The following is a 144,179-nucleotide window of genomic DNA, read 5'->3' on the forward strand; positions in this document are numbered from 1 at the left end:
GTATTCCCTTTCCTTGTTAGCTCTCCCCAAATGCATTACCTCACACTTTTCCAGATTAAATTCCATTTGCCAATGTTCTGCCCAGCTGCCCAGTTGATTGATATCTTCCTGCAGTCCGCAGCTTTCTTCGTCATTATCAACCACACAGCCGATTTTAGTATCATCTGCAAACTTCTTAATCATACCCCCTATATTTATGTCTAGATCATTGATGTATATCACAAACAACAAGGGACCGAGTACTGAACCCTGCGGAACCCCACTGGAAACATCCTTCCAATTGCAAAAACACCCATCAACCATTACCCTTTGCTTCCTGCCTCTGAGCCAATTTTGGATCCAACTTGCCACTTTGCCCTGGATTTCATGGGCTTTTCCCATGTGGGACCTTATCAAAAGCTTTGCTAAAATCCATATATATCATACACTTTGCCTTCATCGACCCTCTTGGTTACCTCCTCGAAAAATTCAATCAAGTTAGTCAGACACGACCTTCCCTTAACAAATCCATGCTGACTATCCTTGATTAATCCATGCCTTTCTAAGTGAAGATTTATCCTGTCCTTCAGGATTTTCCCACCACTGAGGTTAGGCTGACTGGCCTGAAATTACTCGGTCTATCCCTTTCTCCTTTCTCAAACAAAGGTACCACATTTGCAGACCTCCAATCCATCTCTGGATGATTAGCCCAGACCTCTGGATTACTCGTTTAGTACCATAACCACTATGCTACCGTGCCCCTTGTGTCAACGTGAGTCTAGGTCTATGGAGACTGATTGAAAACTCTTGGATTTCAGTAACTAAACACAGTAAGGGAGAGAAAAGAGAACTCCAATAGGCATTGAATAAAACAGTGAAAAAACTTTATTTTATAAAAGATTTCTGTAACTTCAAATAAGACAGTTATTGGTAACACAAAGGAACGGTTACAATTTGAAAGCAATATTTTATATCTGATTTACACAATTTGTTTTATATTTAGCCTTTCCACTGTTGTGGCGTTTCTCCACCTCCGCAGCATCTTGGGTGGACTAACAGTGTGGTGTGCACGGCCATACTTGTCAAATCTGCGATTTCCCCCAACACTTGCCATTCGCAAATGGAGCCCCGAAACATTGGTCAAGGCAGCCTCAAAGTGGAGCAGTGGGGTTCAGACCTCCATCAGGAACCCTGTGTCCGGAGTCCTTTTGGGAATCACGCGTAGAGGCAGTGCTGAACCAATTAGACGCCAGTGTTGGCGAGCCTGATGCACTGAATGGGTTCTTCCCCCACCCCCCACCGCCCTCCGCACCTTCCTCTCAATCGATGGGGGGGGGGGGGGAAGGAGAAACGAGGAACAGTGGCAGGCAAGTGACCTCAGACATCTCCCAACAGCTGGTTACAGAGGGCCACTGACAGGGACCTCAGGTGGGTCTCAAACAGTTCCCAACAGCTGGTTACAGAGGGCCACTGACAGGGACCTGGAACCAACTGAAGAGAAGATCAGTGCCCCACTCCGAGAAACAGAGAACTTTTTAAAAACATTGGGATAAGTTAAAAACAATAAACATGCAGACACAAATAACTTGCTGGCTTGTTTGGCTATTTAAACTGCTCTTTATGCAGAGATGTTTCAATATGGCTTTTTAAAAAAGGTACCAAAAGAAAAATTAAAAACGTGTCTTCTGCAAATGTAACTTTCGTTCTCCAGTCACAAAGATGTCTCCTGGTCCTTTGAACCCTTGGTGTCTGATCCACAACGTGGGAGGGGTGATTAGCTTGCAACACGCAGGATGAACAGACATATAACTTTCCTGGGTTTTACTCTATCACTATTGGGAGATCGGTCACATTCTACCCACAAGAGGTATTTGAAGTCAATGGCCTCTGCAAGGCAAATGGATATCAATTCATGACGCTCCTATCAGAGTGCTCAGAGCATTGGTTGGATTTATAGAGCACATTACTGCCAGCTGGTATCAACTCAACTGCTACTATGAGAGACAATTCTTCTCTTCCGCTGTGCTGGTTATTGTGTATCTCACCCCTGGATGAAGAGGAATAATGAGCAACCAACAATTCTTCCAGGCAGCTTCTGCTGGGTTTTACCTACACTAGCTGCAGTGCTAACTGTCAGGACAGGAATGGATGTCCTCACATTACTGGCTTGCACTGGGGGGCGTCTCCTTTGATTAAAATCTGCGACTAAAATCAAACACTTTGGCCATACCAGACATTTGTTTACCGACTTGCTCCTTTGACAAAGTACACTGAGTCGATAAACGTCATTGCTTTTTAACCGTAGGCTGGTCAAGGCATAAACAAAAGGCATGATCGATTTGATGACATTTTCACTCGGGGGTGGGGGGGGGTGATGGAGAGAGGCCATACAGCAGTAATACCGCCAGACAGGTCTGGTTCCATCATTGTGAGAATCTCATCGCAATGAGCTTAGCGCTGGTTCTCGTACACACAATGGTTCTGGTCTGCGATTTAAGGGGGTGGGGGAAGGAGAGACACATTTGAGAAGAGGGCCTTGTTTTTTTGTTTTGCAGAGCGCGGCGGGGTAAAGCGGCCACTGGTCAGTGCAAGGCGTCATCCCGCAGAGAACGACAACAGCCACTGGAGTCAAGTGTGCAGGGGCTCGACAGGGAAGGGCAGGAAGAGAGAGACACGCAGCCAAAAACGTGGCTGCGTTTAGAATTTATCTTTGAATGCTTATATTGCTACGTAGTTAGCTAGTGGTTCTTTTTTTTTAAAGAAGGTTTTGTTGTGGGTCTGAACTCGAGGCTGGAAGGGAGGGTAAACTAGGCGGGGAGGGGAAGGGGGGAGGGAGAGAGGGAGGGGGTCAGTCTGTTCCATGGAGCAATGTGATCAGGACGGGCCTTGCAGTGTCTGCGAGTGCACTGACACCTTCCGTGGGTCTCGTCCTGCCGATGAGCGATCACACTGCTCCACAACCCAGAACCATTGCATTGAAAAGAGGGGGCATTCCTGGTTAACAGGCACAGTCCACCCTGAAGCCATCTCCAGGCAGAATGCTGTGCTAGATGCAGGACAGTAGCGCCAGCAATACTAACAACGTGGCACTGGCGCCCGTGGGCACCCAGGCGCCGTTGCCGCAGGGCACGGAGTGGAGGTCGGCACAGTGCTCCTTGTTCTGGCCGATGCAGGCTGCGTACGCCATCACGTGGGGTATGTAATTCTGCTCGTGCACGCTGTGGAAGAGGTGAGCCATCGGGCCTTTCGCAAATATGGCGACGTCCTCTCCCCCGTGGGTCTCTTGCCTGAGCGGCACAGCCGACTGTGCCAGGTAAGTGTTCTCATCTACGAGGGGAGGGAGGGAGGGAGGAAGCGGGCGGAGAACGAAACCAGGAGAGAGAGTGAGGGAAGAGAGCAAGGGGAGAGTGCGAAAGAGGGAGGGAGAGGGGCAGAGGATGAAGAGTAAAGCAAGAAGGAGGGAAGGGAGAGAGAGATAAAGTGAAAAAGTGAGGTCAAAGGGCAAGGGAAGAAGGAAGAAGATAGAGAGATAGAAAGTCAGAGAAAGATTGAGAGACAGAGAGAGAGGAGGGAGTGAGAGAGAAAGAGGGAGAGAGAGAGAGAAGGAAGGAGGGAGAGAGAAGGAGGGAGAGAGAAAGAGGGAGAGAGAAGGAGGGAGAGAGAAGGAGGGAGAGAGAAGGAGGGAGAGAGAAGGAGGGAGAGAGAAGGAGGGAGAGAGAAGGAGGGAGAGATGAGGCAGAGAGAGGAGGCAGAGAGAGAGAAAGAGGGAGAGAGGAGGGAGGGAGAGAGGAGGGAGGGAGAGAGGAGGGAGGGAGAGAGGAGGGAGGGAGAGAGGAGGGAGGGAGAGAGGAGGGAGAGAAGAAGAGAGTAGAAAAGGAAACGGATAAGGCAGGAGTGAGAGAGCGAGTGAGAACGGGAGGTGGAAACACAACAAAGCAGCAGGTTAGAATAAACTTTCTCCACCACAGGTACACAGACACCTCCTGAGTGCAGTATGTCAGCTGCCCTGTGACCAGGTTCTCTTGTTGCACTTTTCCTCCCAGTGGCACTCAACAGCAGAAGTGTCCTAATTCTCCTGCGCCCCGATTTTAACTCCAGTTACAACCCCCGCTCATGGATAGGCAAGAGCCAGGGCGATTTTAACTGTCCACCCGCCAGATTTCTGCTGAGCGAGTAAGGTTAAAATCGGCCCAATGTTACAATTGATCCCAGCATTCAAACAGCGACTGGATCCTAACCTAAATGCGTAGCAATTAGCCAGGATACTGGGATTAGTTTCGGTCTGTGTAAAATCACCCTCTGATAGGGGCTTGATCAGCACACCTCTACCCGACCTTCCGTCTCTCCCACCATATCTCCCTCCCCTCGCTCTCTTGTGCTAAAATTTATATAACTAGCCTGCCGGAATTACACTTCAAGCAGCTCAGAAACATCAAAGATTCTTAAAAATTCAGATTTTGACAGACGTTATATGAAAAAATCTTCCTCTCCTTTCATTTCCCTCATTAGCTTTCTTTACCTGAAGGATCAGGGAGCAGGTTTACAGAAAACATCAAATGTAAGCTGCTGGCACCTCACTCAGGTAGTCACGTTTCCTGGGATTGCTTGGAGTTTGGGGGAGGGATGCTATTTGGCCACAGGAATGGGACGAAAGCTGACTTGATCCTAACCTGACCCTTGTGTCGACACTTCCAGGAAAGGCAGAATACCAATCAAGAGTCAGATCTAAGCTGTTCCCTCTTCCTACTCTAGGAGCATTGAAGGCCAACTTTAGTACCACATTGGCCCAGCCAAGATAAGCAAATCCAGCATGGCCCTAAGCTCAATGGGTAGCACTCTCGCCTCTGAGTCAGAAAGTTGCAAGTTCAAGTCCCACTCCAGGGACTTGAGCACATAAATCTCGGCTGACCCTCCGGTGCAGTGCTGAGGGAGTGCTGCACTGTCGGAGGTGATGTCTTTCAGATAAGATGTTAAACCTCTCAAGTGGACATAAAAGATCCCATGGCATTATCTCGAAGAAGAGCATGGAAGTTCTCCTGGTGTCATGGCCAACATTTATTTCTCAACCAACACCGCCATAAACAAATTATTTAGTGATGATCTCTTTGCTGTTTGTGGGAGCTTGCTGTGCGCAAATTGGCTGCTGCATTTCCCACCTTGCATCAGCGACTGCACTTCAAAAAGTACTTCACTGGCTGTAAAGTGCTTTGGAACGTCTTGATTGTCACGCTGTGTATCCTGGACTACAATTAAAATAGTTTCAGATCTACAGGCTGGAGTTTGTACACTTGGGACATGCAGCAGAGAAGCAGGTCTCGTGGGGAAAGGTGGAGAAGACCTGAAACTAAAAAGTAGGTCCCATTGTCGACGGGTCAATTCACTTCTCACACGTCAGTCCAGGTAATTTTTTGAAAAGGTGACAAGAAACAAAGGGGCTGAAATTGCCCCTTTATTTAAGGCCCGTTAGCGCCTTCAACAGGCGGTACTGGGCGGGAAGACCTTTCCGACCGGGGGCAGGCAGAGAGTGTAACCTATCTGGAATTGCCCCCGGTTCGGGGGCGATGGGAGTGGCTTTCTGCTGCGCCCCACATTTCCGCCACGCACCGACCCCTTTTCCGCCCCGTGGGGGAAATTGCCCCACAGGAGCGCAGCCACAGTCGGCTAGACAATGGCGGCCACTGGTTTGGCCGAAGCCCCCCCTGGTCGCCAAGTGAGCTCCAAGGAGGCCTCGCTGGGTCCCTCCCCTGTAAGTGAAGGGAAGGGCCGTTGCTATGCGTCAGTGTGACGCGGCATGTCTGTGTCGCGCTGATATCACATGCTCAGCGCAGCGCTGACGACACCACCCGCCTTCCACCCCATTCCCAACTCTCTTTCCCCCCCTCTGTCGCCCCCAACATCGCCCTGTTCATTCTTGCAGTCAAAAGTGCCCAATTCCCCTGTTTCCCGCTCTATCTTTTCCGCCATTTAATTCGAATTATCCGCCCCAAGTGGGGTGGAGGGCAATTTTGGCCCCAAAATGTTTTCAAAACTTACGGATCTCGCTGTTTGAAACATTTGGCCGTTCTCCATTTTGCAGTGTGTAGCCAGGTCCGTTTCCATACAGTATCGAAGTAAATGGTCTGCTGTCCACGTCACTTAAATATGGAGCGAGACCTGAAAGAAAATGCACGGATTTGAGAACACACCACACACTGGGTTCCTCAATGCTAAGAGGTCCCACAGGGCAAATGATTAATAATTCAGGTCACAGTATCAGCAACACAGGCCCCACAGGTCACACTGTCCGTGCAATAGGCCCCACAGTTCGACAGGCCATGAAAACCTAACTGGTTCATTCACGTCCTTTAGGGAAGGAAACCCGTCATCCTGGCCTGGTCTGGCCTACATATGACTCCAGTCCCACACCAATGTGGTTGACTCTTCACTGCCCACTAATGTGGCCTAGCAAGCCACTCAGTGGTATCAAAACCGCTATGGAGTTCAGCGGTTCGAGGCAACTCCCCAGCAGCACCTCCTCAGGGTAACCATTAATTGGCAATAAATGTCTGCCTTGCCAGTGACGCCCGAGTCCCAAGAATGATTAAAAAAAGCTTGACCCTCAATCTACATGAGTGATGTCCCTCAGAATTAACATATCTGCAGCTGGATCACCTCCTCCAGATCCTTTAGGGATCTGGCCTTGCTGTGCAAGGGCATCGACTGCCTGCAATTATTAGCACCAACCAATAATTCTGGGATCGTGTGGTTCCGTAAAGAAGCAAAAAAGAAGTTTATTTGAAGCGGACTCCAGTCCTTGCGCTAACCTCGATGGACCAGCTTCAGCTGTGGATCGATTGAGGGGGGAAATAGCAGATCTATTGTTCAGTCACTCCACGGATAAATTTAGGGCAACCTCTCTACAACAGTGACTACGCTCCAAAAGTACTTCATTGGCTGTAAAGTGCTTTGAGACGTCCGGTGGCCGTGAAAGGTGCTATATAAATGCAAGTCTTTCTTCTTTCGCTGCTCCTTTCTAATTGATTGCTAATTAATCACTTATTTCTCCCTGAGGGAGACTGCTGATTGGCCTTGTTTTATACCCAGCGGTTTTGTAGCAAGCTTGGGTGATTAGTAAATACTTGTGCTTTTCAGACACAGACCGAATCCACCACTGAATCAGCCTTATGCTTTCAAAACAGCGCACTCCTGGATTAGCAAATCGTCAAACCTGAGGGAGATGAATGTTTATTCTATAAAGGCCATTTGACTCTCTGAAGCTCATCCCCCCAACTGCTGTCACCTGCCCATTCAGCAACCATGTGTATTTTGAACAGCCCTGTTTTTGTCTCCAAGTCCTTGGAGGACGAACCTAGGCGTTTATCAGCCTTAGTTAAAAAGTCCTTCCGAACACATGGGCTAGATCTTAACATTGTGCCATAGTGTAAAACAGATGATAGTGAGTCTATTTATGTCTCTCCAGATTTTTATTTTCATTGAATTCAATGGGGAGAAATGGAAACCAGGCTGCCAATTCGCTATAAAGTCAGCATCTACCCCCATCGGTTTGAAAGAAGGAATTAGCATTCAGTTAGCACGTTGTATGATGTCCCAGTGCACGTTACTTGTCTTTTGAAGTGTAAACCCTGTTGCAATGTAGGGAAATGCAACAACCAATTTGCCCGTAGCAAGGTCCCACAAACAGCAATGAAACACAATCTGTTTTTAGTGATGTTGATTGCGGGATAAATATTGGTCAGGACACTGGAGAGAACTCACCTGCTCTTCTTCGAAATAGTGCCATGAGATCTTCTGCATCCACCTCAGTTTAACCTCTCATCTGAAAGACGGCACCTCCGACAGTGCAGCATTCCCTCAGTACTGCACTGAGGGGCAAGATAAATGTTATGCTCAAGTCTCTGGAGTGGGACTTGAATTTACAACCTTCTGACTCAGTGATATCTTGTTTTAAAATTATTTCTCAGTAATCTAAATTTATTACCGGGTCTATACCATTTAATACTTTGTTTACCTCGATGAGGTGCCACCCCTTAACCTTCTCCTCTCTCAGTTGTAAACCTTAATCTTTCCTCAAAGCTTGTTCCTCTTATCCATGAGATCAGTTTTGCTGCTTTCCATTGTACCTCTTCCACTGGCCGCTGGTCTTTTCTGTTTCGCTGGACGCACTGCTGCTAATATGCTTTGGCTGGTGCATTGTGAAGCCTTTGTGTAACTTCTGCAGACTTGGAACTGAATTTCCAAGTGCGATGGAGCTGAATTCCAATCATGCCTCGGAGTAGGTTGTGGGTCTGTTCCAAATCTCAGCGTCAGGCACATTTTCACGCTTGGTGCATGTCGCTTGCACCTGTAAAGCTGCATCAGCGGCGTCCACACCAACCCACCAACCACAGACAAAGAAGACCACGTTTGGAAGCGAACTTGTGCCTCAGTGATCAGAACTGCACCCCGCTCAAGTTGCAGTCTAATTAGAGCACTGTACGGTTTGATCAAGACGTTCTCTGACTTGCCCTCCACGATTTGGTCTCCATCTCATGGGCTTTGTTGATTGCGGCACTGTATTGGTTGGACACACCGGGGTAACATTGACTCTGGGCGAGAGTGTAAAATGGGCGATATTAGACCAGCCCCCCATTATACATCTCTCCCCATTTTTAAAATTGGGAGACGTTTAACGGGCAGCGGTCTGATATCACCCGTCCATTGCCCAAAGTCAAAATCATCATCATCATCATAGGCAGTCCCTCAGAATCGAGGAAGACTTGCTTCCACTCCTGAAGTGAGTTCTTTGGTGGCTGAACAGTCCAATACGAGAGCCACAGACTCTATCACAGGTGGGAGAGACAGTCGTTGAAGGAAAGGGAGGGTGGGACTGGTTTGCAGCACGCTCTTTCCGCTGCCTGCGCTTGATTTCTGCGTGCTCTCAGCGTTGAGACTCGAAGTGCTCAGCGCCCTCTCGGATGCACTTTCTCCACTTAGGACGGTCTTTGGCCAGGGACTCCCAGGTGTCAGTGGGGATGTCGCACTTTATCAAGGAGGCTTTGAGGGTGTCCTTGTAACGTTTTCACTGCCCACCTTTGGCTCGTTTGCCGTGAAGTCAAAATGAACCCTCAATGATTGCCCAATCTACTCACAGATTTCCTTCAACTACTTTCTTAGTCATATCAACTCTATTGATAAAGTCCACACTGTCCTTTGTCCCTTCTATGAGCAGCACTTATTCTGCACAGTTATATATTTTGTCCAACTGTAATGTCTGTGCTGTCTTCTCTGATTCCATCGCCCCTCCTAGTTTTGTATACTCTTTAAAATCGACCAATTTGCATTGAGTTTCTGAATTCAAGTTACTCAAACAAATGACAAGCACTATGGCGCCAGCATTGATCCCAGGGCACCCCAGTCAGTACATCCCCCATCTCGACAAACATCCTCTCTAACACGTTACTATTGTTTTTACCCTTCAGTCAATTTCAGTACTGAGGGAGGGGCAGTACTGAGGGAGTGCTACACTGTCAGAGGGACAGTACTGAGGGAGTGCTGCACTGTCGGAGGGGCAGTACTGAGGGAGCGCTGCACTGTCGGAGGGGCAGTACTGAGGGAGCGCCGCACTGTCGGAGGGGCAGTACTGAGGGAGCGCCGCACTGTCGGAGGGGTGGTACTGAGGGAGCGCTGCACTGTAGGAGGGGCAGTACTGAGGGAGCGCTGCACTGTCGGAGGGGCGGTACTGAGGGAGCGCTGCACTGTAGGAGGGGCAGTACTGAGGGAGCGCTGCACTGTCGGAGGGGCAGTACTGAGGGAGTGCCGCACTGTCGGAGGGGCGGTACTGAGGGAACGCTGCACTGTAGGAGGGGCAGTACTGAGGGAGCGCCGCACTGTCGGAGGGGCGGTACTGAGGGAGTGCTGCACTGTCGGAGGGGCGGTACTGAGGGAGTGCTGCATTGTCGGAGGGACATTACTGAGGGAGTGCTGCACCGTCGGAGGGGCAGTACTGAGGGAGCGCCGCACTGTCGGAGGGACAGTAGTGAGGGAGTGCTGCACTGTTGGAGATCCCGTCTGCCCTCTCAGGTGGATGTAAAAGATCCCATGGCACTATTTTGAAGAAGAGCAGGGATGTTAGCCCCAGTGTCCTGGCCAATATTTATCCTTCAATTAACATAACAAAAACATATTATCTGGTCATTATCACATTGCTGTTTGTGGGAGCTTGCTGTGCGCAGATTGGCTGCTGCGTTTCCCACATTACAACAGTGAGTACACTCCAAAAGTACTTCAATGGCTGTAAAGCGCTTTGGAACAGGAATAGGCCATTTGGCCCCTCGAGCCTGCTCCGCCATTCAATAAGAACTGATCTTGGCCTCAACTCCACTTCCCTGCCCGCTCCCCATAACCTTTGACTCCCTTATCGTTCAAAAATCTGTCTATCTCCACCTTAAATGTATTCAATGACCCAGCCTCCACAGCTCTCTGGGGTGGAGACTTCCACAGATCCACGACCCTCTGAGTGAAGAAATTCCTCCTCATTTCTGTTTTAAATGGGTGACCCCTTATTCTGAAACTATGCCCCCTAGTTCTAGATTCCCCCACGAGGGCAAACATCCTCTCTGCATCTACCCTAAGCTCCCTCAAAATCTTGCTGATGATACAAAGATAGGTGGGAAAGCAAATTGTGAGGAGGACACAAAGAATGTACAAAGGGATATAGATAGGCTCAGTGAGTGGGAAAACATTTGGCAGATGGAGTATAATGTGGGAAAGTGTGTGGTTATCTACTTTGGTAGAAAAAAATACTTAAATGGGAAGAGATTACAAAATGCTGTGGTACAGAGATTTCAATAAGATTCCCTCTCATTCTTTTAAACTCCAGTGAGTATAGGCCCAACCTGCTCAACCTTTCTTCATATGACAACCCCCTCATCTCAGGAATCAACCTCGTGAACCTTCTCTGAACAGCCTCCAATGCAAGTATATCCCTCCTTAAATATGGAAACCAAAACTGTACGCAGTACTCCAGGTATGGCCTCACCAATACCCTGTATAACTGTAGCAGGACTTCTCTGCTTTTATATTCTATCCCCCTTGCAATAAAGGCCAACATTCCATTTGCCTTCTGATCACTTGCTGTGCCTGCATACTAACTTTTTGTCTTTCATATACAAGGACCCCCAGATTCCTCTGTACCGCAGCATTTTGTAATCTCTCCCCATCTAAATAATTTTTTCTACCAAAGTGGATAACCTCACATTTTCCCACATTATACTCCATCTGCCAAATTTTTGCCCACTCACTTAACCTGTCTATATCCCTTTGCAGATTGTTTGTGTCCTCCTCACAATTTGCTTTCCCACCCATCTTTGTATCATCAGCAAATTTGGCTACATTACACTAAATTCCTTCATCCAAGTCATTAAGTCTTTCTTTGAACAGTTCTATTGTTCTGCTTCGAGACTGCTCAAGATCAAACACAACCTAATCAATAACACGGGAGTAGTCCACCGCCAAGCACTTGCTGCTGGCCTGGCCTGGCCTTCATAGCTCTTCAGTTACAAAGGTGGTCATTCACTGAAGTAGTTCATATTGATAATGCTTGTCGCATTGGGCAGGTACACTGGATAAAATGCAGAGTCTATGGGGTATAAATTGGACCTACTTTACAGACTTAAAACAGGAAGATTTCAGAGACTGACATCCAGCACCCAAAGGATACTTGAAAGGCATCCAACCCAATATTGTATCGCATTCCTGGCACTGACACTGGCAATCGATATTGGCAGTTCACCCAATTAATATCACAGAGGCCCGAAGTACCATTTCAGGCCTCCGTCGATCCGGGCACGCGTTACAGACAAATAACCGCCTTGGCGCTGGAAACTGGCTGCAGGCAAGCTTCAAACCCCAGGGGTAAAGATGTTTCCAGCAATAATTCATAGGCCTATTAGTGAAGCTCTTGTGTCGGTCAGTTCGAGTTACTGGCCTGTAACTCAAGAGACCATCTGCTGAAAACGCAGCCAGTTACCCAGTTAATTTGTGGACTTTGAAAACCACAAGTTGTTTGACAGAACTCTCAGCAGCATGAGGAATGTTCCACATTTGCTGGTGGATCATTCCATGACATTTTTATCCTGAGACTGATCATTAAGGGATTCTCTGCGGTCTGTGGGTTGAAGTTCGAATGATTTAGTTCAGGTCATTAAGTCAACAAGTCAAAGAGGCAAGATCATGTTGGGCTTAGGTTAGGTTTCATTTGAGATGCAAATATGCTGAAGAGGCACTGGTTTTTAATCTGGACTAAGACACAGTAAATCTATTCCAAAATCCACTCGAGCAACCTGAAACATAAAGGGGCCGAAATTGGCTCTTTTTTAAGGCCCGTTACCGCCTTTGATAGTGTTAAGGCTTTTTCCGCCCCGGGGGCAGGCGGAGGCTGGGAACTGTCTGTAATTGCCCCCGGGCCAGGGGGTAGCGGAGACGAGTTCCACCCCGCTCTGTCTTACCCGCTCCGCCCGACACTGACCCCTTTGCGCCCCGCAGGAGGAATGACCCCACGGGAGCACGGTCGGAGCCAGTTGGTGCGCCCAACAGCATTGCAGGGCGCATAGCTGTCAGTGGCTGGGCCCCGCGGTCGTCCTGAAGGTTTTTAAGGACGTACCGCCGCGGCCGCCATTTTGTTTTAATTGTCAGCCGACTCTTGAACCGGCCCGACTATGGCAGCCTGTTGGTTCATCTGGTCCGCCAACAGGCAGCCCCGCAACCCCCTCTTGAGTGCATGGCCGTTGGCCCGGCCGAACTCCACCCCAGTGGCCCAGTGAGCGCCACGGAAGTCACACTAGGCCTCGCAGCGTCCCTCCCCTTTAAATGAAGGGAAGGGATGTTGCGATGCATCAGCGCCATGCTGAGCTAAATGACACTGCCCGCCTTCCGCCCCATTCCCGCCTCGAGAGTGGTGGGTGGTTTCTCAAAAAGCAAAGTCCCAAATATCGCTCCATTCTCCGTCCATCTCTACAGGCGCTAAGTTTTCAGATCATTCAAATGGGGCAGAGCGCACTTTCAACCCCAGAAGCTTTTATGACCAGGAAAGAGGGAAAGAGCCATTACACGCAATAATCCTTGCCTTTCTTTCACAGATAAGACAGCGTATGTACAAATTATTAAGAGGAATTCATTTTTGGTTTTTAAATTTTCATCCTTGGCCCTCCCTATCTCTGTAATCTCCTCCAATTCTACAACCCTCCAAGATAGCTGCGCTCCTCTAATTCTGGCCTCTTGAGCAACCTCGATTTTAATCGTTCCACCATTGACGGTCATACTTTGAGTTACCAAAGCCCTAACCTCTGGAATTCCTTATTGAAACTTCTCCACCTCTCTACCTCTTTATTTGTTCCAGGATGTGGGCGTCATTCGCAAGGCCAGCATTTATTGCCCATCCCTAATTGCTCTTGAGAAGGTGGTGGTGAGCCGCCTTCTTGAACCACTACAGTCCCTGTGGTGAAGGTACTCCCACAGTGCTGTTAGGGAGGGAGTTCCAGGATTTTGACCCAGCGACGATGAGGGAACGGCGATATATTTCCAAGTCAGGATGGTGTGTAACTTGGAGGGGAGCTTGCAGATGATGGTGTTCCCACGTGCCTGCTGCCCTTGTACTTCTAGAGATCGTGGGTTTGGGAGGTGCTGCCGAAGAAGCCTTGGCGAGTTGCTGCAGTGCATCATATAGATTGTATACACTGCAGCCACGGTGCGCTGGTGGTGGAGGGAGTGAATGTTGAAGGTGATGGATGGGGTGCCGATCAAGTGAGCTGCTTTGTCCTGGATCGTGTCGAGCTTCTTGAGTATTGTTGGAGCTGCACTCATCCAGGCAAGTGGAGAGTATTCCATCACACTCCTGACTTGTGCCTTGTAGATGGTGGAAAGGCTTTGGGGAGTCAGGAGGTGAGACACTCGCCGCAGAATACCCAGCCTCTGACCTGCTCTTGCAGTCACAGTATTTATGTGGCTCGTCCAGTTAAGTTTCTGGTCAATGGTGAGCCCCAGGATGTCCTCCTTTATGCCGTTCCTTAAAACCTACCTCTTTAACCAAACTTTTGGTCACTCGTCTCGAATATCTGCTTATGCGGCTCAGTGGCAGATTTGGTTTGATAACACTCCTGTGAAGCGCCTTGGGATGTTTTACTATTTACTATGTTAAAAGTGCTATATAAATGCAAGTTGTTGTTGAACTCACCAAATATATTGCTTCCTCGAAAGGTGTAGCCTCCAAATGTGAAGACATGTGAGTGATCGGCGGTTATGACCGTTAATGTATCAGTGTCTCGAGTCAAGGAGCCAGCTCTCCCGATGGCATTGTCCATCTCCACCGCTTCATATAAGGCCATCTTGGCTTTCCCTTCGTGATGTCCATGGTCTATCCGGCCACCTAGTGAGGAAACATTCATCCATTATCCCGGAGCTCAGGAAGAACACTTACAAGTTCCTATATTAAAAAAAAAACGACCAACCACTTGTGCAACGCAGTGGAAAGTAATGTAAAAATCAAAAGGGCAAGCATCTCTCTCAGGGAGGGAATGGTGAAATATCAGCAAGGAGACCGGTCTCATCACATAAGGTGTGCCTCACCCATCAACCACAGAGAAGTATAGAAGGGATATGATGCAAAGACTGGTAAATGGAGTTGAGGTGCAGATCAGCCATGATCTAATTGAATGGAAGAACACGCTCAAGGGGCTGAATGTCCTACTCCTGTTCCGATGTTCCTAAATCCACCATCCTCACCTTTGCAGCAAGCCATCCTTCGTTGGCTGTGTAAGGGTCGCATGGAACGAGATAACTGATGGTGGAACTCTACACACATATAGTACAGGTTGAACCTCCATTACCCGGAACTCCCTTATCCGGAACCACCCCCTCATCCAGAACTATTCCCAGCCACCGGGTAGCGCATGAGCAGAACTCCAATATGAACAAATTGAACAAATTGAAGTCCTTTCTCGCTGCCGACTCCCACAATCGCTGGCCTGACCCCGCGATCCACTGCGCCCCCCCATGATCTCTCTGCCACACTCCCAGCCCCAAGTCAGCCAGCCCCGATATCCCCTTGCTCAGTACGTGTACCATCCAATTTAATGTGACCACCCCTCGTCCGGAAAAATCCCTTGTCCAGAACAGGCTGGGTCCCGAGGGTTCCGGATAAGGGAGGATAAACCTGTAAAAAGGACTTTCCATGGATTGTTCGAGGTGAGTTGGAAGATTTGCTATTTTATAACAATTGGGGTGTTATCAACAAGCCTGAGCAACCACCTTGACATCTTTGAGAAAGTGACAGCCCAAGTGGATTGTGTGTAGCTCTATGACATGGCGTACCTCAAATTCCAAAAGGCTTTTGATAAATTCCACACGTGAGGCTATCAATTAAGCTCAAAGCTTGGAGATCAGGACAAACCTGGAGAAGAGATAAGGTACTGGCTGTAGGGTAGGAATCAATGAGCACATAATGGGGGGGGACGTACTTAGTGTGGAGCCTCAGGGCTCACTGCTGGGACCACAGTTACTTCTAGATGACCACGATTCCGAAACTCAGTATCAAGTGGTTAGATCTACAGATGATACTAAACTAGATAGGTCAGTAGAATCGGAGGAGAAAGCTGAGAAAGTACTGAACGATTTGGACAAGGTATGTAAGCGGGCAGAACATTTAGCAGATGGATTGTAAGACAGACAAGTGTAAAGGGCTAGAAATAGAAAGGGAAATAGACGACACACGTACTCCACGAACGGTGCTGAAACAGCCAACAATGAAGTTGAAAGAGACCTGGGAGACTTAGTAGATTTGACGCTAAACATGTCCAGCCAATCCACAGCAGCAATCAGCAAAGCCAATCGGAGGGTGAGCTTCACATAGCTAAAACAGCAGAATACCTGAGAAACCAATGATCAGAATTTGCTCTGGCCACGCCCCAATTTCCCTGCAGTTCCAAGTGGGCTCACAGAGGACAATGCAACCCATTGGACTCAATTTTCCCCAATGCTGTTTTTTGGCGTGCTTGACGAGTTATGCCCGTTTTTTGGGGGCCCAACTACACCAAAAAAAAACATTTGGATTGTTGATTTTGGCGCAGCGTAGCCTGTCCTTTAGCTTTGGGGGTGGAGCCTAAGATCTGCGCCAAAAAGATCGGATTGCCATGGACACACTGTGGGCTGAGACTGGAAATGAAACATACAACACATTATGGCCAGCTCACAGCAACCTGCACAAGCACCTTGCACCTTGCAGCAACTTACCTCCATTTAATTATTAAAGTGTTTATGCCAAAAGTCTATCGCCCCCTCCCCCAGTGCCCGGTGTCGCTCCTAACCCGAGCCGAAAGGCCTCCCTCCTCCCGGTGCCGGTTGCCGCAGCTAACTCTGGTCGATAGGCCTCCATTCCTCTCCCCACCTCGCTCCTCTCCCCCCACCTTTCTCCTCCCCCCACCTCGCTCCTCTCCCCACCTCGCTCCTCTCCCCCCACCTCTGCTGCTGCTGTCTGGGCCGTGAAACTGCATCTGCTGAGCTGATTCTCTTACCTGCACTGATTTTGTTAACTGCCCAGAAGGTTTTTCCAGAGTGGTCACGTACGCCGTCTTATGAAAAATTGGAGTAAATCGGAGCTGGCCAAACTTGCTTAAATGGCCAGAATTGGCCCGGGTGGCAGTAGGGTAAAAAACGTAGCCTAAAAAAATCCTACCTAAAGTGAATTACACTGGCGCAGAAACTTTGGGGAAACTTGGGAGATTTGAATTTACTCCAAAAAAAACGGTGCACGCCAAAAAAGCGGCGCAGATAATTGGGGAAAATTGAGCCCATAGACTCTAATGTCATGTGTACTTGGCATTTCGCAAACAGCATAAAAATCATTTTAACTCAGTGGATTGGAAAATCGCAAATGTAACGCCCCTATTTAAAAAATGAGGCAGACATAAAGCAGGAAATTATAGACCCATTAGTCTAACATCTGTCATTGGGAAAATGCTGGAGTTCATTATTAAGGAAGCAGTAGCAGGACATTTTGAAAAGCATGATTTAATCAAGCAGAGTCAGCATGGATTTATGAAGGGGAAGTCATGTTTGACAAATTTGCTGGAATTCTTTGAGGATGTAACGAGCAGAGTGGATAAGGGGGAACCAGTGGATGTGGTGCATTTGGATTCCCAGGAGGCATTAGACAAGGTGCCACATAAAAGGCACAAGATAAAAATTCACGGGGTTAGGGATATAGGGCCCAAGTTTCCACATGATTTGCGCCCGATTTTTAGGAGCAACTGGTGGAGAACGGACTATCTTAGAATTCGCAATTCTCCACATTTTTTTTTCTGCAGTTCTAGTCAGGTAGAACAGGTCTACTTTGGAACAGAATTTTTTCTTCAAAAGGGGGCGTGTCCAGCCACTGACGCCTGATTTGAAAGTTTCCACAGTGAAAATGTACTCCAAACTAAAGTAGAATGGAGCAAGTGAAGATTTTTGTAGAACTGAAAAAACCTGTTCTGCACATTAAAAAATCAGGCGCAGGTTACAAATCAGGCGTCCAGAATGAGGTGGGGGGAAGGGAACTCATTAAATTCTACAATCAATCCTTATTTATACTTATACAAATATTATACAAATAAATCCAACCTGAATAAACATTTATAAGCAAATAAAAGATTAAATAAACCATCTTCCTACCTGTGTGAAAGTGCTTCAGCCAGGAAGAATGGTGCAGCAAGCCTCACAAAACGAGGGAGCCGACCGAACGCGGGCGGGGGGGGGGGAGGAGGGAGCCGACCGAACGCGAGCGGGGGAGGAGGGAGGGGGGAGCCGACCGAACGCGGGCGGGGGAGGAGGGAGGGGGGAGCCGACCGAACGCGGGCGGGGGGGGGGAGGAGGGAGCCGACCGAACGCGGGCGGGGGGGGGGAGGAGGGAGCCGACCGAACGCGGGGGGAGGGAGGGAGGGAGGGAGCTGACCGAACGCGGGGGTGGGGGGGGAGGGAGGGAGCCGACTGAACGCAGGCGGGAGGAGGGAGCCGACCGAACGCAGAGGGGGGGGGCGCGGAGGGAGGGAGACGACCGAACGCGGAGGGGGGGGGCGCGGAGGGAGGGAGACGACTGAACACGGGGGGGGGGGGGGGAAGGGAATGGGGCCGTTCCAGAAGGCTGCAGGAAGCCTCAGAAATTGAGGAGCCATTTCCCGACGGCAAAAGGGGGAGGTCGTCAGGAAACTTTCTGAGGCTTCCTGCACCCTTCTCACTGCTACAAGAAGCCTCTATGCTGATGGCAATGTACTTTTATTAAAAAATGTTCAAAAACTAAACAGCTACAAAGAACTACAAAAATGGCCGAGTGCCAATGTTTTTTTCACACTGAGCATGCGCGAACGCTCCAACGCGCACGTGCAGCGTTGCCGGCAGGAAAAGAACTAATTTAAATAGTACCCGCCCCCTCCCACTTACAAAATTGGCGCGAGTGTAGGCTCCGCCCCTCTGGGCGCCGCGCCAAGCAGACAAGGAGCTGCAAAGCGCTCCAGAATCGCTCGTTTTTTTTCCGGCGCCGTTTTAGGCGCGAAAAACGGGCGCCCAGCTCGGAGGAGCGCCCGTTTTTTATCATGTGGAAACTTGGGCCCAATATATTAGCATGGATAGAGGATTGGCTAACTAACAGAAAACAGAGCGTCGGAATAAATGGGTCATTTTCCGGTTGGCAAACAGTAATGAGTGGGGTGCCGCAGGGATCAGTGCTGGAGTCTCAACTATTTACAATCTATATTAGTGACTTGGATGAAGAGACCGAGTGTAATGTAGCCAAGTTTGCTGATGATACAACGATGGGTGGGAAAGGAAATTGTGAGGAGGACACAAAATATCTGCAAAAGGATATAGACAGGCTAAGTGAATGGGCAAAGATTTGGCAGATGGAGTACAATATGAAAAAATGTGAGGTTATCCACTTTGGCAGAAAAAAATAGAAAAGCAAATTATAATTTAAATGGAGAAAAATTGCAACGTGCTGAAGTACAGAGGGACTTGGTGATCCTTGTGCATGAAACACAAAAAGTTAGTGTGCAAGAACAGCAAGTGATCAGGGGTTGACTTACGAAGATAGGCTGAGTAGGTTGGAGTCCTATACTCATTGGAGTTCAGAAGAATGAGAGGTGATCTTATCAAAACATATAAGCTAATGAGGCAGCTCGACAAGGTAGATGCAGAGAGGATGTTTCCACTCGTGTGGGAAACTAAATCTAGGGGACATAGTCTCAGAATAAGGGGCCGCCCATTTAAAACTGAGATGAGGAGGAATTTCTTCTCTGAGGGTTGTAAATCTATGGAATTCGGAATTCTCTGCCCCAGAGAGCTGTGGAGGCTGGGTCATTGAATATATTTAAGGCGAAGATAGACAGATTAAGGGAATAAAGGGTTATGAGGAACAGGCAGTGAAGTGGAGCTGAGTCCATGATCAGATCAGCCATGATCTTATTAAATGGCAGAGCAGGCTCGAGGGGCCAAATGGCCTACTCCTGCTCCTATTTCTTATGTAATATTAACAACCCTCGCCCTAACCCTAAACCATGATATACCTAACCCGTGATATTACTATTCCAAACCCTCACCCGTGATATTCGTAATTCTAGTCCTAACCCGCGATATTCCTAACCCTAGCCCATGCTATTCCTAGCCCTAACCAGTGATATTCCTAATCCTAGTCCTAACCTGATATTCCTAACCCAAGCTCATGATATTTCTAACTCTAACCCGTGATATTCCTGATTCTGACCCTAACCCATGATATTCCTAAGCCACCTGTCATATTCTGGATGCTGACCCAACCAGTGACATCCCGAACCCAACCAGTGACATCCCGAACCCAACCAGTGACATCCCGAACCCAAGCAGTGACATCCCGAACCCAACCAGTGACATCCCGAACCCAACCAGTGACATCCCGAACCCAACCAATGATATCCTGAACCCAACCAGTGACATCCCGAACCCAACCAGTGATATCCTGAACCCAACCAGTGACATCGTGAACCCAACCAGCGATATCCCGAACCCAACCAGTGATATCCCGAACCCAACCAGTGACATCCCGAACCCAACTAGTGATATCCCGAACCCAACCAGTGATATCCCGAACTGTCCCTCTGTGGGGTGGCTCAGCACCAACTGCACAGAACTGTAAGAGTTGCCAGAAATAATTTTTCTGCACCAGAAATCCGCAAATAGAAGATATTTAAATCACCCTACATTTTGTCTAATTTGAATTACTTTGCTTATTTAGCAAAATGGTCAGGAAGTTTCGCTGGAGTGTCAGCTTAAGTTGTGTGCTCAAGTCCCTAGTGAGGTGTGGAGCCCAATGGATTCGAGGCCAATTCTCTGAATGCGCAAAATTCACCACTGAAACGCGACACCAGTTTGAATATCAGCACTTCTGAATTTACCAACGGCACAGGTTTTAACCGCAGCCAAGATTTTGCTGAACATAAATATTCACGTTATTTTCAAGTGTCTGTAACTTGGCAGATAACTGAGCTCACGTGACACATCATTGAGAAGGTGATGGTTTGCGAGTTGTTGGTCAATACTGAACAGTGGGGAGGGTGGCTGGACTCAGTCCGATGGCAGTGATTGAATACACTGTGCATGGCCTGCAGAGCAGGATATCCCAGGTTCAGTCCCTGGTCTGGGCTGAGTCAGCCGTGGCTCAGTGGGTAGCACTCTTGCCTCTGGGTCAGAGCAGGATGTCCCAGGTTCAGTCCCTGGTCTGGGCTGAGTCAGCCGTGGCTCAGTGGGTAGCACTCTTGCCTCTGGGTCAGAGCAGGATGTCCCAGGTTCAGTCCCTGGTCTGGGCTGAATCAGCCGGGGCTCAGTGGGTAGCACTCTCGCCTCTGGGTCAGAAGGTTCTGGGTTCACGTTCCCCTCCAGGGAGTTGCGTATGCAAATCTAGGCTAACACTCAGATGCAGTGCTGCACCATTAGAGGTGGTGTCTTTTGGGTGAGACGTTAAACCAAGGCCCCATTTGCCCTCTCAGCTGGCGCTATTTTGAAGAAGAGCAGGGGAGTTATCCCCGGTGTCCCAGACAATATTTATCCCTCAACTAACATTTCTAAAAACAGATGATTTGGTAATTATCACGTTGCTGTTTGTGGGAGCTTGCTGTGCACAATTTGGCTCCCGTGTTTTCTATATTATAACAGTGACTACACGTCAAAAGACGTTCACTGGCTGTAAAGTGCTTTAGGAAGTCATGAAAGGTGCTATAGAAATGCAAGTCTTCCAGGACAGCAGTTCGGGTAGGGAGGAAAGAAGTGAAAAAACTGGGGTTCCTACTCCTGATCGCTAACTAGGGACCCCCTACTGGGAAGAGCACGTGTCTAGATACCAGCTGAGAGCAGGGTTAGGTCACATGGGAATGACCATCCTTCTGACCCTCCCACATTACATGGTCTGCTGACTTTCACTGGCTAGGGTCTCATGTGATCAATGGCCACTTTTGACTAAGTTTTGAACTCTACACCAGCATTAGTCAGTCCCTTTAAGAGAGAAGGGACCCCAGGAAGTGTATTGCAGGGGGTGCAGTGCAGATTCACCAGAACGATACCAGTGCTAAAAGGGTTATATTAATGTGAACAGGCTGCATAGTCTAGGATTATATTCCCTTGAGTAAAGAAAATTAAGGGGTGATCTAATTTGAGGTGTTTAAAATGATTAAAGGATTTGATAGTTTGATAGAAACTATTTCCTCTGGAGACCAGAACAAGGGGGCATAAAACTAAAATTAGACTATTAAAGCTGCCACAAACACAGTATACCTCAGGGGTTTAGAAAGACATATATTCCTTGTTGGACAGAAGAAAACAAGGCTCTCTGTTGTGTACATAAATAAATAGACTAACTGAAACAGGAGTAATGTAACTCCCAAAATGGTGCCCCAAAACCAGCATGAACCAGCATGTTTACAGCAGTGTGTGAATAGCTCCCGTAGGGTCCTAATGCCCGACCAGTGAGAGTTCATACAACAAACAAACAGAGCATAAACCCAACATATTTTCCCCCTCTGAAAAATACAGTTTATGTAAAGACAAAGTCTTTGAGATAGCCAGGCCGTGTTCTGATACACTGAGACCGGCGTGGAGCCTGCGTGGTTTGATCGAGGTTTTCGGTTGGCAAACAGAACGGTGCCTCTGTTCCATCCTGCTGGTCTGTTGGCCTGTGAGTTGCGATCAGTCTACGAGCATTCCATCGAGTTACATCATTGAGCTCGTCGGTGTGAGGGCTGAACTTTCGCCCAATCTGTTTTGGAGGCGAAAGTGAAGATGCGAGCTTATGACTACATTTGGGTGCTTAACTCTGACCCAATCTCCGTTCTTCAGTTGGGGCTTTTGTCAGTGTACGACTTCGCTCTTCGTTGGGGTTCCGAAATCTGGGATGCGAGTGTGGCTATCTTTGCGCTAGTTTGGCTGGGGGTGTTGAGAATGTCCAGTAGCCAGTGAAGATTCCGCCCAATCATGAGGTCAGCGGGTGGCTTCCCCGTTAGCGAACGCTTTGTCAAATGGTATGTGCGGAGAATGGTTTGAACCGCTTCGTCGAATGTTTGGCCTGCTGCAAGGTTGGCTTTCAAACCCTCTTTGATGACGCGGTTAAATCGCTCAACACCTCCGTTGCTTTGAGGATTGTACCGAGCAGTAAGGCGATGCTCGATAGCATGATGAGTGAGCAAATCCGCGAACTGGTCGGACACAAACTGTGGTCCATTGTCAGTGATTATGACCTCTGGGAGGCCCCAATTCATGAACATACTCTGCAGAATAGTGGCGATCATGGATGAGGTCACTGAACTTGTTGTAGCGATTTCTGACCATTTGGAATGCAGGTCATCAAGGATACGCTGGTTCTGCGGAGCTGCTTCATCTGGACCGAAGTTATCCAATTGAAGTTGTTGCCATGGTCTTTGTGGCCATGAAATGGGCTCCATTGGCGCTGGTCGGATGTTTGTGGCCTTTTCGCTCAGGCTGCATGCTTCGCAGTGTGAGACAAACTCCTCGATGCGAGTGTCAATCCCAGGCCACCAGACTGAATCGCAACATCTCTGCTTCATGCAGACAATGCCAAGGTGTCCATCGTGTGCCAATGAGAGAACGCGCTGTTGAAGTGACTTGGGAATTACTGCTCTATCACCACAAGCCAGGCAGCCATCATTCCAAATGGAAAATTCATCGCGAAATCTGTGGAAGGTTTTCAGCTCTTCCGGAATTTGCTGAGGCCACTCAGTCTGGAGGAAGTGACACAGGTGCTGGAGCATAGCATAACTCGTGATTCGGTTTTGAGTTTGTTGCAGGAGACAAGGTTTTTGATGAACGGAGTGATGATCGACGTGGCATATGTGTCATCATCTGTGAACAAGTCAGCACCAGAGTCGAGCGGCTGAGCATGTCAGCTCCGTGGTTGTGACTGCCAGTGATGTACTGTACATCAAAGTTATACTGACGAAGGCCATCTGACCATCAGTTGATTTATAGTGGTCTGTGCCCAGATCCAATTGTAGCAAGTAGCATAGTTAGCGTTTGGTGATCCATAAGGAGGGTAAATTTCCTGCTATAGAGGTAGGTGTGCCAGCATTCACATGCGTAGATGCAAACAAGTGCTTCACGTTCCCCTGTAGAGTATTTACGTTCTGCATGAGGCGAAGGCTACTGGGTGTTCCACGCCATCAATCCATTGCGAGAGCACAGCACCCAAGGCGGTGCCTGATGCATCCATACATATGGAGTGGCACTCGGATCAAAGTACGCGAGGATAGGAGAGGATGTGATTTCCTCCTTAAGCGTGGTGAATGCCTGAGCCTGGGAATCTGTCCATTCCCAAGGGACGTCCTTGCACAGCAACTTGTGAAGTGGTTCGGCAATGTGTGTGTAGTGCGGGACAAACCTCAGATAGAAGTTGCAAGTGCCGAGGAATAATGAAAGTTCTTTGACGTTAGTAGCCTCCTGCATTCACTGGATCGCGTCAATGTGACACCTTGTGCTGTAACTCTGTAGCCCAGAAAGTTTATTTCTCCAGCAGCGAATGTACACTTATTGGCATTAAGTGTAATGTTATGTGTAGCAAGTCTAGCCATAACTGCGTGAAGTCGCTGGTCATGTTCTTCCATTGTCCACCCATGGACGATGATATCGTCAAGCAGATTGAGGGCTCCCTCTCTGCCTGTGAGCATAGTAGTGACAATCTTCTGAAATGCACTTGGTGCAGAAGATAGTCCCTAGGGCATGCGTTGATACTGATACAGACCATGCGTTGTGAATGCCGTGAGTGGTTTGCTGTCCCCTGCTAGGGATATTTGCAGGTAACTGTGGCGCATGTCGAGTTTCGTAAAAATGATTGAGCCGTGGAATTCTGAAAACAGTTCATCGATGGTAGGAAGAGGGTACTTGTCAGGGATGGTGGCCTTGTTTACCTCTTTCAGGTGGATGCATAGGCGGATCTCCCCATTTTGACACCAAGCAATGACTAAGTTCGAGATCCAGGGTGAGGAGTCGATGCTGTCAATGATTCCCTGAAATTCGAGTCGCGTTAATTCTGCGGATACTTGGTCACGGACCGCGAATGGGAGACAGCGAAGTCGCTGTGCAGCTGGTTTGACAGAAGGGTCAACGCGGGGACGATGGCAGAATTTTGTTGTCACTCCAAACCCTGTGAAGATTGAGGGATACTGCTTGTCAAAGTCCACCGTGTACACAGGTGTGTCGGTTGGGTTGTAAACTTTGAACCCAAGCTTGTCAAAAAGTCAACACCCCTGAGGCTTCGTCCCTTCGCGACATGAAAGGAAAAGTTCTCCAATGTTATGTCCTTGTAGTATATCGGGACAGATATGACCCCAAGTACCTCAATTTTGGAGTTGGAGTACGCATGTAGAGTGGAAGTTGTGGGCTACAGTTGACAGAGGGTGAAGTGGGTTTTGTACACAGCCTCGCTCAATATGGAGACTTTGGCTCCAAGGTCAATGAGGAGGCAGATGGGCGTGCCGTCAATGTATAGATCACAGTCCTTGAATTTGCCTGAACCGATGTGCAAAATGTCACTAACGGTGTAAACCATACTGGGTTCATCACTGTCGGGGTTGTCCACATGTCGAATATGCTGCAATGAGCAACAGAATTTAGACGCCATGTGAAGCGGTAGCTTTCAACAAACTTGATGGCGGCACCAAGATCGTTAACTCTGTCTGATCCATTCACCTTGGACAAACTAAACACAGCCCTGTCGCCAACCAAACCTGGAAAAGCTGCTGGTCCAGACGGTGTTTACCCAGAATTCTTAAAAGCACTGGGACCCAAAGCGAAGAGATGGTTTCCCCCCTTCTTCTCCAAGTTACTGGTAAAGTTCTATCCAGAAGGAGGCTGAAATAATTGCCCTCATGAAGCAAGGTAAGAATGCTTGTGAAGCCTCCAGCTACTGCCCAATCTCCTTATTTTGCACTTGTTATAACGTGCTGGAGAGGCTACTGCTCCACAGACTAGCCCCCATCAACGAGCCAATCATCCCAAAGGAGAAATCGGGTTTCCGGAGTGGCTGTAACTGCCGAGACCAAGTGGCAGCATGAACAACGCACGTTGAAGCAGGCCTCCAGTGCCAGCCCAAGACCGCGTAGCATCCGTGGAGCTGCCAGCGGCGTATGGCACAGTGTGGAAGCATGAACTGCTTTTCAAGTTCTCCACCATTTTACCCTGCAGAACAACGATCCACCTTCCCAACTCCCTGCTTAGCAACCAACGCTTCCGTGTGTACTCTGGCACCCAGAAGAGCAGACACAGGACATTGAACAACGGACTCCCACAGGGTCCTGTCCTGGCACCCATATTATTCAATGTTTACACCAATGATCTGCCTGAAATAAAGTCCCATTGATGACATTGCCTTGGCCATGCAAGCATGAATCTGTCCATCACCGAGGAGATCCTGACCAGGGATTTACTGAGGATTGAGGCCTACCTCTGCCGATGGCAACTCCGGCCAAACCCGCTAAAGACCGTCACCTCGACATTCCACATCAACACCCATCAAGCAAACTGAGCTTTGAAAGTCTCCTCTTGCAGCGAAGAGGTAAACCGTGCCAAAAACCCTACACACTTAGGAGTCACACTCGACCGCACTCTATCACGTAGACAGCATCTCCAGAACATTGGGAAGAAACTAAAGAGTAGGGTCAACTTCATCCAGAAACTGGCCGGATCCACATGGGGAGCAGATGCTCAAACCCTCCGTACGGCAGCACTTGCCCTGGTGTACTCTACAGCGGAGTACTGCTCTCCGGCTTGGCTATCCAGTCCACATTCAAATCCGTTGATGTCCAGCTGAACTCTACTATGAGAACTATCACCGGTACACTTTTATCGACACCAATACCTTGGCTCCCCGTACTTGCAAAAATCGCATCACCACACCTACGCCGCGAATATGCCGTCTGCAGAGAATACAACCGCTACACCAGCAAAGACATGCTGACCTAGTCCGACTTGAACAACCTACCACCAACCCGTCTCAAATCGAGAAGGTCATTTTGCACTGTCACCGAAGTCCTTCAGCGATTTCTCCTCAGTCTCAATGACCAGTGGCAAAATGCTTGGAAGAACTGCGACATACGGAATGGATTCCTTCTCGAGGACTCCACAGTACAACCTGAAGGATCAAACCTTCCTCGCAAACAGTGGTCAATCATCAACGGCCTCAGAACCGGTCACGGGTCGATGCTGCCACCTTCTCCATCGGTGGAAAATTAAAGCATCCCCATCGTGCGACTGTGGAGCTCCTAATTAGACCCTGGAGCACATCATCGAGCACTGCCCTCACAGGGAATTTGCAGGCAGCCGACAAGATATCCACACTGTTACACCGGAAGCTTTGGCCGGGATATCCAACTCGGATATTGATATTTAATTAATTTTTTGTTACTAACTTATGAAAGAAGAAGAAGATGATTAAAAGTAGAGCAAGGCTGTTCAGGGGTGATGTCAGGAAGCACGTCTTCACAAAAAGGCTCGGGGAAATCTGGAACTATCCCCCCAAACGCCACAATCCAATTGAATGGCAGAACAGGCTCGTGGGGCTGAATAGCCGCCTCCTGTTCCAATGTTCCTAGGGAAGCAAAGAATTGTGGAAGGGGAATCAAACTTTTACCAAAGTTTGGTAAAACGGCCCAATTCACAGAGAATTCACTGTGTTCACAAGCGTGATTGCTACTGTACGCTACAGAAAGAGCAGTGTTACTCCCCTCCTGCTCGTCCCCCTCGCCCCACACCCCACCTTCTCGCGCGCTTTGCCAGAGAATAAGAGGGAGAAATGCAGCTTAGATTTTTCTGATCGGCCTCATTGAAACTCCATTTAAAGTCCAAATCAGTCGTAGGAAAGGTTATGGCTCCTTTCGGGAGCTTACCTTCCACCAGTAAGAAGAAGCCTTTCGGATTCTTGCTCAAAATCCTGATTGCTGCCGCCACCATTTCCTCCAGGGAAGGGTCGGTCGATTTATTTCTCTCCAGCTCGTACTGCAGGTCACCGTGTTCGAACAGGGCTGGGAGACAGAAAGAGGAGCACAGAGTGAGTACAATACATCATTCAGAGACAATGCTGGATTATCCCATTATCTAGAAACAGGGCAATGCTTAACATACAATAGAAACCACTCATGGGAAGGAAACAATAAGAACATAAGAAATAGGAGCAGGAGTAGGCCATATGGCCCCTCGAGCCTGCTCCGCCATTTAATAAGATCATGGCTGATTTGATCATGGACTCAGCTCCACTTCCCCGCCCGCTCCCCATAACCCTCAACTCCTCTATCGTTCAAAAATCTGTCTATCTCCACCTTAAATATATTCAATGACCCAGCCTCCACAGCTCTCTGGGACAGAGAATTCCACAAATTCACGACCCTCTGAGAGAAGAAATTCCTCCTCATTTCCGTTTTAAATGGGCGACCCCTTATTCTGAGACTATGCACCTCAGTTCTACATTCTCCCATGAGGGAGACATCCTCTCTGCATCTACCCTGTCGAACCCCCTCAGAATCTTATACATTCTCCTATGTTATACCATCTATAGAACTCTTAGCCAAGAAATTGAGCCCGTTTATTGCCACCGCTCTCGACCCCCAATTCCCCCACCCTGCTCCCCGGCCTCCTCTCCACAATCACCCACCCTCCTGGCCTCCCCTGATGCATGGCCAAGGGAGCTTAGGGCCCCACGCAGAGGAAGAAAAGTTAACCAGACATCCAGCTGCTGTTCACAATCTAATGGCTCCAACTGGACACGTGTGGGCATCAGAGACACTCAACTGGGATTTCCCCACACAGTTATATTTTCAATGAAGTAGCCTTGTATGTTGGCAGTAACAATGAATGCCTAAACAGTGCAGAGGGGACTCAATTTGGAGGCCAACAACTGCAAGATTTTTTTCTAAAATTAGCTTAGAAAAAAGTTATTTTCTTTAATCCAAGGAAATGACCTGTGCATTAACACTCCAGGATTAAAAAAGGAGGGAGAGAGAAAACATGGAATTATAGACCGGTCAGCCTGATATCGGTAGTGGGTAAAATGATGGAATCAATTATTAAGGATGTCATAGCAGTGCATTTGGAAAGAGGTGACATGATAGGTCCAAGTCAGCATGGATTTGTGAAAGGGAAATCATGCTTGACAAATCTTCTGGAATTTTTTGAGGATGTTTCCAGTAGAGTGGACAAGGGAGAACCAGTTGATGTGGTGTATGGACTTTCAGAAGGCTTTCGACAAGGTCCCACACAAGAAATTAACGTGCAAAGTTAAAGCACATGGGATTGGGGGTAGTGTGCTGACGTGGATTGAAAACTGGTTGGCAGACAGGAAGCAAAGAGTAGGAGTAAATGGCAGGCAGTGACTAGTGGGGTACCGCAAGGTTCTGTGCTGGGGCCCCAGCTGTTTACATTGTACATTAATGATTTAGACGAGGGGATTAAATGTTGTATCTCCAAATTTGCGGATGACACTAAACTGGGGGGAGGATGCTATGAGGCTGCAGAGTGACTTGGATAGGTTAGGTGAGTGGGCAAATGCGTGGCAGATGAAGTATAATGTGGATAAATGTGAGGTTATCCACTTTGGTGGCAAAAACAGAGAGGCAGTCTATTATCTGAATGGTGACAGATTAGGAAAAGGGGAGGTGCAACGAGACCTGGGTGTCATGGTACATCAGTCATTGAAAGTTGGCATGCAGGTAAAGCAGGCGGTTAAGAAAGCAAATGGCATGTTGGCCTTCATCGCGACGGGATTTGAGTACAGGGGCAGGGAGGTGTTGCTACAGTTGTACAGGGCCTTGGTGAGGCCACACCTGGAGTATTGTGTACAGCTTTGGTCTCCTAACTTGAGGAAGGACATTCTTACTATTGAGGAAGTGCAGCGAAGGTTCACCAGACTGATTCCCGGGATGGCGGGACTAGCTTATCAAGAAAGATTGGATCAACTGGGCTTGTATTCACTGGAGTTCAGAAGAATGAGAGGGGATCTCATCGAAACGTTTAAAATTCTGACGGGTTTAGACAGGTTAGATGCAGGAAGAATGTTCCCAATGTTGGGGAAGTCCAGAACCAGGGGTCACAGTCTAAGGATAAGGGGTAAGCCATTTAGGACCGAGATGAGGAGAAACTTCTTCACCCAGAGAGTGGTGAACCTGTGGAATTCTCTACCACAGAAAGTTGTTGAGGCCAATTCACTAAATATATTCAAAAAGGAGTTAGATGTAGTCCTTACTACTAGGGGGATCAAGGGGTATGGCGAGAAAGCAGGAATGGGGTACTGAAGTTGCATGTTCAGCCATGAACTCATTGATTGGCGGTGCAGGCTCGAAGGGCTGAATGGCCTACTCCTGCACCTATTTTCTATGTTTCTCTAAGGGTATTGCAAAGCCCTACCCTGGAGTATGTATTTTATTTGTATTGTGTTTCCCTCTGCTAGTGTATTTAATAAAAGTGGAACAATGGAGGAGGAAGTTCCGGCAAATTTGTGAAGCATTCTATATTTTAGGACAGAAGTGCAGTTTGTTCTGCAATAATACTGTACTGCAAATAAAAACAGAAAATGCTGGAACTACTCAGTGGGTTAGGCAGCATCTGTGGAAAAAGAAACAGAATTAACGTTTCAGGTCGATGACCTTTCATTAGAACTGAAAAATGTTAGAGATGTAACAGATTTTGAGCTATTATGAATTAATGAGGAAGAAAAGGCGAGAGTTTGGGGCCCAGAAGAGGCGAGGGCCCAGGGGCAGTACGGGCCAGCCCACACTGCGCTCTGTGTGCGCACTAGGTCCGTGCAGCAGAGCTGGTCTCCAGTCGTCTTGGTTAATCCTTGCCACTGGACCAAGACCTAGCTCTGTCAAGCCCGTGTGGTGGCTGGTGTACAACGGTCACCCCACGTTAAAAAAATCCACGCACAGGCATCTTCCAACCTTCATGATGTAGTTTGGGACCTGGAATATTAGATCCTTCATTGAAACACCTGTGAACTCATCCTTTTCAGCGTGGAAGCAAATCAGCCTCGTTTCGAGGGACTGCCTATGATGATGATGATGATATCATCTAAAACACACCAACAAGTCCCGCGATTGATGAAGAACTAATTAAGTATGATTCGTCTTTGAAAGCAGATCCCAGAAAAAGAGTTTGGGTCTTCAGGAAAGAAAGGGAAAAGAATTGCCAATGAATGAATGAAGTGGAAACCAATATCTGTGCCAATTAACATCCCAACACTGGACCCCAGTCAAACCGGATTGTGCAAGATAAAAAGTCCACTTACCCATTAAATGCTCCACTTTTGACAGGTCGAGGCTTCTCAGCTGTTCCCTGTTCCAGATATAATGAGCATTCTGAGGAAATGAGAGACTCTATTATTGTATTATCCACACAGAAACAGAAAGAATGTTCCAATTAGATTGGGAGCTGTTTATCCGAGCGATATGTCATCCTGTACCTTTTCTCAAATCTCATCAGTTCAGACCACCAAGCTCGCTCCTCTAAATATTTCAACTAATTCCAGAGATAACACAGACATGGTTTACAGTGTCTGAAGAGACAGCAGCAGAAACCTGCTTCCATATAGCGCCTTAATCATAGAAAAACCTCCCAATGTGCTTCACACAGCGGTAAGGAAAAACAATGCTGTGCCCAAGAAAGAGAGGTTGGAAGGGGTAACCATTAGCGTGCTCAAAGAGGTGGGTATTAAGGAGGGTTTTAAAAGGAGGAGGGGTGGTGGAGGGACTTAAGGAGAGTATTCCAGCAAGTGGGACATAAGCTGCTGAAGGCACGGCCACCAATAGTGGGGCAACGGAATGGGGGAAAATCACAAGGGCCGGGATCAGAGGAATGGGGGGCTTGGAGGTGCTGTAGTGCTGGGGAAAGTTGCTCAGAGATTTTTTATTTATTCAGTCACGGGATGTGGGCATCACTGGCAAGGCCGGCATTTATTGCCCATCCCTAATTGCCCTCGAGGTGGCGGTGAGCCGCTTTCTTGAACCGTTGCAGTCCCGTGTGGTGAAGGTACTCCCACAATGCGGTTAGGGAGGGAGTTCCAGGATTTTTACCCAGCGACGATGAAGGAACGGCGATATATTTCCAAGTCAGGTTGGTGTGTGAGTTGGAGGGGAACTGGGAGGTGATGGTGTTCCCATACACCTGCTGCTCTTGCCCTTCTAGATGGTGCAGGTCGCGGGTTTGGGAGGTGCAGCCGAAGAGAGAGTCAGTGGAAGGATTTAAACATGAGAACGAGAATTTTAAATCTGGCGGACTAGAAGCCAATGAGGATCAACGAGGATGGGGGAACGACGGGTGAGCGGGGTTCAGTGTGGGATAGAATGTAGGCCCAGAGATTTGGATGAGCAGGTTTCTGGAGGATGGGTGGCCGGCCAAGAGCACAGATCTGAAATTTCGCAGTTTCTCTGCACAACAGGTTCACATGGGTGGACACAACATCAACGACAACAGCGCCTTTAACGTAGTAAAATATCTCAAGACGTTTCACACAACCATAATCAAATAAAAGTTGGCACAAGTCAAGGAAAGAGATATTAGGATGGGTGACCAAAAGCAGGTCAAAGTGCTAGGTTTTAAGGAGCGTCTTAAAGACAAAGAGAGAGGTGCCGAGGTTTAGGCAGGAAATTCCAGAGCTTAGGGCCCAGAGAGATAATGGCACGGCCACCAATGGTGGGGCGAAGGAAGTGGATGATGCACAAGAGGCCAGAATTAAAGGAACGCAGAGCTCTCAGATGGTTGTAGGACTGGAGGAGTTTACAGAGATAGGGAGGGGCGAGGCCATGGAGGGCTTTCAACATGAGGATGAGAATTGTAAAATCGAGGCATTTGGAGACGGGGAGCCAATGTAGGTCAGCAAGCACAGGGCTGATGGATGAACGGGACTTGGTGCGAGTTAGGACACAAACTCCAAACCTATGGGCAATTAAAATAAATCCCAATGTCTCTGATTGCATTCAGTGTTGTTTGGTTTTAAAAGCTTGTGTGTTGGACGCAGCAGGACTAATCAAGTTAGAGCTTTGTGGGGCCGAAATTGGCCAACGCCTGAAACGAGGTGCACCGACCAGTTCAGATGTGTTCTGGCCGCCCCAAATTGCCAAAATTCAGCACTTTTTTTTGGAGCGGGGCAGAAGTGGCCTCATCATAGGGGTGGAAGTGGGGGCGGGGCGGAGTAACCGAGGCTATCAGTCATCAGTGCCGCGCTGATGATGTCATCGCACTGACACGTCACAACGCTCCTCCCCTACAGTTAAAGGGGAGGGCCGCTGCAAACTCTGCAGACACTTAAGTGGCAAACACTGGGCCACCAGGGAGGCTTTCGGCTGGGCCAGTGGCCTGGCACCCGAGAAGGGGTGCCAAACTGCCTGCTGGTGGCCCGGCCGAACCCGCGGCCTTACTTGTCGGCCAACCTGGCAGTTGGCTGACAAAAAAATAACATGCTGGCCGCAGCTGTGCGCCCTCCCCTTTAAGGGCAGCCGGGCCGCCATGCCACAGAGAGGGTAACAACGGCAAAAGCTGTCTGGGGCACCGACTGGTGGCAGGGCCGCTCCCGCGGGGCAATACCGGGAAAGGGGCAATTTCCCGAGGGGCAATTACGAGAAGAGGTCCCCGCCAGTCGGTAAGGGGTTGGCGCCTGCACGCTGCGGCGGGAAAACGGGTGGAACGGTCCTGGGCACCGCTCCAAAACTGAGGAAGGACAGTTTCCAAAATGGCGGCCCCTCTGCGGAGACTCGTCGGCCATTCTGCGCCGTCCCACGACCGCTGCTTTCAGGCGGCCAGAGGCCTTATCGGAAGGGGCAATTTCCGCCCCAGTGTGTTTAAAAGAAAAATTGTTTGAACTCAATGGCAAAATTGCAAAAGGAGAAACAGTGAGGTAGAGAGAGCAAGGGGAATTAGATTTGACAAAAAGAAGCTGGTGGGAGGAAAGTGGAGAGTTGGAGGTAAGAGAGAAATGCGGAGAGAGAGAGCGAGACAGAAGAACAACAGATGGTGAAAGGGAATGCGTGTGGAAGCGTGAGAGAGGAAAAAGGGTCAAAAGTTACCCAGCGCTGTGAGTGAGCACACACTTGAATTAATTCCACTTTAATCACTCACTAACTACAGACAGTCGGATACAACTACCAGTGCTTCCATTAAACAGGTTCTCCCAAGTTCACGAGGTTGTCTATCAGACTGAAATAAAAGCTGACCTTGCCCCTTTTTGAATTTTTCCATTCCTCCACCAGGTTCTTTCCATCGAGCCGGGTACCATTGGCTTTCCAGTCGTTCGGATATTCGATATCAGGAGTGTCCCTCGGGAACATGTACTTCCTGCCTCCGCCCATAATCACCTAGGACAGGAAATAGGAACCACTTGAAAGCATGTTACATATGCATTTCGCGTGTACACACACGCACAAACATGCACACAAGCACACAATTTCGCCAACTGGAATTACAATGCTGGATGAATGGTTCTGTAAACCTCTCAGTCTGTTACAACGCGAGGCAACAACCTCAGTTCCCTGCCAAGTGTAAATATTTCAGAAAAACTCACATGCACAGATCAGATAAAGAATTATTTAGCCTTCGTTCAAAAGCTTTAAATTCTCTGGATAATGTGTGACGCTACAGTCTGGGGACCGTGGAGAATGGTTGAAGCTTATTGATGAATGAGATCCGGGGCATACCCTCCACGGAACCTCTCTGCCACTACATCACCAAAGTATCTCACCAATACAGCAAGGATGTGAATTTAATCAGCTCCAGGTGATAGGGAGTCAAGGGTTTTGGGGGGCAGGCAGGGAAGTGGAGTTGAGGCCAAGATCAGATCAGCCATGATCTTATTGAATGGCGGAACAGGCTTGAGGGGCAAATGGCCTACTCCTGCTTCTTAGAGGACGACACCGAGGAATTAGTAATGGGGAACATGGAGATGGCAGAAACTCTGAACAAATATTTTGTATCAGTCTTTACAGTAGAGGACACCAACAATATTCCAATAGTGGATAGTCAAGGGGCTATAGCGGGGGAGGAACTTAACACAATCACAATCACTAAGGAGGTGGTACTCAGTACGATAATGGAACTAAAGGTGGATAAATCCCCTGGACCTGATGGCTTACGTCCTAGGGTCTTAAGAGAAGTAGCGGCAGGAATTCTGGATGCATTGGTTGTACTTGACCAACATTCCTTGGATTCTGGGGAGGTCTCAGCAGATTGGAAAACTGCAAATGTAACACACCTATTTAAAAAAGGAGGCAGACAAAAAGCAGGAAACTATAGACCAGTTAGCCTGATATCTGTGGTTGGGAAAATGTTGGAGTCCATTATTAAAGAAACAGTAGCAGGACATTTGGAAAAGCATAATTCGGTCAGGCAGAGTCAGCATGAATTTATGAAAGGGGAGTTATGTTTGACAAATTTGCTGGAATTCTTTGAGGATGTAACGAACAGGGTGGATAAAGGGGAACCAGTGGATGTGGTGTATTTGGACTTCCAGAAGGCATTTGACAAGGTGCCACATAAAAGGTTACTGTACCAGATAAAAGTTTACGGGGTTGGGGGTAATATATTAGCATGGATAGAGGATTGGCTAACTAACAGAAAACAGAGAGTCGGGATAAATGGTTCATTCTCATCTTGGCAATCAGTAACTAGTGGGGTGCCGCAGGGATCAGTGCTGAGAACCCAACTATTTACAATCTATATTAACGACTTGGAAGAAGGGACCGAGTGTAATGTAGCCAAGTTTGCTGACGATACAAAGATGGGAGGAAAAGCAATGTGTGAGGAGGACACAAAAAAATCTGCAAAAGGACATAGGCAGGCTAAGTGAGTAGGCAAAAAGTTGACAAATGGAGTATAATGTTGGAAAGTGTGAGGTCATGCACTTTGGCAGAAAAAAGCAAAGAGCAAGTTATTATTTAAATGGAGAAGGATTGCAAAGTGCTGCAATAGCGGGAACCTGGGGGCACTTGTGCATGAAACACAAAAGGTTAGTATGCAGGTACAGCAAGTGATCAGGAAGGCCAATGGAATCTTGGCCTTTATTGCAAAGGGGATGGAGTATAAAAGCAGGGATGTCTTGCTACAGTTGTACACAGTATTGGTGAGGCGACACCTGGAAGATGGTGTGCAGTTTTGGTTTCCATATTTACGAAAGCATATACTTGCTTTGGAAGCAGTTCAGAGAAGGTTCACTAGGTTGATTCCGGTGATGAGGGGGTTGACTTATGGGGAGAGGTTGAGTAGGTTGGGCCTCTAATTGGAATTCAGAAGAATGAGAGGTGATCTTATCAAAATGTATAGGATTATGAGGGAACTTGACAGGGTGGATGCAGAGAGAATGTTTCCACTGATAGGGAAGACTAGAACTAGAGGGCATAATCTTAGAATGGGGGGCCATATGACCTAGTCCTGCTCCTATTTCTTTTGTTCTTATGTTCTTATGTGCTCTTTTGGATATCAGTAAAGTGCAATATAAAGTCAGTATCTCTGTAAATGATATTACATAAGAACATAAGAACGTAAGAAATACGAACAGGAGTAGGCCATACGGCTCCTCGAGCCTGCTCTGCCATTCAATAAGATCATGGCTGATCTGATCATGGACTCAGCTCCACTTCCCCGCTCGCTCCCCATAACCCCTTATCCCCATATCGTTTAAGAAACTGTCTATTTCTGTGTTAAATTTATTCAATGTCCCAGTTTCCACAGCTCTCTGAGGCAGTGAATTCCACAGATTTACAATCCTCTGAGAGAGGAAATTTCTCCTTATCTCTGTTTTAAATGGGTGACCCCTTATTCCAAGATCATGCCCTCTAGTTCTAGTCTCCCCCATCAGTGGAAACATCCTCTCTGCATCCACCTTATCAAGCCCCCTCATAATCTTTCGATAAGATCACCTCTCATTCTTCTGAATTCCAATGAGTAGAGACCCAACCTACTCAACCTTCCCTCATAAGTCAAGCCCCTCATCTCCGGAATCAACCTAGTGAACCTTCTTTGAACTGCCTCGAAAGCAAGTATATCCTTTCATAAATATGGAAACCAAAACTGCATGCAATATTCCTGGTGTGTCCTCATCAATTCCTTATACAGCTGTAGCAAGACTTCCCTGCTTTTATACTCCATCCCCTTTGCAATAAAGGCCAAGATACCAGTGGCCTTCCTGATCACTTGCTGTACCTACGTACTATTCTTTTGCGTTTCATGCACAAGTACCCCCAGGTCCCGCTGTACTGCAGCACTTTGCAATCTTTCTCCATTTAAATAATAACTTGCTCTTTGATTCTTTCTGCCAAAGTGCATGACCTCACACTTTCCAACATTATACTCCATCTGCCAAATTTTTGCCCATTCATATTGCAGCCTGTCTGCATGAAAGAACAGCTTTTAATAAGTGGCTGAAAGAAATTCAATAAAGTCCACTCTGGGAAAGGAGCAAGCAGCATTTTAGAATCACAAGACATGGTCAAAGAGTTGCACTCTTCAATTTGAAGGGGAAAATCTGCAATAATACACAAACTCCCTTTGTCCCAGTGACATTGCAAATCGATTGCTTCATTCCCACTCTTTCTTCATTTGCTTTGTGTGTCATTGTCTTTTCCTCAACTACTTCACCAATGGGCCGTGAATCAATAACACAAGCCCAGTGTCAGCTCTGATGCTACTTCAAAACTACAAATGGACCTCGCATTTCATTGTAGACTATTGAATGAGATTGATAAAGCGCACAGTGAGAGGGATAAAGGACACAGTGAGAGGGATAAAGGGCACAGTGGGAGGGATAAAGGGCACAGTGAGTGGATCTGTAACCAGTCATACCATCATGTTGTCCAATCGGAACAGTTCCCAGTCTTGAATTGGACCAACTGTGCAAGAGTGGTTGACTTTTTGGGGGGGGGGCCACGGAGTTTCGGTGGGAGGGGGGAAGGGGTCGGTGAAGACACCAATGGATTAGCAGTCTGCTGGAATGTTTAAAAGAAAAGGTTCAGGAGTAGCCTGCAGGGGTCTCCTTAAGAAAGAAACACTTGCATTTATATAGCGCCTTTCATGACCGCCTGACATCTCAAAGGGCTTTACAGTCAATGAAGAACTTTACATTGTAGTCACTGTTGTAATGCAAAGGACCACAGGTTAGGCCTTTCAGAATAAGAACATAAGAAATAGGAGCAAGGGTTAGCCATTTGGCCCCTCGAGCCTGCTCCGCCATTCAATAAGATCATGGCTGATCTGATCTTGGCCTCAACTCCACTTCCCTGCCTGCTCCCCATAACCCTTGACTTCCCTATAGTTCAAAAATTTGTCTATCTTCACCTTAAATATATTCAATGACCCAGCCTCCACAGCTCACTGGGGTAAAGAATTCTAAAGATTCACGACCCTCTGAGAGAAGAAATTCCTCCTCATCTCCATTTCAAATGAGCAACCCCTTATTCTGAAACTATGCCCCCTAGTTCCAGATACCCCCACAAGGGGAAACATCCTCTCTGCATCTATCCTGTCAAGCCCCCTCAGAATCTTATACGTTTCAATAAGATCACTTTTCATTCTTCCAAACTCCAATGAGTATAGACCCAACCTACTCAACCTTTCTTCATAAGGCAACCCCTTCATCTCAGGAATCAACCTAGTGAACCATCTCTGAACTGTCTCCAGTGCACGTATATCCATCCTTAAATACAGAGATAAAACTGTATGCAGTACTCTAGTTGTGGCCTCACCAATGCCCTGTACGGTTGTAGCAAGACTTCCCTACTTTTATACTCTATCCCCTTTGCAATAAAGACTAACATTCCATTTGCCTTCCTGATTACTTGCTGTACCTGCATGCTAACATTTTGTGTTTCATGTGCAAGGACCCCAGGTCTCTCTGTACTGCAGCACTTTGTAACCTCTCCCCATTTAAATAATAATTTGCTTTTTTATTTTTCCTACCAAAGTGAATAGCCTCACATTTACCACATTATATTCCATCTATCAAATTTTTGCCCACTCACTGAGCCTATCTATATCCCTTTGCAGAATCATTGCGTCCTCCTCACAACTTGCTTTCTCACCTACCTTTGTATCATCGGCAAATTTTGTTACATTACACTCGGTCCCTTCATTCAAGTCATTAATATAGATTATAAATAGTTGAGGCCCCAGCACTGATCCCTGTGGCACCCCACTAGTTACAGTTTGCTAAACTGAAAATGACCCATATATCCCAACGTTCTGTTTTCTGTCCTCTATCCATGCTAATATATTACCCCCAACCCCATGAACTTTTATCTTGTGCCGTAACCTTTTATGTAACACCTTATCGAATGCCTTCTGGAAATCCAAATACACCACATCCATTGGTTCCCCCTTATCCACCCTGCTCGTTACATCCTCAAAGAACTCTCATAAATTTGTCAAACATGATTTTTCTTTCATAAAACCATGCTGACTCTGCTTGACTGCATTCTGATTTTCTGAATATCCTGCTACTGCTTCCTTAATAATGGACCCCAGCATTTTCCCAATGACATCTGTTAGGCTAACTGGTCTACAGTTTCCTGCTTTCTGTCTGCCTCCTTTCTTAAATGGGGCATTACATTTGCGGTTTTCCAATACGCTGGGACCTCCCCAGAATCCAGGGAATTTTGGTAGATTACAACCAATGCATCCACTATCTCTGCAGCCACTTCTTTGAAGACCCTGGAATGCAGGCCATCAGGTCCAGGGGACTTGTTGTAGCTAGCGTGGCGCGCAGGCAGCACCCATTGACGCACCCGCTACCCGGGGCGCAATCACCACCCACTGGCTTTGGCACCACCCAGGAGCCCCATGTAGCACCCAGGGGCCCAAGCAAATGGCGGCAGGGTCCCAGAAGCGGTATACGACCCAGATTTAAATACTGAAACGAGATTCCCGCGTGTTTTGTCCGAGTGAACTAGCCTCTCATCTCGAGGGTCGCCCAAGAATCAAGTTGGGCGGAACCCGGGGAGCCAATGAGTGGGAGATTATGTTTTTAATTTTCATCTGCCCACCACCCCGATTCCCAGCATAAACGCGCCGGTAGACGGACAAAAACCAGCCCCAATATCTCAAAATGCGCAATCCTCACAACACAGGCCCGGCATTAAATGAAATCCCAATTACGGAGAGCCTCGGGAGAACCCACTCCCAAGTAGATTTCATCAATGCTCCCGGTGCCATTGAAGCAGCATTGAATACACTCAGGGAAGCTAAACAGCAAATACACTTGGCAGCCACCCACTTGCAGATGGCATCTATTAAATAACAGGTTTCTTGATCTTTCCACATTTTCAATTCTGCTAAATGACTCACCAGATCGTCCGAACATCAAGAGCTTAGAAATTCAAAGCAGTTTCTTTCTGCCTTCGAGACACTATTTAGTCAGTGATCAGTGGAATAATTATTCTCTCTGTTCAACTGGGCAAAGATGCAATGGTCCTTTGGGAGTATTGCACAGCCAAGATCATAATTTTATAAGCTACCAGGCTTCCAATGCAGTGTTGGCTGTTTCACAAGCCAAGGGGCCCCCGACACACACATACATTAAGGAGAGGGGGTTTAACGTGATTTCGCCACAATACACAGCTGGGAATGCAGGAGAGGAACTTTTAATGTAAAGTATTCCCCTGGTTTGGCAGATCAATATTCCTGGTTGCAGGATTTTTAGACAGGACAGAGAGGGGGGTGAAAAAGAGGTGGGGCGGTACTGATTAAAGAAACTATTACAGCGGTGAGGAGGGATGATATGTTAGAGGGATCATCAAATGAGGCCATATGGGTCAAACTGAAAAATAAAAAAGGGGCAATCACACTGCTGGGCGTTTATTACAGACCCCCAAACAGTGGGAGGGAGATAGAGGAGCAAATATGTAGGCAAATTGCTGTGAAGTCCAAAAACCATAGGGTAAGGGATTTTAACTATCCAAATATTGATTGGGACAAATATAGTGTGAAGGGTATAAAGGGTGCGAAATTCTTGAAATGCATTCAAGACAACTTTTTTAGTCAGTATGTAGCAAGCCCAACATGAGAGGGGGTGGTTTTGAATTTAGTTTTGGGGAATGAAGCTGGGCAGGTTGAAGGGGTATTAGTGGGAGAGCACTTGGGTGCCAGTGACCATAATTCAGTCAGATACAAGTTGGTTATGGATAAGGACAAGGATAGGCCTGGAATAAAAGTCTCGAATTGGGGAAAAGCTAATTTTGCTAAGTTAAGGAGTGATTTGGCCATAGTGAACTGGAAACAGCTACTTGTGGGTAAATCATTGTCGGAACAGTGGGAGGCATTCAAGGAGGAGATCCAGAAGGCTCAGGATCACAGACAGGCTAAGTGAGTGGGCAAAAATTTGGCAGATGGAATATAATGTCAGAAAGTGTGAGGTCATGCACTTTGGCAGAAAGAATCAAAGAGCAAGTTATTATTTAAATGGAGAAAGATTGCAAAGTGCCGCAGGACAGCGGGACCTAGGGGTACTTGTGCATGAAACACAAAAGGAAAGTATGCAGGTACAACAAGTGATCAGGAAGGCCAATGGTATCTTGGCCTTTATTGAAAGGGGATGGAGTATAAAAGCAGGGAAGTCTTGCTACAGCTATATAAGGTATTGGTGAGGCCACACCTGGAATACTGCGTGCAGTTTTGGTTTCCATATTTACGAAAGGATATGCTTGCTTTGGAGGCAGTTCAGAGAAGGTTCACTAGGTTGATTCTGGGGATGAGTGGGTTGACTTATGAGGAAAGGTTGAGTAGGTTGGGCCTCTACTCATTGGACTTCAGAAGGATGAGAGGTGATCTTATCGAAACACAAGATAATGAGGGGGCTTGACAAGGTGGATGCAGAGAGGATGTTTCCACTGATGGGGGAGACTAGAACTAGAGGACATGATCTTAGAATAAGAGGCCGCCCATTTAAAACAGAGATGAGGTGAAATTTTTTCTCTCAGAGGGTTGTAAATCTGTGGAATTCACTGCCTCAGAGAGCTGTGGAGGCTTGGACATTGAATACATTTGAGACAGAAATAGACAATTTCTTAAATGATAAGGGGATAAGGGGTTATGGGGAGCGGGCAGGGAAGTGGAGCTGAGTCCATGATCGGATCAGTCATGATCTTATTGAATGGCGGAGCAGGCTTGAGGAGCTGTACGGCCTACTCCTGCTCCTATTTCTTACGTTCTTATGTGCCCTTAAATAAAAATAATTCTAGAGCCCCTGGATGTCTAGGGATTTACAGGGGAGGATAAAGAAAAAAGGGATGCTTATGTCATATCCCAACGGCTAAATACTTTAGAATCTTTAGAGAAATATAGAGTTAAGAGGCAAAATTAAAAAGGATATTAGGAATGCTTAGAGGGAGCACAATAAATTCTTGGCTGATAAAATTAAGGAAACCCCTAAGATGTTCTATAAATATATTAAGAGTAAGAGGGTAATTAAAGAAAGGGTAGGACCTATTAGAGACCATGAGGGTAATCTTTGTGTAGAGGCAGAAGATGTTGGTAAGGTTCTTAACGAATACTTTGCATCTGTTTTCACAAAGGAAAGGGGCAATGCAGATACTGCTATCGAGGAGGAGTGTGATATTCTGGATGAAATAAATATAGTGAGAGAGGGAATATTAAGGGGTTTAGCAGCTTTGAAAGTAAATAAATCCCAGGCCAGAATGAAATGCATCCCAGGGTGTTGAGCAAAGTAAAAGAGGAAATAGCAGAGGCCTTGACCATCACTTTCCAGTCCTCTTCGGATTTGGGCATGGTGTCAGAGGATTGGAGGACTGTTAATGTTGTTTAAGAAGGGAGAAAGGGATAGGCCGAGTAATTACAGGCCTGTCAGCCTAACCTCAGTGTTGGGAAAATTATTGGAAAAAATCCTGAAAGAGAGGATAAATCTGCATTTGGAAAGGCAAGGATTAATTAGGGACAGTCAGTACGGATTTGTGAAGGAAAAATCGCTTTTGACTAACCTGATTGAATTTTTTGAGGAGGTAACCAATAGGATCGATGAGGAAAGTGCGTATGATGTAGTGTATATGGACTTTAGCAAAGCTTTTGATAAGGTCCCACATGGTAGACTGGTCACGAAGGTTAATGCCCATGGGATCCAGGGCAAAGTGGCAAGTTGGATCCAAAATTGGCTTGGAGGTAGGAAGCAAAGGGTAATGGTTGATGGATGTTTTTGTGACTGGAAGGATGTTTCCAGTGGAGTTCCATAGGGCTCAGTACTGGGGCCCTTGCTTGTTGTGATATATATATATATATCAACGATTTAGAATTGAAAATCGGGAGTATGATTAAAAAGTTTGCAGACGACACTAAAATTGGCTGTGTGGTTGATAATGAAGAGGAAAGTCATGGGCTGCAGGAGGATATCAATCTACTGGTCAGGTGGGCAGAGCAGTGGCAAATGGAATTTAATTCAGAGAAGTGTGAGGTAATGCACTTTGGTAGGGTTAATAAGGAAAGGGTATACACATTAAACAGTTGGCCACTTAATAGTGTCGATGAACAAAGGGATCTTGGAGTGCTTGTCCACAGATCCCTGAAAGTAGCAGGCCAGGTGGATAAGGTGGTTAAGAAGGCATACGGAATGCTTGCCTTTATTGGCTGAGCATAGAATATAAGAGCAGGGAGGTTATGCTTAAAATGTATAATACTTTGGTTAGGTTACATCTGGAGTACTGCATGCAGTTCTGGTTGCCGTATTGTAGAAAGGACGTGATTGCACAAGAGAGGGTGCAGAGATTTACTAGGATGCTGCCTGGAATGGAGAATTTTAGTTATGAGGACATATTGGATAGGCTGGGTTTGTTCCTATTGGAACAGAGGAGGTTGAGGTGCACAAAATATTGAGGGGCCTGGACATAGTGGATAGTAAGGGTCTATTTCCATTGGTGGAGGGGTCTAGTACGAGGAGGCATAGTTTTAAGGTGGTTGTTGGAAGGTTTAGAGGGGATTTGAGGAGGGGGGGGGGCTTCTTTACGCACAGGGTTGTGGGGATCTGGAACTCACTGCCTGGAAGGTGGATGCAGAAACCCTCACCACTTTTAAGAGATGGTTGGATGGGCACTTAAAGTGCCGTAACCTGCAGGGTTACGGACCTAGAGCTGGTCATTGAGATTAGACTGGATAACCTCTTGTTGGCCAGCGTAGATATAATGATAAGTACTGCAGGGAATTGAATACGGCCAGGGTGATCTCCTGGACTAGCTTCGATCGCCTGGATGGGTCGGAGAGGAATTTTCCAAGATTTTTTTTTCCCTAAATTGGCCTGGGTTTTTAAATCTGGTTTTTGCCTCTCCCAGGAGATCACATGGCTCCAGTTGGGGTGGACTGTAGAATTATTCAGTGTAAGGGGCGGACTGTTTGGGCTGGGTGCTCTTTACCTTCTGCCATTGTTCATTGTTCATTGGTTTATATGTAACCTTCAGGGCTGCTGACCACTGACCGATTCGAGACTGCCATTAAAACAGGCAGCGGGAACAAAATGTAAAAACGCTTGTACGATATCTGTTATTCACACTAGCCAAAATCCTCTTCAAAAAAAAAAGTCTGTGACCATGATATACCAGTCGGGTAACAAAGTACACTTTTATACATAGTTGCAAAGGTCTCAGCCACAGCGATATCATAAGAACATAAGAAATAGGAACAGGAGTAGGCCATTCAGCCCTTCGAGCCTGCTCAACCATTCAATAAGATCATGGCTGATCTCCTACCTCAACGTCACTTTCCTGCACTATCCCCTTGATTCCCTTAATATCCAAATCTCTATCGATCTCTGACTGATTTTCAACGACTGAGCCTCCACAGCCCTCTGGAGTAGAGAATTCCAGAGATTCACCATCCTCTGAGTGAAGAGGTTTCTCCTCATCTCAGTCTGAAATGGCCGACCCCTTATTCTGAGTCTGTGACCCCTGGTTCTGGACTCCCCAGCCCGGGGAAACATCCTCCCTGCATCTACACTGTCAAGCCCTGTAAGAATTGTGTATGTTTCAATGAGATCACCTCTTATTCTTCTAAACTCGAGAGAATATAGGCCTAGTCTACTCAATCTCTCCTCACAGGACAATCGTCCCATCCCAGAAATCAGTCTGGTGAACCTTCGTTGCTCTCCCTCTATGGCAAGTATATCCTTCCTTAGGTAAGGAGACCAAAACTGTACACAGTGCTCCGGGTGTGGTCTCACCAGGGCCCTATATAATTGCAGCAAGATATCTTGGGGGAGAAATTCGGGGCATTTGCATCTCCCATTAGTGCTCCCTGTGCGCAAATGACATTTTGCCTGGGCACGGCGCCATTACCAACTCCCGCAAAATTCAGCGGTAGTTTAGCGGCGGCGGTAATTAGTAGAGCCCCATTCCGCTGCACCGATGATAACGACATCATCGCCATGCACAGCGACCCGTTTTCACCCTGTAGCGAAAATTCGGTGTCGGCCTCCTGAAGCTGCCAAGGTTTAATTACTTAGACTAATGCTCGACACTAACCAGGAGTGAACCATGGGCACAGAAACCGCTGGATCGGGCAGAATGTGGGGCAGGCAGTAATCGGGAGTGCTAAAGGGAACAAACGGGAATGGGAGACAAGTGACTCGGCCTAATCAGCTTGACCAGCTTCGCTGGGCAGGCCACATTGTTCGCAAGCCAGACACGAGACTCCCAAAGCAAGTGCTCTACTCGGAACTCCTTCACAGCAAACAAGCCAAAGGTGGGCAGAGGAAACATTACAAGGACACCCTCAAAGCCTCCCTGATAAAAGTGCAACATCCCCACTGACACCTGGGAGTCCCTGGCCAAAGACCGCCCTAAGTGGAGGAAGTGCATCCGGGAGTGTGCTGAGCACCTCGAGTCTCGTCGCCGAGAGCATGCAGAAACCAAGCGCAGGCAGTGGAAGGAGCGTGCGGCAAACCTGTCCCACCCATCTCTTCCCTCAACCACTGTCTGTCTCACCTGTGACAGGGACTGTGATTCTCGTATTGGACTGTTCAGCCACCTAAGCATTCATTAAGAGTGGAAGCAAGTCTTCCTCGATTCCGATGGACTGCCTATGGTGATGATGCCTGGACCTTCCAGGGTGCTGGTCAATCTGACGGCAGCATTCAGCTGGGATGCAAGTCCAGCTACTCTAGAGCAGTGTGCCCACATCTTTCGGGTACCCCTTTCATTAGACTACCAGCTCCACAGCAGTGTTTAATAGGAGTTCAGTTACCTCAATACCAGGAATGTTGTGAATAAGCTGCTGAGCGATGTCTTTACAGCCCTGGTCCAGTGCATCGATCGGCATGTCGGAGTCTGCGTACCAGTCCCTGTTCACGGAATGTGCGTAGGATGCGCTGGGCGTGGCGTGTTGTACCCGCGTCGTGGTTACGATGCCCGTGGATTTACCTGCGGAGAAAAATAAAACAAGAACGGGGATGAGCAGCTGCACAAAATCATCTCTGCGCTCCTTCAATTCTGGCCTCGTGCACTTACCCGATTTTCATCGCTCCTCCATTACCGGCCGTGCCTTCAGCCCTAAACACTGCTTAAACGTCTCCGCCTCGTTACCCCTCTCTCCTCCATTAAGTCTCTCCTTAAAACCTAGCTCTTTGACCAAGCTTTTGGTCACCTGCCCTAATAGCTCACCTGGTTTGATGTAAATTTTTGTCTGATAATGTTCCTGTGAAGCATCTTGGGACAGTTTTACTTCGTTAAAGGCGCTATATGAATGCAAGACGTTGTTGTTGTAGCAATTGCTTTCTTAAAGGCGATGAGTATTTTACTGCTTGGGCGCAACAGCCCAGTCGCATACCTTTCCGATTGAGGAGACCAGAGTGGGGGCCAAGGGGCCTAGCACAGGAATCCACCATGGTTGGAAAGAGTAATATTTAAACAGGATGCTGAACTCATGTATCGAAAGCTAAGAGATTGTAAGATGAGGGGAGGACTGAGCGGAGAAATCCATAGTTTGGATGTCCCGATAACTAATGGGTCAGAGCTCTGAGCCTTGTTAAAGGCAGCGAGGAGAAAGAGTGAGGAATGATGTATCTGAATCGTCGAAGCAATATTGCAAGATTTCTATACGCACATAAAAACATACCTTAAATACGAACAAACGAAATAACTTTTATATAGCGCCTTTCATGACCACACAGGATGTACAAAACACTTTACAGCCAATGAAGTACTTTTGACGTGTAGTCACTATTATAATTTAGGAGATGCGGCAGCCAATTTGCGCACAGTAATCTCCCACAAAAAAGCAATGAGATAATGACCAGATAATCTGGGATTTTGTTTTAAATGAAGTTGGTTGAGGAACGGATATTGGCCAGAACTGGTACCGGGGAGAACTCCCTAGCTCTTCTTCGAATAGTGCCATGGGGTCTTTTACATCCACCCGAGAGGGCAGACGGGGCCTCGGTAAAAATGGCAGAAAACCATGGAAATGAAAGGGCAACAGTACTGTTTGATCATGGAGGGACCGGGGGCTGGGGATTGGGGTTGCCATTTCAAGTGCTTCTTGGCTGACATCTGCACCGTACCCCACATGAAATCCTGAACACTGGCAATCTCCCTGTGCCAGTTGATGCAGCATTGGCTGAGGGCTCCGCTGTATCTGTGGCACTGAACGCGGCTGCCCATGTCCTAACTCGCACCGAGTCCCGTTCACTCATCACCTCTGTGCTCACTGCCCGTGTCCTAACTCGCACCGAGTCCTGTTCACCCATCACCCCTGTGCTCACTGCCTGTGTCCTAACTCACACCAAGTTCCGTTCACCCATCACCCCTGTGCTCACTGCCCATGTCCTAACTCGCACCAAGTCCCGCTCACCCATCATCTCTGTGCTCACTGCCTGTGTCCTAACTCGCACCAAGTCCCGCTCACCCATCATCTCTGTGCTCACTGCCCATGTCCTAACTCGCACCAAGTCCCGCTCACCCATCATCTCTGTGCTCGCTACTTGTGTCCGAACTCGCACCAAGTCCCGCTCACCCATCACCCCTGTGCTCGCTACCCATGTCCTAACTTGCACCAAGTCCTGCTCACCCATCACCCCTGTGCTCGCTGCCTGTGTCCTAAGGGGTACTGAGGGAATGATCAGCCATGATCTTATTGAATGGTGGTGTCGGCTCGAAGGGCCAAATGGCCTACTCCTGCACCTATTTTCTATGTTTCTATGTTTCTATGTAACTCGCACCAAGTCCCGTTACCCATCACCCCTGTGCTCACTACCTGTGTCCTAACCCACACCAAGTTCTTGCATTGCCAAGATCGATGCTGATCCCCTGAACACAGGCTTCATGCACCTCGCTACAATTTACCTGTAGAACATCTGGGATGTGGGTTGAGGGGGTTGGACATTGGGGTTGGAGGGGCGTTGGGTGGGGGGGGTTGGGCAGTGGAGTTGGGTGGGAGTGGTTGAGGGTGTGGTAAATAGTGGGGTTGGGTGGGAGGGGTTGGGGGTGTGGTAAACAGTGGAGTTGCGTGGGAGTGGTTGAGGGTGTGGTAAACAGTGGAGTTGGGTGGGAGTGGTTGAGGGTGTGGTAAACAGTGGGGTTGGGTGGGAGGGGTTGAGGGTGTGGTAAACAGTGGAGTTGGGTGGGAGGGGTTGGGGGTGTGGTAAACAGTGGAGTTGGGTGGGAGTGGTTGAGGGTGTGGTAAACTGTGGGGTTGGGTGGGAGGGGTCGGGGTGTTGAACAGTGGGGTTGGGTGGGAGGGGTTGGTTGGGTGGGGTTGGGTGGGCGTGGGCTTGGACATCAGGACGTTCCTCTGACTCCGTTATGAATCCCAATCTGAGGAAACAGTGGGAAAGACTTCGGGCTCTCTGTTAATTTAGTGACTTTACCTGCTACAATGAGTCTCATCAAAAACAACCTTCTTCACTCTTCGCCAGGAGCCTGTAAACTATTATCTTCCTGAAGCAATTGTTTTCAGTCTTTACCCTTGTGCAGTGTTAATGTTTTTGCCGTTCTACTTTTGCAGTTTTGATCTTATCTTCACAATATCAGTCACCGGGCACCAGTCCCCAATCCGTTTTTTAATTTATTCATTCCTGGGATGTGGGCATCACTGACAAGGCCAGCATTTATTGCCCATTCCTAATTGCCCTTGAGAAGGTGGTGGTGTTCCCATGTACCTGCTGCCCTTGTCCTTCTAGGTGGCAGAGGTCGCGGGTTTGGGAGGTGCTGCTGAAGAAGCCTTGGCGAGTTGCTGCAGTGCATCTTGTAGATGGTACACACTGCAGCCACGGTGCGCTGGTGGTGGAGGGAGTGAATGTTGAAGGTGGTGGATGGGGTGCCGATCAAGCAGGCTGCTTTGTCCTGGATGGTGTCAAGCTTCTCGAGTGCTGTTGGAGCTGCACTCTTCCAGGCAAGTTGAGAGTATTCTATCACACTCCTGACTTGTGCCTTGTCGATGGAAAGGCTTTGGGGTGTCAGGAGGTGAGACATTCGTCACAGAATACCCAGCCTCTGACTTGCTCTTGTTGCCACAGGATTTATGTGGCTGGTCCAGTTAAGTTTCTGGTCAATGGTGACCCCCAGGATGTTGATGGTGGGGGATTTGGTGATGGTAATGCCGTTGAATGTCATGGGGCAGTGGTTAGACTCTCGCTTATTGGAGATGGTCATTGCCTGGCACTTGTGTGGTGCAAATGTAGTGTGGTTTGGTGATAAAGCCAAGTGTAGATTGGAAGAGTTGACACAACACTTTTGTTCTGCTCTGTACTGTCTCTCTGAACAAATAACAAGTGCTTGAAGGTGAGCACAATCAAATTTACACAGCCAATGAAGTATACTCACTGTTGTGGGCAATCATGACAGTCAATTTAAGCACAGCAAGATCCCACAAACAGCAATACAATAATTGACCGGATGAAGCCCACCCTTTAGTAGGCCTCAGGCTTCATTTACAGCCCCCAGCAGCTCACCGGGTTAAAAATTTGAAGGTGGTGGATGGGGTGCCGATCAAGCAGGCTGCTTTGTCCTGGATGGTGTCCAGCATCTTGAGTGTTGTTGGAGCTGCACTCATCCAGGCAAGTGGAGAGTTGGTGGAAAGGCTTTGGGGAGTCAGGAGGTGAGACACTCGCCGCAGAATACCCAGCCTCTGATCTACTCTTGCTGCCACAGTATTTATGTGGATGGCCCAGTTAAGTTTCTGGTTAATGGTGACCCCCAGGATGTTGATGGTGGGGGATTTGGCGATGGTAATGCAATTAAAAGGAGAGTTAGCCTCCAATCAAATCTACTGATAGATCAATTTGAATACTTTGTTTTCATTTTGAAGACCACTTTAGTTATGCAAAAACATTACCTGAATGTTCATGGAAATTTATTATATGCGCATATGTTCTGACGACATAACAGGGTAAGGCAACAGTAATATGGAAGTTCATGTTACTAACTTTACATTTGTGTTGGGACAACAGCTTTCCCACGGTCTGATCCATGCTCCAGTGATGGGTTGGAAGGAAGGAAGCTTTAAATAATACATTTTCACATCCTCAGGATGCTCCAATGTGCTCACACATCCAATTATTTATTTTGCTCACTATTATTATGGAGCAGACGATTTTCACATAGCAAGACATTGCAAAATGGAGCTGTGACAAATGGTCAAATAACCTGGTTTTGGTTATATTGGTTACATAAGCACATACCAAAAGGGAAGGGAGAATAAAACCCTCAGGTCCATCACGGTCAATCTATTGGTTAGACGGAGGCACTGTACAAGCCGCTCCCTCCCCAATTGGCCAACAGTCATTCCTCGAGGAAGGAATTCTGCCAATTTCAGGAACTCCTAATTTCCTTGGGCAAATAAGCTCCAAATGATCACAGCTACCCAGCACGTTATTACCATATTTAACCTATCCCTATTCCCAATTTTGTTAAGATTCACAGAGGAATGGCAATTTGAGGTGGGCGGTAGCAGGAGAGGACAGGCGGACCAAGGGTAGAGTGTTTTAGGAGGATATGTGACTACGATGGATTTGAAAGGGAGAGGAACAATGCAAGGACAAAGAGAGCCACAAACAATCTCAACAAGCATGGGGTGGTTGGGTGGGCAGTGTGGGGGAGGTACTTTATACATCACACATGGTCAGTATGGGGAGTTACTTTATACATCACACATGGTCAGTATGGGGAGGTACTTTATACCTCACACATGGGCAGTATGGGGAGTTACTTTATACATCACACATGGTCAGTATGGGGCAGGTACTTTATAGATCACACATGGTCAGTATGGGGAGGTACTTTATACATCACACATGGTCAGTATGGGGAGGTACTTTATACATCACACATGGTCAGTATGGGGAGTTACTTTATACATCACACATGGGCAGTATGGGGAGGTACTTTATACCCATCATCATCATAGGCAGTCTCTCAGAATCGAGGAAGACTTGCTTCCACTCCCAAAATGAGTTCTTTGATGGCTGAACAGTCCGATACGAGAGCCACAGACTCTGTTATAGGTGGGACAGACATTCGTCGAGGGAAGGGTCGGTGGGGCTGGTTTGCCGCGCGCTCCTTCTGCTGCCTGCTCTTGGCCTCTTCATGCTCTTTGCGTTGGGACTCGAAGAGCTCGGCGCCCTCCCGGATGGACTTTCTCCACCTCGGGCGGTCTTCGGCCAGGTTCTCCCAGGTGTCAGTGGTGATGTCGCACTTTACCAGGGAGGCTTTGAGGGTGTCCTTATAACGTTTCCGCTGCCCTCCTTTGGCTCGTTTACCATGAAGGAGCTCCACGTAAAGCATTTGCTTAGGGAGTCTCGTATCTGGCATGCACATTATGTGGCCTGCCCAGCGAAGTTGATCGAGTGTGGTCAGTGCTTCAATGCTAGGGATGTTAGCCTGGTCGAGGACACTGATGTTGGTGCACCTGTCCTCCCAGGGGATTTGCAGGATCTTGCGGAGGCATCGTCGGTGATATATCTCCAGCGACTTGAGGTGCCTTCTATACATGGTCAAAATGAGGGAGATACTTTATACCTCACACAGTGGGCAGTATGGCTTTTTGTGGCTCTAAAGAGCTGCTGATGGAAGAAGTGGCAAATGGGGACCCCCGAGCTAATAAAGAATAGCCAGTGCAGGAATCAGAAGACATCGGTCGATTCAAACTACCAAAATGATTATATTTTGTAACTTTCAAGAACGTAATCTCTTACACAATCTGTTCCACTGCCAGCACATTTACGGCACACACGCCAACAGAAGAAATTGTGGGTTTTCTATGTGATCTAATAATTCCATGATGGATTTCATACGCTACACTACTGGCCAAAAAGCAACACAGCAGAAAGCAAGGTGGCAAAATTCGGTCTGTCTTGCAAATAATGCATGAACTCATGAATGAGGTAAATCTTTGTCTTTGCGCTCTGGGTGGTAATCTGACAGAACAGGTCACCCAACTTCATCGAACCTGCATGATTTTCATTCCATTGAAATGATTGAACAAGCGACAATTGCAATTAAAAGTAATAACTGAACTCATGTGCAGTTTTCCTGAAATTAAATCCAGCAGTGGTTCGAGCTCACTGAGCGGATCTTATGAAAATAGTTAAATCTCAGATCAGGACAAGCCAACTATCACCATGGTGACCCCAGCATATACACGGTAAAAACTGCTCTTAAATTCTCCTACGTTTAACAACTCTGACTGTTCATTTTTTCAAATGGCAAATGATTACTCACACCCCAAAACCCCTTTCTTTCTGAGCTGGGTTATGCTGATTTATCCGCCACCTCCCGCCAGTTAATTCAGTCCCCAAAGGTGCGGGCGGAGTTTAAAAATGTCTCCTCACAAAACAGGCCTCAACTCTTGACTCTTCCACATCCACAAGGCAGGTAATCACTAGCTGGCCACGAAGAAAAGCAAAGGAAGTGAAAGGGAGACAGAGCTCATCCAACATCAGTTCTAAGATCAGTACATCACATATTAAACACCGCATCACCTTAAAATGTTGAGTTTTTAAAAAAAATCAGATTATAATGGTTCCCACATTACAACAGCGACTACACTTCAAAAAGTGCGTGATTGACTGCAAAGCACTTTGGTACATCCTTAGGTTGTGAACATACGAACATAAGAAATAGGAGCAGGAGTGGGACATTTGACCCCTCGAGCCTGCTCTGCCATTCAATAAGATCATGGCTGATCTGATCTTGGCATCAACTCCACTTCCCTGCCCGCTCCCCGTAACCCTTGACTGAAAGGCACTGTGTAAATGCAAGTCTTCTGCCAGTCTTCTCATGCTCTTTCAACTCACATCTTAGAAAGTAGAATGAGTCGTCAAAACCATTGGTCAAATTGGGAAAGTCTAATACGACAGATTAAGATGCCACAAATTTTCCACAATTCAGCAAAGGGAGCTTTCAAAATGTACCACAAAATGAATCATCCCTCAATGAGCAAGACTCGCAACATCCAAGTAACCAACTGCAGGAATCAGAGCGACAGTGCAAATAATAATTACAACAGAAGCACTGGGGACTCCCCAGGATAGATACTACCAACTCGGGCCTGTTTTAGATACCTTCTTGAGTTCTTTAATGGTATCAGTCACTCCCGTAAGTAGACTGCATTCCCTTTACATGCTAGAGTAAATTTACCCTATCTAATACCTGCTTATACATTAGCGTAACCCAGGGGTGTGACACGTCCTCATATGCCTCTCCAACCTTCTTAAAGGTGGGCCAAAAAAACATCTTGTGGGGGAATCTAGAACTAGGGGGCATAGTTTCAGAATAAGGAATTGCCCATTTAAAATGGAGATGAGGAGGAATTTCTTCTCTCAGAGGGTCGTGAATCTTTAGAATTCTCTACCCCAGAGAGCTGTGGAGTCTGGGTCATTGAATATATTTAAGGTGGAGATAGACATATTTTTGAATGATAAGAAAGTCAAGGGTTATGGGGAGTGGGCGGGGAAGTGGAGTTGAGGCCTGGATCAGATCAGCCATGATCTTATTGAATGGCGGAGCAGGCTCGAGGGGCGGAATGGCCTACTCCTGCTCCTATTTCTTATTTTCTTATTATGTTCTTATCTGGCAAGGTGAGGCCGGGTACAAATTGTGAAGCTGCTTTAGTTAACAGGAAGTGAGCAAACAGAGCAACAGTTAAGACCAACGCAGTTAAATCAATCAGGACAACTTGTCTTCATGCAATCCTATAAAATAATGAACCTGACACATTTCCCCACTTCAGTGAGTCGTTCCACGGCTCAAACACGATTATTCCAAACCTTCCTCCTGTGTTCTGTGCTTCTGAGTCTAGCCAATGCTTGCCCTTTCACCTTTCTGTTAGAAAAACCTGACTGATTGTCTGTGTCTCTGTCTGTTTTAATTATCCTGTGTTCATAACCACAAGGTAATGCCTACCAGCCCAGCATTTCCAAGGGCCTGGAACCAGACTTCTCAGCACCGAGGTGTTCATCAATTACTGAGATAGGCTAATGAATTGTTTATCATTTAGAGCCTTTGGGGAATCAACCTTATTGCCTAGGTTATTAATATTTCAACCAGCTTTCATCTCAGTGCCTTTACGAAAACATCCATGAATACACTTTGTTTTAAACACCCAACACAGAAAAGTAACTCTTCGCAAATCATTTCTGTAGAAAAATGGCTGAGGAAAATCCCAATGTATGACAGTGGCCTATTGATTAAAACTCAATTCAAGACTTGGGAATTTAATTAAGCATCCATGTTCCATCCCATTAATCTCAGCAATTGTTTGATCATCTTCTAGCTCATGAGGGGGGATAACATCTAACATTGATGGTAGCACCTTCAGAACTTAACCATCTCCTACATATTCTGGCCCATTTCTCCCTTTCCACCTCATCCTCTTTTTGGTAGTTTTTGTGTGCATTTTTCTCACCTTTCTCACTATCTCAGTTTCTTGTCCTTTTAGGTGCCAGCCATGACTCAGTGACAGCAATCTCGCCTCTGAATCAGGAGCTTTGTGGTTTCAAGTCTCACACCAGAGGCTTGAGCGCATAATCTAGACTGACCTGTCAGTGCAGTACTGAGGGAGTGCTGCACTGTCGGGGGTGCCGTTAAACCAAGGCTCTATTTCCCTCTCATATCCATGGCACATTTCGAAGATTGGCAGGGAGTTCTCCCCAGTGCCCTGACCAATAGTCACCCCTCAAACAACATCACTAAAAAAAGTTATCTGGCCTCATATCTCACTGCGTGTCCTACATTACAACAGTGACTACACTTCAAAGTATTCCATTGTCTCTAAAGTGCTTGGGGACATCCTGAGGTCATGACAGGTGCGATATAAATGTAAGTTTTCTTTTCCTTTATATTAAGATTCAAAACGATCTGAAGAAAAATGAAAGCCGAATCATTGACCTGTAATCTGAAATTTACAAGCAGTTTCAACTGTCTTCTGATTGATCTCAACCATTTATAAGTAGCTACAATTAATGTGACGTTGACTTGAAGATGTGGGCCAGGTTCACATCCAAATATCATACCCAGGTGCAATGCCGCATGAGCTCCTAACGAGAGTGCTAACTCGATCCATTGCTGAATAAAGTCAAGCGATAGATCTGAAAGTGTTGATAATCCTTTATCTTTATCTACAGGAGAGCTTCTGTACACTCTTGAGTTAGATTATTAAATTAGCACCACAACATTAGTTAGGCCACAGCTGGAGTACTGCGTACAGTTCTGGTCACCACATTACAGCAAGGATGGGATTGCACTAGAGAGGGTACAGAGGAGATTTAAGAGGCTGTTGCCAGGATTGGATAGACTGCGGTTGTTTTCCTTGGAACAGCAGAGGCTGAGGAGAGATTTAATTGAGGTGTATAAAATTATGAGGGGCCTGGATAGAGTGGATGGGAAGGACCTATTTCCCTTAGCAGAGGAGTCAATAACCAGATTTAAAGTAGTTGGTAGAAGGATCAGAGGTGGGATGAGGAAACATTTCTTCATCCAGAGGGTGGTGGGGGTCTGGAACTCTCACCACATTTAAAAAGTGCTCGGATGGCCTACGGACTGAGAGCTGGAAAGTGGGGTTAGGCTGGGTAACTCTTCTTTGACCGGCATAGACATGATGGGCTGAATGGCCTCCTTCTGTGTTGTAAAGTTCTATGATTCTATGATCAATAGCTGCTGAGAACATCTGTCAAATCGATTGATTTTTTTGGTGCCTTTTTACTTCAATGTTTTCTACTTTGATGTATCATTAAAGAAAAATCGTTCAGAAAATGTGGCTTTATCTTTTCTAACAACAAGTTTTTAAGCTTCCCAACTCTCGCATGCGTCTCTCCATCAATCTCACCATCAGTCTCAGCAGCAACTATTTGGTAATGTTTTGTGCACAGGGTTGACTGAACAGCAGAGTCACGGCCAAACGCACATTTGCCCAGCTCGGATTTCTGCTGGCCGCACTGTTGTGATATGTGAGTGCACCATGCCGAGGCAGAGCAGCCACCCGCCTTCTAATGCAAATTGTGCATGTTATAAGCAGCTTTCACTTTGCAGGGCTGGTTTTCGTGCAAAGTAAATTTGCTTCCAGCCCATTTCCAACTTAGGGCAGTGCATGTTAAATGTGGAAAAGACTAGAGTGAAAAAATGGCAATGAGAAAATGCATCTGCACAGATGTAGCCCTCAAGGAACCAGCTTCGGAATCCGTGTGCCTTTAGGGCATGGTGTGAATATCAAGTTCAACAACACCAACTTGCATTTATATAGCACCTTTAACGTAGTGAAATATCCCAAGGTGCTTCACTGGAGCGTTATTAGACAAAAATTGGCACCGAGTCAAAGAAGGAGAGACATTCGGGCAGATGATCAAACAGATAGGTTTGAAAGAGCATCTTAAAGGAGGCAAGAGAGGTAGAGAGGCGGACAGGTTTAGGGAGAGAAGTACAGAGCTTAGGGTCTCAGCGGCTGAAACCAATGGCCACCAGTGGCAAAGGAAGTCAGGAATGCGCAAGAGGCCAGACTTGGAGGAGTGCAGACATTTTGTGGTGTTTGTGGGGCTGGAGGAGGTTACAGAGATAGGGAGGGGTGAGGCCGTGGAGGGATTTGAACACAAGGATCAGAAATTTAAATGTGAGGTGTTGTCGGACCGGGAGACAATGTAAGTCACCAAGCACAGGGGTGATGGGTGAGCAGGACTTGGTGCGAGTTAGGACACAGACTGCCGAGTTTTGGATGAGTCAAGCTAATGGAGGGTGGAAAGTGGGAAGCCAGCCAGGAGAGCGTGGGAACTAGAGTTCGATTAATTCTTTCAGTTTACTAGACTGGGGCAGGGGGCTGGTTTCTAGGGGTGGGAGTCGGAGGAAAACTGCTCCTTAAATCTTAACTGAGAGACTTGACCCCTTCCCTCCACCATTTCAGTTGTCAGACCAGTAAGTAGTCGCAGTGCCGGAGTTATTCTGAAATATAACAGTCTGGGTGAGTGTTACTCCTCCCTATTACAACAGGCTAACAACTGCTCCTTGAATCTGCACACAGGCCCCTGATGAAGACGACTAAAGTCGCCTCCAGTGAATGATGCAGAAAGAAATGGGAAAAAAGGTCAACATCCCTGTGCTGAGTCTGTGTGCAATATACACGGCACTAACCTGCACCTTCTGCCCATTTTACACAATATACACGGCACTAACCTGCACCTTCTGCCCATTTTACACAATATACACGGCACTAACCTGCACCTTCTGCCCATTTTACACAATATACACGGCACTAACCTGCACCTTCTGCCCATTTTACACAATATACACGGCACTAACCTGCACCTTCTGCCCATTTTACACAATATACACGGCACTAACCTGCACCTTCTGCCCATTTTACACAATATACACGGCACTAACCTGCACCTTCTGCCCATTTTACACAATATACACGGCACTAACCTGCACCTTCTGCCCATTTTACACAATATACACGGCACTAACCTGCACCTTCTGCCCATTTTATACAATATACACGGCACTAACCTGCATCTTCTGCCCATTTTAGAATGGAGGTCACTTCGTTGCCGAAGGTCGTATTGCATTGCCGACGTACTGAGGCCGCACTCACGCCCACGGTGCCCTCATTTGCCTTAACGCCGCACAGGTAGGCGGTTGCTGTGCCAGCGCTGTCAGGTACCTGGGCATTGGTGTTGTAGGTCTGCCAGATGAAAGAGGGAGCTGGCATCAAGGTCAAAACGTTGCAACGGGTCCTTCCATCCCTTGAAGGACCACTTTCACAATAAATCAACACAGACAACCAAACAAGGTCACAACTTAAGTCCGTGCAAAGAATAAAAATTTAGATTAAAAATGTGCATTCTCAGCGCTCCTGGTAATTGTTATTTGACTATTTTGTGTCACCGGCAACAATTGCATAACCCGTTTACAACTGGTTCCGCTGCACTTGATGCCAGAGTTCCACAGGGCTGTCATGGAGGAAACAACCTTGTAGTTAAGGCATCTGCTAAGGCAGGGGTTATTTCCTTTAAGAATTTATCTTGGCCCAGTCCCACCCAAGGGAGAATGAAGACTTTTTTTTTCACTTTACAAAGGGAAAAGCAAATATTTTTTTAATAACTAAAAAATTTATGATATGTTACCAATAGTGTAGTCCTCCAAAGACCAGAGGAGATAAATTCCAGACGTGGCAGGTGGCCTTGAAGACTGAAAGCTCTTGGCAATAATTGGGCAGAAGATCAGCCCAAACCTGCTATAAATAATGAACTACCTTTGAAAGAGCTACGTGCGGGAACTTATCCATTTCCAAGAATCCTTCCTCTCCACTTTTGTGCTCCAACTGGCCTTTCAGAATCCGAGCGGCAGTCACTGTGGGTATTCCCATACCTGAAAAAGAACAAAGATGTCGGGCAGTCAGGACCTCACCATCGAGCTTTACCTTTCTCTCAATGTTTGCCCAGATCTAGCTTTCTGTCTCAGTCTCTACATACATATTTCTTTAGCTGCAATTAGTATTGCCCTGAGCAGAAGGACAGATTGTGATCTTAAGTTGAGTTAGGTGGCCCTAAGGGAGTCAAGGGTTATGGGGAGTGGGCGGGGAAGTGGAGTTGAGGCCAGGATCAGATCAGCCATGATCTTATTGAATGGCTCAAGGGGCCAAATGGTCGACTCCTGCTCCTATTTCTTATATTCTTATGTTCTTATGACCCATTGGAGTGGGCTAGCACGTGTATGTTCCTTACTTTTGTAAGAGTATGCAAACAAAAGTTGTACCAATGAGCTAACTGTGCTCAATCTCATTGTTCTCTGTGTTTTACCTACTGTGGACTAAAGCAGCTTACAATTTAAACTGAAGCTTCACCTCACCCGATGTTAACCCAGTCTGCCCTCGAAGAGTTTGAAGGAGTGGGTGAGACACGGAAATCCGATCCGGATCACAAGGGAGTTTCACTGTTACACTCCGTGGTCCTGCTACTTCACAGGCAGATATAAGGGACTGGGTGACAACCTCCATGAAAACATAGGCACTCAGACTTCGTCAGGCAGCGACTGGCACCACCGAGCACGTGAAGGTGCAAATTGATGAACACACCCCTTTGGATGTTTTGGAAGTTGCCACCAATCATTTCCCACAAGTCTATCATTCATCAGAAGAACAAGTCTGGAAATGGTTCACGCAAAAGGTGCAATGTGATGATAAAATACACTCACACAAAGATTTACTTTTGATATATTTGGATTATTGGGACCTACAAGGAACAAAGTGAGACTGGTACCTCACATCAACATGGCAAATGAGCAATACAGGCTGTGCAACCTATTATGCAGTTTATAGGGTTTCTTTCATATTGGAATATAATCAGATTCTGCTAAACAAATGTGTTATTTCCCACACAGGGGCCTACTCTCCATGTAGATACCACAGGGCTAGCTTCATTCCAGAATAAATTCAGAAGCACTATCGTGCAAAGAAGCCTTGGAGTTAACCAGAAGTCAGTGTAGTTACAAAGTAGTATAATTTGTGTGCATCCGGGAAGAAATTGGGTGCATTTGCGCCTCCTGTTAGCGCCCCGCAAATGGCTTTGCGACCAGGTGCAGCGATGACATCGACTCCCGCCATATTGGGCGAGGGTTTAGCGGCGTCGCTACGGCGTTGCGCCCCGATCACCTGCGCTCAGAAGTCATGACGTCACTCCGTGCGCATCGCCCCGTTATCGCCCCAGACCCGAAATTCACTCCCGCCCCCTGCAGCAGCGCCGGGCGAAAACACCGGCGTGGAACGGGCGGCTGACCGCTACCGGGGCGGTGATTAAAGGCGAGGCGGCCGACATAAGTGAAAAAACAACTTACCTTTGTTGATGCCGTTTTCTTCACCGGTTCCAGCCGCGATCGCTCAGCCCCGCGCTGTGCGTAAGTGCCGGGCTGATTGCGTGGGATCACCGCTCCTTTGTTGGTCCAAGTCGGTCTGTTTTATATTGCCGAGCCTGCAGCGATGGCCTGTCTCTTTAAGGAAGGGAAGGGCCCTTTGAACGCGGCAGCGCTGCACGGCCCAGTGAGCAGCTGCCAAGGTCCCCGCCCCGCCTGCTGCCGTTAGCACTCCGAGAAGGAAATGGAGCAACTTCCTTACTGGAGCGCTAAAGGCAATTTTTTGAAAGCTGGGAAGCATTAGCGCCTGACGCGAAGTTTCCCAGCTTTCAAAAGTTACCGCCCACAAACGGGGCGATAATAAATTTCACCCCTTCGTGTCCAGCAGCATAGGTTTATGTGCGTGTGATCAACACATGACAGTCAGCCTCCCCGTTATCTCGGTAAGTGAATACACCTTCAGTGTGGTGCCGACTATTGCTCCCTTCAAATTGTGCAGCCGCACGGCCATGAGGCGCTCTGCAGCTCACCGGCTCGTAAATAGGAAGGGCCGCGCATGTGCAGTGTTTAGAACGGGCCGCACAGCCCCTTAAAGGGGCCACGTACCCCCAGGAAAAATTAAAGGGACATTGCTGCTGGCCCACATGGGTCAGGAAGTTGCCCAGGTTAAGTATGTTGAGTCGGCTGAGCTCAGGCAGGGCACCAGGTTGGGTTTGGAAAGGAAACCATCAGAAGGGCTCTCACTCCCGATCACTATCCAAAGACCTCCACCGCCCCCCCACCCTCCCCCTCCCACTTCCCCCCTCCTCACCCCAACCACCCACCCCCAGACTGGATAGTGCACTTCTGCCAGGATTGAGATCCACTGAAACCGCTCAGTGGACTAGCCGGCCCAACGCTCACTGTGAATGCACACACATGAGCACTGGCCACTTGGGACCTGGCTCCAGCAGCATTCAACATCTTCAGAAGGCCAGGAGAATAAAGAGAAGAGCACAGAGGCGGGGAAGTGATAAAAGAAACACTAAAGAGACTGGTTGCCTGTGCAGAAATTGTCCAGAAATCTTGAAGTTGGGACAGGACCACCGAGCTGAAACCAAACACCCACTTTGATGTGCAGCACCAGTCTCACTCTGTTCCATACAGGTCTCAATAATCCAAACCTCTATATCAGATAGTTATATAACAAATGTCTCAACTTGCCTCTGAGTCAGAAAATTGTGGGTTCAAGTCCCCCTCTAGGGACTTGAGCACATAAATCTAGGCTGACACTCCAGTGCAGTGCTGAGGGAGAGCTGCACTGTTCGAGGTGCCGACTTTTGGATGAGACGTTAAACCGAGGCCCCGTCTGCTCTCTCAGGTGGATGTAAAAGATCCCATGGCACTATTTTGAAGAAGAGCAGTGGAATTATCCCCAGTGTCCTGGCCAATATTTATCCCTCAATCAACATAACAAAAACAGATTATCTGGTCATTATCGCATTGCTGTTTGTGGGAGCTTGCCGTGTGCAAATTGGCTGCCGCGTTTCCCACATTACAACAGTGCCTGCACTGCAAAAGTACTTCATTGGCTGTAAAGTGGTTTGAGATGCCGGTGGTCATGAAAGGCGCTATATAAATGCAAGTCTAGCTTTCTTTCAGAATCAACTAGTCACCGTGTTGCTAAACAACTGCTACATCTACAAGTACAACAACTTACATTTATATAGCTCCTTTAATATAATAAAAATATCCCAAGGTGCTTCACAGCAACGCAACTGGATGAAGTTTGACACCAAGCCACATAAAGAGATATTAGGACAGGCCAAAGCAGTAGGTGTTAAGGAGCGACGTAAAGGAGGATAGGTAGAGAGGTTTAGGGAGGGAGTTCCAGAGCTCAGTGCCTAGGCAGCTGAAGGCACGGCCACCAATGATGGAGCGATTAAAATTGGAGTTATGCAAGAGACCTGAATTGGAGTACACAGCGATCACAAAGTGTTGTAGGGCTGTTGTTGAAGCACAACTATACTAATCAAATACTGGAGACTGATCACCTCAGCTCTGAAGGGGCTTGACAGGGTAGATGCAGAGAGGATGTTTCCCCTCGTGGGGGAATCTAGAATTAGGGGGCATAGTCTCTGAATAAGGGGCCGCCCATTTAAAACGAAAATGAGGAGGAATTTCTTCTCTCAGAGGGTCGTGAATCTTTGGAATTCTCTAATCCAGAGAGCTGAGGAGGCTGGGTCATTGAAAAGTGGAGCTTATCAACCATGATCTTATTGAATGACGGAGCGGCTCGAGGGGCCGACTGGCCCACTCCTGCTCCTATTTCTTATGTTCTTATGTTCTTCTTGATGAGTGCAAAGAATTAACTTAATGCAATCTAACAGAATGATCAGTTATCACATGCTACATTAGGGATCCCAATTTATACAAAAGGTTAGGTGCGGCACTGGTCATTTCCAATTAAAGAAGCCAGTTATGGAACCATTGAATGAAATGCAACACAGTTAACTGTCTCTTTTTGATAATTAATGTGTTTCGTTGGTCTCCTCTCTTGCTAGCCCATGATCAATAATTGATGCCATAACTGTTAGTGCAGGAGTGGAACAGATGGTCGGGTTAGGGGAGACTTCGCGATGAATTTTTCTCTCCCCATCCATTATTGACAAAGGTCTATGTCAAACTCATCGGGCTTTCACTTTGTGGAGCATTATCGGCAGTGACCCATGTTCCACCAGCCTGGAGTTCCACCGCTCGAGGCCACCATATCACTCAGGGCTACCAACACAGGTTGGAAACCGGGCTTTACAGCAAATTCTTACTTCGTTAAAAAGGTTAACAATGGACAACTCAATAGAATGTAATAATCCTCCAATATCTGAACACGTACCATCCCCTAGGAAAAGAATAACATTTTTGGCGACACCGGTGTTGAGGTTTTGTAAGTTGAGAGCCCGTTTCAGTGTTTCCTGGGCTTGGTTCCTCCAGAATGTTGGGTTCATTTCATGCTCTGCAACATAGAAAACACGGTGATTAGATCCAAGGAACCTTTACAGGTTTGAGGGCTGGTTGATTTAACATAACAGATTTAACCAAAAGTTCAGATGAAGAGCATTTCGCCAGAGTTTCAGACTGAACAAAATGTTTGGGCTTTTAACTGTACGCGGACATGCCAAAGTGTAGTCCATTCTGGTAATGGTTTGTCATGGGCCCTCACGTACTAATCCTTTACATTAGTGCGATCTCCAGGTCGGTTTTTCTCTCAGTAATATTTGGAAAGATTTAGAATGAACCTTTTATCTTTCTTCATTTTACTGGCATCCTAGAATGAATCCGGATAGTCACGAACTTCATTGGTATGGGGGATCACCTGTGGGACTGTACAACTGTACAATGGGATTTCGCTCAGTGCCAGCTGCTCAGGATCCCAGGTGAAATGAAGAGTTCCAAAAAACATGGATCCACAGTAACACAACTGGATGTTCCTCCAGGTCAGTGCTTGGGGCAGCTCTGGACACATCAGTTTGGGCTGGACTGGGAGACAAGAATGCTTAACAAGAGTGCATGTGCTCTCTCCGCTGTTAAAACAGGCATCATCCATCTTGGCTTGGAGAAACTGCTCTTCCTGTTAACCACCAACAGAGGCTTTGACGTAATCCCGACCGTACTTATCACCACCTTTCACTGCAAGCAAAGGAGTGGCTGAGCAGGAAGAGGAATGCATTTGCTGGAGGGGCAAAGAAGTACAGAAATGTCCGCACGGCCATTTTCTTTCAACACAGAAGAACAGGCCTTCTTGACCAAAAGACTAGACATTTCATCAAAAAAGGAATCATACTTACAAGTAAGTTCCGTTTGGCTCTGGGAATGGATTGCCCATGCGCTGTAGGTACAACTTTAAAGCCGTTCAAAGTATATAGAGAGGAACAGACATGCAAGCACCTTAGCAAATAGAAAATCCTTGCTTAATTTTTTCGCTTGCACAATTTCAGTCCTTTGTTTCCACTCCCAGCAGGGTGATGGGGGATCCACAGTACAGTTCCTGTATGTGGCACAATTATTACACACGGTAATAATATGCTATTGGAGTAGAGAAAGTGCTTCAGTTTAGCAAGAGAATAGTCATTATTCTACGTCCAGGAAGCAGTTAATTTTCTTTGATGCACAACTAATTCTAACTATGCGTAGGTCGGAAAAGAATGTAAGAGAAGTTTCCCCAGAGAAGGTGAAAATTCATCGAGACAGTTTTAATGGCTCAGCAGAGATCCATAAATCCAAGCATTCTCAAGGGGACAAACAGATAGAGCCCCGCACAGACCCACTCCCAGCACATTAAGTCAAATGACACAACAAATGGAACATAAAATGAGACAAGATCGGCCTCCGAGCTTGGCCTAACCTGGAGGCGGACGGCGGATCTGATGATAGACTCGTTTTTTCTTGATTCCGGCAGGTTGGGAGTAGCCTATTGAAATTGAAGAGATGGGACTATGAAGTTTGGTTGAAATGGGATCGTTTTTCTACTGTGGGATACAGAAAACACCAAGACTACAACGATTAATAAAATAAACTCAAACTGGAAAGTTATGATAGGGTTAACAACCGTGAGCAGGGAATTCAAGGTGACATGGAAGTTGAAAAAAATTCATAGCTTAATTAAAAGGGGGGGAAGGTATTCTACTGAGCTGTCCCAATCCTAAAGCCCATAGGGAGAGGAGGGGGGGGGCGGGGTTCATTGCAACTTCACCTTCAGAGCAGTAACCCGGAAGAGGGGACCTTGCGGCCATTACAGAACACACCCGGCTTTCATCCCATGTCTGATTAAATCGAAGGGTTGAAAATCAGGGCAGGCGAGCGGTCCGATCTGGCAGGTTACCATCTAGCAGTGGAGTTAAAGGTGAGCCCCCGCCATGTCACACTTATTGCCACCTCTCAGTTCCGCCTCTTGTGTGTTCAAACCATGCAGTAGGGCCAATGGCCGAGAAAAATATTTTACGCGTGACCCCTTGGTTGGTAATCATAAGTAACAACACCATGGGCTGGGAGTATATCAACTTCACTCAGATTACCAGGAGAGGATGCCACACAAAATGTCCTTCGCCCCCAAGGCTGCATTGACCAATAATTTTGAACATATATAAATGGAGGGCTGAGAAACACCAATGAGCGTGCAGGTGTTTCATCCCGAATGTTTAGGATCATGCGTCAATACAGTCAGATACTCTTTTGCTTGAAACATCACGAGCCTGAGGATTACACTCCAAACCCAAGAGTTAGGAGTCCAAATCTCAGGCTGGTCCGTCGCTCGCTCTAATGGGCCAAGTTGCTCAAAGTCAGAGATTTGCTTATGGATAGAGAATCTCACAATAATGAGGAATTGTCTCTTTCTCTCACGCTAAGAGTTAAGGGGCATGTAATGTATTTGCTTCACGGGTTCTTTGCTTAAGAATTCATAGCAACACATTGCTATTAAGAACTAGTTGGTTTATTAGCAAAGGTTTAACAATCACACTATACATTACCAGTTCATCCACTAGGCTCACAACTGCATACCTCATCCTGAATCCCCTGAACCCAACTGGCTGGGATTTTATGGAGTCTTGTGAATGTCACGTGACTGGCTAAGCCACTCACAATACAACAGCTCTACAAACCCGTGAGCTTACTCACCGGTGCATACATTACAGGGAAACTCAGCATCGAGATCACCATTTGAATTGTGCCAATACTGCCCCAAACAAACACGATTGATGGCAGAGGCAGAGGTGGGGGGTGAGGGCAGGGGGGGGGGGGAAGCTCGAGTGCCCCACTTTCACCAGAGCATGAAGCTCGGTGGGTTATAGGCTGGCTTGCAGCAGAGGCGATGATGAAAAAACAATGCACAAATCACAAATGTAACAAGACAAATGAAACACGGTAACACACGACATGACAAGATGAACACATGTGGAGAACAGACAGATGATTAGAAACCACACTGAACAAATGTCTTCACATTCCAGTTAAGATCAAAGGAGGAAGGTCATGTCAACGCCATTGGTTTGGCCATCAGGTGCATCGTCAGAGTCAGATGCAATTCTATAGGATGGTAACATGATAAATCGGCTTCAACTAGGAAAAAAAGGAATAATGCTCAATAAATCCAGCCTGTAAAAGTGTTAAGAAGGTTTTGTGAATCGCACAAAGAAAAATAATTGTATTCGGAAGAAAACTGCACAAGTACCTATAACAATCGCTTGAAGAGAGACAAAAACACAGAGATATGCACATACACAATAAATGCAATGCTATATATATCTGGTCTGATCTAGAAACTCTCTTGGGTTTAGCATCACCAGTATTTCCCATAAGTGGATCCCATGTCCCTTATGATCAGGAGTTTACCTTGAATAGCCCAATACCAAGTCATGATGCAGACTGACCCAGGGAGCCATAGCAATGAAAACAACCTTGTTATATGCTTCCACATGTGATTCTTTCAAAAGCTGGACTGATTCCATGGATGAGGGGGTTGACTTATGAGGAAAGGTTGAGTAGTTTGGGCCTCTACCCATTGGAATTCAGAAGAATGAGAGGTGATTGTATCAAAACGGATAAGCTTATGAGGGGGCTTGACAAGGTGGATGCAGAGAGGATGTTTCCATTGATAGGGGAGTCTAGAGCTAGAGGGCATGATCTTAGAATAAGGGGCCACCCATTTAAAACTGAGATGAGGAGGAATTTCTTCTCTCAGAGGTTTGTAAATCTGTGGAATTCGCTTCCTGAGAGAGCTGTGGAAGCTGGGACATTGAATAAATTTAAGTCAGAGATAGACAGTTTCTGAACCGATAAGGGAATAAGGGGTTATGGGGAGCGGGCAGGGAAGTGGACCCGAGTCCATGATCGGATTAGCCATGGTCGTATTAAATGGTGGAGCAGGCTCGAGGGGCCGAATGGCCTACTCCTGTTCCTATTTCTTATGTTCTTATGTTATGTAGTAGGATAAGACTGAATGTAAAAATCCAACAACTTGGTTTATTTACAATTGTTAAGTGAACGCACAAAATAAAATTTATAGTAAATCTCACCTCACTTTTACCCAACTCAGTTAAACCTCCTGGTAGTATAGAAAACAAAATAAGCCATACTATCCCTGTTAGTTGCCTAAATTAACTTTTCTAACCAAAGTTTTCTCTGGATCTAGTCGGCAATATTTTAAGGAAACCTTGGTCCTCATCTGCCTCTCTCAGTAGATGTCCTAGAGTTGGTTGATTGGCCGTGTGATTCTGTCCTTTGTATCCAAGCTGGACAGAAAGTCAGCAGCTTGACCTCTGACCTGCTCTCGATCTAGGGATTGGCTAGTCGGGCTGTCAATTAAACTGACTACCGTCCCCTAATTTGGTCCTGACCAGACCCTCTCCTGCTGGGTAGGCCTGAATTCAGTCGCTGACAACACATTTATGTGTGAACGCCTACTGGACATACCGCAATGTGGAAACAACACACCTATTGTCCCAGATTGTACAGGATAACAGTCTCGATAGCTGGTTCATTAACTTTTGAGAGGGTTCATTAACATAACTATGCCTTCTTTGTCCCCACAGCTCCAGCCCTGGAACTTTTAGAATTAACATCGGATTTTGAAACGGATTCCATATTATAAACATAATGCAGCCAAAATGCCAAATCCTGTCTGGGCTGGGTAGATGAAACTCCTTACCATTGCCACATGCACATGTACACAGATGTAACGTAGATACACATGCATCCATCATCATCATCATCATCATCATAGGCGGTCCCTCGGAACGAGGATGACTTGCTTCCACGCCAAAAAAGGATGAGTTCACAGGTGTTTCAATGAAGGATCCGAACTACATTCTGAAGGGTGGAAGATGCCTGTGCGTGGATTTTTTTAACGTGGGGTAGCCATTGCACACCAGCCACCACATGGACTTGACAGAGCTAGGTCTTGGCAAGGATTAACCAAGACGACTGGACCAGCTCTGCTCCATGGACCTAATGTGCACACGTATCGCAGTGTGGGCTGGCCTGTGCTGCCCCTGGGCCCCTGGTCCCGAACTCACGCCTCCCCTGGGCGCCGATCACATCCCTCTACAGTCTCTCGCCGCTCCTTCGCCCTGACCTCGCTGCTCCTGATGTACCTGCCCACGCTTCAATCACCAACCTGGACCTTGATGACGTCACTCTTTGCTGCCATCGCAGCTTGCGGTGCTCCCTGTAGTGGCATGCTTCCATGCTGCTCCTGGGCCTCTGCTCGTCACTTCTTTTATGGCCCCGACCTGCCGCTGGTGTTCTCACGCAGGTCGGGGCCTCCACGCTGGACACCGATACACATATGCACATATACTAGTACACATGCGCATAGACACACATGTACGCAGAGATACACACACATACAGATACTGGATACACACACTGATACAAGCACGCACACAGAGATACATCTGCACATGTGAATGTTAGCCCTGACCCTCCTCCATGCCTACCCTGCTAGCCACTAGCCAATCCCCAGACAGAGAGCAGGTCAGAGGTCAAGCTGCTGACTTTCTGTCCAGCTCGGATACAAAGAACAGAAACACACAGCCTATCTGATCTCTTTACCTAAGGAAGGATATACCTGCCATAGAGCGAGTGCAACGAAGGTTCACCAGACTGATTCCTGGGATGGGGGGATTGTCCTATGAGGAGAGATTGAGTAGACTACGCCTATATTCTCTAGAGTTTAGACGAATGAGAGGTGATCTCATTGAAACATCCAAAATTCTTACAGGGCTTGACAGGGTAGATGCAGGGAGGATGTTTCCCCTGACGGGGGAGTCCAGAACCAGGGGTCACAGTCTCAGAATAAGGGGTCGGCCATTTCGGACTGAGATGAGGAGAAACTTCTTCACTCAGAGGTTGGTGAATCTTTGGAATTCTCTACCCCAGAGGGCTGTGGAGGCTCAGTCTTTGAGTATATTCAAGGCAGAGATCGATAGATTTTTGAATATTAAGGGAATCAAGGGATATGGGGATAGATGGGGATGGCTTACTCCTGCTCCTAATTCTTATATAATATATGTGCTTTTCTCTGGTATCGGTTACAATGCCCCAGATACTTTATGCTTCACAAGTAGATGCAAGTACAGTTAGATACCTTGCAATAAGTCAATCAAATCTCACAGCACACAGCAACAAACACTTCAGAACTGGAGACTTGCAGTGACGCCCCACCATGTTGCTTACCACTAGTTTTACCACCATTTTAGTCAATTCTTACACAGCGAATTACATTTCCACCATTTTAAACCCTTTATACCACCAGAAGTAAAAGGGGGGATGAAGGGATATGTGAACGGGGAGGGTAAATGTGGTCCGTACTATCTGCCCATGTAGAGGTTGAATGCCAAGATGGACCGGATGGGTCAAATGGCCTGTTTCTCAGTCCTAACCTCCAGGGAGAGGGTGCAGGGGAGATTCAAGTCGAAATCCAACTCGGCTTTATTACTACCCGACTTAAATTGACAGAATTAACTGGAGAATTATGAGAGAATTAGCCAAATAAATTGAATGCTTCATCCCAAAATGGCATTTGCAGCAATCTGTATGGTTTCACCGGATGTAAATACATTGTTCAATGCAGTCAGGAAAGCCACAAATTCAGCCCCATTCCCAGCTATCTTGCAGGATTTGTTGAAGAAACTCATCTCGCGAAAGGTCACGACTGTCAGGTGACCATATCCTGCGAGAATATCCACATTCTGTACTGTGTACAGTTTTGGTCTCCTTATTTAAGGAGAGATATACTTGCATTGGAGGCAGTTCAGAGAAGGTTCACTAGGTTGCTTCCTGAGATAAAGTGATTGTCATATGAAGAAAGGTTGAGCAGGTTGGGCCTATACTCCTTGGAGTTTAGAAGAATGAGAGGTGATCTTATTGAAACATATAAGATTCTTAGGGGGCTTGACAGGGTAAATGCAGAGAGGATGCTTCCCCTCGTGGGGGAATCTAGAACTAGGGGGCATAGTTTCAGAATAAGGGGCCGCCCATTTAAAACAGAAATGAGGAGGAATTTCTTCTCTCAGAGGGTCGTGAATCTTTGGAATTCTCCACCCCAGAGAGCTGTGGAGGCTGGGTCATTTAAGGTGGAAATAGACAGATTTTTGAGCGATAAGGGAGTCAAGGGTTATGGGGAGCGGGTGGGAAAGTGGAGTTGAGGCCAAGATCAGATCAGCCATGATCTTATTGAATGGCGGAGCAGGCTCGAGGGGCCAAATGGCCGACTCCTGCTCCTATTTCTTATGTTATGTTCTTATGTAACTACGAATTGTAATAGTTTACACATACAAATACCCACATTCATATACGGAGATACAAGAAGTTAAAGTGGGTACCCCCTCCCCTTTGCAATACATGAATATGGCTACATCTGTGTTGGCAGCTACTGTAAAGCTACATCGATCAAAAGGTGCAATGTTATACTGATCGGGCTCCAATCACATTCCCCGTTTTAAAATGAATGGGAAGTGTCAATTCACACAATAGGCACCAATTTCATCTGAAATGGTCATGAGTTAGGAAGGCACTATTTACAGTGTTTACAGCCTCCAGCTTTATGAGGAGAAGCACAGATCTTTATCACTGGCAGATCAAGATGAGCGTCGACACATCATATCCCAAAACCTCAAACAGAGTTTGAAATATTTATGTCTCCACAAACCGTTGGGCTAATGATCTGCAAACCCTGAGAAGCCCACATGTCATGTGGAGGAAATAGTGAAGACAGCATTAAAACCTTAGTGCCCAGGAGTGTTGGGTTGATATACTTACCCTGGCAGTAATGGAGCCAGAATTTAGGGTGTAAGGCAGAGGCTGATGGCTTGAAGATACAAACACAAAATTTCAAATATCAACATAGTCGATGATTTTTGTTAGGCAAGGGCAATAAAGGTTGTACAACCAAGGCTGGTAGATGGAGTTCAGATACAGATCAGCCATGATCTAACTGAATGGCGGAACAGGCTCGAGGGGCTGAATGGCCTCCTCCTGTTCCTATGATGCCAGCAGTAAAATAGCAGATGGGTTTTATTGAATGATAAACATCAGAAAAATAACGATTGGAACCATAACCCTAAGATTATAACCATCGATTTTCTGATCAGTCGCCTGTTGTGTCTGAGACCCCCCCACTCGTGGTGCAAGACTTTCAATAGTTCCACCCTATGACTGTATCAGTGATACGTGGCTATTGTAAACCACTTGTGCAAGAGGCGTTGTGGCAGTAACCTTTTGATAGGCATGTTGAGCTCTCATAACAAAGTATTGGGCATTAAAGACCTGAGTGATCTTTAGGTCACATGGATAGACTAGAGAAGCTGGGCTTGTTCTCCTTGGAGCAGAGATGGCTAGGAGGTGTTTAAAATCATGACGGGTTTAGATAGAGAAATAAAGGGAAACTGTTTCCAGTGGTTGAAGAGTCGATAACCAGAGGGCACAGATTTAAGATGATTGGCAAAAGAACCAGAGGCGACTTGCAGGGAAACGATTTTTAAGCCACGAGTGGTTAGAGTTTGGAATGCACTGCTGGATGGGGTGGTGAATGCCGATTCAATAGTAGCCTTCAAAAGGGAATTGGATGCATTTCTTGAAGGAGAAAAAGTTGCAGGGGTACGGGGAATGAGCGGGGGAGTGGGATTAACTGGCTTGCTCTTCCAAAGAGCCGGTGCAGACTCGAAGAGCCGAATGGCCTCCTTCTGTGCTGTATGATTCTATGATTCTATGATGAAGATTTATTCGTTGTTGTGTTCCCTTGAAAAAATGTTGAGAAATTCCAGCAAGTCGGTTCTCAGTCAAACAGGCCATCGGTCTATGGTCTGACACCACAGTGGGATCGTCCTTCAGGGAACAGACTAGTGTGCTATTGAAAATCTTTAATTTGTGCAAAGGACAATCAGGATCCACACACACCTACAAAGATTGTGCTGAACGTGGTTCGTGCACTCATTGCCCTCACAGTACTGAATCAGTGTGGGTACTGAGTTGTTCCATCATAGGATGGGACTTCGCCCCAGAGAAAGGGGGCGGAAAAAAACAGGGCAGGTCACCACAGTTCAGTCTTGAGTGTCTTTGAATGGCTGATGGGGGCAACAGAGGGCAGAGGGCTGAGGATAGGTCACTTCTACCTGGATATGGTCCTGGACCAAGGAAACCCAATAACAACAACGTACTTATATATCGCCTTTAACGTGGTAAAATGTCCCAAGGTGCTTCACAGGAGCAGTATCAGACAAAATTTGATACCCAGCCACATAAGGGGATATTAGGACAGATGAGGCTTTAAGGAGCGTCTTAAAGGTGGAGAGAGAGAAAGAGAGGCAGAGCGGCTTAGGGAGGGAATTCCAGAGCTTGGGGCCTCGGCAGCTGAAGGCACGGCCGCCAATGGTGGAGTGATTAAAATCGGCAATGCACAAGAGGCCAGAATTGGAGGAGCGCAGCGGGTCCCGAGGGTTGTAGGGCTGGAGGAGGTTACACAGATAGGGAGTTCAACAAAGTCCAGTTCACAAAGAAACGATTTTAAAATATTTAATTGTACTTATGCAATATCCAGCGTGAAATCTTTGGTTTGATTTTGGTTCCAAGACTGAAAAAGAAAACCTGTGGTCAATGGGTTTAATGAAGCCAGTTTTTATTAAATGACTGTACCTGGGATGAATCCCCAGAGGAGATCGAGATTGGCAATTAGCAGCAGCAATAGAATCTTCATTGTACTTCCAGGACAATTAATTCTGCCTTCAGTGATCCAATTCCCAGCGAGATTTGTGTCACACTCCTCAGGTGTTCCCTAAGGAAAAGGAGGAAAAAAACAACATTATTGACTGAGTTTTGCATCGCTCAAGAGATCTAGATTCATACCTTCACTTAATTAACAAGCCATGTGGATACATTCTTACTGCTTCAATGACTCAATGCAAAAATGGTCAAATTTTCAGATGATGTTAAACTAGGAGGGGCGGTGCAATCAGAGGCAGCAGGTCATAAATTTCCAGGATGGTGTCTAAAGATAGGCAGTGCGGGAGAGGAACCCAAGGCTGTTCTCCTGTGTCAGGGCTCCGAGGCAGGAGGGAAACACTTGACAGATTCAGGCTTTTCAGTCAGGAAAGGAGGTGTTTTGGAGAAAGGAGGTGTCTTGGAGGTTTATAAGATACTAAATGGTGCAGAGCAGTTTAATCCTGAATACTCCTTTAAACTAAACTGTAGGTTTAGAACAAGGTTGAGGAGACAGGTTCGACTGAGTAAAAAGTGAGTTGAAGAGGATCTATTTTGCACAGTGATTGATATGTGGGCACAGTTGAGGAGGTATAAACCCTGCGATCATTTAAGAAGCAATAAGATGCTGCAATGTATGGCGAGAGAGAGTAGAGTTATTCTGCATGGATGGACCAAGATGGGCCAAATGGCCTTCCTCATCCATTAGGGTCTTGGGACTTTTAGAGTGTCAGCCTTGGCTCAGTTGGTAGCACTCTGGGTCAGAAGATTGTGGTTCAGGTCCCACTCCAGAGACTTGAACACGAACCTAGGCTGACACTCCAGCGCAGTACTGAAGGAGCGCTGCAGTGTTGGAGGTGCTACTTTTTAGGTGTTCTTGGGTGGACATAAAAGAACTCTGAATTCCTAGTAGAGCAGGGAATCCTCGCCAGTGTGTCCCGAATTTCTGGGCCCTTGTATTTATATAGCATGCTTCACCAGTTCATGAGATCTCAAGCCCTTTACAGACAATAAAGTATTTTTTTGAAGTGCAATCACTGTTGTAATGTTGGAAACACAGCAGGCAATTTGCGGACAGCAAGTTCCCACAAACAACAAGATAAATAACCTAGTAATCTTTTAAATCTTTTGCATCCACCTGACAGGGCAAACAGATTTAACACTGTAATGTATTTGATTCACGGGTTCTTTGCTTAAGAATCCATAGCAACACATTGCTATTAAGAATTAGTTGATTTATTAGCAAAAGGTTTAACAATCACACTACACATTACCAGTTCATTCACCAGGCTCACAACCACCTGCCTCATTGTGGATCTGCCGAACCGAACTGGCTGGGGTTTTATTGAGTCTTGTGAACATCACGTGACTGGCTAAGCCACTCCCAACTAAACAGCTCTACAAACCTGTGAGCATACTCACAGGTACATGACATATGTCTCATCTGATAGACGGCACTTCCTATAGTCAGTACCGCACCAAACTGTCAGCCTAGATTATGCCCTCAAACCTCTGGACTGGGCCTTGAGCCCATGACCTTCTGACCCAGAGGGTTTTAACGACTTAACCCATTAAAAGCAGTTCACCGGACAAGTTCTTGTCGATGAGAAATGTATGTCAGCCAAGCAAAGCAATGAAATGACTCTCCTAATCCACATAAAGAACTTAACATAACCTTCACAATGAAGGCAGCCATTTTACAGGGTATGTTTTAAACCAAACCCTTTGTTATGCAGGGTAAATTATGGGATGTTCTTCATTCTGGACATAGCAGAGAACTAATGAAGTATAAAGAACTAATACTGGGAATAATAGCAGTCACACAGGGCGTTCAGCATGCCGTGCAGTACCAGTGCCCCAACATTCTTTGCCAAATGAATAAAAACTCAGATTTCCATACCATTTGAAAATGTTATTTTCTGCAGTTTATTCAAAGTCAGCTGGTATTCCTCAAACAGCCAGGGCTAAATGATCACACAAACATCTACCGTTCCATCGCAGCAGGACTGCTGATTAGAAATTCAACTGGAAATAGTGGAGAGGCTCCTTCACAGGGAACCGTTGGTCGAGGCTCGGACCCATATTATCTTATTGGATTATAGGTTTAGCCATGTGCAGGTTAAAAATCACACAGTACAGATCCAGCAACACAGGAAACGCAGAAGCATTTACATAGGACTTACTGCATCGCTCAGAAACATTACAAAGCACATCATACAGGATGAATTCAATTCTGCACTGGCTGTTGTTATGTGGGTAAACACGCTTTGCACACATAGCAATCCCACAAATAGCAATGAAATGAATGACCGGTTAATCTGTGTAGTGATGGAGGAAAGGAACATTATTTTCTTCAAATAATGCCATGGCATTGTTAGTGGCCACTTCATGCGGCCAAACAGACAGAAGGGGCCTCGCTTTAACATCTCCTATGACAGGTGTCACCTCCAACAATGCAGCACTGCCTCCATTCTCGACTGAAGTGTTAGTCCAGACAATGGTCCCGGTTTCAGCCTCCCTTCGCCCTGTGGGAACGGTGCGTGAGGGAGGGGTTAAGATCAGGCCAAGTCTGCTTACTGTAAAGTCCTTACTCTACAGTATGAAACCACACGAGGCCTTCTGAGGACAAGGTCACTCTGTGACCTGAACTCTTTATTCACAGGATTCCAAAGACAGTGATCCTGCGTGGGACCTCCCTTTTTATACCTGAATGATCAGGTAAGGAGTGCCTCCCACAAGTTCACCCCTGTGGTCAAGGTGTGCATCTAGGTTGAGTGTATACAGTAATACAGTGGTGTTACATTGTGGTTACATACATGACATCACCACCCCCCACAAAGTCTTATTGGAATCATAGGTTTAGTCTTTCAGGTGGTCTACGCTCCCTCGTGGAGCGCCGAGTTGGGGCTCTGGTTGTTGGACATTGACGTGAGTGTCTGTCACCTGTGGTGATTCCGGCCTGTCCGGGCTGACCGCAGGGACTGTGCATTCTCCTGAGCGCTCTTGTTGCTCGTTCACTGGCGGTGGTGTGAGCTCCATCTCATGGTCTTCTTCAGGTTCCTCAGTGTCGATGCTGAACCTTTTTTTGACTTGGTCCAGATGCTTACGACATATCTGACCATTGTTGAGTTTTACCACGATGACCCTATTCCCCTCTTTGTCAATTACAGTGCCCTCAAGCCATTTGGGCCCCATGGCATGATTGAGGACAAATACAGGATCATTTATTTCTATACATCTCTCCCTCGCATTACGGTCATGGTACTCGTTTTGTGACTTGCGCTTGCCCTCAACTATGTCGGTCAGGACTGGGTGAATGAGGGACAACCGAGTTTTGAGTGTCCGTTTCATTAGTAGCTCTGCGGGCGGGACCCTCGTGAGCAACTGCGGTCGGGATCTATAGGCCAGCAGGTGGTGCAATAGGCGGCATTGTAGGGAGGGCCTTTGAATCCTGAGCATACCTTGCTTAATGATTTGAACCGCACATTCCGCCTGGCCATTGGAGGCCGGCTTGAATGGCTTAGTCCTGACGTGGTTGATGCCATTGCCCGACATAAACACTCGGAATTCGTAGCCTGTGAACCATGGGCCATTATCACTAACCAGGATGTCCGGCAAGCCATGCGTTACAAAGATCACACGTAGGCTTTCCACGGTGGTGGATGACGTGCATGAATTCAGAATGATGCATTCGATCCATTTCGAGTACGCATCTACCACAATAAGGAACATCTTACCCATGAACGGGCCCGCGTAGTCAACATGAATACGTGACCATGGCCTGGTGGGCCAGGGCCACGGGCTGAGCGGGGCCTCCCTGGGGGCATTACCCAGCTGGGCACACTTCGTGCACCTGCGAACACAGTGTTCCAGGTCTGAATCAATTCCAGGCCACCAAACGTGTGACCAGGCAATGGCCTTCATCAGCACAATGTCTGGGTGCTCGCTGTAGAGTTCCCTGATGAATGCCTCCCTGCCCTTCTGGGGCATAACTACCCGGCTGACCCAGCTTCGATGGAGAGCTCATCCATCCGTCTGTGGAACGGTCTGACCTCCTCAAGGCATGCTCCGTGTGTGGGCACCCAATCGCCAGTCAGGACACGTTTCTTAATCAGGGATAGGAGGGGATCTCTGTTTGTCCAGATTTTGATCTGGCGGGCTGTGATGGGGGAGCCTGCGCTGTCAAAGGCATTGACAGCCATGACCATCTCGGCGCTTTGCTCCGCTGCCCCCTCAGTGGTGGCCAGTGGAAGCCTGCTGAGCGCGTCAGTGCAATTTTCAGTGCCGGATGGAGTAATCATAATCAGCCAGTGTGAGAGTCCATTGCTGTATGCGAGCTGATACGTTGGCATTGACAGCCTTGCTGTCTGACAACAGGGATGTTAATGGCTTGTGGTCCGTCTCTAATTCAAACTTCCCACCAAATAGGCACAGATGCATTTTTCTTTTTACACAACAGACACATGCAAGCACTTCCTTCTCGACCATCCCATATCCCCGTTCTGCTTGAGAGCGCGACCTGGAGGCATAAGCCACAGGTTGTAGTTGACCCTCAGCATTGCCCTACTGCAACACACACCCAACCCCATAGGACGATGCATCACATGTCAGAACCAATTTTTTACAGGGGTCTTATAGGGTCAACAACTTGTTTGAACAAAGTAGGTTTCGCGCCCGATCAAAAGCCCGTTCCTGACAGTCCCCCCAAAACCAATCGCAACCCTTACGCAGGAGCACGTGTAGCGGCTCCAACAACATGCTCAAGTTCGGCAGAAAGTTCCCAAAATAGTTCAACAGTCCCAGAAATGAACGCAACTCCGATATGTTGCAGGGCCTGGGTGCTCGTCGAATCGCCTCTGTTTTGGATTCGGTGGGCCGAATCCCATCTGCAGCAACCCTCCTGCCCAAAAACTCAACCTCAGGAGCTAAGAACAAACAGTTAGACTTTTTGAGTCGCAGGCCTGCCTGATCCAGTCGGCGTAGCACCTCCTCCAGGTTGTGGAGGTGTTCCTCGGTGCCTCAACTTGTGATGAGGATGTCGTCCTGGAATACGATCGTTCCAGGAATGGAATTAAGCAGGCTTTCCATGTTTCGTTGAAAAATCGCGGCCGCTGATTGAATGCCAAACGGGCACCTGTTATAAACGAACAGTCCCTTGTGCGTGGTGATGGTGGTCAGTAGTTTAGATTCGTCGGCCAGTTCCTGGGTCATATAGGCTGAAATGAGGTCCAATTTGGTGAACAGCTTGCCAGCGTGGCGGAAAGGTCCTCTGCTCTCGGGAGCGGGTATTGTTCTTGTAGGGACACCCGATTGATGGTGGCCTTGTAGTCGCCACAGATCCTGATAGAGCCATCCACTTTTAGGACGGCAACGATGGGGCTTGCCCAGTCGCTGAATTCAACGGGCGAGATGATGCCCTCTCTCAACAGCCGGTCCAGTTCGCTCTCGATCTTTTCCTGCATCACATACGGCATCGCTCTGGCTTTGTGGTGCACTGGTCTGGCGTCCGGGGTGATGTGTATCACTACTTTAGTGCCTTTGAAAGTCCCAACGCCAGGTTGGAATAGTGAATCGAATTGTTGTAGGACTTGTGAGCACGAACTTCGCTCCACAGATGACATTGTGTGAACATCCCCCCATTTCCAGTTCATCTCGGCTAACCAGCTCCTCCCCAACAGTGCGGGACCATTGCCCGGGACAATCCAAAGCGGTAGACGATTCACTAACCCTTTGTGTGTGACAGCCAACATTGCACTGCCTAGCACCAGAATGATTTCTTTCGTGCAAGTCCGTAATTGTGTGTCAACACATGCTAATTTGGGTCTACTGGCTTTGAGTGGCCATAGCTTCTCGAATTGCTGAACGCCCATGAGTGACTGGCTGGCCCCAGTGTCCAGCTCCATGCGTACAGGGATACCGTTTAGTAAAACCCTCATCATCATTGGTGGCGTTTTGGTGTATGAACTGTGAATATTCACCACATGGACCTGCTGCACCTCGGCATCCATCGATTTGCCCCAAAGGTCATCCTGCCTCAAAGAACCCTCTTCTGGTCCATCCGCCTCATATATTAGTCTGGTTGCAGGCTTCCTGCACATTCGAGCTAAGTAGCCACTGAGATTGCAGTTCCTGCAGACAAACTGTTGAAATCTGCAAGATCTAGCTGAGTGTTTTCCCCCACACCTCCAGCATGAGTTAAAGTTTCCATTGTGGGAAAAAAGGGACTATGGCCAGGCATTCTGTGCTGACTGTCCCTTTGACTGCTCTTAAGTACCCTATTAGTGGGTGTTAATGGCCCCATCCCGGGCCGCATTGTCCACTGTGATGGCATGAATGTCTGTTCAGCCTGCCATTGTCTCTGTTGAAGTCCTGCTCTGGGGTCTATTGCTTCGCACTGCCCCTGCCTGCCTGCGAGGCTCTGAGTCACATTAATGATGTTGACTCCCTGATCCATCGCCGCGTTAGAGGCAGAATTGCGTGCGTATATTATTTTCGTCTCTTCCTCCCCCACCATGAAAGTTTGAGCCATCAACGCCGCCCCTTCCAAGGTCAGATCCTTGGTCTCAATTAATTTGCGGAAAATTCCCGCATGACCGATGCCCTCGATAAAGAAGTCCCTTAGCATCTCCCCCCTGCAGGCGTCTGTGAACTTACAGAGGCTGGCCAAACGCCGGAGGTCCGCTACGAAGTCCGGTATGCTCTGTCCTTCACGACGTCGGTGGGTGTAGAATTTGTGTCAGGCCATATGTATGCTACTCGCCGGTTTGAGGTGCTCCCTGCTCAATTTGCTAAGTTCTTCAAAGGTTTTGTCCGCCAGCTTTTCAGGTGCTAGTAAGTCCTTCATGAGCGCGTGTCTTTGGTCCGCAACTGGTCAAGAGATGAGCCCTTCGATTGTCGGCCGCTGCATCCCCCAGCCATTCTTTCGTAACGAACCTTTGCTGAAGCCTCTCGACAAAATTGTCCCAGTCTTCCCCAACATAGTAACGTTCCTCTGTGCTACCGGTGGCCATTCTCGTGGGTCATAAATTTCCGTTTCTCGTCGCCAATGTAAAGTCCCTACGCTAGTATGAAACCACAACAGGCACCTTCCGGGGACAAGGTCACTCTGTGACCTGAACTCTTTATTCACAGGACTCCAAAGACAGTGACCCTGCGTGGGACCTCCCTTTTTATACCTGAGTGATCAGGTAAGGAGTGTCTCCCACAAGTTCACCCCTTGTGGTCAAGGTGTGCATCTAGGTTGAATGTATACAGGTATACAGTGGTGTTATTGTGGTTACATGCATGTCACTTACCATTCCGAGGCCCCACCGTGCCCGCCCGCCCGCCGACATTCTACCTTCACCAACTTTGGAGACGTCCGAGACTCTCGCGGGGGGCAGACGGATTTCCGTCGTAAAGTTGTGGCCAGATGATGTCACTGGCGCCGCGACAGGATTTGAACTTCCACGTTCCACGGACCTGCAGGGGCCCGACCCCGGCTTCTCCACCATGGCGGGAGTACGCAGAGCGACCACGAGAGGCCAAGCTATGTTTTACATAGAATCCGTGTGTGCTAGGAAGAACAGGAGTGCGCCCCCCCACCCCCCACATCTCGGACCCGCCAAGGATACCTTGGGCCTCTACACACCCCCACCTCCTCCCCAACTACAATCATTCCGAATCCCCCCCACCCCCCATCTTCCTCACTTACCTGGCCCAGGGAGTGTGTTTCTGTGGGTGCCTGGTGGCTGCTTGACCTCCACCATCCCACCCGCCCCCCCTCCCCCGCTTTGCCCACAGACATTGACGTCATTCTCAGGTTATCCAAATCAGGCCCGAGAGTTAAAACCTTCTGGGCCTCACATGCCGGGGGGTCGGTAGGGAGTGGGGGGTGAAGAGGGATTGCTGTTCGCTTTGGCCCCACACCGCACAGCCCCCCCTACTACCCCCCTACTCACCATCAATTCTCAAACTCAAGTTAAAATTGACCCTAATGAGTCCTTCACTCACAGGCAATTCACATGAAGCATCCACGTGCTACCGCTGCATACAAACGGGGTGTCCCAGGTCCAGCTGGACCCGAGATTTACAAACTACCCACATTTGTACCTCAATATATGGAGTGTCCCTCCCTCTTTCAGACTCGAAAGGGATCGCCCTGTACCTTGTACGACCTCAATCCTTTCATGACTGGCCAGAGAGATCTGTCTCTATCCTGTGTGTCTGCATATGGATAAATAGCCTATCTGAGTTCAATCACCAACTGTGGATATTTCACACACATTTAAAACAGACCGTTTACATTGGCCAGAGATGTTTCCTGAGAGGATGTAACCATTTGCTAGCTGGATGTTGTGGTTTACCCAACTGTCTCAGCACAGCGCAGGGTTGACAAAGGTTGCAAATGTCGGGTGGGTGAGGCCAGGATGGGATTGAAGACAAGGACAAGGATTTTGGAGTCAGTGCACTGGGAAAGGTGGAGCCAGCGGAGGTCAGTGAAGCAAGGGACATGGGCAAGGGACGAAGAGAGATTTTGTGAAGGATGGGATGGGGGTGGTGGATTTTTTGGACAAGTTAAAGTGAAGTTGGAGCATCAGAAGCCAGTGACAATGGGACAGAGGAGCTGCAAGAATGCCCAGAATATTTGCAGAGGTTGAGTCTGATATAACAAAGTGTCGGCAACGATTTCAGCGGCAGTCAAGAAGGGGTCAGGAAGGAGGCAGGCAAATGCTACAGATGGGAAAGTAAGGGATCTTTACGATGGACAGCACGAGGGGTTTGAAGCTTAGCTCAGTGTCAAATAGGATACCGGAAACTGGCTCAGACGGGAAGGAAGATGGAACAAGGGTCATGGATCAGAGTTTTCAGCAGGAGCCAAATTAGATGGAAAGGGGCCGAAACTGCCTACTGCTGGAAACGGGACGCACCGACCTGGTTTCTGTTGATTTTACCGGCGCGGTGGATGTGGTGGCCTCTTGAGCAAAATTCCGCTCTTTGGCTTTTTTGGGGGGGCGGATCGGAAGTCGGTCATAATGGGGACGGATGTGGGGCTGTGAGCGGAAGTTCGCAGTCTAGAGGGGCGGAAGCTGGAGGCGGGCGGAGTGGCCGCCGCTGTCAGTCATCAGCGTAGCTCTGATGACATCATCACGGTGCCGCATCACCACGGCTCTCGCCTTCACTTAAAGGGGAGAGCCTGCGTGGTTGTTTCAGTTCGGTACACTGGGCCACCATAGAAACATAGAAAATAGGTGCAGGAGCAGGCCGTTCAGCCCTTCTAGCCTGCACCGCCATTCAATGAGTTCATGGCTGAACATGAAACTTCAGTACCCCCTTCCTGCTTTCTCGCCATAACCCTTGATCCCCCGAGTAGTAAGGACTTCATCTAACTCCCTTTTGAATGTTGAGTGAAGAGGTGCCACCCTTTTTTGGGCTCCCAGGGAGCGTTTCGGCCTGGCACCCAAGAGGCAGTTGGCCGACAAAAAAAACATGGCGGCAGCGGCAGTGCGTCCTCCCCTTTAATGGGAGCCACACCACCATTTTAGAAGGACTCACTGCAGCAGCAGAAAAAAGCAGCTTTTGGTGGAATTTTCGGGGGGAGGACATCGGCGGTGCGTGCTCTGATGGTGCACTTAGGACGGATCGGCAGCAGCGGATCGGTTAGCGGGGAGCGGGTCACCGCCGGGATACTGCAGGAGCGGAATTTCCAAAATGGCGGCGATTGCATGATTTCCGGCGGTAACAGGACTTAAGGGAAGGGACAATTTCAGCCCCAATGTGTTTTCACAATATTCAAATCGGGACATTACTGGCTCATCTTCACCTTGATCACAGATAGGCAGTCTAGTAAAACTGAGGCTACAACATAAGTGTTTTGGGAGATTATATTTCGTTAGTCGTCTCTTTTTCCATGAAAATTGCAAATCATTGGCTTGACCATAACGTCACATGCCTCAAGCCAGTGTGCCAATATCTGACTATGGGAGCCCAAAAAAGGGTGGCACCTCTTCACTCAACATTCAACACAATGTAAACATTTGGGCCATCAAACCCACTCCTGCTACACTCGGAGTGCTGCTTTATTTCTAGTCACACCATACTTCAGCGATACCATCGCTAGAAAGCCAAATAGAGACGCGCCTCAGCATTAAAAAGTATCCTAAACTCATGGCTCGAACGATGTCCCTCCTATTCATGGCACCAATGGCCTCGGCTCAAGTTGCTTTGTTTGGAATTGCTCAAATTCCAGTGCGGAGAAGTTTAATTGGTGCATTGGTCATGAAATCCCTCAGTTCCCTTGTTGAATGGACATCAGCAAAGGATAAAAGAACCCTAACCATTGTTTATCTTCCAAGGATTACCACCAATCCTTAACAAAGGAATACTTGAATTTGTGCTCTGTGAGAACTATCACCCGGAGTTTGAAGTTCAGTTCCACCTGCGCCTGTAACTCTTTTGTTGTCTTAAACGTGTAAAATTAAAGTGCCAACCTGTTTTGACTGACTCATATTTCAGAGAAGACACCTTCACAGACAACCATGTACCATCTGTATTTGAAGACATACTTGGGCACAAAGCCCATCAAGATTTTCATTTATTCCTTATCAGTGAGTGTCCCAGGTATGTGAGTGTTGCTAACCTGTCGCAGCCAGTCTGCCTGGGTGCAAAATACCAGCACTGCTTTGTAGCCAGGTTTCGGGGAGGCCTACAATATCAGGCCTGCATTATAAGAGCTGCTTTTATCAACAACAAAACAATCAATTTTCCGTCTTACACACTTACCTCTAACAGCAATCACACAGTTTTTGACAAAGAAAGAGAGCAAAACTTACATTTATATAGCGCCTCAGAACATCCCAAAGCGCTTTACAGCCATTGAAGTACTTTTGAAATGAAGTCAGTTATAATGTAGGGAATCAGCAAGCAATTTGCACAGAGCAAGTTCCCAGTGAGACAAATAAGCAGCAATTTAGGCGGCGGGATAAATGCTGACCAAGGTAGCTGGAGAGCTGCATGGTGGGAAGGTGCGTGGGCGAATCAGAAAGCTGCAAATACACAGCTGCAGTTACTGGGATGTTACATTTACAAATCGCAGGTAGCTCATCTTTTTCAAATCTGCTTCGCGAATGAACCAGTGGAACTAGCCCACATTAGAAACAGTTCCGCAATGGACTGTTATTTCCAGAAGCTTTTCTGATCCCAGCTCCTGGTGCTGTCGGAACTGCTATAGGCATCCGCCATGACTCAGTGGGTAGCACCCTCACCTCCAAGACAGAAGGTGGTAGGTTCAAGAGGTTGGGCACATAATCAAAGCCGACACTCCCATGCAGAACTGGGGGAGAGTCGCACTGCCGTTAATCGGGTGAGACGTCTGCTCTCTCAGCTGGATGTAAATGATCCCATGGCACTATTTTGAAGAAGAGCCGGGGAGTTCTCCCTGGTGATCTGGCACAACAGTGTTGTTTGGGGGTCAGCATCGAAGCATTGAGCACACTCGACCAGCTCTGCTGGGCAGGCCACATGTGTCAGGCGTGCCCGACACAAGACTCCCAAAGCAAGCACTCTACTCGGAACTCCTACACGGCAAGCGAGCGAGCCCCCAGGTGGGCAGAGGAAACGTTTCGAGGACACCCTCAAAGCCTCCTTGATAAAATGCAACATCCCCACCGACACCTGGGAGTCCCTGGCCAAAGACTGCCCAAAGTGGAGGAAGTGCATCCGGGAGGGCGCTGAGCACCTCGCGTCTCATCGCCGAGAGCGTGCAGAAACCAAGCGCAGGCAGCGGAAGGAGCGTATGACAAACCAGTCCCACCCACCCTTTCCTCCATTGACTGTCTGTCCCACCTGTGACAGAGACTGTAATTCCCATATTGGACTATAGTATAGTATAGTATAGTATTAGGCAGTCCCTCATATCGAGGATGGCCTGCTTCCACACCAAAAAGGGATGAGTTCACAGATGTTTCAATGAGGGACCTGACATTCTAGGTCCCGAACTACATGTTGAAGGGCGGAAGATGCCTGTACGTGGATTCTTTTAACGTGGGGTGGCCGTTGCACACCAGCCACCACACGGGCTTGACAGAGCTAGGTCTTGATCCAGTGGCAAGGGTTAACCAAGACGACTGGAGACCAAGCTCTGCTGCACGGACCTAGTGCGCACACATGCTCCTACTATCCATAGATCGCAGTGTGGGCTGGCCTGTGCTGCCCCTGGGCCCTCGCCTCTCCTGGGCCCGAAACCCTTGCCTATCCTGGGCCCCAATCTCTCACCGCTCCAAATGGTGCAGTCAGAAACAGGACATCAATTAGTCTCCTCTTATCTTGGAGACATCAAATATCAACACTGTTATTTGAAATATCAAAATACTAAACTCCAGGCTAGTTGAAGGGTTATTTACATCAGCAGAAGCAGAAACAGAACAGAATGAACACGATTCAGTAGGATGTGAATAACAGGACTGTATAGTCACCGGAGAACTCACTTTTAGAGTGGAAGCAAGTCTTCCTCGACTTCGAGGGACTGCCTATGATGATGATGTTTGTGGGATCTTGCTGTGTGCAAATTGATTGCCGTGTTTCCCTACATTTAAACATTTGACCACATTTCATGAGCACTCCTTTGGCTGCAAAGGGCTTTGAAAGGTCGTGAAAGCCTTGCTTTCTTTTAGAAACATAGAGAAACATAGAAAATAGGTGCAGGAGTAGGCCATTCGGCCCTTCTAGCCTGCACCGCCATTCAATGAGTTCATGGCTGAACATGCAACTTCAGTACCCCATTCCTGCTTTCTCACCATACCCCTTGATTCCCCTAGTAGTAAGGACTTCATCTAACTCCTTTTTGAATATATTTAGTGAATTGGCCTCAACAACTTTCTGTGGTAGAGAATTCCACAGGTTCACCACTCTCTGGGTGAAGAAATTCCTCCTCATCTCGGTCCTAAATGGCTTCCCCCTTATCCTTAGACTGTGTCCCCTGGTTCTGGATTTCCCCAACATTGGGAACATTCTTCCTGCATCTAACCTGTCTAAACCAGTCAGAATTTTAAACGTTTCTATGAGGTCCCCTCTCATTCTTCTGAACTCCAGTGAATACAAGCCCAGTTGATCCAGTCTTTCTTGATAGGTCAGTCCCGCCATCCCGGGAATCAGTCTGGTGAACCTTCGCTGCACTCCCTCAATAGCAAGAATGTCCTTCCTCAGGTTAGGAGACCAAAACTGTACACAATACTCCAGGTGTGGCCTCACCAAGGCCCTGTACAATTGTAGCAACACCTCCCTGCCCTTGTACTCAAATCCCCTCGCTATGAAGGCCAACATGCCATTTGCTTTCTTAACCGCCTGCTGTACCTGCATGCCAACCTTCAATGACTGATGAACCATGACACCCAGGTCTCTTTGCACCTCCCCTTTTCCTAATCTGTCACCATTCAGATAATAGTCTGTCTCTCTGTTTTTACCACAAAAGTGGATAACCTCACATCCCACTCACCTAACCTATCCAAGTCGCTCTGCAGCCTCATAGAATCCTCCTTGCAGCTCACACTGCCACCCAACTTAGTGTCATCCGCAAATTTGGAGATACAACATTTAATCCCCTCGTCTAAATCATTAATGTACAGTGTAAACAGCTGGGGCCCCAGCACAGAACCTTGCGGTACCCCACTAGTCACTGCCTGCCATTCTGAAAAGTCCCCATTTACTCCTACTCTTTGCTTCCTGTCTGACAACCAGTTCTCAATCCATGTCAGCACACTACCCCCAATCCCATGTGCTTTAACTTTGCACATTAATCTCTTGTGTGGGACCTTGTCGAAAGCCTTCTGAAAGTCCAAATATACCACATCAACTGGTTCTCCCTTGTCCACTCTACTGGAAACATCCTCAAAAAATTCCAGAAGATTTGTCAAGCATGATTTCCCTTTCACAAATCCATGCTGACTTGGACCTATCATATTACCTCTTTCCAAATGCACTGCGATAACATCCTTAATAATTGATTCCATCATTTTACCCACTACCGATGTCAGGCTGACCGGTCTATAATTCCCTGTTTTCTCTCTCCCTCCTTTTTTAAAAAGTGGGGTTACATTGGCTACCCTCCACTCCATAGGAACTGATCCAGAGTCAATGGAATGTTGGAAAATGACTGTCAATGCATCCACTATTTCCAAGGCCACCTCCTTAAGTACTCTGGGATGCAGTCCATCAGGCCCTGGGGATTTATCGGCCTTCAATCCCATCAATTTCCCCAACACAATTTCCCGACTAATAAGGATTTCCCTCAGTTCCTCCTCCTTACTAGACCCTCCGACCCCTGCCCTGTTTATAATGTGGATAGTTTCTACAGTAGCCAGTTCTACTTCATACCAGCAGTTATCATCTGCATTCGTGTAACAGCTGCTGATCCCGACTACCTCCCTCCCGTCGGTGTCTAGGGAATGAGTGGAGGACGCAGTGGGAGTGATCCTGTTTCACTGTCTGTGTGGAGCAGGCCAGTGCACTCGAAGTGCCTGTCCCTCCAGCAACTTAACCCACAGCCACCCCCAACGCTGACTGCAAGCCAGTGGTGTTTATATTAGCGTTCGAGGTGGCACTGGCACCGAGGTCTTTGGCAGTGCCCACCATGACGGCATCTACCCTCCGAGCTCGCGGCTAACGGCACTACTTCCACCGAAGGCAAACTCCAGACATTAAATGGCGTCACATTTTTGATTCACATCCATTTTCAACGCAGTTATTATGGATTTTCTGCACACTTTCTGAACACACCGAGCCACCTTGACATCACAAATTGAACATCTGGAATGTAATTGAGAAGCTCGTTTCGAGACCGTGGCACCTGGCAGTTATGGCTGGTGCCCGGTCACTTGGCAATTTGCCCTTGGCATAACCAGCCAGCCCACTCCATTCCCACATCTCGAGCTGTCGCCACGGAGGGATGACCCCAAACACCAACAGATGTTAGCTGGATGCCATCAGTGACGGAATTTTTGGGCGGATCTACCTCCCACCCTGACCGCGCCATTTTGATTTCATATTTTAGTGTGAGATCAATTTATAGGAGCAACCCCAACCCCAAATGTTGTGGTGGTGTCACCCCTTTGGGGAGGCACTTGGTTGCATCCATGCAGAGCTACACTGTCTGGCTCTGTGTTTGGACTGGACTATTGCGAAATGGGTCACTGGCAGCTGCAATGTATGCACCTGCGAGTATGCTCACAGGTTTGTGGAGATGTGGAAAACCTCCCTCGGCAGCCAGCCCCTCACAACTTGAGCCTCCTCGGGGAAATCCCCCCCCCCCATGCCTTTCAGTTCTGCGCGGAGGGGTTTCCTGTACGGGCTGCTCCTACACACTCTCCACCTTGCCATCCTCGTCTGCCATCCGGACACGCCATGGCACACCATCTTGCCGTCCAGAGGAGGCGGGGGTCCCCAATGGAGTGCTCTCTACGCGGGAGTCCTCCGTTTATTTATTGGGAACTTGGCCTGGAGGGTGTTGCACGGAGCAGTCCCATGCAATCAGTTCTTAAGTCGGTTCACGGGCTCCCAGGCCGCCTGCAATTTCTGCCGCCTGGAAGAGTCCGTGTTCCATGTTTTTATCGAATGTGCGAGGTTGCAACCCCTGTTCCATTAGTTGAAGGGGCTGCTCCTCAAATTCTGGTTGCATTTTAATCCCACGCTCCTGATCTTTGGGCACCCTGTGCGGAGGGGAGCGGACAGGTCGGAAGGCCTCCTCATAGGACTGCTCATGGCCATGGCCAAGGTGGCCATTAACTGGTCCAGGCAGCGGGCGGTCGAGGGGGTCATTCAGCCTGACTGTCTGCCTCTCTTCTGCAGTTATATCTGAGCCAGGGTGTCCTTGGAGATGGAGCACATTGTGTCCACCGGTACGCTTGTGGCCTTCCGTGAGAGGTGGGCGCCAGAGGGACTGGAGTGCATCATCACCCCCGGCAACAGAATTTTAATTTAATTTGGCAAAGCTCCTAGTTGATTTGGAAATTTGTGGATTCTGGTGCCCTTACAAAAAGGGGGTACTTGATTTAATGTTCTATCTAAAATAGTCATAGAGTTGTTGAGTTGGGAGTGGTTTAGCCAGTCACGTGATGTTCACAAGACTCAATAAAACCCCAGCCAGTTAGGTTTGGGGGATCCACGATGAGGCAGTTGGTTGTGAGCCTGGTGGATGAACTGGTAATGTGTAGTGTGATTGTTAAAGCTTTGCTAATAAACCAACTAGTTCTTAATAGCAATGTGTTGCTGTGAATTCTTCAGCAAAGATCCCATGAAGCAAATACATTACAGCAGCCAAGCGCTTTCCTTAAGTTGTGTATTGGACTGGTTTATCTCCAATATGCCCCAGTGCACAGAACCTACTGGCTGTATCTAGCTGGGGCAATCTACAGGCCCCAATTTTAACTCCAGGAGTGCAGGAAATGAGACGAGTGTAAAACTCACCTGCTGTTTCAGAAATGACTATTTTAGCTCCCCGGCCTCATTTAAATCCCACCAGGAAGCGGTGGGAAATCTTCTGGGCCGAAAGTCACCTGCCCACACATGCTTGCAATTGGTTTCCAGGGGTATCTTGCAGGGGTGGGGTGGGGGGTTCCAGGGAAGGGGGGGGGTGCCTCAGCTTTCTCCATGGGGCCTAGAGGAGCACTGCTATTCCTCCTGGCCTACACAAAAGTACAAAAAAACATCTTGCCCTTTCTCGGCCTCTTCTTGTCATTGGCAAGATTGGCCCTCACTGGGCAGGTAAGCTTACCAGCTCAGGCCAGAGTAAAAATTGCAGGCGAATCCTGATAACATCAACCCGACATATCCTATAATACAATCTGTTTTTAAGTCCTCGGTAATAAAATAGATGTTTGGTTACATTTTCCTTCAGAGGAATGAAGTGCACACTCAGGTGGTCATGGAAAGGGTCAGGGTGATGTTGGACTGTTTCCATGGTGATGATTAAAGGCACAGTTATGCCTCAATATCACTTTGCCTGCTGTACAATTATTATTGCAGTGCCCAAGCTATCAACCGACCATTTCCTTTAAGGACCTGGCAAGTTTACCCAATCTTTAATTGCGTGCCACTGCACAGCTCTTAATCAAAGCCAGGCCGCTGACGGCCGCTAGGTGATTCCAACAGCAAGGTCAGCAGCGTGGTCCAGCCTGAACACTTCCATTTACAAAACCGTCTCAGCCCAATCGAGGCCAGCGCCACCTGCATTTTATTTTGAACTGTTGGGTGCCAGCGGCTTCAAACTTGTTCGAGCAGACGGTCTGAACAGGTTTTGGTAAACCAGATCAAAGTTTAACTCCAGCTCAGCCAAGTAGCGAGTCATGAAAACATATCATTTTGGCATGACTGTTTCACTGAGACATGATACAGAGGGATTAGCTAAAGCCACTTAACTTCTATTTACACAATAATAATAAGTGTTCAGTGAAAAAAGGCAAGACTTGCATTTATACAGCGCCGTTCCACGACCTCAGAACGTACAGCCAATTTGAACTTAGGTTCCTACATTATAATTTTGGAAGGGTCGTCACTGTTGTGATGTAGAAAACGGGATACCAATCTCTGCACAGCAAGCTCCCACAAACAGCAATGTGATAATTACCGGATCATTTATTTTAGCGACGTTGCTTGAGGGATAAATATTGGCCAGAACAAAAGGGCGAACTCCCCTGCTCTTCTTTTGAAATAGTGCCACGGGCTCTTTACGTCCATCTGAGAGAGCAGACATGACCTCGGTTTAACGTCTCTTTCGAAAGGTGGCACCTCCGACAGTGCAGCTCTCCCTCAGCACTGCACCAGAGTGTCAGCCTTGGATGTTGTGCTCGGCGCAGACTTGAAGGGCCAAATGTCCTCCTCCTGTGCTGCACGATTGTAAGTCTCTGGAGTAGGCCTCGAACGCATGACCTTCTGACTCAGAGGCGAGAGCTTTGGCTGCACAGGTTTGACACGTTCTGCTTGATCTCAGTTCCATCTTCTCACCAAATCCCTCGGACTTTCCAGAAACATACCGAACTGATTCGTGAAGTTGTCGACATCAGTCCCCTTTACTGGTTACTTATTCTGCAACTCAATCACCCTGTGTATAATAGGTTCACCTAACCTCCCTTATTACTCACTGCCTAGTTTTCAAACTTGTGTTGCTTGGAATTTGAACTCGAGCGCAACAAGCAATTTGCCTGGGGATCCGTTTTTGGCTGACTCAAAACAATGTGATGCCAAATAAATGCCATTTTCACAAAACACTTTGACTGCTGTTTGCTCTGCTCCTTTTGTCAGTCCTCACTCGATGTTACACCCAGTGAAAAACAGAGCAGACACCTTCTTTCTTCTCCGTCGACTGCACAAGGCCCGGTGTAATTTTGAAATTACCAACAGAAACAGTTGATCAGATTGCAAAGTACTGAAAGTGACAGGAGAGCTGGTACCTGATACATCTGTCTATTGTCACACAGCCTTGTTAGGCAAAGGACTGAGACGGCTAATTCCCTGTTCGTTCTTAAGCCAGAAAGTGTAATAGGGGTTTGAAAGAAAGAAAGACTTGCATTTATATAGCGCCTTTCACAACCACCAGACGTCCCAAAGCACTTTACAGCCAATGAAGTACTTATTGAGGTGTGGTCGCTGCTGTAATGAGAGTAGCACTGTGAGAATGCTGTCCTTTCACTTCTGGGACCTGGATTCAAATTCAGCCTGTACCAATGGGTTAAATCTATTGCTTCTGATGAGCTGACATTCCAAAACAAAAGTAGTTTACACCATCTCAATCTGGTCCTTGTTAATGAGAGCAATTTACCATTAAGCAAGTTGAAAATTCACAGAGCTATTTAAATGACAAGACATGTGTTGTACACCAAATATTAACATTTAGTTCGACAATACAAAGGGGTTATGGGGAGCAGGCAGGGAAGTGGAGCTGAGTCCATGATCGGATCAGCCATGATCTTATTGAATGGCGGAGCAGGCTCGAGGGGCCGTATGGCCTACTCCTGCTCCTATTTCTTATGTTCTTATGTAACTGGTCTGTGCTGCCATTTTGTTCTTATGTAACTGGTCTGTGCTGTCGTTTATGCTCCACACGAGTCTTCTCCCACATTACTCCAATCCCTTGAATACCAAGTAATTACTAGTAAGTACCTCCTTTAACAACTTTTTCCATTTCATTCACCGTACAGCATGGTTTTCAATTTTTACTTTTAATAAGAAGGATGTTGCCCTAGATTGACCTAAGGAAAAATGTTCCAGTAAATTATGATTTTTAAAAACCATACTCGAAACAATATCATTACATCTGAACGTCTCCAGAAGCAAGCCTGACATATGGAACCTGTGTAAGAATCTAATTATATATTAATTATTATCAAGAAAGGCTGATCAGACCCAAGCTCTTTACTATAGAAAAAAAAAAGAGAAGGTTGAAGGGTGGAAGGGGTTTGGTGGGGTAGACCCAGAGAAAATGTTTCCACTTGTGGAAAGTCCAAAATTAGAGGTCATAAAAATATAGGATAGTCACTTATAATTCCAATAAGGAATTCAGGAGAAAATTCTTTACCCAATGAGTGGTGAGAATGTGAAACGTGCTACGACAAAGAGAAGTTGAGGCAAATAGCATAGATTGATTAGAGGGGTAGCTGGATAAACATGTGAGAAAGGAATAGAAGGCTATACAGAAAGGTTAGATGAACTATCGTGGGAGGAGACTCATGTGGAGCATAAACGGCAGCTCAGACCAGTTGGGCCAAATTTCTGTGCTGTACTCTCGAATTAATTAGAAAAACGGAACCGTTAGGAGAACAGCCACTAAATAGAAACTTAAAGAGCAAGGCAGGGAAGGGTGTTACTCGGTTTACTGACAACAGCAGCAACTTGCATTTATATAACACCTTTAACATAGCAAAACATCCCAAGGCGCATCACAGAAGTGTAATCAAAATAAATGGGCCCCAAGCCAAAGAAAAAGAAAGACTTGCATTTATATAGCACCTTTCACGACCACCAGACGTCTCAAAGTGCTTTACAGCCAATGAAGTACTTTTGGAGTGTAGTCATTGTTGTAATGTGGGAAACACAGCAGCCAATTTACGCACAGCAAGCTCCCACAAGCAGCAATGTGACAATGACCAGATCATCTGTTTTTATTGTGTTGATTGAGGGATAAATATTGGCCAGAAAACCGGGGATTACTCCCCTGCTCTTCTTTGAAATTATGTCATGGGATCTTTTACATCAATTTGAGAGAGCAGACGGGGCCTCGGTTTGATGTCTCATCTGAAAGATGGCACCGCCAGCACTGCACTGGAGTGTCAGCTTAGATTTATGTGCTCAAAGTCCCTGAGGTGGGACTTAAACCCACAACCTTCTGACTCAGAGGCAAGTGTGCCACCCACTGAGCCACAGCTGACACTAGAAGGAGATACTTTGAGGTGACCAAAAGCATGGTCAATGAGGTAGGTTTTAGAGAGGAATTTGAAGGAGGGAGTTCTAGACTGTGCCGCCAATGTAGCTGAAGGCAGTAGGTAGAATCCATGCATATACTGTTCGCTTAAATAGGACAAAGAAAATCTGGTTTCTTCCAATTGCAGCATTACTCCCCAAACTCTTGCAAGCCTAACCAATAGGTCTCACTTTCTTGATCTCAATTTCTCCTTTCCCCCAGTACCATCTCCCACCCCCATTATTAAAGAAGCTTCCATTTTCTCACAACTCTTAACTCTGTAGAAAACCAAAATTCATCCAAGACTTAACCACGGCTTACATCGCTGGAGGAGGATTCGTCACCCATTGAGGCAGCAGGTAGTCTGCGTTCCGACGTGCTCTTTTTTTTTTTTTACATCATTTAGTTACCAAGCGTGAGTGAATGTTTTAAGCATGAATGGGTCTGGCCCTCTCTTGAAGCTTCTGCTGCCAATTCACGCTGAGGCAAAACAATGTGTTTTGTTTTTCAAATTGCCAATAAATGTTCTATCACTAGCCTGCTTGACAACTTCTGCAATTTGCAGCAGACATGTGGAGACAGCGTGAAACCTGGGTGGTGTGCTGGACGTTCAGCTGTGGGAATCAGTGCACTTTGTACATGTCCCGTGCAATCAAAGTCCTGCTGCGGGAAGACTAATGAACGGTCTGGATAGCCTCCCTGGAGATAAACAGCAGCTTTGGCAGCCTTGCAGGTGACCTTGAGAAGCAACGGTTTCACTGGCCTCCAGGAAGGAAGATAGGAAAAAGCACAAGATGTCTCAGGGGAGATGTTACCAGGCAGGGCAGCTGATATGGAATTAAATTATTTCCACAGCTGCAGGACCACGTAGCTGGAATTGTCCTGACAAATGTAGTCAAATAAAATATCAAGCAGTAACAAGACCTTACATGAAAGCTATTGTGACAAAAGACTAAATAGGTTGTGAACAGGAAGGACTAGGGTATCGACTAGGGGAGAGGGAAAATAAACCCATCTGAATGAATAATACAAAATATCGATCAACGAGTTTGCACATTGGGAGGGATCAGGTTAAAAACACTGTGAGTGATGGGATACTCTAGAATTCAGGGACCTTTTTGAAATACGTGCAGTTGTTGGGAAAATAAAGCCACCTTTTGGCCTGGTTCAGTTGAGTTTGCTGCTCTTCATTTAAAAGCTCCGCCTCTTGTGGTGTATTTGCTTCATGGGTTCTTTGCTTAAGAATTCATTGATTGGAATGTTGGCCAAGATACCAGAAAAAACTGCTTGCTCTTCTTTGAATAGGCCAGGTGATTTTTAACACTCTCTCATCTCACATAAAGAGCACCAGCTACAGTGATGCAGTGCTCCCTCAGTGCTGCACAGAGGTATCAGCCTGTACTTAACCCTCAGTAAAGCTGCTCAAACTCACAACTTCCCAACCAGGGGCAAGAATCATATTGATTGAGCCGAGCTGACATGCAGTTCAGCTGAAGGTTTAATATCCGGAGCTGATACCATGCCCCTGTTTAAACACCAGGAGGTTTGGAGTGCACCAATCCTCCTCTTGGGACTGCTCCTGGGCATGGCCAAAGTGACCATCATCCAGTCCAGGCAGCGAGCGGTTGAGGGGGTCGTTCAGCCCGACTGCCTGCCTCTCTTCTGCAGTTACATCTGAGCCAGGGTGTCCCTGGAGATGGAGCATGCGGTGTCCACCGGTACACTCGCGGCCTTCCGCGAGAGGTGGGCGCCAGAGGGACTGGAGTGCATCATCACCCCCGGCAACCAAATTTTAATTTAATTTGGCAAAGTTCCTGTTCATTTATAAATTTGTGGGTTCTAGTGCCCTTATCAAAAGGGGGTACTTGATTTAAAGTGATATTATTCCTCTCAATGAATTCTTAAGCAAAGAACCCATGAAACAAATACATCACGAGGCGGAGCTTTTAAATGGAGAGCAACAAACTCAACTGAACCAGGCCAAAATGAGGCTTAATTTTCCCAACTTTTGAACATATTTTAAAAAGATCCCTGAGTTCTACAGAGTATCCCATCACTCACAGTGTTTTTAACCTGATCCCTCCCGATGTGCAAACTCGTTGACCGATATTTTGTATTATTCATTTAGATGGGTTTATTTTCCCTCTCCTCAAGTCGATGGGCTGCATATCCTAGTCCTTTTTGTTCATGACATATTTAGTCTTTTGTCACAATAGCTTTCATGTAAGGTCTTGTTACTGCTTGATATTTTGTTTGACTACATTTGTCAGGAAAATTTCAGTTGCGTGGTCCTGCAGCTGTGGAAATAATTTAATTCCTTATCAGCTGCCCTGCCTGGTAACATCTTCCCTAAGACATCATGTGCTTTTTCCTATCTTCCTTCCTGGAGGCCAATCACCATCCTGTAGAATAGACAAGGCCCAGAGAGATAAAGACAGGCACCTGGATATTAACAGGGATGGGTTACGTAGGCGGAGCGGCAGAGTTTCGAATGGGAATCCTGGAATTCCCCACATGCTGCAGACTTTTAACTCCACAAAGTGTGTCTTTTGGCCCTGACAGGCCCTGAGGCCTGGGAGACCCAGCCAATCACTGTAAATCCTGTAAACCAGGTTAAAGCAGAGGCAGCCTATCCTAGAGAGCTGTGGAGGCTGGGTCATTGAATATATTTAAGGCGGAGATAGACAGATTTTTGAACGATTAGGGAGTGAAGGGTAATGGGGAGCGGACGGGGAAGTGGAGCTGAGCCCATGATCAGATCAACCATGAGCTTATTAAATGGCGCAGCAGGGTCAAGAGGCCAGGTGGCCCACTCCTGCTCCTATTTCTTATGTTCTTATTAGAATATTTAAATTGCCAACCTGGGAGCAGATTGGCCTATCGCCCCTTCCCCCCCCCCCCCCCACCGCTCCGTAAAACCCAGAAGTAGGTGGGGTGGGGGTCAGGTTTCAGAATGTTATATGATCAACATTTGACCCAAAAGAAACCCACCCATTCTTGTGTGCTAAAATTCCCCGCAGACAGACAGAGAGTTCCTTGGCCTCCGTTCCCTATGTAGCATCAATGGCCTCCTATGTAACTGGTGAGTTTATTTGTGGTTTTCCAATGGATGTTGTGCTTCTGCAGAGCACAAGGGGCTGGGTTAGTTTGACATGAATCAGTATTGCTCCAGCTAAATGTGGAGAGGCTTAACCAGGAACTTTAGCTCAAATGGAGACGTCAAAATCAATTCCCCTCAATCCTGGGCAGGAAAGGCATTTGCTGGGACTTTTCAGCTGGGCAGTAGCTAACGCTAAGCACCTCGAGTCTCGTCGCTGAGAGCATGCAGAAACCAAGCACAGGCAGCGGAAAGAGTATGCGGCAAACCTGTCCCACCCACCCTTTCCCTCAACGACTATGTCCCACCTGTGACAGGGACTGTGGTTCTCGTATTAGACTGTTCAGCCACATAAGGACTCATTTTTAGAGTGGAAGCAAGTCTTCCTTGATTCCGAAGGGCTGCCTATGATGATGAGCTGACGGAAGGTCAAATCTTGTATGAACATATGATTGTGAGGAATTCTGCACGAAGCTTCTGAGCTCAGACAGCAGGTGAACTGAAGACGTTGGGAGCAATTGCAAACACTGATGCAGTGCCCACTGGCACGCTGGAGGCCTTCTGCGATCAGCGGGCACTATAGTGACTGGAGTGCTACGTCACCCATCGCCCCCACCCCCCCAAAAATAGAACTTTGATTACATTTGTTAAGTTTCCTTTTACATTTTGTTTAAGTTAGAGTTTTATTGGTTGTGCTCCTTTAGAAAGGGGACACGTGCTCCCTCCTGATTGGTGATGGCACGAGCCAGCAATTATATTTTAAACCAAAAAGAGGATGCAAACAGTCAGGTTGGGTCTGGAATTCATTAACATGTTCGAGAGATCTATCACTGCTGCAGAAATGAATGAAGGGTGCTGAAATGTCTCACTTCTGGCCATCACTGCTGGAGCTGTTGATCTTTCGCGAGGATTTTTCGATTAAGCAAAAGCTCCTTTTTCCGTCAGTTACAGAGGAATTTTAGTGAATCTGGAGAGTGGTTCAAGTTTCAAACCCAGGCAATTATAGTAGTCATTAAAAAATAAATAAAAGCCCAAGTATTTTATCTATTGGAGATCCAGTTCTCATTAACAAGGCCACAAAATGTTGGTCCAATTGATGACTCCATGTGAGAAGCTTGGGAATGGCAATTTTCAGCTAGAAGTCAGAAAGCACTTTGATCAATAGCTGGAATGAGTTGCTAGGAAGCGTGATGAAGGGTAAGACACTCGGCTTTTGAAGAAATCAGTAGATACTACAATGGAAGGCTTGTCGGGATGGTAGAAATCAAACGGATTCAGTGAAGAGCATCCTTTAGACCGTCATCTGAGTTGATTTATCAAGGGTGGATTTGCAACAGGTAACCTGCTAGCTAGTGTCAGCTGTGGCTCAGTGGGTAGCACTCTCGCCTCAGAAGGTTGTGGATTCAAGTCACACTCGAGGGACTTGAGCACATAAATCTAGGCTGACACTCCAGTGCAATGTTGAGGGAGTGCCACATTGTGGGAGGTGCTGTCTTTCGGATGAGACGTTAAGCCGAGGTGGATGTAAAAGATCCCAGGGCACTATTTCAAAGAAGAGCAGGGGAGTTATCCCCGGTGTCCTGGCCGATATTTATCCCTCAATCAACATAACAAAAACAGATTATCTGGTCATTATCACATTGCTGTTTGTGGGAGTTTGCTCTGCGCAAGTTGGCTGCTGCGTTTCCTACACTACAACGGTGACTACACCCCAAAAGTACTTCATTGGCTGTAAAGTGCTTTGAGATGCCCGGTGGTTGTGAAAGGTGCTATATAAATGCAAGTCTTTCTATTATTGTGGATTGGCACCAGATTTCACTGACTGACTGTCCATAGGGCTACTAGAACCAATCCCAATTCTATGCTCTCTCCTCGGTCAGCAGACAGATAGTATTGCAGCAGGGCTGGGGAATACAGTCGGGCTCTGGAGCCGTTTGCAACAACCTCCCTGGCTGACCACCGCCCATGGGTGAAATGATGTACTTTTCAAATGGCCAAGAAACAATGCAGAAATTGGGGCATTTATCTGATACCACACTGGATTGGTTTGGGGTTTGTTCACCAGATAGTGTCAGATTAGGTTTCAAAAAAAAACCTCTACAACTTCTGGGAATCTGAAATAAAACTGATGGAACTAGTCAGCAGATCCAGCCACATCCAGGAAGAAATTGGCTAAGTTTAGACTCGTTCATCAATTATAACAAAGGATCTACACCAGAAATATTAACCCATCTTTTCTTGCTGCGTAGTTCCACCACTTTGTCTTTTTTTATTTAATTTTGTGAAGCAAAGCTTAAGCTAATTAAAGATGTAACCTAAGTTACCTTGATGTCAAGACGGCCCAATTTAAATTCAATTCCTTCCCGAGACCAATTTTACATTGTAGCTCCACAGCGAGACTAACAACTGCGACATATTCTGTGTCCTTTGCGCTAGCACGCGCACCTCCCACTTTCCCCCCCGCCCCCGGTCTCCGTCTGCCTTTCTCTAGGTTGAATTTGAACCTGGCTCTTCAAAAGTTGAAAGGTCAGATCTGCTAACACAATGAGCCATCTGCGTGCTCGGTGATGCCGCCGTTCGCTACAGAAATTAGAATCTCAATGCTTGTCAAGTTCAGTACTGTTGTGAACAGCGCTGGCTCCTTTGAGATTGTCAGTGAGGAATTATCACAAGGTTGAGTTATCTTGACTATCTCCCAGCTGAGCTGGCCCCACAGCCTTTGTGACAAGCTCCAAACATGGCATCAAGTTTAAAGTTCCGTTTAATGGACCAATACAAATTGCTAGAGGGTCGTGGCATCAGGCCCCTTTAATACTCAGTGACAAAGGATTCTGATTGTCCTTTTTATTTCATTGGTCCACAAGCAATTGATTTTTGCCGCCTCTTTTACAATAGTGAGTATTAATGACGTCATTGAGATACTTGAAAGGGTTACCGAGCCAAGCACACAAGGCAGTCGAATTAACATGCATAGCCTGTGTTGAATAATCCCAGGCTTTATAATTGCCTCCCTAATTCATCACTTTCACAGATGGGTCCTTTGAGACATTGCTTAGACAAACTGATCAAAGTGAGCTGGAACAGACACGATGTAAATGGTAATCGCAACTCCTTTAACTTACTGATTGATGTTTTTCTGAAAGGGCCCCATTGATACGACTCAATCACTTGTATTTGTGCAATTTAAAATCCCCCAAAATTCACTGTTCAGTTTGATGCCGCTTATCAATCAGGCCCCTGTATCGCACATTCATCTGTATCCAGCCAGCCACCTCTCCCTTGCAAACTGATCTAGGTCAGTCCCTTGGCTATACATTAAGGATGAACAGACAAATGAAATTTAGGCTTTCAATTCAGAAGTGCCCCTTCCTCCTTTAGAAAATTAACCCAATATAAAATACAGTGGCAGCATCCAAACCAGTGGCAACTCCCGAGACTGCAGGGGAATCAGATGCCGTATAGAGAGGTATTATCCCAGTACAGATATAATTGACTCCCGAATGGACAGAATAGGACACAGCAGATTTAAACTGGCACTCTTCTTCGACTAAGATTAACGTTGGAGGTACATAAATTTATCTTGATGTTGAACTGCAATCTAGTCCCAAACTGGCACAACTTCCTTCACTGTGCTGCCAGGAAACTTGAAAGGCGGGTCTTTCTCAGTTGTTAAAGGGGAAGGCCACCCTGAGCATCTGTGTATTAAAGGGGCAGGCCAAGCACTAAATAAGCATTGCCTTTCCTTCATTAACTCATCTGTATACTTAATAGAAAATGTTGCTCCCTTACACTCAGGAAAGAAATGAACCAAGCGCTGGATCCGGGGTTTTGTTTTTAATTATTGAAATTTTAAAGCTTCGGAAAAACATGGCACATCTTTTGATGAAGAATGGATTTTATCTCCATAACTGACAACCCCGCAACAAATTCACGGTAGCATGCCACTTTGAAGTGAGCAATGTCTTGGGTTAATCATAGATGGAACACCACTATTCATCTTTAAAAGAAGAATTTTGGGCATTGGTACTTGTGTGAAAATCTAACTTTATTCGGAAGCACCTGATTTTTCTTTAGTTCCAAAATGCACGTGAGGGGCCGCCCATCTAAACCGGAGACGAGGAGGAATTTCTTCTCTCAGAGGGTCATGAATCTATGGAGTTCTCTACCCCAGAGAGCTGTGGAGGCTGGGTCATTGAATATATTTAAGGTGGAGATAGACAGATTTTTCAACGATAAAGGAGTCAAGCGTTATGGGGAGCGGGCAGGGAAGTGGAGCTGAGTCCATGATCAGATCAGCCATGATCTTATCGAATGTTGGTGCAGGCTCGAGGGGCCAGTGGCCTACTCCTGCTCTTATTTCTTATGTTCTTATATTTTACGGGCTATAAACACAGGAGGCACAATTCACAAAATAAGTCAACTTAAACGGGTTGACTGAATAATATCAATGGGACCTACACATCAGTGCACGCTACACGTGAGCTTTTATAGTACCATAGGTGAAATAAGAAGCACTGGTGAAGGACCATAGAATTAATATTCCAAAAAAACAAATGGTTGTTTCAGCTGGAGCTTGCTGCCTGTGAGAAGTTATAAATATGATTGTGGGGTCATGCAGTTTTAAAGCTGTTAGCTCCCTCCATGATCACATCAGTTTAATGAGCTGTTTCTTTTCCATTTTAATCTTTTTTGCATGTATCTATCCATAATATATAGGGTGAGTTAACTTGACATAAATTAATTGTGATGATTTATCATTTTCTACAAGTTAATAAATTATAACATTAAAGTATTGTACCTTTGTTTTAAAAGAAAAATACTCAGATGTTTTTTCTTCGACGTGGCAAATATTCCCTCCGCCCACCACTCTTCACCTTACCCGATCGCCCCTGCGGGTGATGACTCGGGCTGGGATACAGCTTGTAGCTTGCGTTCCCAAGTTCTTCAGATGCAAGCCTGGGTGGTGGGTGTTGTCGGGCTGATCTGATCCTGGCCTCAACTCCACTTCCCTGCTCGCTCCCCATAACGCTTGACTCCCCTATCATTCAAAAATCTGCCTCTCTCCACTTTGAATACATTCAATGACCCAGCCTCCACAGCTCTCTGGGGCAGAAAATTCCAAAGATTCACGACCCTCTGGGAGAACAAATTCCTCCTCATTTCTGTTTTAAATGGGCGACCCCTTATTTTGTCCACCCACATTTTGTTTAGCTCATCCTGTAATTTATAATCTGCTTCCTCTGATTCCATTGCCCCGGCTGGTTTGACATCTGAAAATTTGATGCAGTATTTGTTTAGGAATGTATCCACATGGCTTGTTAATTAAGTGAATGTGTGAATCTAGATCTCTTGAGTGATGCAAAACTCAATAGGTAATGTTGGAGTGTGACACAAATCTCGCTGGGAATTGGATCATTGAAGGCAGAATTCGTTGTACTGGAAGTACAATGAAGATTCTACTGCTGCTGCAAATTGCCAATCTCGATCTCGTCTGGGGAATCATCCCCGGTAAATCCATTCTGCTCATTACAAAAACAAATACCCTCGTCTGAGAAACACGAGTTTTACTGGTGTAACGGTAGAAGAATACCGAATGGTTCTTGCAACAGATAACATGAAGCAGATGGAAGAAATGAAGAAATGTATGTGGAAAAAGCTGAGAGAGAAGTTCATAGGCAAACCGGAAGATGTCACCAAGGAATATGTGTAACTATTTCATTTTGTTAGTATTGCTGCTTTGCTCTTGTACACTGCAGTTTCTAAATAATAAAAAGCTAGTTTCTAGACAGGACTTTTTTATAATTGTGCAGATGTTGAGTAGAAATAAAATGTTGTATTATTTAAAAGATTTGAGTCTTTATTTTTGGTGACTGAAGTATACCAATATACATCCCTGAATGTATCCTTTCATATTTTCTAAAATGTAAATATAAATCCAAAATATGTTTGTGAAGTTTAAAAATAAGTTGTAATATCCACAGTTTCTCAGCAAAGGATTACTTCTAAAATGCCACAAAAAAAAGTCATTTATTAAAATCTGGCTTCATTAAACCAGGTGACCACAGATTAGGCGGGGACCCTGGATGAAGGAGGTAGGTACCTGTATAACGGCCGTGACCTCCTGGATCCAGCGGTTGCCACCTTGCTGTAACTGCTGGGTTTTACCAATTATGTAAAAACCGTCTACATGCAGTTACAAACAAAATGGAGGTTAAAAAAGAGGCTTCCAACCTCATTATAATATTTAAATAGACGCCCCGCCTCCTGTGAGTGGGTTGGCCACCCGACCCCCCCACCCCTCCAGCTTTCTGTCCCGCCTCCATTAAAACCAGAAATGGGAGGGTTGGAGGCAAGTTCAGGTCAGGTATCCCATTTTTAACAATTTAACAACCCCTGTGCCCCCAACCCACCTGTTGTTTTTAGATTAAAATTTCCCCCATAGTTACTATGGAGCGAAACCCTCAATATTACATTGCAGAGCGATGTGATCGGGGTCCAGGAGAGGCGTGAGTTTGGGGCCCAGGAGAGGCCAAGGGCCCAGGGGCAGCACGGACCAGCCCACACTGCGATATATGTGCACTAGGTCTGTGCAGCAGAGCTGGTCTCCAGTCGTCTTGGTCAACCCTTACCACTGGACCAAGACCTAGCTCTGTCAAGCCCGTGTGGTGGCTGGTGTGCAACGGCCACATATTAAAAAAATCCACACATAGGCATCTTCCACCCTTCAGGATGTAGTTCGGGACCTGGAATATTAGGTCCTTCATTGAAACACCTGCGAGCTCAACCCTTTTTGGCGTGGAAGCAAGTCATCCTCAATATGAGTGACCGCCTATGATGATGATTACATTGCATCAATAACATGGGTACTATTGCATTAATACCTTTCCCAAAGAGGAGCAAAGGGCAGAAATACCTTACATCGTTAACCAAGTTTAAGGATTCCCATTGTTCCTGTGGACCATACCCTTGGGACCCTGATATCGTACACAAGAGATGCTTGACAGGCTGTGAAACTTGAATGCCAATTTTACAGAACAAAAGGTGTAGGTGCTCTTTTAAATATTTACATAATTCCATCAATCGCTGTCTCTTAGAAATGTGTATGGCATTTAACTCATAAGGGGCATCAATTATAATAGTGTGGATTTAAAAAGGAACAAAACACATCTGTTTGCAAATGCATTGTGACAACTGTTTGGTGAAACCCACTCAGAATGATGCACTGTGAGCTGGCTGAGTAACACTGATTTACATATTAGCTGATAAAGTCTGTCAGCCTCATTCGTAACCATGGATACGTCTGCACTGACGTCCGGACTCCGGAATTAGAAGGAAGCGACTAGTGGTCTCCCACCAGGATCTGTGCTAGGAACACAACTATTCACTATATTTATTAAAGACTTAGATAGCACAATCGAGAGCCATATATCCACATTTGCCGATGACACAAAGATTGAAGGTATAGTTAGTAGTGTCGACGCGAGCATAAAATTACAAAGAGACATTGATAGATTAAGTGAAACTCTGGCAGATGAATTTCAACACAGGTAAGTGGGAGGTCATCTATTTTGGATCAAAAAAGGATAGATCCGAGTATTTTTAAATGGTGAAAAGCCAGGACCAGTGGAGGTCCAAATAGATTTAGTGGTCCATGTACACAGATCACTAAAATGCAGCAGTCAGGTACAAAAAATAATCACAAAAGTAAAAGGAATGTTAGCGTTTATATCTAGAGGGCTAGAATATAAAGGGGAGGAAGTTTTGCTACGACTATACAAAGCCCTAGTTAGACCACACCTGGAGCACTGTGGAGAGCACGCAATCTGCTGCCATATTGGTACCTTCAGCCCAAACTACTCAGCACAGATGAATTTTTCGGCCTTGGAGCCTGTTCTTGCTACAAAGCTGCCTCCTGAGGCTTACTTCCGAAGGAGCTGCCAATGACAGAGAGGTGCAGCACTGCCGATGGACACCATTCTGCTCTGGTGCCGCTTCCAGCATAGATATGTAACAGAGTCATGCTGCACTTTGAAAACACCGAAAATGAGGCGGTTACCGTAGGGTTTAACATATCAAAGCTAATTCTTTGGAGGGAGTTTGCAATAAGCTTGAGTAATGGAAACAAAGCTCAGAGACTGATGTTGTTTTGCGACTTTGCGCAAGTATCCTGACGAGGGTCGTGCACCACGAACAATGACGGACGGGTAAAGACCGCCTGGTCCTGCGAGCCTGTCCCACACAATTGTGATACCTCGTCTATCCCAACTAATACCCTCCACCCCCACCCAAAACCATGAGATCTCCTGGGAGAGGCATAAAAATAGATTCAAAACCCAGGCCAATTTGGGGAAAAGAAAATCCTTTCCGACCCATCGAGGCGATCGAAACTGGTCCAGGAGATCACTCTAGTCATTAAATTCCCTGCAGTACCGACCTTCTGTAAGAGGTGATCTCCGCCACAGCCAAAAACAAATCCAGCTTTCGCTTGATCAATACAATTTCAATACAACTGCTCACCACAAAGGATCCCAATTTGCCCCCAGAAATTAATTGCCACTGAGGGTCAAGAGGAAAGGAAGATGATAAACCCTCCGGAGTAATAACAGCCAACGGGCAACTTAAGCTTCCTGAATGTTGAATGGCTGTAATGTGTGGTGTGTTGTGGATCTAGTTGGTGCTAATGGTGGCATTGTGTGGCGAGGCTCTGGTTCACAGTTCCTCACTCTGCTGAGTTCCCAGTCTCGGAAGCACTGCTATAAAGTGACGCTAAGCAGGTTGCATTACACTGCATGCCCCCTGGTAGCCAGCTGAGATGTATTACTGGTGACCTGCGAGAAGGCCTCCCACCCCACCCTTTGGATTGTATACAGAAGGTGTATGGCCAGGTGAGTACCCGGAAGGGGAGATAACCTGGATGGAGGGAGGGGGCCAGAGAGAGCATGCTATTACAGGCAACATCTGGAGTACTGCGGACAGTTTTGGGCTCCGTATTTAAGAAAGGATATACTTGCATTGGAGACTGTTCAGAGAAGGTTCACTAGGTTGATTCCGGAGATGAGGGGGTTGACTTATAGGTTGAGTAGGTTGGGTACACTTTGGAGTTCAGAAGAATGAGGTGATCTTATTGAAATATATAAGGTAATGAGGGAGCTCGACAAGGTGGATGCAGAGAGGATATTTCCACTCATAGGGGAAACTAAATCTAGGGGACATAGTCTTAGAATAAGAAGCTGCCCATTTAAAACTGAGATGGAGGAATTTCTTCTCTCAGAGGGTTGTAAATCTTTGGAATTCTCTGCCCCAGAGAGCGGTGGTGGCTGGGACATTGAATATATTTAAGGCAGAGATAGACAGATTTTTGAGCGATAAGCGAATAAAGGGTTATGGGGAGCGGGCAGGGAAGTGGAGCTGAGTCCATGATCAGATCAGCCATGATCTTATTGAATGGCGGAGCAGGCTCGAGGGGCCAAATGGCCCACTTCTGCTCCTATTTCTTATGTTCTTATAGGAGGGAAATTCTAGGCTATTTCCTGGAGCATTAATATAATAGGAGAGCCTTATTTAATACATATTAAATTCTTTGAGCCAAGGTGGCAGATTGGCTCATCAGTAACACTCGGAGTTAAGGGCCGTCTCTCCAAAAGTCAAATCTATAATTAATGCTGATTCTGCAGTGTACCACTGAAGGAGTGCTGTGTTGTCCTTTGGATGTAGGTTCAACCAGGACCTTCTCTGTCTATTCCAGTGAATTAAAGTTAGGGCCTGCCACATGGCCATGATCACAAGATAGGTTCAGGGGAAGAAGGCTCTTGGTTCAAGTTGTCAGTTTGGTTCAGTTGGAACCATTCTTGTTTCTGAATCACAGGACAATTGGTTCAAGTCCCAGTGCCATATAGGCACATAGTCTGGGCTGATACTCCAGGTAAGTACACGAAGGAGTGCTGCATTATCAACGGTGCCCGTCTTTAGATGAGACGTTAAACTAAGGCTCCACCTGCCAGTTCCACTGGTTCCAGGTGGGCAGTAAGGACCCCATAGCACCATTCAAAGAGCAGGAAGTTCTCCTGGTCTCATGCCTAACATTCCTCCGTCAAACATTGCCAAGAACAGATTAACTGGTCATGTGATGTGTACAAAATGGCTGCCTTGTTTACCCACCATTGAGTTGTTATATTATTCTCCTGAAACACTTTGTTAGTTGTCGGACATGATGATGCTATGTTAATGCATGATTTTCCCTTTCATTCATCTCCACCTTTATCCTCACGTTAGGCTACGGGACAAGTCACCATTTAACTGTAGCAGCATGGAGCAGGGGCTTCCCAAACCCCTCCCCTCTCTGTCTGTCTGTCAAATCTCGCGGAGACCTGACAGCATCCAAAGCCTTTTTCAGTCCTTCGCTTGCCTATGCTGAAGATGTTAACTGGGAAGGAGCGGACTGCAGTATCCAGTAAACAAACGTCATCTGTGTAGGGCAAGAATATTTGCTTTCAAGATAAGTTGGACAGTAGGATGCCTTGGTCCCTTTGCTCTGGGGAAGTGCCTAATGGAAGCTGGGTATAAATTCGAGGAAGAGTCAACCTTGGCGGATGGCTCAGCCAGGCTTTGGCAGAGGGTGGGGAGCAGATGGTGGCAGAGGGAAGGGGTACTGGAGGAAGGAATGATACATAACCTGAACATGGAAACCTTTGCATGCAGAAGATACCAGCCGACCGAACCTGACTACAATAGATTTAATTAAAAGGGAAAAAAATCAACTTACTTCTCTGGTCTTTAAATTGCAATCTTTCCACGTTACAGGCAGTCTGTTGCTGTTCTGTGCATCAACTGGTAAATGGTTCCGAACTCAGTACAACAACAGATAATGGTGTTCAGCCTGAAAATAGAATAGAAGCAGGTTTCAGCTCATTATTGACCCCGAGTTGTTGTGAAAGTGCTTTTTCTCTCTCGTTCTTTTCTAGAATGACTATCCCTCCTCACTGACAAACACAAAGAACTGTTCTTTAGCCTTTCATTGAAGAGGCAATAGCTCTCAGGTCTGATCTAAATTATTTCTGCCTAGTGCGGGGTTTGGTTATTTTCCATTAGAATCTTCCTTTGCATGTTAAGAGTGTAACAAATTGAAGTTCTGATTGTAACGGAGTGAGTTCAGTGTATTGGCACCAATTTGTCGACAGGTCAGGGATGGTAATAGAAGGGTCTTTATGGACAGCCAAAGCAAACACTGGAATATAAAAGATTAGACACATGAAGTGGAGAGAAAGCCTTACAAAGCTGTTCCTGAGATTACGAGGGCATGCGGTTTTAAAATCCACAGTTTCTCAGCTCTGCGCTGCAAGTGAAACCACAGGGGGCCAACCTTTCAAACTTCAAAAGCCAGAGGAAAGTTTATGCACTGACAAAGAACCGCAGGGTTTCAATGGACGCTGTGCACGCACTCACTGTAACCGCAGCCAGGACAGGTATACTGTGCACGGTGTATATACTGTACACAGGCATCTTCCACCCCCTCAACTGGAGTTCAGGGCTGGAACATCGGGTTCTTCATTGAAACATCTGTGAACTCCTGTGGAAGCAAGTCATCCTCGTTCGAGGGACCGCCTATGATGATGATGATGATGATGATGACTGTGCACGGTACAAGGCTTAGCATAGCAGCAGAACGTTTGACATGTTTTGTTTCATAATATTTTCCACAAATCTGGATTGTGCTCTCATCTCCCTGCCCACCTTTCATTACCTTCTCGCGGTGTCACTAAGTGTCAGCTGTGGCTCAGTGGGTAGCACCCTTGCCTCCGAGTCAGAAGGTTGTGGGTTCAAATCCTACTCCAGGGATGTGCGCACCAAGAAATCTAGGCTGACGAGGGAGTGCTGCACTGTGGGAGGTGCTGTCTTTTGGGTGAGACATTAAACTGAGACCCCATCTACTCTCTCAAGTGGACATAAAAGATTCCATGGCACTATTTTGAAGAAGAGTAGGAGAGTTATCCCTGGTGTCCTGCTCAATATTTATCCCTCAATCAACGTAACAAAATAACAGATGATCTGGTCATTATCACATTGCTGTTTGTGGGAGCTTGCTGAGTGCTAATTGGCCTGCCGCATTTCTCACATTACAACAGTGACTACATCCCAAAAGTACTTCATTGGCTGTAAATCGCTTTGAGACATCTGGTGGTCATGAAAGGTGCTATATAAATGCAAGTCTTTCTTTCTCCCAATCTCATTCCACCTTCCCCTCGCTGTCTCAGTCCCCTGACCTCTAATTACGTCTGTCTCAAGTTCCGGCTCTGTTGTCTCTCACTCCATTCCCTCTCTTTCCTCGACCTCGCTGGCTCTCTCATCTTCTCTCGCTCTCGTTTTCTATTTTACCCTTTCATTCCTTTTCTCTCATTGCCCCGTTTCCTTTCTTGTTCTGTTCCCCAAATCTCTTTCGTGCCTCTGTCTTTCATCCCTCTCTCATTCTCTCTTACCCTTCTTTCTCATTATCCCTCCTTCTCATTCCTTCCCCACCTCCCCCCTCTCTGTATTAAGGATGTCCTGTAAAATTCAAGGCCGTATCTTTGAATAAGTAAGTCTAAAATACCCACTTAAAGAGGCAATTAGTCTCTCCATTGTTCCCAAGGGTAATTTTACAAATTCACCTCCTTGAATGCTAAACTTGACCTGCCCAAAGCACACATCCAGAGGTTGGGGGTGTGTCCGTCATGGATTTTCCATCCATTTGGAAAATTGCAAGGATTATACACCCGAATTTTCCATGTACAATCCTGACACACATAGCCCTGCACTGGGATCGTCAATTCTTAAAATTAACCGACCATCACTCAGAATCAAATATAATTTAAAAAAATCTCTTTCTGTATCACTCAGGTAAAAAAAGTAGGGGCAGAAAGAATTGGAACTCAGAGGGACCTCCTCACTTTGATTTCCTCTTTGTTTCTGAAAGGAGGTGTAATGTATCACAGCTCACAGGGTTGTAGAGCTGTTGACTCTATGTGGGAGTCCTCCCTTTATTTATTGGGGACTTGGCCTGGAGGGTGTTGCATGGAGCAGTCCCGTGCAATCGGTTTTTAAGTTGGTACACGAACTCCCAGGCCACCTGTAATTTCTGCGGTCTAGAGGAGTCCGTGTACCATGTCTATGTTGAGTGTAAGAGGTTGCAGCCCCTCTTCCAATATTTAAAGGGGCTGCTCCTCAAATTCTGGTTGCCCTTCAGTCCCACACTCCTGATCTTTGGGCACCCTGTGCGGAGGGGAACGGGCAGGTCAGAAGGCCTCCTCGTAGGACTGCTCTTAGGCATGGCCACGGTGGCCATCAACCAGTCCAGGCAGCGGGCGGTTGAGGGGGTCATTCAGCCCAACTGCCTGCCTCTCTTCCGCGGTTACATCTGAGCCAGGGTATCCCTGGAGATGGAGCATGCGGTGTCCACCGGTACACTCGCGGCCTTCCGCGAGAGGTGGGCACCGGAGGGACTGGAGTGCATCATCATCCCCGGCAACAAAATTTTTATTTGATTTAAGTTGACTGTTTAAATTTAAATTGTTTAAGTTTGCCAGTTTTAGTGCCGCCCCCACCCCCTTTTAGCCAGGGGGCACTTGATTTAGCATTTTATTGTTTTACAGATACAACAAAATAGTTGTAGAGCTGTTGAGTTGGGAGTGGTTTAGCCAGTTACATGATGTTCACAAGACTCAATAAAACCCCAGCCAGTTGGGTTCGGGGGATCCATGATGAGGCAGATGGTTGTGAGACTGGTGGATGAACTGGTAATGTGTAGTGTGATTGTTAAACCTTTTGCTAATAAACCAACTTGTTCTTAAGAGCAAGGTGTTGCTATGAATCCTTAAGCAAATAAACCATGAAGCAAATGCATTACAGGAGGCAATTTGTTTTTGATGTAGAAACCCAGGCATCCTATAATCTGACCTGTCATTGGGGAGACTGGATTTGTGGCATCAGAAGCTACTTCATGTATAAGAGTCATCTTAACAAATAACATTGGAAACCACAATCTTTCTGACATCGAACCATAACAAACTCCATACTGCCAGACAGTGGCTCAAAATGCTACGTTTCAAAATAATCATTGTGTGTCGCACTTTATAATCAGCTAACTGATATAATTCCACAGGAGAGAGCGAAAGATGTAACTGGAGTTTAGAAGGATGAGAGGGGATCTCATAGAAACATATAAAATTCTGCCTGGACTGGACAGGTTAGATGAAGGAAGAATGTTCCCGATTTTGGGGAAGTCCAGAACCAGGGGACATAGTCTAAGGATAAGCGGTAAGCCATTTAGGACCGAGATGAGGAGAAACTTCTTCACTCAGAGAGTTGTTAACCTGTGGAATTCCCTACCGCAGAGAGTTGTTGATGCCAGTTCATTGGATATATTCAAAAGGGAGTTAGATATGGCCCTTACGGCTCAGGGGATCAAGGGGTATGGAGAGAAAGCAGGAAAGGGGTACTGAGGGAATGATCAGCCATGATCTTATTGAATGGCGGTGCAGGCTCGACGGGCCGAATGGCCTGCTCCTGCACCCATTTTCTATGTTTCTATGTTTTCTATGTAACTGAAATATGATGCAGCCCTCTCTTTAGATAAAGAGCCATCACCTTTTTAAACCCTTATTTAACATTACTGCTGGCAGAGATTTATATGTACACACTTAAAAAAGTGTATCATGCCTGGATAGAACAGGTGACTTTGGACCCGTGTTTCCCAAAACTCTCCACCACTGGGGATTTCCTCATCTCGTGTCTGGGTCTGTTATAGACTCATTGATCGAGACTGATTGATTGCAATGATTTATCAATGACTCCAGTATTGTATCATGCGCCTACCAGGATGGTAGAAGGTGAACGAGATGGACATTGGTCTTTTTTTCGTCTAGCAATTCCTATGTTCCTAAAACAGAGCAAACCTCAGGATTTGTCGCACAAGGTGGCAGGCCGAACGTCCATCATCGTACGGATATGGGGGCCTGAGGCCTACAACATGCCTGGGGCTTTCAACCCTCCCCGATGTGGGCAGTGACATAAAAGAAAGAGCATTCCTTTATATAGCGCCTTTCACATCTTCAGGACTTGCCAAAGTGTGCCACAGACAATGAAGTGTAGTTATTGTTGCAATATAGGGCAGAGGAACAGAGAGGGATTGGGGCACACGAGGGACGTGATCGGGGCCCAGGAGAAGCGTGAGTTCGGGGCCCAGAAGAGGCGAGGGTCCAGGGGCAGCACGGGCCAGCCCACACTGCGATATGTGTGCACACTAGGTCCATACATTAGAGTAGGTCTTCAGTCGTCTTGGTCAACCCTTGCCACTGGTCCAAGACCTAAATCTGTCAAGCCCGTGTGGTGGCTGGTGTGCAACGGCCACCATACGTTAAAAAATTCATGTAAAGGCATCTTCCACCCTTCAACATGTAGTTTACGACCTGCAATATCAGGTCCTCATCGAAACACCTGTGAACTCATCCTTTTCGGTGTGGAAGCAAGTCATCCTCGATATGAGGGACCGCCTAAGAGTAAGATAGGGAAATGCTGCAGCTAATTTGCGGACAGCATGGTCCAACAAAAAGCACTGACCAGATCATCCGTTTTTTAGTGATGTTGGTTGAGGGATAAATATTGGCCCCGACACTGAGAGAACTGCTCTGCTCATCTTTGAATACTACCGTGACAAATTTTACATCCACCTGAGAGTGCAGTCGGGGCTTCGATTTAACGTCTCCTCCAAAAGACAGCCCCTCCGACAGCCCTGCACTGAGTGCCAGCCTTGATTATGTGTTCAGGTCTTTGGAATGGGACTTGAATCAAAGACCGTCTGAATCAGAGGTGAAAGTTCTATCCACTGAGCCAAGCCTGATATGCCAAGAAACCTCGGCACAACTAAGTTATCCCTTAGTTATCATTTGGCTGAGGTATCTGGAGAGTAGTTCCAGCCACACAATGCCTATTTGGAAAGGACACTGTAGGGATAGAGTTACCCCTGTCTTTCACCCATCTTGTGCCTCCACCGGGTGTTAGCCGTGGCTCAGTGGGCAGCACTCTCGCCTCGGAGTCAGAAGGTTTGTGCATTCATGTCCTATTCCAAAGACTTGAGCACAAAATCTGGGCTGATACTCGCGGTGCAGTACTGAGGGAGCACTGCACTGCCGGAGGTGCCAGTTTTCGGATGAGATGTTAAGCCGAGGTCCTCTCAGGTGGACGTAAAAGATCCAATGGCACTATGTGGAAGACGAGCAGGGACGGCCTTTCCCGATATCCTGGCCAATATTTATCCCTCAACCAACATCACTAAAATTAATCGTTATCTGCTCGTTATCTCATTGCTGTGCGTGGGACCTTGCTGTGTGCAAATTGGCTGCTGTGTTTCCTACATTACAACAGTGACTTCACTACAAAGGTACTCCATTAGCTGTAAGGTGCTTTGGGACAACCTGAGGCTATAGAAATACAATTGGAATTCTGCCACCTTGCATGGAGCATTCCGCCTGTTTCCCCCATGCTAACCATACCCACGTCCACTGAACCCCTGACCATCCACTCACACTTCCGCCACTACAATGCAGCCTTTGCACTCCCCATGCATCACGAGAGATGTATTGGATGTGCCAACAAATTATACCAATGGGCTAATCTCCCTTTATCCAGTGAGGTCAGTGCCGGAGTGAAGGGAATAATGCTCGAAATGCTTTATCGGGCCCGTGGTGCTACGGTTTGGGGTATTTTTGTATGGTTTTCTCATTCAAGAGCCTGACAACAGTCCCCAGAAGCAGGCTGCTTCGCTTCCATTCTGAACTCAGTGTCTTCTTGTCTCCTGCCTCTGCTACCATTCTGGATTCCTCCTCTTCCAACCGTGGGGAGACCGGGACGGGCGGGCTGCTTCTCTTCCATTCTGAACCAGCGGGAGGCGAAGCTGCTCCTCACTCCAGCCCGCATTGTATGAACAATCTTCTGTTGATGGGCCTTGTTAAGCCTGCCCTGTGAGGTTCTCGGCCAATTAACAGGAAGCCAGTCTGAGGACATCATCTGATGACACATCATCAACCGGTTTCCTTAAAGGGACCGTGTCCACATTGATTTTGACAGCTGTGCTATCAGTGTTCTACAGCATTGAGGTGCTGCAAACATTGCACAAAGGTGCATGGCTGCACCCAGGCTCTCCTATCACTCTCCAGATGCTTATGGAGAGAGTCACAGCACTTAGGGAGGTTCTCTTCCCTTCCAATGGGCAGAAGAGACCTCCCCAGGACACCAACACAGCCTGGTTGCACATTGCACAGGAGGGATGTGGTCAGGAGGACCAGGCTGCAGTGGCGCAAACCTTTCAATGATCTCAGCAGATCACAAAACGTTACTGCAAAGCTACACTCAACCTCATCCTGCTGTGCCACTCATCACATCCCCATCACTCTGCCTGCCCTACCCTACTCCTGCACATCCTTACTCACACCAACTTACCTTGCACCTCCACCCATTCCTCTCTATCTACATTATCACTTCCGCCCCTCGCTGGGATCGAATACCGCCCCTTGCTGGGCTTGACCTCCGCACCTGCTGGGTCCAACGAGGGGCGAAATTTGAGGCCAGTGAGGGGCGGCGCAGAATTTAATATCAGCGGAGTCGGGTTCCAGGGGAGGTGCAACAGAGCTTGGTCTCCAGTCGTCTTGGTCAATTCTCGCCACTGGACCAAGACCTAGCTCTGTCAAACCCATGTGGTGGCTGGTGTGCAACAGTCACCCCACGTTAAAAAAAAGTCACGCACAGGCATCTTCCACCCTTCAAGATGTAACTCTTTGTAACACCTGTGAGCCCATCTTTTTTTGGTGTGAAGAGCATCATTCTCGTCATGTGGGACTGCCAATATTATACTATACACTATCATATCCCCACCTCACTGGCTACACCTCACACTCACCCTCATCCTTGTCCAATCATTCAAACTAAAAACACACAAGGGTAGGCACTTGGGTGCTCTAGCGAATGTTCGTGTAAAGTTTCTGCTAATATGTTGGCACACGTTGAAATCTTTATTTTCACCACTTTGAATTCTTGGACAGATTTGTGTGCACCTTTGGAAGTGGCTTAGTGAGTTGCAGTGAAAGGCGGTACATAACGGTACCCTCCCCCCACTACCCCACATGTTGGTGAGTGTGAAAGGAATGGTTTGGGCATTTATGCTTTATGGTGTTGGTGTGGGTTGGTGCCAACCTGGCGCATCATGTGGCAGCCAGGGAGTACAGCATCAAGTGAAGTAAATCTGGCCATGGTGAGGCCATCCCTGGCCTCCCGGACAGCAATGTGGTTGGGTGCTGATGTCCTGTGTACTGTGCAGCATCAGTTGATGCGGAGAAGGATGGTGTGGATGTTGGTGATGTTGGTGCGCCTGGTGATGTTGGTATTGGGGCTGATAGTGTTGGGAATCTGAGGACCAAGGTGAGATTCTTTCAAGAGCACCGATGCTGATGGAATAGACGGCAGGTAAGGTTAAGATGACAGAAGCGATCTGTCAATGGTGAGAGAGGTTGTCCCAATGAGGTGACACTGAATAGAGATTTTGCTCCAAACACTTGTTAGCTGCATAAAGATCAATCTGTCTTCTAAATGAGTAAGCAACTGCTTCTAACCTTGCAAAGTGAAGACCTATAAAAGCTTTCATTGACAATTTGCAGCTGTCAGGTTAGTGAATCATTCAATGCTGACTCAACACCCAACCTACTTACCTTACTTGATAACCGCACTCCGGGAAACTTGTTAAAAATCTGGTAAAATGGTGAATACATGGTAAAAACCTGCTTAACCACCTTTTAACTAGATTTAACTATCTAAATTGGCTGGTCCACCGCTTGATGTCGGCTCTGTGAACCGCAACCAGACCCGGCATTTTGGAAATTGACAAGGAGGCGGGATCAGAGCAGGATCCCGCCCCGCTGTCAATCATGGACATTTTGACAGCGGGCCCGCCTCCAAACCCCCCTCGCAGGGCGTGGAAGATTCCGGGCCCAGTGTCAGTTTGCACATCCCATCTTACGTTAGACCTTTGACCGCTCGAGCTGTCAGTGTCCTCTGTCACCAGCCTAGTCACTTCGTAGAACCATGGAGTCTTTCAGCACAGGAAAGAGGCCATTCAGCCCATCTAGTCTGTGCTGGTCTGTTGCTCGACGTGAGCCAACTAGCCTAATCCAACCTTCCTGCTCACTCCTCTGATCCTTTAATATTCCTCCTTTTCAAGCAACCATCTATTTCCTTTCTAAAAGAATGTATGGGCTTTGCTACAGGAAGTATTTGTGGGGGAGAATTCTGCATTCTAACCATCCCTTTATCCCTGATTCTTTCTCGGGCATTTTGAGCTCGACTGTTTAATTTGTGAAGTGGGGATTTTGAGCTCTGCTATAATTATAGGGTTAAGAAGGGGTCTCGGGACTAACAGGCTGTTTGCAGTGGTCAGCTTTTAGATCGCTTAATAGGCAGTTGAGCTAATGCTGAGAATAACACGTTGACTTTGCAATGACTGCCCGAGGTAAGCTGCGAGAGTTAGAAATGGAACCACAAGGGGCCCAGTGGGGTAGGAAAGCGGAAAAATGGGGCAGGCGTGAACTGGTAACAGGATACCTCCTGGCCTGAGCAAAGGTTCATGGTAGCAACAACAGATTGTGGTCACATCAGTCATACCTTCTTCCAGTAATGAAGGTGGTACCTTAATGCTACGCAAGCTCGGCAGAAAACAGAGGCGAGTGACGTTATGTGACGCGGAAGGAATTGACCAATCATTGTGCATGCGGGCTTTAAACTAATCAAATTGTGCCAAAAGATCATGCACGAGGTTGAACATGTATGTTTAAGTGTATAAAAGATTGTTTGAAACTATGTATCGTTGGACAGTGACCTGGCTAGACCCACAGCGTGTCACCTCCCCACCGGTGCGAATAAAGACTGCTTGAATCTTCGAACACAGACCTGGCGTTGAGTGTTTATTTTAAATACTCCGCTACAATTTGGTTGTGTTTTATCCCACTTTGGCTGCCAACAATTACATTGGTTTTGGGTTCCTTTTCATTTTTTGACACTGCTGATTGTGAGGCCCTGGGATTAACAATGAATCTCGCAGCAGCACCACAACTGCAATAATTATTAATCCCTCAGATCCACAAACTCTACAGGATCAGAAAGTGCAAAGGTACAGATTTCAGGCACACTCCACTTGGAGAAACTGTCATCAACAGGTTGAACAAGAAAACAATACACAAGAACCCGACATTGCAAAACAACAACAACATGCCTTCATATAGCATAAAAACAAAATACTGCAGATGTTGAAAATCTGAAATAAAAGCAGAAAATGCTGGAAATACTCAGCAGTCAGGCAGCATCTGTGGAGACAGAAACACAGTTAATGTTTCCGGTCTGTAATGTATTTGTTTAAGAATTCATAGCAACACATTGCTATTAAGAACTAGTTGGATTATTAGCAAAGATTTAACAATCGCACTACACATGAAGCAAATACATTACAAAACGGCGTCGCGGATGGGATTTTCTCCATGAAGAAATGTTTGATGGAATTTCCTTTTATGAGAAGGCAAATGCAAGTGGAGCACAGCAAGGCGATATACCGGCAGTGTGCTTCCTGAATGAGAGGCTGGTACAACCATTTTTTCAGTTGAAAATACCTGAACTCAACTGGCTGGGGTTTTATTGAGCCTGGTGAACATCACGTGACTAGCTAAGCCACTCACAACTCAACAGCTCTACAACTATTTTGGTAGAACCTGTCAAATGCAAATCAAATGCCCCCTTATTAAAGGGGGCACCAAAACCGACAACTGAACAAATTAAACTTCAGACACTAACAGATCAAATTAAAATTTGGTTGCTGGGGGTGATGATGCACTCCAGTCCCTCCGGCGCCGACCTCTTGCGGAAGGCAGCAAGCGTACCGGTGGACATCGCATGCTCCATCTCCAGGGACACCCTGGCTCAGATGTAACCGCGGAAGAGAGGCTGGCAGTCGGGCTGCCGACAGCTCTACAAACCTGTAAGCATACTCACAGATGCATACATTGTGGTCGATGACCATTTCGTGGCCATCAACCTGAAACATTAACACTGTTTCTCCTTCAGCTAAGGATGCTGCCTGACCACCTGAGTATTTAGGGTTAAGGTCAGTTTCTGTTTTTTAGTATAGCGCCATTACTGTATAACAATGGCTCAAAGCACTGCACGGAGTTGCAAGGAAAATAACTGACTGCTGAGCCAAAGAAGGAGGTATTGGGATGGGTGATCAAAAGCTTGATCAAAGATGTGGGTTTTAAGGAGAGGGGAGAAAAGTGAAGCGGCAGAGGGATTTTGGGATGGAATTCCTGAGCGTGAGGCTTAGCTAGCTGGAGGCATGGCCACCAATGGTGGGACAGAGGGAGGAGCGATGCAAATGAGGCCAGACTCAGAAGAACAGAGATTTCAAGGAGGGATGGGGTTGTAGAGCTGGAGGAGAGGTGGGCACCGGAGGGACTGGAGTGCATCATCACCCCCGGCAAGCAAATTTTAATTTGATTTATGTTTCCGGCTAAAAGTTAATTGGTTTATTTGTCAGTTTTAGTGCCCCCTGTTAATAAGGGGGAACTTGATCGATGGTCTCAACTAAAATGAGACCTGTTGATTGTGCAATTAAAAAAGGGACACTTGATTTAAAAGTTTTACAATAAAATAGCTGTAGAGCTGGAGGAGGGCAAAACAATTGGGAGGGGCGAGTCCATGAAGGGATTTAAAACAATTTTAAGTTTGAGGCATTGGGGGACCGGGAGCCAATGTTGGTCAAGGGCGATGGGCAAACAGAACTTGGTGTGGGGTAAGATATGGGCAACAAAGTTTTGATGGGAGGTCATCCAGGACAGCACTGGAATAATCAAGTCTGAAGGGGACATAGGCTGAGGGTCTCAGAAGCAGAGGGGCTGAGGCAGGGAGGTAGTTTGCGAGGACAGAGGAAGCGAGGGTGGGTTTTTGACGAGGAGGGCAAACTTCGCTGTTTTTGAAAGGAAGCAGCTCAGTGGCTGAGGAGAGGGAACCACGTACAGTGTCAGCCAGCACGGGGGCCGGGAAGGGAATTTGGACATCAGCCAGGAAGTTTGGAACAGGATTGAGGGAGTACGTCCTCACAGAAATCTGTGGCAAAGGGCAGGAAAGACCTGCAGTACACCTCCGAGCTTCCACATGATGTACCGGCCGCTGAGGCAGAATGTTGGGAGATTAAAAGAAAGTAGAAATCTGAAATAAAAATTGCAGAAAGCAAGCAGGTCAAATGTGACTATTTATTGTAAACTGGGTCCGTATTCCCTCCAAGTACAATATTGTCTGTTTGCGATCAGCAATAAACGCCTTGTAAAGAACACGCACACCTTCTACAGTCAAATTCAGACTATTGACAGCAGCAACAGCGAACTCTGGAAACGCACAAAGTGCAAAAGAGTTCAAAAGTAATTTAACTTTTCAGCTGTGACCCTCTATCGGATATCCTTACAATCCCATAGCTGCCTTCCAGACGATCCTTCCCAACTGTTGCCCTGCACAGTGCAGTCCGTGGATAATGCATCGCTCTGCCGAAGGGTCAAAACAGAAATTCTGACTTCCAGATGTTCACAAATCTGCTGTGCTTTTATGCACGTTCTTTTCTTGGGGCCAAATCTTGCTGTAAATGTAACACTGTGTTAACAACGCACTCCATTATTAATGCGCAAATCGACCAGCAAGTTCAGGGGATTAAGAGATACGCCATAAATTTGCTGGTCGGTTTACACTGCTCTGCTCTTTGCTTCACACAAACGATATCTCGCCCTTAGCCTCTTGTTATTTTTAAGAACTTGCTGGATTTGCACATTAATTGCCCACAGAAAGTTCGGGCTGGTAATTACCCTTTTGATGATATGATAATTATTAATGCAATGCTCATCAACCTCTCTGCTCCAGAAAGGGGACAATTCAAACTGTGCAGTCCCATTGCAGCAATTCTTTAGAGATTTAAAAAAATTAATAATTTTAAATTTTTTTCTTACATTTTCTTTCTATCTATTTTTTTTCCTCCTTGCTTAATCCAATCTTTCTTTCCCTCTCTTTATTTCTCTTTCTGTACCCGATGTCCTTCTCCAGCGCTCCTCCGCTTCTTACTCAATCCTTCAATCTGATTGGTTAAGGTGATTCACTGAGGTCCCAGATGCCCCGCTGCCCTCATCGCATCGCTCTGGAACTCCCTGCCTAAACCTTTCCACCTCGCTCCCTCTCTTTCCTCCTTCAAGACGCTCCTTAAAACATACCTCTTTGACCAAACCTTGCCCTAATTTCTACTCATGCAGCTCAGTGTCAAATTCTTATCTCATAACACTCCTGTGAAGCACCTTGGGACATTTCACTATGTTAAAGGCACTATATAAATACGTTGTTGTTGTTATCAGCTCGCACATCCAGCAAGTTACCACGCAAATGTTTTTTTCGAGCTGGAGGGTGCAGGAAGAAGTCTAACTACCGGCAAGCCACAAGATGTCCCACTCCAGCAAGATCCCAGCCAATTTCTAGCATTTGCAATTTTTTTTCCCTTTTTTAAATCTTTTTTTTTATTAAGTTAGTATTCCTGCAAACAATAAAATGTCAAGAAACATCAGGGACAGATGTGTGTACCAAGTCAAGTTAGGGTCACCTAATTTCAGAAATATTCCAAGCTGGAGAGACTTTTGGAAGATTGGAAAGAGCTGTTAGAATATTTTTAATGTTTATATATAAATATATCTGTGAAATGGAATGGATTAAATCACAGATCTTTGAGATTAAAATTGTGAATATTATTGCATATAATTGAAAAAAATTATTCCATGCTGTCTGATTCAGCGATTCTAATCATCTCAGATGCCTTTCCCGAATGGTCAAAATGTATTTATTCCCGCTTCTAGCTCTGATTCGTGGAACTGAAGAGCTGATTATGCAAATGTAACGTTCAATCTTCCAATTCTCATTAAATATTAAATAACAAATAATGCCACCTGTCACAGATTCTCCTGGTAACATTTTAAATTAATTTTTAAAAATCTATTCTGAGCATTTGAAAGCAAAATGCTATGCACACAAACTGCATAAATGTAACTTAAACATAGCAACAACATGAAAAGAATTAGATAGACTTTGCTCAGTAATTCAGGTAAGATTGGTGTCAAATAGAAGACAAGTCCAGAAAAGAAATGACTGATTAACGTGCATTAAAATATTTATAAGGACTGGGAGCAGAAGCCGTGACAAACGCACCTGACTGCAATTTCCCCTTTAAATCCGTTAAAGCTGCTGAAATGAGAAGTAATTTGTTCTTTTTCCTTTGTCTCCTCAATGGAAAGTTGCAAAGTTGAGGCGGGTGCTGCCGGTGCTGAGTGGTTCGGTAAGTGGTGGCAGTCCTTTATATGAAGGGGCTCCTCACTCAGCGCTGATAGTCTCCCTGCCCTTTGGGGAGAAGGAGGTCCCACACTGGGGCACTGTCTGTCTGCCTTTCACCGATTAGTTAATGTGTGAGGAGGATTTGCTTCAAGACAGAGCTCCACCTACTGCCCAATTGTTGGCTGTTTTTTCTCTCTCACAAAACAGTTGGCAGCCCAGCCCGCAGAGAAACGCGAACAGCACTGGGGCTGAAATCCTGCTTCAGCTTTCCCCGTGCTGAAACAGAATAACACCCCTGGTCGCTGAGATTTGAGTGTCTTTCCCCCGCCCCCTCAAACACAGAAGCGTGCTCTGTCTGAGTTAGTGATGGAACACACACTGTTCTGTTCATGCACAGTCCTGCAGGTCCTCTCTGTGCATGAACAGAACAGTGTTCTTCCTCATCCATCTGCATGTTCCCAATCTTTCCCAACTCCGTACAGGGATAACTGCCTTTTTACACATTATTTAAGGGCAGCTTTCCACTGTGACAGAATCTTGATTTTCCCCTTCCCCAACTCCCCCACCCCCAAGCAATGGAAACATAGAAAATAGGTGCAGGAGTAGGCCATTTGGCCCTTCGAGCCTGCACCACCATTCAATATGATCATGGTTGATCATGCAACTTCAGTAGCCCATTCCTGCTTTCTCTCCATGCCCCTTGATCCCTTTAGCCATAAGGGCCACATCTAACTCCCTTTTGAATATATCTAATGAACTGACCTCAACAACTTTCTGTGGTAGAGAATTCTACAGGTTCACAATTTCTGAGTGAAGGAGTTTCTCCTCATCTCGGTCCTAAATGGCTTACCCCTTATCCTTGGACTGTGTCCCCTGGTTCTGGATTTCCCCAACATTGGGAACATTCCTCCTGCATCTAACCTATCCAATCCCGTCAGAATTTTATATGTTTCTATGAGATCCCCTCTCATTCTTCTAAATTCCAGTGAATATAAGCCTAGTTAATCCAGTCTTTCTTCATATGTCAGTCCTGCCATCCCGGGAATCAGTCTGGTGAACCTTCGCTGCACTCCCTCAATAGCAAGAATGTCCTTCACCTCAGGAGGAGTTCATCTCATAGCAGGGCAGGGGTCCTGAGCACCATTCCCAAACTCTGCAGGAACTGTCTCGTCTCCACTTTCCCTTTTTCTGTTCCACGCAGTCTTCTGTCCCATTCCTTCCATGTTATTGCTTTCTCTCTCCTTGGAGAAGAGGAGGAGGAACCAGATATCAATAACTTCCACTTCCTTCAGTCTCCGTACTGCCATGTAGCATCCCCCAACATGAGCAGCTGGGAGTTTGCTTCAGAGCTTTCAGTCGTGCACTTCGCTGCCCGCCAGTGTCCCTGTCGTTTTCCGGCATTCTGAGCAGGGGGAAATATCTGGGAAACAAATAAAGAAAGAATATAGCACCTTTCATGACCTCAGGAAGTGTAGTCACTGTTGTAATGTAGGAAACGCAACAGCCAATTTGCGCACAGCAAGCTCCCACAAACAGCAATGTGATAATGGCCAGATACTCTTTTTATGTTGATTGAGGGATAAATATTGCCTAGGACACCGGGGATAACTCCCCTGCTCTTCTTTGAACTAGTGCCATGGGACCTTTTACATCCACCTGAGAGAGCAGACGGGGCCTCGGTATAACGTCTCGCCTGGCACCTCTGACAGTGCGGCACTCCCTCAGTACTGCCTCTCTGACAGTGCGGCGCTCCCTCAGTACCGTCCCTCCGACAGTGCAGCGCTCCCTCAGTACCGCCCCTCCGACAGTGCAGCGCTCCCTCAGTACCGCCCCTCCGACAGTGCAGCGCTCCCTCAGTACCGCCCCTCCGACAGTGCAGTGCTCCCTCAGTACTGTCCCTCCGACAGTGCGGCGCTCCCTCAGTTCTGCCCCTTTGACAGTGCGGCGCTCCCTCAGTACTGCCCCTCCAACAGTACAGCGCTCCCTCAGCACTGCACTGGAGTGTCAGCCTGGGATGCAAGTCTATGGAGGGCGCTCTTGAACCCAGAAACATCTGACTCAGGAGCGAGAGTGCTACCAACTGAACCGCAGCTGGCACCGAACTGTCCACAGCAGCATGGCTGAGATTGGGAGCTCACCGTATAGGAGGAGCCAAGAGACAATCCTAGTTCTCAATCATGCAACACATTGGTTTGAGCAGCTGTGGCACGCCAACGTGTTTGTTAAATGATATAAAAAACCCGAACCTACTACTAATAAACATGACTTCCAGCTCTACTACTATGCGGTGGAGTGCAGAATATTTGGAGTGTAAGGGGAGTCGCAGTTGTGTGGGGCGGTCTGGTTGGGCCGGATGCTCTTTACCTGTCCGCCATTGTTCATTGTTCATAGGTTAATATGTCACTATCGGGGCTGCTGACCGAGGGCCGTGTGGTTCTTTATCGGCCGCGCAAACACGATGAGCCGAAATGTAAATTTCTATGTTTCTATGTTTTTTACTATGGTTTTCCATTCAGACCCACTCAACAGAAAGAGCAGGTGAGTAAGAAATACACTCTTGATTGCCTTACCAAAATATTTACTCGCTGATGCATTATTGATGGTTGCAAGCAAGGAATAAGACAGTAATTGAAGTGTAACGACTTAGTCTGCATCACCAACCACAAGAGCACAACCAAAGTGGTTTAGGGATGTCCTCAGAACCTCAAGATTACAGCTTTCTACTCGCTATTACTTTCTAATGTGGACTCAAGTAAAACACCATGTTAACGACATTGAGGACTGCCAAAGTGACAAAGGCGTTCGAGCTTAAATAAAACCTTGTGGAGTCTTGGCATCTCAAAGTAACCATCCTTCTGGAAACTTCTAGGGTGGTGCCCGCAGAACGTTTGCCAGCTCGGCAACATTGCATGGTGTCTATTTAAAGGCTCAGATCAGTGACTCCCATCTCATGTTGGAGTGCTTCACGAGAGAGTTGTCCGCATCAAGTCTGAACGCTGCCTAAAAGTAGGCACCCAGTGCCAACACGCCAATTGCCCGAGAACCCGAGTGCGGCCATGTTTGGGTTGTCCACAGAACTGGATGGGAGTTGCAGTGGATAGTGTTGTACTGCCTGTAGCGGAATTCGTGGCAGCATGTTTGAAATTCCACCTAGCCACATGCATTTTAGCTTGAATAAAACTCAAGCAGCTCAGTTAAAGCATGTGCTGACCCTTGTGATGTCTTCGCTGCAAAATAATAGTGCCGCAGAAGTGGTGTTCCCAGGTTATGATCTGAATTGTGCCCTAGTCTCTGAATCGTTTTTCTGTGCACCTTTCTGCACAAATAAAAATTTGGCGTGGAAAAATATGAAGCTGCCATTTTGATCCAAGGTGTCCTATGAAGTAATATTTCAATGTTGCTGCATGTGGTGAGGGCGGGAGAATGTGTTGCACATAGGAAAAGTAAACTATATAAATGTTGTATGTCGATGGTGACATCCTAGAAACCAAGTGTTTGATTATTATTCAGTAAACTGCCAGCGATTTATGTCACAATTATTTCACTGCTAACCCCTTGTTGGCTCGCTTTATATCATTGTGCTCATAGAATTATAATTTTCTTCCATTGGTCTGGTTTTAATCCATTTGTATTCTGTCTATTCTGTGAATAATATGTCACACAGGCTGATGCCAGTTGGTGCACATTGTTTTTTATAGAGCTGCCCACTACCTTGAGTCTAAACAATGATTCCCTTGTGCCCTATGATCGTAGAACTGTACCTCTTATATATCTGTTTTTACAAAAACACACACCCGGGGCTCTGGCAATTAGTAGCATTACAATAAGCTGCTTATTGGGTTTATTGTAGACTCTCACTGTGCTATATTATCAAGATGGCGATAACATTTCACTGAACAGAGTAATTGATATTTTATTTGCAATTAAATGTGACGCACATTGATCAACAAATACTGCAAATACACTGCATGTGTAAATCACACGCATACAGTTGTAACGTATTTGCTTCATGGGTTCTTTGCTTAAGAATTCATAGCAACACATTGCTATTAAGAACTAGTTGGTTTATTAGCAAAGGTTTAACAATCACACTGCACATTACCAGTTCATCCACCAGGCTCACAACCACCTGCCTCATCGTGGACACCTCAAACCCAACTGGCTTTATTGAGTCTTGTGAACATCACGTGACTGGCTAAGCCACTCACAACTCAACAGCTCTACAACTATTTTAGTTGTATCAGTAATCAAGTGCCCCCCTGATTAAAGGGGGGGGGCCACACTACAAAAACTTTTCAAGTGCCCTCTTGTTTTTTTTTGAGGGCACTAAAAACACAAATTATACAAGTGCCCCCGGCTAAAAAGCCGGGGGTGGGGGGGGGGTGTCACTAAAACCGACAAACTTAAACAAATTAAACTTTAGACATTAAGATCAAGTTAAAATTTGGTTGCTGGGAGTGATGATGCACTCCAGTCCCTCTGGCGCCCACCTCTCACGGAAGGCCATGAGCGTACCGGTGGACACCGCGTGCTCCATCTCCAGGGGCACCCTGGCTCAGAAGAAAGGCAGGCAGTCGGGCTGAACGACCCCCTCGACCGCCCACTGCCGGGACAGGCTGATGGCCCCATTGGCCCCAGGAGCAGTCCTACAAGGAGGCCTTCCGACCTGCCTGCTCCCCTCTGCACAGGGTGCCCAAAGATCAGGGCAATAGCGCTACAACTCTTTTGCGGGGGGGGGGGACAAAATAAACATTAGATCAAGTGCCCCCCGATCTGGGGGACACTCAAGACACTTAACTGCCCCTTTTTCTAATAAATGTTTTTTTTGGTTTTATTTTTGGTTTTTATTTGTGTTTTTTAAATTTTTTTTTTTTGGGGCATTAAAACCATATATTTTACAAGTGCCCCCTATAAAAGGGGAGGGGGACACTAACAATCCGGCAATTAAAGCAAATTAAACTTTAAAACATAAAAATCAAATTAAAATTTGGTTGCCGGGGGTAACGATGCACTCCAGTCCCTCCGGTGCCCACCTCTCGCGGAAGGCCGCGAGCGTACCGGTGGACACCGCGTGCTCCATCTCCAAGGACACCCTGGCACGGATGTACGCGCGGAAGAGAGGCAGGCAGTCAGGCTGAACGACCCCCTCGACCGCCCGCTGCCTGGACCGGTTGATGGCACCCTTTGCCGTGCCCAGGAGCAGTTCTACGAGGAGGCCCTCGGACCTACCCGCTCCCCTCCGCACAGGGTACCCAAAGATCAGGAGTGTGGGACTGAAGTGCAGCTAGAAATTGAGGAGCAGCCCCTTTAAATAATGAAACGCAACAGCGCTACAACTCTTTTAAAGTAAACAGGCAAACATTGCATCAAGTGCCCCCCGATCTGGGGGACACTTCAAACATTTCCCAAGGCCCTTTTTATTTGTTTTTTTTTAGGGTTTTTTGGGGGGGGGGGGTTTTGTATTTTTGTAGTTTATTTTTGTGGGTTTTTTTGGGCTCTAAAACCATAATTTACAAGTGCCCCCTATAAAAGGGGAGGGGGACACTAAAACCGGCATTTAAAACAAATTAAACTTTAAACCATATAAAATCAAATTAAAATTATGTTGCCGGGGGTGATGATGCACTCCAGTCCCTCCGGTGCCCACCTCTCGCGGAAGGCCGCGAGCGTACCGGTGGACACCGCGTGCTCCATCTCCAGGGACACCCTGGCCCGGATGTAGGCGCGGAAGAGAGGCAGGCAGTCAGGCTGAACGACCCCCTCGACCGCCCGCTGCCTGGACCGGCTGATGGCACCCTTTGCCGTGCCCAGGAGCAGTCCTACGAGGAGGCCCTCGGACCTACCCGCTCCCCTCCGCTCAGGGTACCCAAAGATCAGGAGTATGGGACTGAAGTGCAGCCAGAAATTGAGGAGCAGGCCCTTTAAATAATGAAACAACAGCGCTACAACTCTTTTAAAGGAGACAAATAAACATTAGGTCAAGTGACCCCCGATCTGGGGGACACTCCAAACATTTCACACGGCCCTTTTTTTTTGTTGTTGTTTTTTTTGGTGATTTTTGTGTTTTTTTTTGGTTTTTTGGGGCATAAAATCATAGTTTTTTCTCCAAGTGCCTCCTATAAAAGGGGAGGGGGACACTAAAAACACCGGCAATTAAAACAAATTAAACTTTAAAACATAAAATCAAATTAAAATTTGGTTGCCGGGGGTGATGATGCACTCCAGTCCCTCCGGCGCCCACCTCTCGCGGAAGGCCGCGAGCGTACTGGTGGACACCACGTGCTCCATCTCTAGGGACACCATGGCCCGGATGTAGGCATGGAAGAGAGGCAGGCAGTCAGGCTGAACGACCCCCTCGACCGCCCGTTGCCTGGACCAGCTGATGGCACCCTTGGCCGTGCCCAGGACCTACCCGCTCCCCTCCGCACATGGTGCCCAAAGATCAGGAGTGTGTGACTGAAGTGCAGCCAGAAATTGAGGAGCAGCCCCTTTAAATAATGAAACAACAGCGCTACAAACCTGTGAGCATACTCACAGGTGCATACATTATAACAGTGTATATAAACGACATGCATACAATATATATGTGAACCATGTTTGACAAACTTGCTGGAATTCTTTGAGAATGTAACGAACAGGGTGGATAAAGGGAACCAGTAGATGTGGTGTATTTGGACTTCCAGAAGGCATTTTACAAGGTGCCACATAAAAGGTTACTAAGATAAAAGTTCACAGGATTGGGGGTATTAGATTAGCATGGATAGAGGATTGGCTAATGAACAGAAAACAGAGAGTTGGGATAAATGGTTCATTCTCGGGTTGGCAATCAGTAACTAGTGGGGTGCTGCAGGGATCAGTGTTGGGACGTCAACTATTTACAATCTATATTAACGACTTGGATGAAGGGACTGAGTGTAATGTAGCCAAGTTTGCTGATGATACCAAGATGGGATAAAAAGCAATGTGTGAGGAGGACACAAAAAATCTGCAAAAGGACAGAAAAAAATCGAAGAGCAAATTATTATTTAAATGGAGAAAAATTGCAAAGTGCTGCAGTACAGCGGGACCTGGGGGTACTTGTGCATTAAACACAAAAAGTTAGTATGCAGGTATAGCAAGTGATCAGGAAGGCAAATGGAATCTTGGCCTTTATTGCAAAGGGGATGGAGTATAAAAACAGAGAAGTCCTGCTACAGTTATACAGGGTATTGGTGAGGCCACACCTGGAATACTGCGTGCAGTTTTGGCTTCCATATTTACGAAAGGATATACTTGCTATGGAGACAGTTCAGATAAGGTTCATTAGGTTGATTCCGGAGATGAGGGGGTTCACTTATGATGAAAGGTTGAGAAGGTTGTGCCTCTATTCATTGGAATTCAGGCGAATGAGAGGTGATCTTATCAAAACGTATAAGATTATGAGGCGGCTTGACAAGGTGGATGCAGAGTGGATGTTTCCACTGATAGGGGAGACTAGAACTAGAGGGCATAATCTTAGAATAAGGGGCTGCCCATTTAAAACTGAGATGAGGAGAAATTTCTTCTCTCAGAGGGTTATAAATCTGTGGAATGCGCTGCCTCAGATAGCTGTGGAAGCTGGGTCATTGAATAAATTTAAGACAGAGATAGACAGTTTCTTAACCAATAAGGGGATAAGTTGTTATGGGGAGCGGGCAGGGAAGTGGACCTAATTCCATGATCGGATCAGCCATGATCGTACTGCAGTTGTACAGGGCCTTAGTGAGGCATCACCTGGAATATTGTGTTCAGTTTTGGTCTCCTAATCTGAGGAAGGACGTTCTTGCTATTGAGGGTGTGCAGCGAAGGTTCACCAGACTAATTCCAGGGATGGCTGGACTGTCGTATGAGGAGAGACTGGATCAACTGGGCCTTTATACATTGGAGTTTAGAAGGATGAGAGGGGATCTCATAGAAACGTATAGATTCTGACGGGACTGGACAGGTTAGATGTGGGAAGAATGTTCCTGATGTTGGGGAAGTCCAGAACCAGGGGACATAGCCTTAGAATAAGGGGTAGGCCATTTAGGACTGAGATGAGGAGAAACTTCTTCATTCAGAGAGTTGTTAACCTGTGGAATTCCCTGCCGCAGAGAGTTGTTGATGCCAGTTCATTGGATATATTCAAGAGGGAGTTAAATATGGCCCTTACGGCTATGGGGATCAAGGGGTATGGAGAGAAAGCAGGAAAGGAGTACTGAGGTGAATGATCAGCCATGATCTTATTGAATGGTGGTGCAGGTTCGAAGGGCTGAATGGCCTACTCCTGCACCTATTTTCTATGTTTCTATGTTTCTATGAATGGCGGAGCAGGCTCGAGGGGCCACGTGGCCAACTCCTGCTCCTATTTCCTATGTTCTTATGTTCTTATCTTATGTTCTTATATACAAACATTGAGAAATTGAAAAACAGGCCAACTTTCCTTTATAGAACTGGCTTTGAATTGAATCACTGACAATCATTGACCAAAGTTCCGTTCTGAGCTGAGAATTTCAGCATCTTCCACCTTTTCACAGATCTTCATGGTGAGCTGGTCCTAGTGTTTCCCTCAAGAAGTGGATTTGAGCCTTTTTCCTCTGAATAAGCAGCAGAGCCCAGAGGACCCTCATGTCCTGCTGCAGGCTCCTGCCCCTTAAACCTATATTTGTGTTCCTTCTCTCCATGTAAAAGTTCCAAGCCAACTTCAACAATACCCCATACATATACACGATTAAATATAGCAGAAACATCTGTCTCAAATACAGCACTGCAAAATCTGAGAATATGACTGCTTTGCATGTCTTCCAATCACACATAATTAAACATAATTAAAATTCTAAAATTAAAATCTCTAGTGAGGATACTGGAGTTTCTTAATCCTGTTTGAGATTGATTCCACGCTGATCTGATAACAGATTGTAATTTTTTTAATTCTCCCCACTCCGGGCAAAGTGATTGATTCTGGAGCACAGTTCGACACGCACCAGTAACTCTTCAATGGCTTGCCAAAGTGACGCTGGATGTCAACAGGCCATTCGACCATGAGAGTCTCCTCGCTGAGCCAGGTCCTGTCCGCCCCTGAAATTCACATGCGGCTAAGTACCATATTGTACCAACCGAGCCCTATGTTGTCATCTCAGGAGTGGAGTGAATCGAAGTTCAAATGGACTGTGCCACAGATGGAACGTTCTTTCAAATCCTTGAGTCTTTATACGGTGAATTTCGGCAACACCATGCATAGACAATTTCCCCACAAGATAGGCAGAAAAACTGTACTGCCTCATGGCTAATTATGGGATGCTAAATGGGATACTTGCATTGGAGGCAGTTCAGAGAAGGTTCACAAGGTGCATTCCTGAGATGAAGGGATTGTCTTATGAAGAAAGGTTGAGCAGGTTGGAGTTTAGAAGAATGAGAGGTGATCTTATTGAAACATATAAGATTCTGAGGGGGCTTGACAGGGTAGATGCAGAGAGGATGTTTCCCCTCGAGGGGGAATCTAGAACTAGGGGCCATAGTCTCAGAATAAGGGGTCGCCCATTTAAAATAAAAATGAGGAAGAATTTCTTCTCTCAGAGGGTCCTGAATCTTTGGAATTCTCTACCCCAGAGAGCTGTGGAAGCTGGTCATTGAATATATTTAAGGTGGAGATAGGCAGATTTTTGAATGATAAGGGAGTCAAGGGTTATTGGGAGCAGGCGGGGAAGTGGAGTCGAGGCCAAGATCAGATCAGCATGACATTGAATGGCGGAGCAGGCTCGAGGGGCCAAATGGCCGACTCCTGCTCCTTATGTTCTTATGTCTAATGGCAGCGACGTGGGAGTAGGTCTCTCATCATCAAGGAAGGTAAGTGACCTGCAAAGATTTAAGAGCAGATAATAAAATAAATGTTTCAAAAGATTCTTTTGGCACACACTGAAAGTTACATAACATACTGCTTGGTGGGTGGGTGATAGTTGGATGGCTTAAAGAACCAAGACGGGCGCTGAGGTGGTCTGAACCAACTTGAGTTCCAGAATTAACTGTGCAGCTAATTTGGACCTAACTCTGTCTGGCTATAAAGTATTTCCTATGCACGACCTGGCCATCCACAGCACTAGAGTGAAGAGCTTGAATGAGACGTGAACACTAAACGTTGCTGTTTATTTACTCTATCGATAAGAATGTTCCTGTTACTGCTTACTCAACTTGCAAGGGAAAGGAAATAATTATTGAGTGTGTATTACTATGAGCCCGATGAGTAGCTTGGACTCCAAGCTAAAGAGAAGTTTGGCTTTCAGGGACTGAGCTTTATTGACTTTGGACCAAGTCAACAATCTTCTATTGGCTCTGGAAGCGCATGAAAACATCAAGTTGAATCAGAATTGGCTCCACTGTGCCATTATGCCCACCTCTATTGCAGCAATATTTAACCTGCTGAGACTCCAATGGATGAGTAATCAGATGAGCATTTTTCCTTTGGACCTGGTTTTATGTTCTTTTGCCTTGAAATATATTTGTGTAATATAGTGTGAGGGAGTCTCTTTGTACATTGAGTATCCTCTATGATTCCAAAGTTCTTGTCTTCGCTGTTGTAGAAGTTGATTTCTTCAGGACATTTTAATCAAATCTTGGATTGTCCTCAGTTCCCTAGATATTGCTGAGTATCAATGACTGCAGCCTCATAGGTCAAAGCCTCCTGCAGACGTTGATGTACAGTAGTCTGGAGGAGTCTCTCTTCCCCTCCTTGAAAATGACGGTGCATGAGGCTGTATTTTGCATGGGCACCAGTCACGAGCCAGTAACCCAACCATCGGCGTTCTTCATCAGTGAGCCCAACGGTATGCGGTTCACACAGGACCAGTCCAATCTCAACCAAATTCCACACACTCGTTTTCCAGCAGGCAATGATCATGAGTGGGAACTCTGGCTGATTTCTCCCCTCCCTCGCTCAGAGGAGCAGGGGCTAATTCCTCCTCTGCTGCCCCAGCAAACTGAGCACACACTAGGAATCAAACCTACAAGCTTCTTGCTCTGTGGTTTAGTGGGCAGTGCATTTGCAGAGGTGCGAGAGCAGTGCCTAGAACATAAGAACATAAGAAATAGGAGCAGGAGTAGGCCATACGGCCCTTCAAGCCTGCTCCGCCATTTAATACGATCATGGCTGATCTGATCATGGCCTCAGGTCCACTTCCCTGCCTGATCTCTTATTTCCTTATCGGCTAAGAAACTGTCTATCTCTGTTAAATGTATTCAATGATCCAGCTTCCACAGCTCTCTGAGGCAGCAAATTCCACAGATTTACAACCCTCTGAGAGAAGAAATTCCTCCTCATCCCAGTTTTAAATGGGCAGCCCCTTATTCTACGATTATGCCCTCTAGTTCTAGTCTCCCCTATCAGTGGAAACATCCTCTCTGCATCCACCTTGTCAAGCCCCCTCATAATCTTATACGTTTCGATAAGATCACCTCTCATTCTTCTGAACTTCAATGAGTAGAGGCCCAACCTACTCAACCTTTTACGCATGCTATATATTACAGTGTCAGCGGCATCTCAGTGGTAGTACTCTCCCGTCTCAGACAGCGGGTTAGGAGTTCAAGCCTCACTTCAGCGACTTGAGCAAAAAAGCTATCTGGCCCATCAGTGCAGTGCTGAGGGAGCGCTGCACTATCGGAGGTGTCGTCTTTCAGATGGGACATTAAACCAAGGCCCACCTCTCAGGTGGGCGTAAAGGATACCATAGCACTATTTGAAGAGCAGGGGAGTTATCCCTGATGTCCCTGGCCAGCTTTTATCCCTCAATCAACATCACTAAATCAGATGATCTTGTCATTTGCTGTTTGTGGGATCTTGCTGTGCACACATTGGCTGCCTACGTTACAACAGTGACTGCACTTCAAAAGTACTTCAATGATTGTGAAGCACTTCGGGGCGTCCTGAACGGTACGATATAATTAATTCTTTCAAACAAATTGCCTCTGGTTAACAAAGGCAGGAATGCTTCCCCCAGTTCCACTGCAGTACTGAAGACCATTGCCAGTCCCGCTCGGCCTCCTCTCCATTACCCCACTCCCTCTCCGTTACCCCACTCCCTCTCCATTACCCCACTCCCTCCCCAGTACCCCACTCCCTCCCCAGTACCCCACTCCCTCCCCAGTACCCCACTCCCTCCCCAGTACCCCACTCCCTCTCCATTACCCCACTCCCTCTCCATTACCCCACTCCCTCTCCAGTACCCCACTCCCTCTCCAGTACCCCACTTCCTCCCCAGTACCCCACTCCCTCCCCAGTATCCCACTTCTCCCCAGTACCCCACTCCCTCTCCATTACCCCACTCCCTCTCCATTACCCCACTCCCTCCCCAGTATCACACTCCCTCCCCAGTACCCCACTCCCTCTCCATTACCTCATTCCCTCTCCATTACCCCACTCCCTCTCCATTACCCCACGCCCTGTCCATTACCCCACGCCCTGTCCATTACCCCACTCCCTTCCCAGTATCCCACTCCCTTCCCACTACCCCACTCCCTCCCCATTACCCCACTCCCTCCCCATTACCCCACTCCCTCCCCATTACCCCACTCCCTCCCCATTAGCCCACTCCCTCCCCATTAGCCCACTCCCTCCCCATTAGCCCACTCCCTCCCCATTAGCCCACTCCCTCCCCATTAGCCCACTCCATCCCCATTAGCCCACTCCATCCCCATTAGCCCACTCCCTCCCCATTAGCCCACTCCCTCCCCATCGCCCCACTCCCTCCCCATCGCCCCATTCCCTCCCCATCGCCCCACTCCCTCCCCATCGCCCCACGCCCTGTCCATCACCCCACTCCCTCCCCATCATCCCACTCCCTCCCCATTATCCCACTCCCTCCCCATTATCCCACTCCCTCCCCATTATCCCACTCCCTCCCCATTACCCCACTGCCTCCCCATTACCCCACTCCCTCCCCATTGCCCCACTCCCTCCCCATCGCCCCACTCCCTCTCCACTGCCCCACTCCCTCTCCACTGCCCCACTCCCTCTCCACTGCCCCACTCCCTCCCCATTACCCTACTCCCTCCCCATTACCCTACTCCCTCCCCATTACCCTACTCCCTCCCCATTACCCTACTCCCTCCCCATTACCCTACTCCCTCCCCATTACCCTACTCCCTCCCCATTACCCTACTCCCTCCCCATTACCCCACTCCCTCCCCATTACCCCACTCCCTCCCCATTACCCCACTCCCTCCCCATTGCTCCACTCCCTCCCCATTACCCCACTCCTTCCCCATCGCCCCACTCCCTCTCCACTGCTCCACTCCCTCCCCACTGCCCCACTCTCTCCCCATTGCTTGCCCCTTTCCCGATCGTCTCACCCCACCCACTACCCCACCAGAGCTCCCTGAGGGCTGCTGCCAGCGACACAGTGGCCCCAAACCCAATACTGATTTACCGGCGAGCTTCCTCGGGACACCCAGTGTGTGTCTGCAGCTCGCCGGTCTCATTTAAATGAAGCTCGAGGCCCAATATCGGGTGGGCCTTGGGCCCAGGGATCATTCCCGTGTCCAGTTTGTGGCAGAAGGTCAGCTATGCCTATGTGCGGAAGTCCCGGAATGGGGCTTGAACACACAATCTTCTGAGTCGATTTTACAGATTCTGCAGGATATTTCAGCTCGACAAGATAAAAACGTTAGTATTGATGAATAGAGAACATATTTACTCTGGGCTTATTATGAATAGAGAACATATTTACTCTGGTGTTAGTGTCAAGCACTCTTAGGTTAGGTTAAGCACAGCCAGATATAAAATTCCTTTTTGTCTGTCCCAGCTCTATTTCCAACCCACAACATTATGCCGCAATCCCAATCTCTGAGAGCACCCTATACGTCTCCAGTGTGAATGTTGCTATTTTTCACATGAGCCATTGTAATCTTGTACCTGAATATCAGGTTTTCAATGTGATTACCAGTGTGGACTGAGTAGAGACCATTTCTGCTTTGGGCCTCTGTTCCTTTTAAGAAGTGGTTTGAGATTTTCCAGTTGGTAGGAAATCTCCTTCAGTCTGCACTGAGCTCAAAGCTGAATAGAAAAAATATAGAAAATAGGTGCAGGAGTAGGCCATTCGGCCCCTCGAGCCTGCACCGCCATTTAATGAGTTCATGGCTGAACATGCAACTTCAGTCCCCCATTCCTGCTTTCTCGCCATACCCCTTGATAGAAACAGGGAAAAGGCCAGGAGCTACCTCATGCCATAATCTCACAGGGGACCACAGGCTAAGCAATGGGGATGTAGCTTGTATGAGGTCCCTGGTTCAATTCCTTGCATCTCCAACTATTTTATACAGATTTTTGAACGATAATGGAGTGAAGGGTTATGGGGAGCGGGCAGAGAAGTGGAGTTGAGGCCAAGATCAGATCAGCCATCATCCTATTGAATGGCAGAGTAGGTTCGAAGGGCCAAATGGCCGACTCCTGCTCTTAGTTCTTATGAAAACTTGGCCAATGCATGCATGCAACATAACTGTGCCATGATGTCATCAACCGGCGACATCACAAAGCACAGGACGAATGAACGTGGAGTGACCTCCTGCGAGAGGCCATGGCGTCATCAAAAGGGATTGTGCTGTGGCTGATCGTGCCTTGGATCCTTGTGCCAGCTGCCACTAATGGTGCTGTTACCAGGCACAGATAGCAGCAGTTGGCTCCAGGACCCAAGGTCAGTGGGCCTCCCTGGTTGCCAGGACAACCACATTCAATAAATGTTGACTGAAATCAATGAACTGGGAATAACGTTATTTGGAAGGAATGATGGGACGCCCACCTTGAATACTGGAGAGTTAGGGTTGAATCCTTCTACACGTTCCACTTGGTAAAGGCAGTGGCTACCCGGGTGGAGGGGGAGGAAGACTTTCCCTCAGTGCCATTTCTGGCAGTAAACACTAATGTGTGTGAAATAGGGTAATTGGGGGCAAGATGGCACCATTTCCAACCTCAACCGAGATTCCCATTTATTGAGGCACAGCATTGTTAAAAGGGAAACTGCACATCTTTGAGAAAATGTGTCTATCTCCAAGGGCGCACAGACTGGAGTCTCTCCTGAGTAACCCAATACTCTAGTTGTATGGATGCAGGGCATTCACGGGTGGAGGGATTTTAGCCCTGTCTATTCTGTTAACACTCAGCTGGCATTTAGTCACCAGCCTGCAGGTCTTGCCCTCACTACAGTTATACAAGGCCTTGGTGAGACCACACCTGGAGTAGTGTGTGCAGTTTTGGTCTCCATACCTAAGAAAGGATATACTTGCCATAGAGGGAGTGCAGCGAAGGTTCACCAGACTGATTCCTGGGATGGCAGGACTGTCGTATGAGGAGAGATTGGGTCGACTAGGCCTGTATTCACTAGCGTTTAGAAGAATGAGAGGGGATCTCATTGAAACATATAAAATTCTGACTGGGTTGGATAGACTGGATGCGGGGAGGATGTTTCCGTTGGCTGGGAAGTCTAGAACAAGGGGTCACAGTCTCAGGATACGGGGTAAGAAATTTAGGACCAAGATGAGGAGAAATGTTTTCACTCAGCGGGTGGTGAACCTGTGAATTCTCTATCATAGACGGCTGTGGAGGCCAAGTCGCCGAATATATTTAAGAGGAAGATAGATAGTTTTCTAGAAACAAAAGGCATCGAGGGGTATGGGGAAAAGGCGGGAATATGGTGTTGAGATAGCGGGTCAGCCATGATCATATTGAATGGCAGTGCAGGCTTGAAGGGCCAAATGGCCTACTACTGCTCCTATTTTCTATGTTTCTATGTTTCGCTTCTCCACCAACCTTGTTCTTGTCTCTGGCATCAAAACTGCGAGCTTCAGAAACTTAAAATTATGGGTTCCATGTTCCACTAGAGTTGGCAGAACGGGTTGAGTGATGGTAAGAGACTTAAGTACATAGAAGCTGAGTATACTGCTGGCGCTAGAAAATATATAGTGTTAAGTCCTCAGATTTACTGCCAGCATCACTCCCTTCCCATTGGAATAACCAGTTTGTGTTTCGTTTAATATTCCAACTGATACATTTCGGCTGTGCAGTAATTCTGTTAAATCCTCCCATAAACAGCAGTGTGATCATGACCAGATAATAGGCTGGAAATTCATTTACCCCCGAAATCGGGCACGGAGATCAAATGTGTGGTCGACCCATGCCCGTTCAAAGTAACGCAGGTAGCATGCTAACTTTGTGTTGCCTGCTGATTACCATGATTGTGGCATGCAGCCCAATGCTGAATGCGCTGTTGAGTGGCTGCATGCTCACCAGGGAGGCCCAACTTCATGCAAGGCAAGCACCAATTAAAGCTAGCCTGCACTTCTTAAAGGCAGTCTGCACCTCTTAAAGGGGAGGTGCATTCTGCCTTTAACAGGTGATTCAACTAGCTGGGGAACAGAGTCTGAGCAGGAAAAAGTACTACTGATGCCACAACAGGGGAGAGGTCGTGCCCCAAGGTTCTCAGATGTAGCACTGAAGGCCTTGGTTCAGCAGGAGAACAGGAGGTGGGAGGTCCTATTTACACAGGGGGCAAGGAAGCCCTCCAGGCAAATGCGGAACAGGCAATGGGAGAAGAAAGCTGCCGTGGTCAATGCCAGCAGTGTAGCCCCGAGGACCTGGACGCTGTGCAGGAAGAAGTTTAATGACCCCACACGAGTGGTCGAGGTCAGTGAATTCATTTTCAAATGCCATATCACTAGCCTCACACACTGCTTAATGCATCACACCCCCATCACTCACCTACCAACAATCTCTACCAAACCCAACTCATATCTCACATTCATAGCTTTGCCTCACCCTGACACACTTACCACAATTGCAAGCCTCACATCCACATCTCACAGCTTGCACACACTGTCAGCTATTCAACCATGGCAGGCATATCACCCAAACACATTGCACCATACTAACTGACGCACTTCTATTTCTCGTGCAGGGCAAGGTGGCTCACAACCTAAGGTAGCAGGACCTAATCGCAAGGGGACAGGCGTGTCTGCATAACCTGACCCCAATGGAGGAGACGGTGCTGGCCATTATTGGGAAGGCTATAGCTGAGCCCGTGGCCAGCGGCGGGTCTGAATGAATACAAAATGCCGGTATCCTCATACATTATCCTCCTTCTCACATTCCATTTCCCTCTTGTCCTACAAACTCTTCTGATTTACAAGCTGCACGTGGTGTAAGCATACACTTCTTGCTTTCCCCCTCTCCTCTCACCAGGACCTTACCCTTGTGCATTTTCTCCTGTCAGATAGCCATGAACTGTCACCTGGCCAGGCACTGGTGGAGGAGCAGGAAATTGAAGAGCACCAAGGCACTGATGATGAAGACACAGCAACGTCACTCGATTTCACAACTCGCAGCCACCAGCTCTGATACTGACACTCCGCGTACTTTAAAGGATAGGTTAGAGGCAGGATCTGCACATGGTGAGACACCGGGCATGTGACCTGCAGCCAGGGCAGGGAGAAAAGGGTAGAGCAGGTGCCGGCTCCCCGGAGGACCAGGTCGCACACGAGTTCTGCTGCAGAGGACTCAGACAAAGAAATGCTTGGTGCATTGGAAGGCCAGCCAGAAAAGCTGAGTGCAATGTCAAGGAGCATGGAGGAGTCCGGCACCAACCTTGCACGGGGCTTTGAGCAGAGCTTGGAGCCCATGATTTCCAGGATGAAAGTGATGGGCAACTCCATTCACACATTTGTGGACCTAACCGTGATGCAGGGTTTGATGGCTGATGTCTGAGTTTCCAGTGCAGCACAAACAAAAGCCACCCAATGTGACTTTAATATGCACATAGATTGGGCTAGCCAAACTGGAAGCAATACGGTGGAGGAGGATTTCCTGAAGTGCATAAGGGATGGTTTTCTAGACCAATATGTCGAGGAACCAACTAGGGGGGAGGCCATCTTAGACTGGGTGTTGTGTAATGAGAAAGGACTAATTAGCAATCTCATTGTGCGAGGCCCCTTGGGGAAGAGTGACCATAATATGGTGGAATTCTGCATTAGGATGGAGAATGAAACAGTTAATTCAGAGACCATGGTCCAGAACTTAAAGAAGGGTAACTTTGAAGGTATGAGGCGTGAATTGGCTAGGATAGATTGGCAAATGATACTTAAGGGGTTGACTGTGGATGGGCAATGGCAGACATTTAGAGACCGCATGGATGAACTACAACAATTGTACATTCCTGTCTGACGTAAAAATAAAAAAGGGAAGCTGGCTCAACCGTGGCTATCTAGGGAAATCAGGGATAGTATTAAAGCCAAGGAAGTGGCATACACATTGGCCAGAAATAGCAGTGCACCTGGGGACTGGGAGAAATTTAGAACTCAGCAGAGGAGGACAAAGGCTTTGATTAGGGCAGGGAAAATGGAGTACGAGAAGAAGCTTGCAAGGAACATTAAGGCGGGTTGCAAAGGTTTCTATAGGTATGTAAAGAGAAAAAGGTTAGTAAAGACAAACATAGGTCCCCTGCAGTCAGAATCAGGGGAAGTCATAACGGGAAACAAAGAAATGGCAGACCAATTGAACAAGTACTTTGGTTCAGTATTCACTGAGGAGGACACAAACAACCTTCCGGATATAAAAGGGGTCAGAGGGTCTAGTAAGGAGGAGAAACTGAGGGAAATCTTTATTAGTCGGGAAATTGTGTTGGGGAAATTGATGGGATTGAAGGCCGATAAATCCCCAGGGCCTGATGGACTGCATCCTAGAGTACTTAAGGAGGTGGCCTTGGAAATAGCGGATGCATTGACAGTCATTTTCCAACATTCCATTGACTCTGGATCAGTTCCTATCGTGTGGAGGGTAGCCAATGTAACCCCACTTTTTAAAAAAGGAGGGAGAGAGAAAACAGGGAATTATAGACCGGTCAGCCTGACCTCAGTAGTGGGTAAAATGATGGAATCAATTATTAAGGATGTCATAGCAGCGCATTTGGAATATGGTGACATGATAGGTCCAAGTCAGCATGGATTTGTGAAAGGGAAATCATGCTTGACAAATCTTCTGGAATTTTTTGAGGATGTTTCCAGTAAAGTGGACAAAGGAGAACCAGTTGATGTGGTATATTTGGACTTTCAGAAGGCTTTCGACAAGGTCCCACACAAGAGATTAATGTGCAAAGTTAAAGCACATGGGATTGGGGGTAGTGTGCTGACGTGGATTGAGAACTGGTTGTCAGACAGGAAGCAAAGAGTAGGAGTAAATGGGTACTTTTCAGAATGGCAGGCAGTGACTAGTGGGGTGCCGCAAGGTTCTGTGCTGGGGCCCCAGCTGTTTACATTGTACATTAATGATTTAGACGAGGGGATTAAATGTAGTATCTCCAAATTTGCGGATGACACTAAGTTGTGTGGCAGTGTGAGCTGCGAGGAGGATGCTATGAGGCTGCAGAGTGACTTGGATAGGTTAGGTGAGTGGGCAAATGCATGGCAGATGAAGTATAATGTGGATAAATGTGAGATTATCCACTTTGGTGGTAAAAACAGAGAGACAGACTATTATCTGAATGGTGACAGATTAGGAAAAGGGGAGGTGCAACGAGACCTGGGTGTCATGGTACATCAGTCATTGAAGGTTGGCATGCAGGTACAGCAGGCGGTTAAGATAGCAAATGGCATGTTGGCCTTCATAGCGAGGGGATTTGAATACAGGGGCAGGGAGGTGTTGCTACAGTTGTACAGGGCCTTGGTGAGGCCACACCTGGAGTATTGTGTACAGTTTTGGTCTCCTAACTTGAGGAAGGACATTCTTGCTATTGAGGGAGTGCAGCGAAGATTCACCAGACTGATTCTCGGGATGGTGGGACTGACCTATCAAGAAAGACTGGATCAACTGGGCTTGTATTCACTGGAGTTCAGAAGAATGAGAGGGGACCTCATAGAAACGTTTAAAATTCTGATGGGTTTAGACAGGTTAGATGCAGGAAGAATGTTCCCAATGTTGGGGAAGTCCAGAGCCAGGGGTCACAGTCTAAGGATAAGGGCTAAGCCATTTAGGACCGAGATGAGGAGAAACTTCTTCACCCAGAGAGTGGTGAACCTGTGGAATTCTCTACCACAGAAAGTAGTTGAGGCCAATTCACTGAATATATTCAAAAGGGAGTTAGATGAAGTCCTTACTACTCGGGGGATCAAGGGGTATGGCGAGAAAGCAGGAAGGGGGTACTGAAGTTTCATGTTCAGCCATGAACTCATTGAATGGCGGTGCAGGCTAGAAGGGCTGAATGGCCTGCTCCTGCACCTAGTTTCTATGTTTCTATGTTTCTATGTCTGAGTGCTGCAGTGGAAGCTCAGACTGCCGCCATTGTGGCTGTGCTTACCAGTGTGGAAAGGGGCTTGCAGGGTGTCACAGCAGTCCAGCAATCTGTCCTCCATCAGATGGCTAACATTGCTGAGGCGCTGCCCTGGGGGAGTGGCAGTGGCTCTGTGGGGCATGAACCTGCTCTCCTCTCTCAGGATGACAGCATTTGTGCTCCCACCACTGCCACTCCACCAGTGCCTTGCTGTTGCCGGTCAGCCAGCCCGCACAGATTGCTGTCTCAACATGCTGATGTAGTGCAGTCTGAAGCCGGGCCTTCTAGGCCCAGAGCTGTTCGAGGTCATCCTGCAAGGCCAACTGCAGTCTCCCCCACTGAAAGTCAGCAGACTTCCACCAGCCTTGCTGCAGCCAATGGGCCAGCACTACAAAGGAGCACCAGGACAGGCAAAGGCACATGGAAGACAGGCACTAAGGGAATGCACAATTAGTTGATTTTGTTACGTAATATTGGATTGATTAATGTTTTTTGTTTTTTTTAATTTTTCGTTGCCAATCTTTCCAATTCTTTGTCAAATCACAAACGCCAGAGGTCACCTCGCACACATCAAGGATCACTCTGCGCCAATGCTCTTAGCCAAAAGGCCGAGAGCCGCTGCACCGTTCCTGGAAGTACTGCAATACCAGGTTCGTGCCATGGAGGTGGATGGGTCAGGCCCCCCACACACCTCCGTGGAGGTGGATGGGTCAAGCCACCCCACCCACCTCCTATTTCTATGTTGATTTGGAAACTTTCTTTTGGGGTGGCTTTTATTGTAGCATTGTCGCCAAAAGGATGCTGTGATGATCTGGAACAAAGGGATGGTGAGGTGTGTGACTGTTGTACAATGGGGATTTGGGGTTAGGTTCAGTGGAACCATATCTGAATGAGGCGATCATGGACAGCCTGGCCGGAGTTGCCTCCTCCCTTCCTCCTGCTCCATCTCTTGCTCTTCCTCCTCTGCCCCCTTCTCCCCTTCCTCCTCCTCCCTCTGCGAGCAGCTTGTCCTCTTCTTTGCTGCCTCTGCTCCATCTCCCTGTCTTGCTGCAGGCCAAGGGGGCTGGCAACTACAGCACCCAGGACTGGGAGCAAGTGGTCCAACCGGAACCCTTGAAGTCAGAAGCAAGGCCTTCTCCACTTACAGCACCTCACCCTGTCACCTCACCAACTTTAAACAACTCTAGAAATCTCCAAACATTTCCCCAAACCAGTAGAAATTAATCAGCAACTAACTTGAGAATGGTTACTGATTCCTTTAAATATCACTGGTGGGCGGTCCTTGCTGCTGCTGTGCGAGGTTAAGACAGGGCGTTAGCTCCAGCATTGAGGACGAAAACAGCATCACTGGTGTCAAATCAGCATTGCACATTGATTGATGCCATGATCTTTCTACTCCTCATACTTCCTACCACCCTCACCAAAATAGTGTCCCGCGCGGCCTGCAGCAGAAGTATGCGGCATGGCACGGATGTCATTTTCGACACAAAGTGGCACCTGTAGCCCCCAAAAATAAGGTGCTACAGCGTGTCAGCTGTGGCTCAGTGGATTGCACTCTTACCTCTGAGGCAGGAGATTGTGGGTTCAAGTCCCACTCCAGAACCTTGAGCACACTCCAGTGCAGTGCTGAGGGAGTGCTGCACTGTCGGAGGTGCCGTCTTTTGGATGAGACGTTAAACCGAGGCCCCATCTGTTCTCTCAAGTGGACATAAAAGATCCCATGGCACTATTTCGAAGAAGAGTAGGGCAGTTATCCTCGATGTCCTGGGCCAATATTTATCCCTCAATCAACATAACAAAAAAACAGATTATCTGGTTATTATCACAATGCTGTTTGTGGGAGCTTGCTGTGCACAAATTGGCTGCCACGTTTCCTACAATACAAAAGTGACTACACTCCAAAGACACTTCATTGCCTGTAAAGTGCTTTGAGACATCCGGTGGTCGTGAAAGGCGCTATATAAATGCAAGTCTTTCTTTCTAATTTCTCGCCCAATCTGATTTAGTGATGGTGGTTGAGGGTTAAATTTCAGCCTAGAGCACCAGGAATAACTACTGCTCTTCTTTAATAGAGTGCCATGGGATCTTTTACGTCCACCTGAGGGGTCAGACTCAACCTCTGCTTAACATCTTATCCAAAGGACAATACAGCACTCCTTCGGTACTGCAATGGAGAGTCAGCCTAGATTTTGCGTTGGAGTCTCTAGAGCAGGACTTGAACCCACAACCTTCTGACTCAGAGGCGAGAGAGTGCGTCCCACTGAGCCACAGGCATAACAGGCGATGGATAAACCGTTAAGATGCAATGCTGGAGTTCAAGCATCACCTCGCTGTTGCACACGTTCATTCTGCTTAGTTATTCAGATGCTGTTGTCCTTTATTATCCAGCGGGGTTGGTAAATTTTACACACTATTTCTTATTAATAGCTACTGAATCTTTGCAACACGTTTTATTTGGGCACTAAGCACGATTAATTTAATTGCTTTTCTTCAAGGCTTTTTGGAAATGCTGGACTAGAATTCTGAAATGGATGACTCTGCTTCTTGGCTCACTCCGCAGTGTGAATGAGGGGTGATGAATAATGTTGGCTCACTCCGCAGTGTGAATGAGGGGTGATGAATCCTGTTGGCTCACTCCACAGTGTGAATGAGGGGTGATGAATCCTGTTGGCATTGGGAGCGATTGAAAGGCACTTATCTACTTTCACCTCCAGTTTCAGGAGAGTCACGCCCACATCTGCTGCCCCTCTCTCTCGTACTTCTGTGCCGGCCGCTGCTTTTGTACAAAGTGTATACATCACCCTTAGCCTGACAGACTCACTTTGAAATGGGTTTATGATGCGTTCAGGTTGAGGGAGTTGGGCTTGTTTCCACTGTGGAGAGCAGCCAACAGGCTCCCCCCTTTGTATCTCGTAAAAGTACATTAAATGAACTAGCAGCGCAAACTGGGCCAAACTTCCCCCTCACAAATGAAGAGTCTTAAATTACCCAATGAGCCCAGTCACACCCCAGTTGCAGTGACCTCCACCTCCTTGAACACACGGATAGGAGGACACAAGCAGCCCAAACCTAGAATAACAACAGAAAATGCAGACAGCAGACAACATAAGAACATAAGAAATAGGAGCAGGAGTAGGCCATTTGGCCCCTCGAGCCTGCTCCGCCATTCAATAAGATCATGGCTGATCTGATTTTGGCCTCACCTCTGTTATGTATAAAAGAACTCCATGAGGCTGAGTACTGTGAGCTAAACTTAGTGTGACCTTAGTCTACTTTATTATAACTCCAGAGTGCCTAAACAACATGGCAGCCAACCTTTTATACTGGCCCTGCACGTGTGTGCAGGTGACCATTAGGACTCCAACATTCGTGCCCTCTGGTGGCAAGTATTACATAATTATATACATAACATCACT

General features: G+C 47.0%; 1 protein-coding gene across 2 annotated transcripts; it reads right to left on the reverse strand.

Moving 5' to 3' along the window:
- Nucleotides 1–903: 903 nt before the first annotated feature.
- On the reverse strand, nt 904–120,544 carry alpl (alkaline phosphatase, biomineralization associated). Of its 2 annotated transcripts, XM_070860113.1 has the most exons (13): nt 120,344–120,544; nt 106,815–106,928; nt 72,468–72,606; nt 62,674–62,793; nt 58,207–58,322; nt 57,462–57,636; nt 45,718–45,893; nt 33,711–33,851; nt 30,791–30,860; nt 27,402–27,536; nt 14,189–14,380; nt 6,013–6,132; nt 904–3,306 (listed from the first exon to the last, which is right to left on the reverse strand). In XM_070860113.1, the coding sequence occupies exons 3-13, from the start codon at nt 72,526–72,528 to the stop codon at nt 3,026–3,028; spliced, it is 1,587 nt and encodes a 528-aa protein (XP_070716214.1). In that variant the 5' UTR covers nt 72,529–72,606; nt 106,815–106,928; nt 120,344–120,544; the 3' UTR covers nt 904–3,025. The 2 variants fall into 2 exon arrangements, with proteins under 2 accessions (XP_070716214.1, XP_070716213.1); XM_070860112.1 differs by lacking the exons at nt 106,815–106,928; nt 120,344–120,544 and adding an exon at nt 93,277–93,341.
- Nucleotides 120,545–144,179: the final 23,635 nt, after the last annotated feature.

The sequence above is a fragment of the Pristiophorus japonicus genome, chromosome 18 (genome assembly GCF_044704955.1).
Source record: "Pristiophorus japonicus isolate sPriJap1 chromosome 18, sPriJap1.hap1, whole genome shotgun sequence".
NCBI classification, from domain to species: Eukaryota; Metazoa; Chordata; class Chondrichthyes; family Pristiophoridae; genus Pristiophorus; species Pristiophorus japonicus.

Coding starts and splice junctions, on each gene's coding strand:
- alpl (XM_070860112.1), bottom strand. CDS start 93,303: ATGGGTGACGAATCCTCCTCCAGCGAT. Junction 72,607..93,276: donor ACGAATCCTCCTCCAGCGAT/GTAAGCCGTGGT, acceptor CCTTTTCCTTAG/GGAACACCTGAGGAGTGTGA. Junction 57,637..58,206: donor CGCACGTAGCTCTTTCAAAG/GTAGTTCATTAT, acceptor TTCATCTGGCAG/ACCTACAACACCAATGCCCA.